Source organism: Seriola aureovittata, chromosome 5, assembly GCF_021018895.1.
Source record: "Seriola aureovittata isolate HTS-2021-v1 ecotype China chromosome 5, ASM2101889v1, whole genome shotgun sequence".
Lineage (NCBI taxonomy): Eukaryota > Metazoa > Chordata > Actinopteri > Carangiformes > Carangidae > Seriola > Seriola aureovittata.
In genome coordinates, this window is record NC_079368.1 from 7,723,398 (window position 1) to 7,864,689 (window position 141,292).

Consider the following 141,292-nt stretch of genomic DNA (forward strand, 5'->3'; position numbering starts at 1 on the left):
TGGGACTAAGCCGGTCTTTAGATGTGCTTTTAAATTCTAGATTTTTCCATATGTGATGATGATGATGTTAAAAACGGCTGGGACACAAGTGTCATATTTAGGTGTGGTGATGGAAGCTATTGAGTAAAACTGACGATATATACTATAACCACCCTGGCAGTAGGAGTGAAACACAGACGCTTTTACATTGAAAACAATCGTATCTATTTTAGGGTAACTTACTACACTACACACGTTTGTTTTACCTTTTTACAGGAAACTCAGCTGCTGTCAGTGTCTCCTGCTGCACCTCCTGCTCTTTGTTTTGTCAAGGATTGGTATATCTGGGAGGTTTCAGTGGGCCTCAGTGATGGGCCTCCCTCCCTTTCACATAGTGCATGCCCACAAGAGGGAGAGTTATAAGATTTATACACCACTCTGTTCACAGGCCAAATGTGACGGATGAAACAGGGGGTGAAACTCAATAAAAGATGAAATGTGGTAAAAATAATACAGCTTTTTTTGATATGCTACATTTACAGGGGATCTGTTTTCCACTGTGCCCCGAGACACAAAAATACACACAAAGACACACACGCACACACACAAACACACACACACACACACACACACACACACACACACACACACACACACACACACACACACACACACACACAAACCCACACACACACACAGACCTGCAAGCTTCCCCTAACTGCATGCGACACGAGTGATACATATGAGCACCTGAGGGAGTATCTCGCTACAGTATACATCCTGCTGGTGGTGTACAGTATTTATTGTGAAGAGTGCTATCACTGCTTCAGCATCCTCTCTGCAGGCAGCTTACGGGTTAAAATCCAGCCAACAATATATCACTAGTGCACTTTTAATCAATAAGAAAACATTTGCAATATTGCTCTCGCTTTGAGTGGTGAGAGGTGTGTGTAAGCGAAGCCAAATTCATTGCAAAGTAGAATTTCTAATGATTAAACTGAGTGCTCCGCTGGACTGGCTCTAGTCTTAGCAGCTGAGAGCCACGGAGACAGGAGGATAATGTAGTCTAGCTCAAGGCGGGGTAAACCAAGGACAAGGAGGATGGAGAGGGAGAGGAGAAGGAGATGCATATAGTTCATGCAGTTATTAGCATAGGTTACAATCCCCAAGATGTTGTCTAAATCTGTGTGTGCGAGAAGAGAAGACCGATAGAGAGTGTGCATGTTTCGTGTTCATCGGTGTGATAGGGATTACATCTCTGCAGATGCCTAAAGGAAGCCCTCGTTCTCTCCACCTCTTTGCCGGGTAAAAAACAGTCTGTCCTCATCCAAGGTTTAGTGCAGTGAGATACTCACCCCACCCCACCCCACCCCACCCCCCAACCGTTCACCCTCAATCTCTCTCTTTCTCTCCTTAATGAAATAATGAAATTGCCCTCTCTCTCTCTCTCTCTCTCTCTCTCTCTCTCTCTCTCCCGCTGTCCTGTGTGAGTTGACACTTGGCCAGATTCTTTGGTGCAGCAGACTAGCTGAGTCATAAAGGTTTCAGTGCGCCCTGATTTATGGACAGTGATGTGGATGAGGGTGAGGCAGCAGGAAAAACACCGGTGTCAGCTCACTGATCACACAGAGACTGTAGGCACATCAGGACAGAGACGACCTGCTGACTTGAGATAAAGACAAAAACGCCACTGTAATTCATCTCTTTTAGTCTAGACGGTTTAGCCAAGTCAAGAGAAACCTAATGTCGACAACTTGAAACTTAATTCTGTCTGATACTGTCTGATACTTGTTTCATTTCTTGTTTTTTCATGTTTTGTTTTTCATTTCCTGAAAAATAATAAAACAAGCCAGACTTGCTGACTTTGCTGTTTGCTGCAGCGCTCGCTTCCAGTCAGATTTATCAATAAGGATAGAAGCAAGAGCTCTTTGGCAGCCATCTATGTACTTTTTCCATTAACCCCCATTAACATTCTGTTGAGAAAAGAAAGATTTTGTTATAAACCCTGAGTGAAAGAGGAGCTTCGGGCTAATTAGCAAGTAAAAATCTCCTCGTTTGCTTGTGAAAGTGAGTCACAGAGCGTGGACATTGAATATAATTTTCTGCTAATGCGTTTATTTGTGCTAAATATTACTTGATTTGACACTTCAGTGCAAGTGTTCCTGTTTATAAATACAAATGAAAATCCTGATGCCAGCTCAAGGTTGTCAAGGCTTCAAGGCTTTATTGGAATTCAGTGCAGCACATCACGGACTAAAAGCACTCAGTGAGTAAGGCATTTCAAACTGGGTATTGCACATACAGACAGTCGTGTTACAGGCATGTTTTGGTGGCAATAAAGCACACAGGTGTTTGCAAACATATCTCCACAAAGCAGATTTTCTACTCCGGACACATCCTGTCATCGTCAGTTAATTGATTAGCTTTTAAGTAGTTTAATTTCTTTGCCGGCACAGTGTGCATGTGTGCGTACATGCTATAAGTCATTCGAGTTGATCATACACATGGTAGGTTCACTGACACTTCTGATTTCAAGAGATTCTCATTTGGTTTGACTGAGACAAACATCTCTGTATGTAGAGCACCGGAGATCCTTTAGCTACAGGCTAGCGGGTGTTTTTAAAGCATGTAAATTTAAACTTTTCTATCTGTTGGTTTTTTCTCTTCAGCCTCCACCTCCTCTTCTTTTTCACCTCCTGCCTCCTTCTGCTCAGCGTCGGCCTCTTCTTGGGGTTGGCTCTCATCTCCTCCTTGCTCGTCATCTTCTTTTGCTTCATCCTCTGCCTCACCCTCTTCATTACAAAAATCACGTGGGGGGGGGGGGGGGGGGGGGGGATAAAAGTTAGAATTAGTTTACTACTGCACAAATGCACATGTTAAATAAGCAAAATCACCACACTAACCTTTTTCATCTGCTTCTTCCTCTCCTTCCTCTTGTTTTTCCTCCTCCTCCTCCACTTCCTCCCCCTCTTCTCCCTGCTCTTCCTCTTTCTCTGCCTCCTCCTCCTTCTCTTCTACCTGCTCCTCCTCCTCTTCCTCCTTCTCTTCTTCTTCCACTTGCTCATCGTCGTCTTCTTGAGGGGCGCTGGCCTCCGCCTGCTGTGCTTGGCTTGCGGATATTGTCTCCTCTTTGAAGACTGATGAAGTGTAAAAGCGGGAGCTCAGCAGGTACGGAGCTGCAGAGCTCAGCTGAGCCTGCATGGAGATCTGTGTTCTTCCATAAGAGGGAACAGCATACATGGCCTGGGAGTAGGCGGTGACGGACCCCATACTTGCCACATTCAAACGGTTCTCTTCTCCTTCAAGGAGCTTCCTAATGGAACAAGACACATCAAAGAAAATAGTGAGCTTTTCGTGATTAAAAATCAGAATTATAACACAATATGCAAAACACAGAGAGGAATCAAAGCTATATTGATGATACTATTGACCTGTAGGCTGCAATTTCAATATCCAAGGCCATCTTCACATTCAAGAGGTCCTGATAATCTTTCAAGTAGCGGGCCATGTCATTCTTGTTTGCCCTCAACTCTTCCTCCAGTTGACCTATTGTATCCTGTACAGAAAAGAAATAAAGTGAAATGTTAGTCGCACATTATTGGGAGGATGAAAATTCCAATAACTGAACATGCGGAGTGACTCATTTCAATTGTCAAAACACACAGAAAATCGTTTATATGTCACTACAGGTAATTTTCAGTTTTTGTGTTTGCAGTGGTATGTGCAGCCCTGTTCCTTTACTTCAGAGTCTGTCTGTTCCTCACCTGCAGTGCAGAGATCTCAGCACTCTGTTTTTCCTCCACATCCTGCAGCTGATTTTCCAGAGCTTGGTTCATCTCACGGCAGGCATCAATCTCCAGCGTCCTGGTTTTGAGGAGCTGGCGGTATTCTCCAGCCTCATCTTTGGTATGTCTTGCACTCTCAGTGTTGCGAACAGTGCCTACTGTCATCACATTCATCTTGTTGCAGAACCACTCTTCGGCTGACTGAAGGTTGCGTTGGGCCAGCTTCTCATACTGCATTCGGATGTCACGGAGAGCAGCAGACAGGTCAGGTTTAGCGACCTCCATTTCCACTGACACATCTGCTCTGTACTGTATTTGGGCCTGCAGCTCTGCAATCTCACTCTCACAGAGGCGCTTCAGGAAGTCTAGCTCATCCAGCAGGTTCCTGACTCTTTTCTCAAGCTCAGCCTGGCTCAGTGTAGCTTCATCTGCTCCCTTCCTGGCATCCATGAGCCTGCCCTCTGCTTCTGCTCTGCCGAGCACTTCATCCTCATAGCGCTTTTGCAGGTCCCTCAGCACATCTTCCATCTCATCCCTGTGATCCTGGGCAGCTTGCTTTTCATGGTGAGCCTCATCTACGGCAGCTCGGAGCTGGCGGATCTCATGCTCATACAGGGCCCTGAGGTTGGATGGCTCCGTCTGCCTCTGCCTGAGCAGCAGAAGTTCAGTCTCCAGCAACTTGTTCTGCTGCTCCAGCTCATGGACCCGCTCAATGAAGCTTGCAAAGCGGTCATTCAGGCCCTGCAGCTCAGCCTTCTCCTGGGTCCTTAGTGTTTTGAACTCAGAGCTGACCTGGGCTGCCTGGTCAAGTCGTAGCTCAGTGGCAGCTGCGGACACTGGAGCAGAAAGCACAGAGGAGTAGCTGGAGGTAACTCGGGCATGAGTTGGATAACTTCTGCGTAGCGATGCATAGGAAGTTAATGGGGCTGCATGGCTGGAGTAGGCAGACCTAGAGCCTATTCCTCCACCAGCTCCATATCCTGCACTGCGCACCACCACTCTCCTCTTGTAGGAAGAGGGGAAGTACGGGTCAAAGCCGGTGGAAGTCATGACTTCAGAGACGGGCTGCTCTCTGTCTAGGAATGTAGCTGGGTTGACTGCACAGTGAATCTGCATTACTCTGGCTTTTATAGAGCCAGTAATGACTGTGACGTCAGCTATTTTTTTCCGGCATGCTGACAGAAGGAATTGATAATGGTGCCAGCCAGCCAGTCTGAGCCAAGGGAAAGATGGGGTGGGGTAAGAATCAGTGTTGGGGGTGGAGGAGGCGGGGATAAGCGGTGGAGCAACAAGGGACTGCAACGGCCAGGGTCACTGAGGACAAAAACAGTATACAGTTACTCCTAAGAACTGCAGAAGTTGTTACAATTTGCCACCATAAATCCTGACAATGACATAATGTATCTGTCATGTAACTCTTGAAATACTGCATGATGGAGGAGGGGGAGGAAAACCACCTTCTGTAAAAGATGACACTGCCTTGCACCATTTTGCATTGTCTGTGTTCTATTAGGCAGAACATCAATGAGAAAATTATTACGGTCTAAATATCCCAATGCAATACCACAGGTAGTCAATGTAAAGCAAATCAGCTGAAGACTTAACATTTTGGAAAATCCTGTGAAGAAAAAAAAGACCTCATCTCAGAGAAAACATTTTATACTATTATAATAAAAGTTTGCCCTCTAGTGGTTATCTGTTTACCATGCAAGTTACACATAAGTACTGGCTATGTACTGCACCTTACTTTCATTATTCCGTAGTTTAACCTATATAAACCGCATATTTTACCTAATGTCTCAGAGAGTATTGTAGGGTTGTGACTTACATGCTGTTGAAACAGTGTAGCTATAGACAATGTTGTTACATGATTGAAAATTTAAAAAATAAAATAAAATAGAAAAGACATTGTTTTCACCCTACTTTTTGGAAAAGATTTGGATTGGTTCAAGCTGCAAGAACAGTGAAAACTGTCCTGCACTGGCTATACAGGCTGCTAATTTGATCCCCTTTGTACTTTAATAAACATAGCATTAAGTATCAATTCATGAATTTCCCTTAGGGAATATCTATCTATCTATCGTTCTATCTATCGTTCTATCTATCTATTTATCTATCTATCTATCTATCTATCTATCTATCTATCTATCTATCTATCTATCTATCTATCTATAGGATAATGTCTGTATTTTAAGCAATGATTTCACATTATTTTGACAGATTTGAAAACTTGTTAAACTAAAGTAACATTTTTTAATTTTGTACATATGATTCCAATGATTACTTTTTGTAGCTAATTGGTAACATAATTTACCTTTGTGCTTAATGACATTTCAGTGGTGTGTGTGTTGATGGTGTGGTTAAACCAACATCGTAATATATGATTGGTCACTTTAATACACCCTCAGTGTATTGACCAATGAGAGACGACTTTACTACTTGGCGGGCAGCAAATGTCGTGCTGTGACGCAAACGCTCCCAACGTTGACAACAACAAAGGATGGGGAATAAATGAAGTTTCAAACTTGCTTTGTGCTTCATGTCCACTAATGACTGCAGTGTTTGGGGATTTTTGTGCCATGCTACAGTGATAACAACGTTGCAAATGCAATTAAAACCAGAATGAACGGTAGGTCAGGCGCCCAGCTTTGCAAGTGATGGTCACCCGGTGAAACAGTAGCTAACGTTAGCTCCTCTGATGTGTAAGCTAATAAAAGCTAGCCGAGGCAGTAATGTGAGCTGTTAGCTAGTTGAATCTGTTATCCCGTGAGGAACATACATTTACCACCTGCTGTTTGGAGCCGTGTTTGAATTATTCACCAGTGAAGCTGTACACTAGCTCAGAACAAACTGCAGCAATGTCTCACCGCAGAGCTAAGCTAACCAGGCTAAGTTTTGAGTCAGATTTGGGGAACGTTAGCTACTCTGTCCCAAGCCCCCCTCGACAACTGCTCTTCTCTCTGAGGAGATAGGGTTCATTTAGCCCGAGAGACCCACCAGCAGTACTCAAACTGAATGAAAAATAGAGAGGGTTTTGGAGGCGAGGCAGTTGACCGGCTTTGGTAAATAAGAGTTGGCAGCAGCCTGGGTCAGTCTTTTTGTAGGGGACTGACTGGTGATGGGACGTACAATATGATATTCTCTTTATGTCTTATTCTCGTAACGTCACATTTACTTTCTCTGTTGATATCTTACCTGCTTTTATCTTTCCTTGCTCGGTTCCTATTCATTTCTATAGATCCATTCAAAGTCTGAAAACCGTGAGAGTGGAAACCCTGCTTTCCTGATATTAAGATGGTAAGGCTTTTTATCACTGAGTGGTTGCTCTTTGTTTTGTATCAGTACATCTTGTGATTTTGCAGACTATTCAGCTCTCGCTAGCGCTCCTTCCTCACTAATACATCTGCTTGCTAAAGGGTTTTGCCTCTTTTTCTGTGTTGTTTTTTACAGATTCGCATAGCAGCACTGAATGCTGCTGCGACAGCTGCAGACGAGTCTCAAGACCCGTTGAGAAGTAACAAGAGTCAGACGAAAGAGGCTCAGGTACAGAGCATATAATAATGAATCAGCAATATGTGGCATCTGCACTGCTGCAGTCTTTTTCTTCTGTGCAAGTAATGAGTTGTTTTTTATTTTTGTCCACAGGAAGCTGAGGCTTTTGCTTTATATCACAAAGCTTTAGATCTTCAAAAACATGACAAGTTTGAGGAGTCTAGTAAGGCCTATCATGAGCTTCTCAAAACTCCACTGCTCAAAGAGGTAAAATATCACACGGTATATAATCCCATCAAAGTTATCAAAACATCTTTGCTAATATGCTTGTGCAGAACATCCAGAATACTGTGTATCGGGGTGTAATTGAGAGCAGTTTAATACTCTCACAGAATCCAGGTTATACACCCCTTTTAGTCAGTGAGGCGGATCACTTGTTTTGGCTTAAGATGAATCTGCATTACTCTGTGGTTGGTGCCAAATTTGATGTATCCTCTAATATCTTAGGCCATGCCTTCCGATGATCAGAGAGTGGGTCTCAAGCATCCCGGACTGATGTTGAAATATTCTACTTTTAAAAACTTGGCCAGCATGGCTGCATCACGGGATGACCTGGAGACCGCCATGGAATTTTACTTGGAGGTGAAACGACAAAACTGTGCCAGTTTAATACTTAATTATCATTCTTGGCATCACACCACTTTGTGCAACTAAATGCGTCTTTAATGCACATGAATAACACTGCAGTGAATGTTAATACCATATTTTCTACTCTGTTCTTTTCTCAGGCTGTCATGTTGGATTCCACAGATGTGAACATGTGGTACAAAATTGGTCAGGTGGCTGTGCGACTGGTGCGAATTCCTCTGGCTCGACATGCCTTTGAGGAGGGATTGCACTGTAACCCAGATCACTGGCCCTGCCTTGACAACCTCATAACTATTCTTTACACGCTCAGTGACTACACCTGTAAGTAATACATGATCATAAGCTCTTTGCTCTGCACTCACTGTCATTACCATTACAAGAGCTCAAGTATAGAAAGTGAAGTTACTGGCATCTGTGTACATTTTTCTAGGTTGCCTCTACTTCATCGCCAAAGCCTTAGAGAAGGATCATTGTTACACTAAAGGCCTGGTGCTGAAGGAGAAAATCTTTGAGGAGCAGCCATGTCTGAAGAGGGACACGATGCAGATGTTCATGAAATGGTGAAGCCAGCTCACATTTTATTTCTCCGCCTGTTTAGAATGTGTTGTAGCTGTGACTCCATACTTTCACATCACTGACGGATCTCTGCTGTGGTGTGGGGTTTTTCTTCCAGCGATATGTCTATTCATTATGTGGAAGTGGAGGAAGAGGAGCGCAAATCCATTGTGGAAGAGGCCCTGGAGATACGGAAACGCAGACAGGCGCTATCTCACTGTGAACCAAAACCAGACCTTGTCCTGATTCAGCCCATCCGCTGCCTCTCGTGAGTGCTGAGCTGTTATGTCTCTGAGAACTGTCTTGTTTTTTTCCTGTTTGGGCGGATTAGTTTAAATTGGCCTGTCACTTTTGAAAATATTTTAAGTGAGAATAACAGTCAAGAGTTGAGCATATGATATGCTTCTCTGAGGATAGTCCAATTAATACTCATGCAAAGTTTTGCACGACTGTGAACGCTTGAAAATGCAGAAACAGCATATACTGTACTGAAATTCGTGGTTGAGCTCCACTGACATTGAAGTAATTCTTTTCTGGCCTAAATTTTGTGAACCTTTTCTAACCTTTACCGTCGAGGGTTGTAATATCGAGTTTTACCCATATTTGTTTGTTTGTTTGTGAAGACAGTTTGTGCTAATATTAATGAGCGTTTTTTTTTTATCTTTTTAATCTCAGATGGAAGCATGTGGGTGAAAGCCTTCTTGCAATGTACAGACATCAGACCACATGTGAGCCACCGCGTCCGAGTCTGGGCCGCAGGATTGACTTGTCAGAGTATAGTGACCCAAACTTCCTCCAGAACCTCCCCCAGCCTAGCAGTCCTGTCAGTATGGGCCAGACCACTGTGCTGAGTAGCAGCCCCAGCTCATCCCTGCCTCCAGTGGTCCTCTCTGAGCCAATAGTGCTCCCCCAGCCCAGCACTCAGCTCCAGATTACCCCCAGTCAGACCACTGTGGAAATCACCACTTCTGTTCACCCTGTTGGTTAGTTCATAAAAAGAAATTTCTCTTTTACTCTGCCTACATTTGATAAGTAATTATAAGCTTTTGTAGTAATTGTAAGTGCAACTGTATATCCCAAGTATTTCCAGAATTTAATGTCTTTTTTTTATTTTATTTTTTTTATTATCCTACTGTATGTTCACAGCTACAGCAGTGGACGTTTCCCTGACAGATAAAGTGAAGAAAGCGCCAAAAAGGAAACGTGGGATGGAAGATAGTGGGGAGACGGCCAAGCGGCGCTCAGCACGTGTTCGTAACACAAAATGCAAGAAGGAAGAGAAGATTGACTTTCAGGAACTGCTTTTTAAATATCTACCCTCCAGGTAGCTTACACTAAACCAAAGATAATATCCATAAATGCACAGCTTGTTATAGTTCTTTAGAATTAAATGCTGTTTTGCTCGTTTGTCTTAGGCTAAAGAAGTTTGATCCTGATAATGATGAGGAGAGTCTGAGTAATCTTGAGACACAGTGTGATGGGAAGGAGGACATACAGCCTCTACATGGGAGTTGCTTGCCTGTTGACTCAGTTGAATACATGGAGTCTGGTATGTAGTGCTTTGTGGATATGTATTTACAATACACTGTTGTGCTGTCTGTCATATTAAGAACGTGTGTATTCCCTTCTGTAGAGCAACAGGATGTCCACAAATACCTGCTCGATAATATGACCAATGGTGGTATACTGGACCTGATGATGCGCTATCTGAAAGCTGTGGGTCAGAAGTTCATTAAGGAGTGGCCTCGAGGGCTGACTGCTGTGGTGCTGGAAGTCTATCAGACCTGGAGGAAGCACAGTAGTGGTCTTCCTAACCCTTTGCTTCGGGACTGCAGCAACCAACACATCAGGGTAAATGACAAGAAAACTGTTTGTTGTTGGTTTTAGACTCACTAGACAGAAAATATCACTGAATGCAATTTGTACGAATGAGCCAGTGAGCAGCCTTATATCCTCTGGCAGGTCTCTACTTACTGCTCCAAACTCCAGACTGATAACAAAGGGGGACCAGGCCTTTGTAGAATAGCCTGCTAGAGGATCGGAGGCTCACAGATTCAGAACACACTTTAAAATCTCTTTTAAAAACTTGTTGTTGATGTGCTTTGATGGTGTTGTCTTTTATCTTTTAGCACTCATGTTTTCAATTTTCTTTTGCCTTATTATGTATGCTTTTGTTGTGTGTTTGGTTTATAAATGTGTAGGCAATGTTAATTGCGTTTTAAACAATGTTTTTAAGATCTATATAAATGTATTATTATTGAGGAAGAATTCCTTAACTATCATTATTTTAATAGTTTAATTTTAGTGTGATATGAAATGGTAAATCTTTGTTGTACATGCATCTTAAAGATTGTTTACGGTGTGTGTTCAAATTAAAACATTTGTGTTGTGCCAGATAATTCTGATTTCTGGAGTCACTCTGGATCTAGTTTTGGGAAGGGCTGTGCACTCCAGGGTCTAAAAGAAGTAAACATTTTGTGAAATTGGGACCAGGGACATAACTATAGTTTTTCATCAAAATTGGCCCCAATGATCTCTAATAAGTGTTATTATCTGCTACATGTACAGGAAATGGTGACGATGAGCTTAGCGTGTATGGAGCTGCAGTTGGAGCAATGGTTACACAAAAAAGGGAAGACTGGTAAGTACCAGTGAGCTGATTGGACTTTGACAAAGCTTGGTTTAGTGATGCATCATAGTACTGTGGAGCCCGCAGATGCTGCAATGTTTGTACCGTGTCATATTACATATCACAAGTAGCACTTACAACATTTTACCTAATGTGTTAAATGTCATTGTTGCTTTTTTGTATTTTAAAAAATTAACTGATTGGCCTGAACATGGCACTGCAATCACAGTCCTAAACACAATGACCTATGGGATTTGTTAAATATTAGTGAGTCACATGTGTGGGACAACATGTTTACCCTTGGCTTATGACAATATTTCTTTCTTTGTCTAGTGTCTCCAAGAAGAAGCAGCGTTGGTCCTGGCAATGATACAGCTGACTCAGAATTCCCTGGGCAGCATTTCCAAGGTGATTTATTACTCCTGGCCCTAGCTTCATCCCAAAGAGACCTGTTTGAGGATGACTGGTTGGATGTCATGGTGCGTGTCTACTGGCTCAAGGCACGATTCTTGGCCCTACAGGTAGGAACTCCTCTTTGTATTTTTGGTGAACTTTTCGTTCCATGAGTCCTTAAAACTCAGCTCAACCAGATGTGACTTGTAAGTCTGTCTTTCTTATCTTTTTTCAGGGAGACATGGAGTTGGCACTGGAGAGCTATGATGTCTGTATAGGTCTGTTGCAGAGCAAACCAAAGTCCACTGAAGGAAAACATTACACCATCCACCTGCCTAACCTACGAGTAGATGCAGCGATCTCTGTGGAGGAGGTCAGTGTTTTCATGAGTTATGAGAAGAAAAAGATTCCAGTCCATACTATACCTTTAAAGAATGTGTTATAAGCTAAGAAGCAAAATAATTCTGTTTTTTTTTTTCAGCATAATGGTATATTACTCTTAAAAAATGGACAATTAGCAAGTCTTCTGAAGGCCTCTAGCTTTTTTGGGTTTAATTTTGGGTGTCTTGTGTCCCCTTTGACAGATCGACAAGAGGCTGAAGTCTCTGGAGCGTTGTCAGTCTTTGGAAGAGATCCAGCGACTCTTTGAGTCTGCAGACTTTGAGTCTGTTGTACGTCTGCTGCAGCCCACTCTTAATTATGGCAGCAGGAGTAAACCTCTAGAGTTTGTGAGCTCAGCACCAGAGCGGCCTGCTCAGCTAATGCTATTGCAGGTTAGACATGCAACAATAATATTGATTGAACATATACATCTTTTGAATTGGCTGATGGTTGACACTTATCATCCTCTGAATTAGAACTCGCTGTTGAAGCTGCAGGACTACCAGCAGTGTTTGGAGTGCAGTGAGCTGGCTCTGAATGAAGCCCTGCAGCAGCTCAACTCTGCTTCAAACAGCTCCCCGCCTAGTAAAGAGGAGTGGGTCAGCACCATTGGAACATTGCTGGATGGCATCGAGGTCTGCTTCACCAAAGACTTACAGCTTCTGAGCAATGTCCCCCATTTCTCTAGCATGGCTCGACTGGCAAACAACCTAATTCAGGTTAGAGAGCTAAAGACAACACTAGTTTTCTGGAAGAAACAGTTACACTGATACTATAACAAGAAACTGATAAGCCTTTGTGTTGTTTCTGTTGTGTTTTCAGCTGATTGATCTTAGCATGACCATTTCCGACGATCCCAAGGAGCCTTATTTCTTCTCGGTTCTGCCGTGGATTATACTGTATCGCATTATCAAACATGAGGAGGCAGCTTTTGACTGTATGCTCCGTCAACATATGTCTGTAGGGGATGATGAAGGTTTGTTTTAATGCCTTTGGTTTTCTCTTGGTGTTCATGCCACGGTACCTGTTGCAGTGACCGACCCCATGAAGTCTTGTTTTCAGATGACTCAGACACTCCGATGCTGCCCTCCTCCCTGATGCTTCTGAACACAGCCCATGAGTATCTTGGCCGTCGCTCCTTGTGCTGCAGCTCAGACGGTGCACTCCTCAAGTTCTTCGTAAGTTTGTTTGTAGACCTCTCTCTCTCTAGAACTACTGTGATCTGACCAAGGTGATATGTGAATGTACAGCTTGCATACATGCCTTTTGATATCAGATTATAATAATTATTCTATATCCTTACATAGTTACATAAAACAGCTGTAGACCCCAAAATTGTGACTAAATTAATTTGTATAGGCCATTTGAACAGTTTGACCAAGCTTCATTCTTATGTTTTGCTGGAGGTTCGAGTTCTGGAAAAAGAATTTGCAGCCTCTTCCAGCAATGACGCTCATCCCTACAAAGAGGAGTTGGAGATGGCGTTGGAACAGTGCTTCTTCTGCCTGTATGGATACCCCAGTAAGAAGAGCAAGGCCCGCTACCTTGAGGACCACTCATCTCCACAGGTCAAACACTCAGAAGTCTTTCTTGTCACACCTTTGATTTAGTTTATCGTAATTTGTTGCATGAACTTTAAGTGACTCAATCAAAGTCTACTAGGTTAATCTCAGCAGCAAAGGTTAACTAACCTCAGCTAAACTTGCTTGACCTATTTTAAACATTGTATTATTTAATTGAAAATTTAAAACAAAAAAGTAGCTCAAAGGTTTGAGTAAAGTATGATTTCTGTTTGAACAGCAGCAGACTGTTGATGACGCAAACATGTTCCCTCACTGACCCCTCACGTCACAGAGGATGTCTGCTTTATCCATTAATGTTGTTTTGTTGGCTTGCAAGGTACGCACGTCTGGTGTCGTTGAAATAAACGAAGGCCATGAAATAGCTTTAATGGCATAATAGCATTAATTTACTGAGTGAGAAATGTGAACACATTTAGATAAACCACAAACAACAGCAGTACAACTTACTCTTTTGCTTTTATTTAGTATTTGTTGGGCTATTCTGTCTCTACCTTTTTTACAGCCCTTTCATTTCTCCAAAGAAACTCCTGAAATACAAAAACATTTTCTTTATCTTGCGTTTGTTTACTTTCGGAAGCAAAGATTCTTGGTGAATAGATAAATTTGATGTACGTTTGAAAAATGAAAATCAGAGACAGTGTCCCAAGTCTGATATTATCATGAGATAATATCAGCTGCACCCCGTGGTCTCTTATATTTTTGTAATGCATGCGTCCAGCCACCAGGTGGGTGTCATCCCCACAGTTGCGCATCAATACATTCAGATGACTGGCATTCTGACTGTATTTATGAAATACCACACTGCAAGAGACCTTGTTGCCACTAATTTGCTCTGGCGCTGTGTATTACACTTGAATACAATCAACTATGTCACTCATGTTTCCTGTGGAATTAATGTGTGTTTTGCAGGTTGAGCTGCTGTGGAGTGAGGCCCTCTTCATGTTCCAGTATTTCAAACCAAAGTCACTGCCTGAGTTTGACAGTTATAAGACAAGCACAGTGTCTGCAGAATTGGCTAATCTGCTGAGGAGGTTTGTTGGCATCGCTCCCTCAAGTGACACTCCCATCCTCACCATGGAAGAAGTGGCAGCCTACATCGAGGGCATGACAGAAAAGGTCAGTCAGTGGGCACACACTGACTGTGAGGGATCCAGTGAATCATACATGCTAAACAGTGTACTTATGTCAGTGGTGCTTTTTAAGCATTGCTTTGCCTTCATGTCACCTTTAACTTCACTTGCAAGTTTGAATTGAGAATCATGATTGTTAGAGAAATGTTGACTTTTTATTTCTTTAAGGCCCCATGCCTTCCTGAGGGGAGTGCTCCTGCACCTGCAATCATTAATGAGATCTACTACCTGCTGGCTGATTACCATTTCAAGAACAAGGAGCAGTCCAAAGCCATCAAGTTCTATATGCATGACATCTGTGTGTGTCCCAACAGGTAACTCATTTATCTACAACAGTGTCAATGCTTGTGCACAATACACAACAGGATCTGCTTTTTAATTAACATTGAAGGTAAAAATTTATGTTATGAATAATAGCAATTAAATGTGCATTTGTGGGGTTTCACATTCAGTACATTGAGTGCAGTGAGTTCACAAGAAGTGTGTATCTTTCCTCAGGTTTGACTCCTGGGCAGGTATGGCTTTAGCTAGGGCCAGCCGCATCCAGGACAAGCTCAACTCCAATGAGCTGAAAAGTGACGTTCCTATATGGAAACACTCCCAGGCGGTGCTTAACTGTTTTAAGAGGGCCCTGGAGATAGACAGTTCCAACCTGTCTCTGTGGATCGAGTATGGCACCATATCATATGCCCTGCATTCATTTGCTTCGCGGCAGCTCAAACAGTGGCGCAGTGAGCTCCCCCCAGAGGTGGTTAAACAGGTGAGGCACATGAGCAGAGTTATCTTGGTGCTCATCATCATTCCCTGTCAGTTTATGTTAACTCCGCTTTAATGTCAGATTTGTGATTGTGAGCTAAAACCAATGTCACATCCTGTTAGTTTTGCTTGTTACGTATGTGAAATTTGTTGTAGACTGAATTTATCTGGCGCCTTGAGCTAAATTTCACATTAAGGTGTGTGTGTGTGTGTGTGTGCGGTTTCAGATGGAGGAAAGGAGAGACTCAATGTTGGAGACAGCGTTCCAGTGTTTCCAGGGAGCTTCCCGTTGTGAGGGTGACAGCGATGAAGAAGAGTGGCTCATTCACTACATGCTGGGGAAAATAGCAGAGAAACGCAAACAGCCTCCAGTGGAATATCTACAGCTTTACAAAAAGGTAAACAGCTGTGGAGACCTTGGGCTACACATTTATCCAAGGAATTCAGTCAGTGATTTATGTTTGATAATAATCTTTGGTGTTGAGTGGTTTGTTTACTCTGGCACCAGGTAAAATGTGTCAGTTACTAATAACTTATCAGAAAATTAAAGTGTGTTGACTGGAACCTGCGTTAAAGGATATCCTGACGATTGATTTTGTAGTAGAAGTACTGTGTTCTCTCAGGGCAAATGCAGAAATACTGGGTTCAAATTTAAAACAGATCTCTAACACAATAATACACATAATGTAATGTGACCTGCACACTGTGTCTGTGACTTTCAAATTAATCCATTCCCTGAAGGTTGAAGTCTTCATTAAATAAGGAGTGCTTATACTTTCTGCATACCATCGTTTTTAATTATCTTCCCTTATTTTCCCTTATGAAACCAGATCATTTCTCAGCACTGCAGTGTGATGGACAAAAATCTGTCGAAGCCAGAGAAGTAGTGAAGAGAAATTTGAAAATATTTGTCACGATGAAAACCAGGAAAATAAAAGGCAAAAATAAAAACCTTTAGTTGATATATAATTTTAATAAACCTTAAGTTGATTGCAGTCATTTTTCTTGCTCTCCGCGGAGTTGTTTTATAATCTGCCTACAGAAAGATCACTGCCCTGCCACCCTCACAAGATGTTTTTTTCCGAGTTAGAAGAACAATGTATGGAGTTAGTCATAGCTCTGTAGTTCTGATTAGATCAGTGGAGGCAGATGAACCTGTATGAAACCCAGTATCATGGGGGGGCAGTGTGAACGTAGTGAACCCTCATGTCAGAATACATAGCTGTCTTCTACTCCTTATTGCACTCTCTCCCTCCATTTTACTAGTTAAGGAGTTGATTTATTGATGCCAGATGATGGTGTTGAATTGCTGACTCCCTCCTCTTTGTATTTCTAGGCAGCACACTATCTGCATGAAGAAGCTGCCAGGTACCCTCGGAAAATTCATTACCATAATCCGCCTGACCTGGCCATGGAAGCCCTGGAGGTAAACTACCTGTGGCTAGTAGCTCAAATGATATCTAGATGATATACTGTATGTCACATTGATGCAGTGTAATATCAGATAACTGACTGAAAGCATTCACACTAACTTCTTTTTTTCTAGTTGCATTTCCGTTTGAGCGCCACCATCCTAAAACTGCTAGAGGCAGTAGAGCCTGACCTGGAGCATGAGCTCTTGTTCACTTTGCTGGTTGAGGCAGCTACAGGGCCATTTGCGAGGGGTGAAGAGAAGAGTATGCCAAGCATGCCAAGGTCCCATGAAAAGTAAGCTTCATAAATCTTACCTGGCAGGAGTTATGAACGAGCATTTGATTTTATGGCCAAACATTGATTCTCAACGTTGTTCTTGATTCACTGCAGAGAGAAACCCCCCTCCATGATGGATGAAGACTTTAATTGCACATCAGTTTGCATAGGGAACGTCCTCAGCTCATCCCTTCCGTCAGCTGCCACGCCAGGTCTGACATCCCCTGCTTACGTGGCCACGCCGTTTGACCATGATTACGCCAAACGCAAAACACTTCGACGGCAGCAGTGGCAGCAGCAGCGGCATGAAGAGCAGCAGGCTGATGGTACAGTCCCAGTCCTAGACACTGTCTCTGGGGTTGGGCTCCTTGACCTTTCTGCACTGGGACAGGAAGCCCACTGGGGAGTGCTCAGATTGCTAATCACCATGCTTACTGGCTTCGGTTTCAGTTACAATGATCCCCATGCACTGGGTGATTGTGATGTGGTGAAATGGGCAATATGGCTACTGATTATTTGACTGATTTACTATGCCTGTCAAAACAGTGTTGAAACAAATAGATTTGATGTGTGTGTGTGTGTGTGTGTGTGTGTGTGTGTGTGCGCGCGTGTGTGCGTGTGTGCGTGTGTGCGTGCGCTGGAATAACATCAATTTCTAGTCGCTGCTTTGTTGCTGTTCTTATTTTCTTTCCTTACCAATCATCTTGCCTCTCCTAATATGTTGCAGTTGTTGCTAACTTCCTGCAGCTTATAACCTTATGGAGACATCTATGCGGTATTGCAGGCTTGTGTGGTTTTGAGCCTTAATCAGATGCTGTTGATATCACATCAAAAGAGCTGCAAATGATTGTTTCTTCACTGTATTTAGCTCAGTTGGTTAAACAGAGTGGTTTGCAGTATCAGAGATCCTAGGTATTAATCAGGTTTTCCAGTAATAATTTGATGTTTGATTATACTGGTTACAAATTTATTAGCAAGCGAAATCCTAATTATTATAACCTTTACTTATGCAGGTAAGTTATTTAAATCAAAAAAGAGACCTCTGAGTACGGCATAAGAAAATAGAACAGAGATAAGACAAAGAACAAACTGCCAAGCCAGCCACACACAAGAACATACATTACAGTCAGCATCAGAAACAATCCCTTTCAATTAAATTAAATATTTAAGTTTTAAAGTTTTTTTGTAATTAGGTCTGTTTAAATGGTGAAAAGTGATAGAAGACAATCTTCCCCATGTCAGTATTTACCTGTAGGATATCAACTGCAGGCTGAAGAGATCACACTAAGTTTGTCTGAAAGCAGTAAAATTCTGACAATTTGGGCTACTGCTTATAAACTACTTTCATGTTTGAGTACTCTACATGACAGCTCTGATAAACAGGAGAGTTTTCAGTGAGAAACAACCCACAGAGAGTTGTGTATTTTTCTCATGGCACTGGATATGAAAATCTTTTTCAAAAACAGACCTGATAGTTGCAGGCAATAATGTGCTGGATGTACATTATTGCTTTCAGTCTATCTAGCACAGTGTACATCCAGACCAGTGTGTACAATGAACATTATAGCTGCCCCTTGTTGTTCCATGCGCATTAACTATCTTTTATGTAACCTCTTGTATGTGTTGCAGTCATAACTGTGTTTGTTTGAATTTCTGAAAAGATGCTTTTCAGTATGCCTGAGAAAGTTTTAGTTGTGTTTTATTGTGTCAGAGTTAAGTAAGTTCTTCAAATACTTAGACATTTACTGAATATATGCAGAGCTAAAGCTGCCAGGAATTGAAATTTTCATCAGCTGTAACTCTGTGCAGGGTTTCAGGATTGTGAAACAGATAATATGCCATAATGCTGTTTGGAGAAAACAGTCCTGGCCATTCTTTCCATATGACAAAAACAGGGACATCTGTTCACCCACCCCATGTGTCATGTTTAGCTTGAATGTGCAAATAACGCAGCCATATTGCCCATGTTGCCAGTTTTGTCACCCTTTCCAGATTCCTTCCTACCTACCTACCTACCTGCCTGCTACCTCTTTGCCTGCTTGCTTTTACCACCTGCTTTGCCATGTATATGCATGTAGTTCAAATGGGGTGAATGTCTTCACGACTGGACAAAGTCAATCCTTTATCACAATCCACTAAATTGTCTGGTGTATCATGTGGTCGCATTTTATTTGACTTTGGTGTGGGCTTACTTTGACAAGAAAGTCAAACTCTCTGGAGATATTTCAAAATCTTGCCTGAATCGTATGGTTGCTGTTTTCCACTAATTGGATATAATTTCCAATTATGACCAATTAGTGAGAAAATGTCAAGTCAGGAAGAATGTGGCTGGCCTATTTTTGCCTTACAACTCTGACTGAAGTCAGAAAATAACCCACCATGCACATGTTTGCTTGTAGGTGTCCAATCTCTCTGGCTTGAGTCCTGCTTAAAGCACATCAAGGTGGTAAGACTGTAGGGCCGGATTCAGACATGCATTTATCAAACTGTTATCGGGAAAATGCCCCTGTTTTGATCTCCTGTTCATCATCTACAACTTAGAAGTTCTGGGTTTTTACCATGGATTTCAGCCATTGGGCAAATAACAGTAGCCAGGGGTTTTTTTTCTTGTCTTAGACACATTGCTGCAGAAGCAGCTCTAGCTTTTATTACTGATCATATCCCAGAGAATGTTCTTTCAGGCTGCGGAGGGAAATATTGATTGTGAGAAAAAGTGAGCTATGCAAGACCATTGAAATGGTATCAAAACACTGCACTGCATATTTAGTGTGGTCCCAGAAATAAATGTGTGTCTGAATCAGGTTCTACAAGTTCAAGGGAGTGGCATTAAATCTCTACTCCTTTGTCAAGAAAGGTAAATGATTTTTGAAGCCAATTGCAGATTATTTTTTAACAAGTTTAGAGGTGCAGTTTTGCTTGATTATATTTTAAAACCAGCTCCCCATATCTCCAACAGCCTCACCAGAGTTTGACCATGATTACTGCCTGCCCAGGTCTCCAATGTGGCTGGCTTCCCTGAATGGTACTGATCTTCAAACCCACCAGACTCTTTAAGAGGCTATGTTTTTAATCCAAAGTGAAGTGTATTCTTGTAGGAAGCACTGAATACACAGTTGTCAGTTCACACAAATCTTACGGTACCACAGTAATTTTGCTGTAAACTCATGATTGTGAATTTTTTTTCTCCCATGTGTGCATTACTCTCTGAAATAACGAAAGCTTGTTGCCCTCTTGATTCTGTTATTTACAGTTCTCTGCCAAGGACCATTTATTTTTGCTGACACTGCCCAACATGGCATTTAAGAGGAATGCTGGCATTTTGGTTTTGGACCACTCACAAAAACAAACCGTATTCCTTTTATAACAATGAGTCATTAGTAATGCACTAATAAGGATTTGTGGCTCATGACCTATTTCTGTTTCATAATTATCTTTTATTACCCCCCACTCCCCACCACACGCACGCACGCACGCACGCACACACACACACACACACACATATATTACAAATGAGAATTTGGGGCGTTTAAAAGCAAGTCACCAACCAATAGCCAGAAAACAGGCCTACACAGCATGCTCTTAAAGTATGCAGTTACACATTCTGGATAATTGGTTAAAGTCTCAACTTATTGAGCAATGAAAGATTATCCCACTTGAAATGAAAGTTTAATATTTTTCTCTTTTAAACTCTTTTAAACCCAACTTTTTGGCAAGAAAAGTTATATATGTATTTATCCATAATATTCCAAAGGCTAAAGCTTATTTGTCTCTATCTGTAGCCATGCAATTGGCTCCATTACCCATGTTGTTTTTTTGTTTTGGCAGAGCGCAGTCAGGACAGTGAGGTGGTGTTGCTCTCAGACTCCAACTCTACCCAGGATGCCTTCACAGATCCCACCAGCTCACAGGACAGCAGCCACAAACCTGCCTCTGGGAAAGTCAGTTCATTATCATCAGAAAGTACAACCCCTGTGAAGGATGGGCAGCAAGCATCAGAGGACACAGGTACATAGGGCTTTAACTAGAGACTTCACATAAAGACTTTTCAAACTATTCCTAGATTCTATCTCTCTGCTCTCCACCATGTCTGTATGTTTGCTTATCTTTTCACAAAAAGGCTAAATGTACTGCTTCCATTTCTGCCCTCGCACAAGATCTGCCTGAACTTGCAACTCTACAAGTTGGCTTGCACACCTTCCGCTCCTCCATTGGTCATAACTGCTCTATAGCTCTACTGTGTAGCGTGTAATACACAACCTCACAGATGTTGTAACTACAGTTACTTTGATATTTGAATCACTCTTTGCCTAAAATCTCAAATTGAAATTTAACTTCAGCATCCCATGGAGAGCATACTGGCATCCAGACTGAAGAGAAAGTTATCCAGGAAGTAGTAGAAGCTGTGGTGGTGACCCTCCCCGAGGCCTCAGTGCCCAAGGTCTCTGCGGACCTGTGTCCCCATCCTCTTCCTGTCCCAGCCACCCCACCAAAGCCAGCCCACTCTCAACAGCCTGCTCCTCAGACCCCGGCCAGTGAGGGAAAGAGGAAGCCAGAGCCCCCTGCTGAGGTGATCGAGGTGCCCAAGGCCCTGCCTGCAGATCGTGTCGACCAGAGGCGGATGCTGGTGGAAATGTGCATCCGCGCTCTCTTCCTCTGCCTCAGCCGCTTCCCTCAGCACTACAAGAGTCTCTATCGCCTGGCCTTCTTCTACACCAACAGCAAGACTCATCAGGTCAGTCCACCCCTGTTAACTGACGGTTCTAGTCAATTCGCATTGCATCTCAAAGGTCAAGTCATCCATTAAACCCAAGCCATATACCTATAATCAGTATCCCCCGCCATTAATGGTGACTTTTACAGAAGATGAGGAAAATTCTATGTAATTTCCTCAGAAGTCACATAGACCTTTTTACATTGACTCTTTCGGTGACAAGTATATCAGAGCTCTGATGGCCATTACGTATTTCTTTCCTGGATTTCTTGTGGGCTTGTAAGCTCTGCAGTGATGCACGAGTTGCTGAAACAGCTTGTGTTGGCTATGAGGCTCTGTGGGCAGAGGTGTGTGTGGGTGGTAGCACAGTGCTCTCTCAGCCAGTTTGGCACATGGAGGTTTCGTTGAGCTTTACTGTGGTTGCATCCTTCTGTCAGCACTCTGTTTGTTGAGCCTTTTTAAATTCAGCCTTTGTTTCTACTCTACTCAGTAAGGGTGAATGGGGCATGGAAAAGTCCTAGCTCTTTTTATGTTTTATCTTTTTTATATGCTCATTTGACCTCAGAGTACTGTCTGTGCAGCATCATGGGTTTTATGGCTCCCAGTGATAGTGTCTTCTTAAATTTCTTTATTCTATATTATATTCTGTCAGCAGTCACAACTACAAAATTTAATAAGTTCCAGTAAGTAATTTCCATGAGACTCAATTAAATGCAGAATAACTTTTGAGTGAGGCTCACACAGTTGATGAGGTTTCCCTCAGTTTTTGCCTCCAGTGGAGTTTTCAGCAGCCTGCCTGGATGAAAGCGAACGCTCTCTGGCAGTGACTTGATGACACAGTCGCTTGATGTGATCCTGTTGACATTGTTTGCTTCCTCACAACCTGACACATCCAGTGTTAAAAGCCTCTGTGTCCCTTTTGTTCTCAGGAAAACCACTGCACTCACATATGACTGGCCATCTTTATCCCCGCTCCAGAGATGGAGGGAGAGGGGGCCTGTAATTTCATGCTATAGGCTAGTGGGATTGTGAAAGATAACATGAAGTGGCGTTCTCTTGCTATCTTTTGAGACAGGGTACTCGTGTCGACACAGATTTGTGAGTCATCACACTGTGAAAAGAGGTCTGCATTTTGCTGATTGCAAATGAACATAATTTTCTCCACCACTTTTTTTCCAGCAGCAATTAAATACTACATCTACTTGTTTATGATATCTGTCAGTCTATTCTGATGAAGGAGGGATGTCCCCAGGGTTTTCTCAAGCAATTCTGTTGTGTTGTGTATATAAAAATGTACATACCAATATATGTGGGTTTTTTCATTTATTTATTTATTTCCTGACACAGAACCTACAGTGGGCCCGTGATGTGTTGCTAGGAAGCAGTGTCCCATGGCAACAGCTGAAGCACATGCCAGCACAAGGACTTTTCTGCGAAAGAAACAAGACAAACCTGTTCAATGTAAGTCAGAGATTACCATGCCTTCATGTTTTTTCCCTGCTCTGCATATATCATCATGTCACCACACATTGCTTAATACATTTCCTGACACCTGTCATCACTGGATTTATTGGCACTCCATTATAGTAACACCTATAATTGTTAAGATCTCATTAACATTTTACACATGAGGCAGAAATAACAGAAAACGTTTCACTTGACTGGCTTGTGGAATAAACACAGTTGTTGATGTTTCTCAGAGTAAGACCTGTGTGAGTATTGTGCGAAACATTTGGCATGGTTGTGAAAATTCATGCATGCCTGAATGATTGTAGTGAAACATGTAATCTAATAAATCCATGCATCATTTTTAACAATGCTCCAATGACAGCGCAGTGCCTTTAAGGGCACTGGCAAATAAAGAGAAAAACTGTATATTTATAAATATAATTTATTTGCTTTAATCTCAGGTCTGTAGTTCCGAAAGATAACAAAATAAATATACAGTGCAGGTGTGAACGCACCCAAGACGCATTGAGGTTCCATTTGAGATCCAGTCACGCAGACCACATTCGGAGGTGGTCTGGGCCACATGTGGCCACATTCTTGTAGCGGTGGTAATGCAAATACATCCTGGGCCACACTGAAGGACTTCCTACTCAACTGACGTCCTCTGCCATAGTCTTAATTTGTCCCGCCACAGTTTCATAATGAACCAAAAATATTTTACAATTTCAAAGGGACAAATGTATTTCTGGGTCAGGTCAGTTCTAAGGTTACTTGATGGACTATACAGTAGTCATCACAAGGCTGTGATATCCTTAAGACAAGTCTTACCACAAGTATTCTTTTATTTAAGGGAAAAGAAAACATTGTACATTGGCCAGTAGCCTGCATAACACAGTCTGTTTTTTATGTGCTCTGATGTCAGGTAAGTACATGAGTTAGCGTGGTACTTCAGATGCCAAATTATCAGCTGGGCTACGCTAAGTTTGCGGGGTGACTTTGTTCATGTTGAAGTCATTCACTTCTTGGTCTAGCAGTTCTTTTTAAATTGTCTGTCACCTCTGGCTGCCTATCAATGCACAGATAGAGGGTTTCAATGTGATGTCAACCTGATTATTGCAATCATACAAAATACTTGTTTCACATACATCAAACAATATTTTTTTTATTTTAAAACACTGTATGTGTGGTCTTGTGATCATAAAGTTTGGCTTTATTCATACCACATGGGAGCAGCTAAAGCTAAAGAATCTGAAGTGTGTTGGTGGCTAATAATCTCTCTGCGCGTTTGCTGTGAGTGAACGATTGGCTTACTGCACTTCGGTTTACACTTTACACACATTATTCACATAATTCAATTGAATGTACAAAAACCAGGCTTAAATATGGATCTCTAGATGCAGGCGCTGCTATAATGGAGTCACACAGTGTGAGATTGTTGAATTATCTGCCTCTCAGAATTACAAGGCCTCTGTTGGGTTCCAGTGGAGGAGATTACTGTCTGAATCTGTCATCTGTTTTGCATTTCAGTTTATTTACTTCTTTCCATTTGAAGCCGAAATTAAGTCTTTTCAGTGCGTGCAGAAATTGGCTTTTTAATTTGTTCCTTGTGTGATTTGTCAAAGCCTAAATGCTCTCGCTTTTGTTACAGAGCAGCTCATACAAGCAGAATGTCACATCACGTCAGCACCTCATATCAATCAATTGTCAGGTCATTTTTTGTTGGTGCACATTATTTTGGATATGTAGACTGTAGAGTCAAATGCTGACTCCAGAACGCTCCTGGTAACAGACTGTAGAAGTGATGTGGGCCAGGTCTGAGCTGGAGGAGAGCTCTGCAGCGCTCTGGCTCCCACTGGGTTCTCACAGAGCCCCTTCTGGAGGCAAACCTGCCACCCTGACACGCCAACTGTTGGAGCTTTACTGTTCCCTGCAAACCAAACCCTCTTTCTCTACCATAGGACAATGCAAACCTTTGTAGAGAATTGATCAAACATGCCTGTTTTCATAGAGTCTATGAGTTCAGGGGTTTTTTATACATTATTACATTATATTACTACTTTAACACTTCATGTTTTCAGCTCCATGTGAGCAACAGTGGATAACAGCCTTCCTCAAGTTTTTTTCCAACCTAGTTGGACAGAAAGTTGTTCAGCTCACAGTTTTTGCCAGGTAGACGTGGACTTTGAACCACAATCTTTCAAGTCAGCCTTTCTAACCTGTATGCAGGTGAGTCACTGAGATGGCGGCTGCGTTCGATCCTGACTAATTACAATGTCAGGTGTTTGATCAATATATAATGTGTGTGTGTGTGTGTGTGTGTGTGTGTGTGTGTGTGTTTTTTGAGACTTACATGAGAGCTGCCACAAATTGACACAGTACATTGACCACATCAAACATATGGCTCGACGGACGTCACCTTGATGTCTGGGAGACTTGACTGTCAGCTGAGTACGCACCTCACTGAGCCTGATGGTGAATACTGAGTTCCCTAATGTAGGTCATGATGCCCTACTTTTCCTCCTTGCTTTGGCTGGGTTACATTAACTGGGACCTGCGGTTAATAACCTATATACTGCTGTTTGGAAATGATCCACATGAGGACCCGTTGCATAATTTATGGATGTGGTTGTCAGCACAAGTACTTTGTAGGAGGGCCAGCTCCCTTTTACACCAATAATAAACTTATAATAGTCACACAGTGTTATTAAAGTAAATAATGTAGATGAAGTTAGGTTGATATTTGAAGAGACAGACGTGGGACAAATGATTAATATTGTATTATGTTATGGTACAGTCTATGGTGATACAGAGGCAGAAGTGTTTCCCCTTTGGCTGTTTGAAGTTTTAAATGATGGCGTGTATGTTTATAATCCAGTGTGTGAGTTAAAAAGGCTCAGACTCTCACTTCTCTGCTCACTGCTTTGTTCTTGTAATAAAACCCTCTATCGTGCGGTAAATAACACCAGCACATATCTGCTTTTTGAAGAATTATTTTTGGTATTTTGTGGATATATTTTCCCTCTTAAATTACACAGATGATGTGGTATAGTCCTCGAATACAGTCATCATTGTGGGCGAATTATTTGCAGTGGAATTATTAACACAATTATTCCCTTGCAGAGTATCAAAGCAGAATCTAACGTTATTGGTCATAATGCCAGGGCCTCTAGCTGCTCAGGACTACTGTTGAGTGATCGTGAGGAGTCCCCGTGTGTTCACTCAGGCACGGCATTACCTCCTCCCTCCACACCGCACACATCGCACACACATACTCTTGCTTACATATTCTTCCACCCACTCACGCATTCTTCATTCTCCACGAAGCTCCAGAGAAAATGGATGTCCTTCTTGCTACATTTCAGACAAACGTAAATCCGTCCTGGTCTTGTAACTTTCCAGAGAACACGTTTTGAACTGATACTGTCTATTCAGAACAAGCTTTCATGTTTGATTCAACTGCCTGAATGCAACTTTGTTTATAGGTAGGGCTCAGCGTCTTGTTATATTAGGCCAGCAAAGTCTTCGGGGGAGCTGTTACACTTATATTACTTGCCTTGTTTTGATGTATGACTCAAACATTTGTGTGTTCAGCTGTGCAATTTGCTGTAGGTGGAGCTCCACTCAACCTTGTTTTTTATTTTTTTTTTTCTTTGGGGAGGAGTATTGGCCCAATGAATACATTTTATAGAAGTTGATATTTTGATTTGCATGTTTGAGGGTTAACCCTGGCTTGCCAGTATGTTTTCCATTGCCTTCTTCTGCTCTTGTGTTCGGCTGAGCTTGACATTTTTCAGCAGTTTTTTTTCCTCACTCACACAACAGGAAGCAGGAAAAACAAGGTGTGTTTGCTTAGTATGTTTATGGTGACCAGCAAGAGGGACACGACCAGAGTTGAAAGAGAGGAAAGGGAAAAAGGTGAGGGCTGTTGTCACTATACTGCTGGCTGAGAAAATACTGTGTGTCTTATCTGTTGAGGCAGCTCTGTTCTTCAGCCTGTGTTTTCTTTGGTTAATGGGGGCTTTATCGATGCAAACCTGTGTTTTTTCCCTCAACTTTTTGTTGGTTCTTTCCCACCATTGGTGTGCCATCCTCTTCATACATCCCACTGCATTGATATTATTGCACTGAGTTCATTTTTCAGCCAGTTTATGTTCTCTAGCTCTTTTCCTGTTGCTCAGTCTTCAGGGTGATCACGCTCTACCCCTCCCCCTGGCTTTTATTCGCTCTGCTCATCTCCTCTCTCTGTTGCACTCGCTCTGTTTCCTCATTACTCTCTCTCTCTCACTCCTCTGTTTGTGTGTGTATTGTGTGGGTGTGCACTAATGGGCGGGAGTTTCTGCGCTTGCCTCCGATTGGCTGGCAGAAGCCAACGACGATTGGCTGTATGCTGTGTATAGTGCGAGAGAGAGCAAGGGAGGCGGGGGGGAAAGAACTCCAGCAAGCTGGGGTCAGGGGAGAGCGGAGATGGAGTGCGTGGGTGTTTTTGTTTTGAGATGGCAGTGTTTGAGAGCAGGAGAGGAACGAGTCAGCTTGTCTGTCAGTGGCATACTGAGCCTATAGGCCCTGACTCCAGAGCTACTTCTCCTCTTGCCAAGGCAGCTGCCATTCTCCTCCTCTTCTTCTTCTATTCCTGTCCTCCCGTGTGCAGCTGTGCTTCCCTCTTCTCCTCTCCTACTGCTCTCACTGCCCTAGCACCCAAATGCAGCCCACCCCTTGCTCTCAGAGCGTGAACCTCTCTCAGGGTGGAGGCGCTGCTGGTGCTGCTACTGCCAGCAGGAAACTGTCCGAAAGAGTACTAACACAGGTGCCGGGGAGTAGCTTTCTTTGGTGATGGTGAGTCGCTTCTTCTCTTTCCTTCTGATTTTTACAAAATCGAGCATAAGTTCTGTTAATTTTTGTTGTGTGTGCAGAGTTAGTGTTATACTTAGAGTGGTACTCATGTACAGTGGTACAATACTGCAAAATAAATTAGTCCTTCTGAGGCTCTTAATTCTACTTCTGATGTCTGCATGTGAGGTTACACTACTGTAGAGAAGAATGTTGTTGCACTCACTTGCCAGGGGCTGGTAGCATTAGCAGGTAACCAGCCATCTTGATGGTTACTCTAAAGTTGTAGCTAGCTGGTAAAATAGTGAAATTGTAGTTGCCAGAAAGATTCTGTAGTGACTGCTGGTTGCTTCAAGACATATTAATAGAGTGTGCAACTTTCCTGCAATTCATATTGTGGGCCTCTGCCTGTCACTGATGGCATGTTAAGACATGAGAAGATGAAGTAGCTGAGACAACAGGTCGAGGATTTCCCTGCAACAGCCAGCATGTTGATTTGGCACACAAGGAAGTAGAGGGACAGTCAGCACATAGTCCCTGCTCTCTATTGTCTTTTTGCTTTATCCCTTCGTAAAACTTAAATAAGTGACTGATTACAATTACTTCATAATGAGGTTTGTCCACCGACTAATTTCTGTCCTTTTTTCTCTACAAACAAACAAAGAAATTCTTGTGAACCTGTAAATAGTTTGAGGAAAGATCAGCTTCCTTTTGTACCAAGGGATTCCGTTGTCATGTATTTATCCCTTTTTCATCCCTTGTTAGTTTTGCATCTTAATCTCTGTCTGGTTCTTGCGTGATGTATTGGCCACATCCGTGCCAAAGCTGTTGCTCCAGATATCAAGCAGTGATCATATTTTTTTTTGCTCATAAAAAGGGGGAAAAATGCTTAAAATCATTGCAGTTAAAGTCTTACAAATCTGCTTTAGCTGTTGTGCTACAGCATAATCTGTATAAAGCCATGGCTCTGCTTTCCCTAAACAGATTTGCTGTGGTTGGATGGTTGTCTGATGAAGAACAACTCTCCTCCATTAGAGATGTCTTTCTAAGTGAGCTGAGCCCACCCCCTTATCATACTTGTCCCACTCCTGTTACAGGCTTTTAGTAATCTGTGCATTGAAAGGTTAAAACCTTCCCAAGCTCTGCCTGATTGCATCATCATATAATAATAAATCTTCTCATTTTCACACAGGCGTTGGAGCCATACACTCTGTCTTCAGAACCACTGGGTGTGAATTAGGATCATTCCACATTCTTAAATTGGATCCTGTAACATAATTTAAATGATTAATGAACACATGTATTCACAAATTAATCTTAAAAAATGCCTTTAACCAAGACTTAGTCACCCCCTTGAACTAAGAATGAAAACTGCATCCCTGATTTAAGAGTTTTCAGGGCAGTTTTGGGTTTACAGAGAAGAGGCAGGGGTTTTTTAGGGTCAGGCAATTTCTCAGTGAGCAGGCTGTAAGTCTGTCCTCAGGAATTTGTTTTGATTTGATTTATTTTTCCTTTCTCTCCTGCTTTGTTCCTCTCCAGTGGCTTTGAAAATGTCATGTGATAATGTGGAGCTGTCCATTAGGAGGAGCATCAGCCTCCCCAGTGCCTTCAGTGGCTGATAGAGCCATCTCATTTGTTTTGTTCCATCCTGATATGGTCATCTTTGTTTTGTCTCACACACATTTTCTGAGGCCGCAGCCGTACTCTGTGCCATGTGCTTTACGGCTGCACACAGCCTAGGCCACCATCTGCACTCGCATCAGTAGCTTCAGAGTGCAGAACCTCGCCTCGCCTCACCTGCTGAGAGGACATGTGCTAGCTGAAAAGGTGGACTTGTCCATCAAAAAAACACCTCATCACGCTTTCTGCAAAGGAGGACTGCTTGTTGGCAGCCGGTCTGCGGGTCTGTTGCATTGCTTGGACAGAGCTGAACACTAATGAGGCTGCCTATCATGTGTGCCCAGAGAGAACCCCCCCCCCCCATCCCTCCCTCCCCACCTCCTACATGGCCAGCCAGTTCGCAAGATCTCTCCTGCTGCCTCTCCATCCCCTCATTAGTGCTCTCTGCTTTGAATGCTATGTTTTTAACTCACATTAATTCCTCTTGATTTCTCCTCTACTTTTTTTCCTTTCTGTTTTTCCTTGTGTCCCTGTTCATTGTTTCTGTGTGTCATACCCTCCATACACCTTTTGAAAACTTGGTGTAGCAGCAGAGTGCAGCCATAAAAATATAAACTTTCAGAAATTCACAAATTAGCCTGTTGGCTCATTGACATCCACTCAAATCTGAAACCAGTTACCTTTAGACAGTTCCTCCGAGACACCATTTGGCCTCCTTGCCAAATTTTGAATGTTTTGTAGCTGAACCAGGTTTTGAAATCAAGTTCCTGTCAAACGAAAAGTTGAGGCCACACAGAAAAGAGTGTCTGTGCCATGTCCCTCTAGCAGTTTATTGAAAACATATTTTTCCTTTTGTTTGTTGCACAGTCTAACTGAACTCCTGATTCTGCTTCTTGGTTTTCCCTTTCTCATCTTTTCCAGGGCATCTGGCGTATTCCAGTAGATGAGATTGATCGCCCAGGAAGTTTTGCATCTCATATGAACAGATCCATTGTCCTCTTGCTGGAGGTGCTGTCTCAGCTTAAGGATCACGATACTCTGCTGAAAGTTTCTTTCATGCTGCAGAGAACCCCTGACCAGGGAAAGTAAGGACCAACGTCGTATGATACTGCAGTTTCTGTTATGTGATACGTATTTGTTTCATGACTTCTCACCTTGCTTCTTTCTCTTCCATGAAGGAAGTATTTACGGGATGTTGATCGCCAGGTTTTGGCCAAGAGAGCATTTTTCCTAACTGTAAAAGTCCTGGAGGACAATCTGAACAGTCTCACTGGGGTAAGGAAGCACAACTCACTGTACACACACACACACACACACACACACACACTAAGAGCTGAGAGCCACTCAGTGCTTCAGATGTCTGGCATGCAACCACTTCATGTTTTGACAGGTTCTGTTCTCTTTCAGGTGTCTGAGCAGCTTCTCAAAGCGCCTGCATCCTCCATGGGGGAGATGACCACAACGGACACATCCAACAGGCCCAGTTCAGAGGACAGCAAGCATGCACTGCCAAAGAAGCCTGGGCTCACAGAGGGAGCCTGTGCCACCGACACAGGACCCAGGGAAGCCTCACAGGCACAACTCATCACACCACCACCATCCACAGATAAAGGGAGTAAGGTTCAGGAGAGCTACCCTGTAAAGTTGGAGACTGCTGGGAGTGAGGAGCACAAAGCAGGACCAGAGGAACCCATGGAGCTGGACACTGGCCACTGGAGGAAGCCCACTACCACCATTGATTCTCAGGGCAACCAAACAGAGGCTGAGACCTCCCTGAGTGCTGTGGAGCCTCAGCAGAAAGTGACTGACAGCAGCCGGACAGCAGAGCTATCTCTGGAGGAGCTAAGTATCAGTTCCAGGCAGCAGCAGCCCCAAGCCTCAGCACCCAAAGTCACTCTGGCTGCCAGTGGGGCTGAACAGGGTTTACTACGAAGGCCAAACAGGAAAAGGAAGCTTCTAGAGGACGTTGAGTCTGGAAAAACCCTACTGCTTGATGCCTACAGGGTGTGGCAGCAAGGCCAGAAAGTCATGACCTACGACCTGGCACGCATTGAGAAGATCATGTCAGAGACTTATATGCTCATAAAACAGGTATACTTCTTCATGATGTACCACACCAGTAATGTATGTACACATACAGTGTTGCCAGTGTATGTGCTGCTATAATTTTTTGTTATTTTGCGAAGTCATGCGTTCTTGATATAAGCCCTCCTAAAATAATTTGGGCTCGAGAAACCCCTCTTCTAACTGAATTAGTAACATAACACCCACGGTAGAATAGGGACTTTCCCTCTTTTCAAACACTGCGACACATCCAGCACATAAAGTGTGGTTTTGCTTTGACTCTCAGTAACCCACATTCAACCTCTGTGTCTTTGGTCTCTCTGCTGTTACTTATGAAACAAGTTGCTGACTCTAAACGTAGCACCACTGGGTATTTTTTTTTTATGTTGTCACATGTAGGTGGGGAGCTGCAGTAGATCAGTCGTTGATTTAATGTTTTAAATTAAACTTGTTAACTTTATACATCTAATCACTGCATTGACACAATTTAGAAATTGGCAGTCATTGGCACGGAGATTGAATTCAAAAGCAAGTGCTAAATCATTTTATAGTGTCTATGTCAGCCAGTTTTTGCTCTCATACAAATGAATGGTGAAAGCCTTGTTAATGTAATGGCACTAGAGCTGATGCCAAAGAGTAAAAATATATGTGGCATCACGCCATTGCAGAGACAAAGGTCTGCCTGTATTATAAGATTATTGCAAAATTTGAAGCCTTATGTCCATTAAGCATATGTGTGTTTAAAATTTATAGTATGAATTTTATATTATACATTTTATAGTAATTTACGACTGCCCATAGTCTAAAGTAGAAGCAGGGAAAGGGCTGCTGAAAATCATTATGTTAACCTTCTCCTGCGAAGGAAGTGTCAAAGAAGTCTCTTCAGAGCAAATGTTCCTCAGTTGTTGAAAGTAAGTCCAACTTCAGTGCTTTCTGTCCTGCTGATGATGTAGTTGCACAGCTGCCCACATCAGCTTATATAGCCATATTGAGCTGAAGATCAATGCTGGCCCTACAGAAGTTGCGATGTCACTGGCTGTGTAATGCCAAAGCGCTGTAGCTGGAGTGGGAGGGCAGTAGGCGAGGGACAGTAGAGGAGGAGAAAGAAGAAATCTGAGGAGATTCAGCAGCAGTTGTTTTTTTAGGTGCTTGGCTTACAGCTAAGATTTTTTTTCTGTGCTCTTTAAGAGAAAGCAAAGACAATATTTTCTCAGACACACCCTGAGATAGAGTAACCAGAATAAGCCACGACATGTTTCCTATAACAAAATGAGTTATGCAATTAATATGTCTGGACATTTTCCAGAAGCATCTTCTGTGTGTGTGCACCTACTTGCACAAACAGCAGATGCTTTGTGGTTTTATGGTCTGTTGCATTGCACAGCTGCACATAGTCGTTCTTTAAATCTGTATCTTGCATCATTTTCATTCTTGTTTATGTTTTGTCAGTGCCTCTGCGTATTTCAGTCTGATGATTTCCTTTCTTTCAGCTCACTGTTAAGGTGGTAAAAATTCGAAGAGCTGCTAAATCATGTGTTCTAGACAGACGCAACATTTCCTGCCATCAAAGTATTTTCAACTTGACAAGTGAAGCATAAATGCTGCTCAATTTTATCCATAAAGAAGCCAGCTACGTATCATCATGCCAGCAGCCCTTCTGTATTTTTATGGCCCAGAGCATTGCCTCACAATGTGTTCAAATGATAGCTTGTGGGTGTTAATGACAGCGTAGCAGTTCCACCATGTTGGTCCTCCAACCACTCCCCTCCCGAAGGCTTCTCTCCTCCAGTCTGATGCAGTCACTTTTTTAAGTCTAATATACACAATACTATCGAATGCAGTATGTCCTGTCACATAATGTGAATGATTCTATTCTAGAGAAATGTGATAGACATGTCTTGTTTTATTGTAATCATCATGTGACATTTAGAAATCACAGCGGGCAAGTGTGTGTGGTATGAAAGGGAAAGTTTGCTGTGAGCTAGAATGAATTGAAGCAGAGGGCTGTCCTCTGTGATGCGCTGAAGCTTGACTCAGTCCATTTAACAATCGGCATAATTTTAAATCTGGAATGAGGCTGCTGTAAAATCCCTCCCTTCGGGGCTCCCTGAACCACTGCATACAACACACTGCTGGAGGGAACATAACAGCTGTGTGAACAAGATTACTGCTAAGTGTACGATGTTGGGCTGTAGCTCAGCTTGCCAACTCTCTCACACCCACTCACTGAACTGGGCCTTAATGTGAGTCTTTCTTCACTGGTGCTATGATCAGAGGGAGAAGCTCAGAGGAAAATCCCACTGGCGCTCAGACAGAATCTGAAGAATTTGTCGTCGGTTTGGCATTAATGTGGAGATGTAACATGGTATAGACACGGGAGAGTTCGCTTCAGAAATGTATGATGAATTTGCAGCTGAACACATGCTGCTCCAGTGTTGATTGAGGACGTTTTACTGAAATGAAAGAGACAAAAGTGTGAAAAGATTTGACACCGTGGAATATAACCACGAGCGTGTGAAGATATGTTGCTCTGACCTAATGTCCCTGTTCTGCATGTTCTCTCTTCAGGTTGATGAGGATGTAGCTTTGGACCAAGCTGTGAAGTTCTGTCAGATACAGTTGGCCACTTCTGCCCAAAGACAGGTAAAACAATGTAACTCAGCTCACCTGCCATCTTTCTGCTACCTCCACAACTTCTCTCCCTCCTGTGCATTTATGTAGTTTATAGAGAGAGTTGAATGTACATTCTGTGTATACCTTTTTTATCCAAGTTGATGCCACATATGTCTTTTCCCTCATGTAATGGAATCGGATTTCCATTGTAAAGCTTAAAAGATTCAAGCCTTTATGATACAGCAGCAGCATTAGACTTGAAAATAATGGCAAAAGAAAAGATGCCCTCATGAAATATAAATAATAATAAAAACAAGGTTTTTGAATGCAGCAGGTAAAAGTTTGGCCAAACAGATCATTTCTGATTTGCGCTGAACTGACACACTCAGGGTTAATTAAAGTCTATCCCCCTGCATGATAAACCTACGCTTTACCAATCAAGATAAAAATGATCTATCTGACGTGACCGGTTAGTGCCTAGCGTTGTGTGTGTTGTGTTTTGATGAAGAGACCAGGATATAATTGGAGGTGATCTCCGTTTAGTCTCTCTCCCATAGAGTACACCAGCACATTAAAACACAGAAAACATACCTGACAAAAGAGGCAAATAGCAAAATCCTCTAATCAACTGCGATCATGTAACTGGACCACTACACTCATTCAATGACACTAAGATAGAAATTGAGCTCTTAACAGGCTAAAACATGGAAATTTCTCTGATCATGATGTTGTAAAGGGGATAGGTAGAGGAAAGAGACCCCCTTTATAGCAGAGACCCTGCGGAAGTGAACGTAGGGATACAGAAACAGTCTCAAGTGTTTCACATATTGACTCTTGAGGTCTAGCATGTCTTTTTGTTATTTTAATACTACATATTACTGCTGTATAATTTACACTGTTACACATATTACTGCTGTAGAACTGACTCTGTTGCACTGAGTTGTCCTCATGTTATCCCACCCATCTGCCAATCCAAGTAGGTTAAATGCTAATTTTACTTGTCTGCGATGTAGCTCATAATAGCCAGTTTAAGGATAGATGTTCTGTTGTCGTGTCATACGTGGGAAAGTAACATGCAGCATCTGTAGTAAAACGTGCCAAACCAATGAGTAACTTGGTAATTCCCAGACTTACTCAAGTCTATCCTACTCCAGCCTGCCAGTACTAAATATAGCCCAAAGCGTGATGTGAATGCACCCTGTTGTCTCTTCAGCCTCACATGCTAGTTGCCAAACTTGTCATCAGTTTCAGCTGAGCATCGGTATGCATGTGGCTTTTTTGCACTGACAATGTGCATATGATTTACAAGGCAAAATGACGAATGGAAATATCTAAAAACATGAAATAACTGTCTAACTGCAGTAAATATAATAGGTTCAGCTAGCGCTTTTTCTTCATATTTGTTATCGAATCATTAATTGCGCTGCCAAATCCTGTGTCGGTGACTCCCCCTCCTACCCACACAGTCATCAAGGGTCTCTATGCCCACATCCTGTTGTCACGGTGTTGTTCCCCGAAACCTCAGGCTCATGAGAAGTAGTTGTGGGCAAAATAAATCTGTTTTCCTTCTTCGCTTATCATATCATCTTATTTTCCGCATGATGCTTTTGTTGTCTTTGCTTGTTTCATCTTTTCAACCCTTTGTCTAATTGTCACGCATAAACACGCGACATGGAGATAATGGTGCAGATGAGGCACAGAGCTACAAGCCACATTTCTCAAATATGTAAAAACCTGGTTGGAATGAAAATCTTATTTTACTGAAACTTTATATGTTTAGATCTCGATGATATCTTGATGCACATTTTGAAATTGCTTTGTCTTATTTTATTTCAAATTAAAATGCATTTGACTCCCATGTAATTATGCTTTACATCAAAATGTGATTTGAGATAAATACAATTTAGAGTTCAATACTTTCTGCAGAGTCTCTCAAAAATATTGAAGATGCTTAAATAGAAATAAGTGTCAATTAATGAAATCACAGATGAAATTACTACTACTGTCAAGTAAACATGATTGCTGTTATTTCAGGTGTACATAGCATGATTGTTGTCTTGTCAGGTATTATGATATTTAGCCTCTTGTATGACAGGGTGTTACTGCATAAGAGCTCGCTCTGCAGTCTAAGTCAACTGCTGTTTAAGTGTAATTACTTTGCCGCCATAAGCTGATGTCACGGTTCGCATTTGGTTACACATGAATGTAGTGGGAAATGTGAATAGGCACGTTGGAGTTCTCAGGCGGTGGACATAAAAAATTCTTACAGATTCACACATTCCTTCAAGCGCCCATAAGGGCAGAGGGAGATGAGTTTGTCAAGTGCTGAGGCGGGAAATCGACTTTGTTGCTGCTCTGTGCTTTGTTTGATGCCACATCGGGAGAGAGCAATGTTTAGGGTAAATGACCTGTGCTCTTTGTTACTGTCAAGCAGCGACTGTCGGATATATTTTTACTGGAGGTACTTCATTAAAACAGTGCAGTCTCACCCTCTGTATATGAGCAAAGTTTGAAGAATATTATTGAGTTTTATTCATCAAAGACTGAACGTTTGCTTCACAAAACAGCAGCAGTGTCAGTTCCCTTTGGGCAGGCAATTTAATTAAAATGTTCGGTTGGCCGGTCTTTCAATTGTGTTGGAAAGATGGCCCAACCTGTACACAACATCTACAGCTGCTCTAATCTGATTTAAAGCCCAATCTGGATAATTGCAAAGAACCATCTTTCAATTCACATTGTGGAACCTCAGTTTGGCTGCCAGCAGCCCACTCACACCTCTCATTGAACAACTTGAGGAACCTACACACCAGCTTCATGCTACGTGCTGCAATATTCCCAGGTACAGTGTTATTGTAATGCACATGATCCAGCTGACTTGTTGGTGTCTTTTGTCTGCGATGTTTAATTCATGAGATATGAATCATCAGAGCTGCTCTGGAGCTGGTGCATGCTTGAAGCTGCTGTGCTGCTCCGTGTTGGACTGAATGATTTGTTGCCGTCTGAGGTTTTGGAAGGCTACTCTTGTTTGTTTGATTTGCCTGTGCTCTGCTGTGTGAATCCCGTGGGGAGCTTCATCATAAACAGCTATGATTCAGAACACAATTTGACTTCAATTCCCATCAGAGAGCCTGAGAAAAATGGTACGAGAGCTCTGTTACTGCCAGATGATCTTGTGCTAACATACTGCATCTTTCAGAGGTTGTTTTGTCGTGACACAAGCGTAATGTGGCCCTGAACACTGCCTCAAGGCTTTTTTTGACCAATCAAATTTATCTGGGACTCAGAAGTCTGTATGGCATTTGAAGTCATAATTACTTTTTAAAAATTGGTATAATCATGGCAGTGCAATTATGTTCCACTGAATATAAAATTTATTATTTCTTCAGCTCATTAGATTTTGCCACAGTTGATACATAAGACCGAAGAACTGGATTTTAAGGCTTAGAAAGACTCGTTTCATCCAACTTTTCATCCATTTTAAACTGAAAACTAGAGAAGGTGTATTCACTTCTTTTAACTGTGCTCCTCTGTGTTGCCATGACAGCGGCCGTGGGAGCAGGGCGGCTGTTGTCACAGGTTGTTTGTGCAGCTTTTGTGTTTATAAGTGGTCCTCAAAAGGACACCCTGGAAAGTGGCTCAGAGGGATGTAATGTGGTGTGGAGCTGTGCTCCTCGCCAGCACCCAACACACAGTCCTGTACACAAGTAAGCCTCTGAAAACCCCAGGGGAACGACATCGCAACTGTCTAAAGGATATCAGTACTTTGTGCAAGAGCCAAGGCTAATAATGCTGATGCGTGTTGTTTGAAAAGTGCCGTGGTATCGACTGTGGCTCACTCCGTTTTTCTGGCACTGAGTCTCGAACCAGATTCTTTCTCCGGGGAAGAGGATGTGCACTTGTCTAATCTACCTGAGCAGAGGATGGTTCGTGCTGCAGATGGATGCCCAAGGTCAGTCACACCGCCTCACAGGCACTGCTCTTCTTCTGTCTCCAACAGTCTGCAAGCGATGCCCCAACCACACCTAAGTACACCAAGGATCACCGAGACATCTTCTTCCCGGCTTCCCTGCAGACGCCCGTCTTGCTCAGCCACTCCACCTGCCACCCGTTGTCCACCCAGGACGGCCAAGCCAAAGTGGTGTATGAGCCCCTGAGCAAGCTGTCCAGACCTCAAGCCTCGAGCTTCCACGATCAGCCACAGCACAGGAGAGCAGCCAGCCACCCTGCTGCAGCCATGGCTTTCCTACCACACACAGGTACAGTGGCCTTCATTCCTACCATCTTTCACCACTACATGGTTGTTCAGTGTTTTTGCCACAGTTAAATCTACCATAACAAAAGTTATTGCACTCTCACTAATGCTGGAGTGATTTTTAAAAAAAATGAAATGTTCTTTTTGTTGAAATTGTACTGCTGCTGAGGTGGAGCTTTTGCAGTTGTCAGTTCAGTTTGACAAGCTCCCCACAGTCCAAGAGACCAGCAGGGGGCGCCTGTGGACTTCCACAGATCTGTTACGTAACAGCAAACTCTGGCCTGGTTAGATTTTGCCTTTTGGGTTTTGTCAGTCCCCCAACAAGAGTTTTAAAAATCAGTGTCCACCAGATTGAGACTCTTTTTCTTACTACACAAGCTTCTGGATGGGTTTGGCATAATAATTGCTGATCCTCATAATGAATATTCTGGTGGATAAATATGCTGTTTGTCATGTTAAATATGTAAAGATATAATTCCTGCACCCAGACTTCAGCCAGAGTTCCTCTGATGTTCTCTACTCAACCAGTGAGCCTGAATCTCCACCATACAGTATCTGGTGGTGCTTTCTTCTTAATATTTGAACCCCTTCTTTCTCGTTATTGGTTTTAGTTGATATTTGTCATGTTTAATAATCATTTGGTTTCCTGTATGAGGTCAGCTGAGTCATTAGAGGGAGTAAAGAGAGTAAACAGCATTTGGAGACACTGAAGTCAATCCTGTTGTTGTTGTTGTTGAGGCAGCTTTCATTTCTTTTCTGTCAGATAAGTGCTCAGTAAGAGGAGCTATTGAATTTGGCTCTCATCCAGATGTCTCTTCTGTTTTTGTCCATTTTCAGCTAATGGACATGGTCTTTTTACTGCAATCTCTCAAACCGTAGCTAGATTTGACTTCTTTGATTTCTCCACATGCCTTGTAGGTGACAAACTTGACACAGTTGTTCTTTTGAGAGTGAGTGTGACACAAATGAACGCCATTAGGACTTTACTCAAACTCTTTTAATCAAGCAGAACCATCTAAACAGGTGACATTTACGAAGGAAAAGCAAATCACATGGCTGCTGGACCACTGTACTTTATGGATAAGATGGAAACATTTAACAAATATATTCACATACATTAAATGTTTACATATTCATGTTTATCATCCACCCTTACAAAAATTCTGAAGTCAATACAAAATCATATTTGTCGCTGTCCGTGACAGGTAACATGATTATGTTTTGATTTTTGATTAGATTTGGAACAATGATTTTCTTCACATTTAGATAATCTCTTCAAATCAGTGACTGTAAGGCTGCTCTCTACAAACAGATTCCAAAATACAAATGATATCAATGTCACATTATTCTCTATTAACAGACTCTTTAGTTTCACATTTTGTTTCTTGGCTCGGTTTCTTCTTGAACAGAATTTATATCAAGATATTTATAGGTGAAAAATCTGCCACTAAAACTAAAGTGCAAACCTTTAATGAATTATCTGTCAGAGCTCAGCAACATGGCAGAGACACTGAATCCTGTTTTTTAGTCCTTAATTGGAAAGCCACAGCAGAACAGAGCACAATTTTATCACCTTTTACATCTACTCTGTGGTAAATTCACTGAACCTGTCAGCTTAATGTCATCAGAAAGAGAAAAAACCATGATGTAGTGAAATTCAAAGCATTTATTTTCAATCCGTAGACACTGATTACATCAATAAATTGAGTTTAAGAAAAATGTCTGTAACCTCCGGCTGGATGGTTTCTGTGGATGTGTGCAGATACATGCAAAAGCAAGTTTGCACGCACACAAACACACACACACACACACACACACACACACACACACTCTCACACACACACACAGGACACAGGTTAGCATCAAGCCACACTGCACCAATGTGTGTTATGTAATGGTTTCCTAGGCAACATTAATGGAGAAGCCTGGAAGAGTATTAGATCATTTTTGTTTTCATTGTGTCACTCTGAGCTGCAGGGGGAGTTTTACACTCATTTCACATGCAGCCATTTCATATAGTGACTTGTAAACTTTAAGGACCCATTTGATGGAGACTTGAAAGTTAAAGTGAAAATGCCAAAAATGTGAAGATGTATTTTCTCACATAAAATACTGTAATCTTTATGTCCTGAAAACAGTCTATCCTTTTGTTAGTGTAGCACATTACTTACATAGAAAGTTCCTTTCATATAGTTTATTTAAACAGATTCTTTTCAATAGTTCAGCCCCTTCCATCAAATAAAACAGAGAATCAAGGCTCCAAGTCTTGTTGGCAAAATGCATAGAAATGTTAATGTGGGCGTTTCTTGTTATTCATGTTTTTTTTCCATGACTGATAACATTGAACTCAGCTAGCAGTGTTGTCAATTGATTTTCTGTAAATTCTGTTCTGACAAAACTGATGCTGATGTTTTAACATGTATTTTATTGGTGTATTATTTTTGCCCACAGAGGAGCGGGAGGAGCCTTCAGAGGGACTTTCATACCGACAGCAGGAGTCGCACCTTTGTCAGCAGATGAAACTTGCCACTGTATCTCAAGGGCAAGAATCAGCAGCAGGCTGGTTCCAGGAGGAAACTGCCACATGTAGCACCGCACAACCTTGCCCAGGTCAGACCCTTTGAATCAAAAGCATGACAGAAAGAAGACTTCATGAGCCTTGAAAATGTTTAAATATTTATGTTCTCCTGTCTCAGACCAGCAGCAGTATGCCAGCAATGAGCAGTCAAAGCTTCCAGACCCCAGCCGAATTCGCTCCCGTGTTCCACCCAACATGCCAAAGCTTTTCATCCCTTCCACAGTTACCAAGTTCCCACCAGAAATCACAGTAACACCTCCGACACCCACGCTTCTCTCCCCCAAAGGCAGCATCTCAGAGGAAACCAAACAAAGACTTAAGGTATGCAGCCTGCCTCTAAACATGTATACCTGTGAGTGTGTGTGTGTAAACAACCATAGACCCAGTATATCCGTTTGTCTAGTCCAGCACTCAACAGTGCCCTCTGCTGTCTGCTCCTGTACAGAACGTCATCCTGTCGTCTCAGTCTGCAGCCACAGTCAAAAAGGACACTCTGAGCCAGCCGGCGCTGGAGGTGCAGGAGACGTCCAGCCAGGAGTCGTCTCTGGAGAGCGAATCGGACGAGGAGGACGATTACATGGACATCTGAGGCCCGGTGTGTGCACACTGACACTGAGCTCTTCTCACAACCTGGCCTGACTCTGCCAAACCCTGTGCCCCTGTCTTTAAAAAAAAAAAGGAATGGTACATGTCACTGCAGCTGTCTTTGTTGATGTTTTTTTTTTCCCTCACGTGCATTACAAAAAAGAAACACTCCCAAATTGAAAAAAAAAAATGCAGTATTGTCATTGCCTGTCATGTCACTGTGTTGCTGTGCTTGTCAACAGTGATGGTGTGCATGACAGACGATGATGGCTTTAGTCTCACAGCATGTCTGTAATGTGCCATTTATGCATATCACACATCAGCTTATTGAGCTCTCGTGCACCCAACTGTACGCTGGATCCGGCAAGAAGGACTGTCAGCCTTTAAAGCCGACCAGAACCAGTCCTGTGTTTATGCATTATTTCAATGTTGTGTGCAAACTTTTTATCTCAACGCTGCAGCTAAATCCTTGAGAACTTGCCAATCTGAGGTGCCTCAGTCTGGACTGACGCTCAGCAGCATGTACCTGCTGTCCTCCACTTCGATCGTTTCCTTTGGCATGAAATTTTCATCGGCAAGATGCGTAACCTTGATACATGATATATTTCAATGAACTTAAAGGTGAAATAAGGACAATCGGCTGCATTCGAGGTTCGTCTGTGAAGCTAACGGCCGCACACAGCCTCACAACCTGTAGCAGATTGGAAATGTTTACACTTAACATTTGGGATGTTTTTCAGTTAGCACTTAACTTTGTGCTATTTTTGTACTTACTGTATTTCTTGTAAAAAAAAAAATAATTGTCCTATATATTTTTCTTTTGTTTTGTGTGCATTTGTAGCTAAGAGGAACAGTTCTTACCAGGAGGACGTCCTGTCACCAGCACTGATCTGAATGATACAGAAATGGGGTTTCCAGTTATTAGAAATGAGCTTTTGTACGTGTCACGATCCAAATAACTTTCCGATGTGTTTGGCTTTAATGGGTCGAGTATTAAGCTGGAGAAGTGTGTGCATGTGTGAGAGTGTAAACATTAAGGTGAGGGTCGCTTTGATTCCAATCAACTCAGGAAACGACTCACCGTTAACAGACACTTTCCGTGATCTTTCCTGACTTCAGTGGAATTGAAATGCATGCAGAGGAGGACTTTCTAATACAGATGCCTTTCCATCTAAACCATTTTGGTAAATTTGTCACAATTTTAGCTTAACTCAGAGGAAGACAATAGAATGTTTTTTACAGATTGTTTTCTATAAAAAGAAAGATATTTACTGATTATGTTTTCTTGAAAGATGTCTAAAAATAGTTTTTAAAAAGATGCAAATAATTGTAAACTATCACCCTTGATTAAAAAAAACAGTTTTGTATTTAATTTCATTATTTTTGTTCTTTTTTTTTTTTTTTGGTGTAAGATTGTTTTCTATTGTTCTGCTGAGCTTCTGGGAATGTACCACAGCTAAAGAGGAGACCGGGTTAAAGGCTTCAGCTCAGCCCGACTCCCCTGGCTCAGGCTGCTGGAGGGGAACTGTTCTCTATGTCTGGACTGAATGCATTATAGATGTCAAACCAAAAATATATTTGAGAAACACATATTTGTTCTGTGTGCTACTGTGCTGTGTGCTACTTCAAGTATTAACCCACAGGGGTCCTCACATCAGATATGACAGCCTTTTGTTTATACTCAGCAGAAAAACAGTGATGTTTGATAGCACCATCTGTTACTGCTATAACTACGAGTTTATTATAAGAACACACAATTCACACTGATGCTGGAAATCAACATAATAATTATCTGTAGATATAAAACACAAGTATAACTATCCTATAGAATATCTAAGAACTTGGATGCATTTTTCATATACTGTAAGAATTCAAATGCAGCATAGGTGCCCCACTGGACACAGACAAACTTCCCTGTACATCAAGCACAAAAAACATGTTGCCTGTGCAGTGTTTCAGAAAACTATAATGCATGAGCAATCTATTATTATTATTATTATTATTATTACTATTATTTATGTATTTTAAAACCTACTGCGTCACTTAATAATTCACTGCAGATGTGGTTGACATTTTACTGCCAGAGTGACCACCTTTAATCACAGTTTACAGCTCCAGTCTTAAAGTGATGCCTTTATACACACAACAGGAATAAATGTAAATTGTGGGCTTCCAGTGTCGTGAAAGTTTTTTCAACTATGAATCTACATTTTTACTCAGGATGTGAGAGTATTTCTTAACTATTTCCCAGTGTCAGTGCACACTTGTAACCCCAATATCACATGTATATTATATTGACTTCATTCCTTTCATTTAACCAGGTGAAAGTTTTTTTTTAAATGAGACTTTGACAAGAGGGCTGCATAAAAACACTTCAACATTAAATACAAACATAAACAGGATGGGAATGTTTATAGTCCCATCCCGTTTATGTTTGTATTGTATTTAATATATATAATATCCTGTTAGGATGCGTAACATTGACTCTCAAAAAAAGAATTTTAAACGGAAGAACTTATTTACAAGGCGTCTGTATGCTTCCAGGTCTGGCCCACACTTACAGGACATGCAGCTAGTCTTCTGCATCGTAGGAGGTGATTGTGAAAAATATACAGCAGTAACTTTTGCCACCATGGACATGGCAGCACAACATTTTCAAGTTTACGTTCAGCTTGTGTGGCTTCTGAAACTGAAACCATGTTATATACATTCATCGCTACCACCACTCGGTAAAAGACTCTTATTTGATCGTAACAGTGAAATTCTTTTTGGCTGCTAATGGAACACAATAAAAAAAACATCTCTGTCAATATAAGACAACGGTGATTAAAACTGTCAATGACAAGGATCAACTTGTGTTGATGTTAATGTTTCATTACAGTGAAACTTTGTGTAATTTCTCTCCCTTTTAAATTATCTTGAACTCCAGTCGTAATACCAGGAAAAGCCTCTCGCTCCTGTCACCATGCTTCCAGTGGAGCTGTGGAGTCTCTGCAGTCCTGTAGCCGGCAGACCACCCCGCTGACCACATTGACTTTGTGCTCAAAGGGCTTGTACACTCTGGTGTGAAGTCTCCGACACGAGGGAAGTCATTAGTCTTCATTAGCAACTTCCAGGAGTTTCTTATGAAGTGCTGTGAAGTTGTCATTTGCCCCCTTTGCCAGGCAAGCTAGATTTGAGGTTTGTTTTCTTATGTGGTCGACCAAATGTGAGCTCACCCGGCCCCTTGTCGCTGCATGTGAGATCGCGGTCACTCTGGGTTTAGGCCTGAGAGGCCAGACAAGACATTTCAACTCCCTTTTTTTTTTGTTATATTCTTATTTTTTCATAACTCCTATGATTCATAAAAGTTATGATGCACTGGGTTATATCTAACAATATCACACTCATTAGTTAGGAAAAGAGAAAAACAGTATATGCCTGGGTGCCATGTTATTTGTATGTAGCAGCATCTCAAAGCATATAAAGTCAAACTATAATCGACCTGTTCTCTTGCCCTGTGAGATTGTTGAGTCTCCTGTGACATCATCCTGTTTCCAGCCACGGGGCTGCTATCTCTACAAACCCCTCAAAGTGGCCAATTAAGCATCAAAAGGGCATGCTGCATGGCTAATGTGAGCGAAAGGTGTGAGATTTCTCGTCAGTCCACTCCAGGGGCTCTTTATTGGGCTGCTAGAGAGCCGTCTGATCCCCGGGCCCTGGCTGTATATTGGCAGCTGTTAACTGTTGAGCACAAGGGGATCTGTGCAGTTAAAGCAAATGGCCAAAGACTGACACCTGGGAGGTGGAACGTCACTGCTGAAGGTGGTCTGCCAGTAGATGCAGGGAGGAGATATCAGCAGAAAACATAACTGAAGATATCTCTGCTCAGTCATTTTGTGTTGTAGGATAGTTGCAATCACACTTGAACATTCACTCTCTGTAAATATTAGTAAGCAGCTACATTCGTACGGCGTATTTAAATCCCACCATGGTTTGCAGCCTCCATCAGTCTCCTCCACACGACCTCCCTGATGTATCATCCAGTCCAACTCAGCCCCAGACTGGCTGTTACATAAGATGGTGCTCGCTGTCATCCCTCTATGTCCCTGGACTTTGTCCCCAGGCCATGTACCAAAGCCTTTTACCAGTCACACCTGTCACCCCCAGACCCAGTGTGTAATGGGATTGACACTGCTGCTGCTGAAATGTACACCTCAGCTCTGACACCGACACACTTTTCTCTCCGCTGGAGCTGAAGTCATCTGCAGAGAATTTATCAACACAATCTTTTTCATTTCTCGTGGCATCTTGCTCCCAAACATCACCCGAAAAGCTGCGTGAGCCCTGTTGCCCCGTGAAACACTTTAAGGCGACCCCCCCCCCCACGCGGGTCCCACAAAGGCGGTTTTAAGTGAGGAGAGCCACACTGAACCTGTGATTAATAACTCCTCCACAACAATTGGTTTCACATAAGGAGGATAAAAACACATCACACTTCCTCAAGGCCAATGTTGTGCCACCACGTTCCACTGGGGAGAGAGGGGGCGGGTGGCTGCATCATCGGGGCATTTAACATACTAAAATGATAGTACAGAGCTCTCTGCATCTTTAAGTGCATCATTACAACCACAATGTTATTGTCCTTTTTATTTTGCATCGACCCAACACAAAGAAGCGGGTCAATATTTTCACAGGAAAAACTTTCTCGCAGTAAAAATCTCTTTATGCACATTTAACTGCTGATGCGACACAGCGCCGCGGGGACCATTTCTTCACCACTGTTAAAATCCTCCCATCATGCATTACATGTGCTTTCGGTTTCTGGTCTGTTATCCATACAGCTGCACAAAAGCAAAACATACCTTTGTGTGTAGGTGTTAGAGAGCTGAGCTCACAGAGGGGCAGTGTATGCAGCACGCAGACAGACATGAGAATACAATGAGAAATGGAAGTGGAAGTGGTGTGTCTGTGCTAGGAAAGAGGATGAATGAGACGTGAGAGTCGCCTCAATTCAAATGTTCATGTCAGTGGAAACAAGAGGGGAGCTGTGGTTTGGTTTGTTTTGTTTTTTTCCTCTATGCTAATGCTGTCAGTGTTTAGCATTTGTTTTGCCTGCAGTAACACTGCACGCCGCAGGCCGAGACGAGCCTATGAATACTGACACCCGTGGATTCTGGCTGGATGTGGATGGTGGGAGGACGGCTGGGTTGTTGCAGCAGGGTCTTTATTCTCGGACCCCTCCTGTCCCATTCAAGGCTGACTTGGGCTTGTGGTGCTAACTGGCTGTTAATTGCCTGCCCGTACACGGGGCCTTCTCCACATGCAGAAACTAGCTCCTTCAAGGGAAACTAGCTTAATGAGATTATCTATCAGAGCAGGGGCTTGTCTAGACACCCCAATACACAACCCCACCCCCAACCACTGCCTGCAGTCCTGTGGGCTGCAGTGGATGCCCCCAGGTAAAAGTTACCTGCAGAAGGAGTGCATGTTATCATCATTATCACCATTATGGGTTTACACAGACTTTCCCACCCACTGTGTAATTTCTCTGATGGAGAAAGCTGAGAATTTTAAAAAGTGTAAAGGTAATCAAGGGAAAATTAGAAATTTCTATTATTTTATGCACTAACATGTCAATATATTGTATGTACAATGTTAAATTTGAGAATGACACTGTAAAATTCTACTTTGACTCTCAGAAACTGCTCGGGTGCACACACAAACCTCAGTGGGCTACTCCATGTAAATGTGCCTTGTACTGCAGTTGTCTCACTCGTGTCAAATGAATTACGCCGGGTGTTTACTACATTGCACAAACACACTAAATGGCATTTTCGTACGTGGTTATATCTGTGTGAATGATATTTACACAGACTCTGGTGCCGCTGTGAAACCCCGATCTGCAGCAGAGAAGTCTGTCCATATTTGTTTTAAAGTCTCTTAGCAGTTAATAAAGATGCATTTCCTCCGCAGCCCTTCCTGTGGGGATGGTATCAACGCTCTGTTAAGTCTCTTTGATTTCCAGCACCCTCCAATCACAGCGGGACATTGACTCATGATTGTGGCACTTCAAAGCCTGGGAATGGCTCTCTTGACCCCACCCACTCCAGGGCTCCCCTTAAAAGTCATGGTCATCCCATCCTGCAGGACACAAGATCTCTGAAATATCTGGTGCAACAAGGCTGACCCACCTTCTGACTTCCTGAGCTGCTGGATATCTGTTTTGTTTTTGTTTTGTTTTTTTCTACCCACGAAGGAGGGAGAGCAGAGCTGAAGAAACACTTTGGATTTCACTGATACTTGGATTTCTTACTGACCCTCAGTGCATGAACCTTTTCAAACATTTCCTGTGCTACTCCTGAACCTGAAGAATGCAGTCGATCAGAGGTGAGTGCTGACTTGACTTTGGTAGATTCACACTGGGCTTTTCAATGAATAACTACAACCTCCAAACCAGTTTTAGCTTTTATCAGATCATGGCGTTCTCAATCGTGAATTCTGTCATTTTTTTGGTGAAGCATTGCTATGATGAACCTTATCGTCTTCTAGACTTAAAGCCCAACTTCAACGGCCCTCCTCCCTCCTCCATGGCTGCTGGCCCAGATGCTTATCTCCAGGGTAACATCAGGATGACTCTGGAGGACCCTGAACTCTGGAAGACCTTTCATGAAATAGGGACGGAGATGATCATCACTAAACCGGGGCGGTAAGCTGACAAAAAAAAAAAAATATATATATATATTTAATGCAAAGTGTTGGGAAAGTGTGTGTTGCTGTGTTTGCTTGTACCTCTTGCATACTCATGTGTTTCCCTTTATGTTTTCCAGGAGGATGTTTCCACACTGTAAAGTGAATCTCTCCGGCCTTATTCCATGTGCCAAGTACATCTTACTGGTGGACATGGTCCCTGAGGACGGCTTCAGGTATAAGGTAAGACAGCAGTGATTCCTCCTTCACTTATAAATGAGTCTAATCTCGATCTTAGCTGTTTTTAACGGAGAAGAATTTCCAACACAAAAAGTAGCCTTGGCTTTCTTACAGCAGCCATGGCTTTGGCTGTAGATATCCCAGAGGGGTTACCACTATCTCCAGACAAGACATCCCCTGTTTGTCACCCCCCCAACCCCCACCCCCCCTCGACATTGTACATCAAAGGGTGCTATCTCTTCCTGTTTTTCTATCCCCTGCTGGGAGCCCAATGTACTACCCCCTATCTCTGTGGGTGGTACTGGCCAGCCACCACTCTCCACTCTATCAACCTCCTCTTACACTGTGGGAAGGGAAGACTCTGTAAATCATCTTGCTCTATGACAGACTGACTGACTGACTATCTGTCTCCTTCCTACAGTGGAATAAAGAGAAATGGGAGGTGGCAGGAAAAGCGGAGCCCCAGCCTCCCTGCAGGACTTACCTCCACCCCGACTCTCCAGCCCCGGGGAGCCACTGGATGAAGCAGTCCGTCTCCTTCCTCAAGCTCAAGCTCACCAACAATACACTCGACCAGCACGGCCACGTAAGTACGAGCACTCCAAATGAGGTGCTTGACAATAACCCTGTATGTCCAAATGGTATCCACTTTTTTAAAGGATGTTGGATAATTAAAGTACTCGGTTGACAAACTGGTGATGCGTTCAGACGGGACGCTCTGGCTGTGTGTGTTACAGTTCCAAGTATTTGAAAAACATTATACTCCTACTCAATCACTGTCTTTCTATCTGCAGATCATTTTGCACTCCATGCATCGGTACCACCCGCGCTTCCACATCGTCCAGGCAGACGACCTGTTCAGTGTCCGCTGGAGTGTTTTCCAGACCTTCACCTTCCCCGAGACTTCATTCACAGCAGTCACCGCCTACCAGAACACCAAGGTCAGTTCCCGACACTTTAAACCAGCACAAGCTACTGGCAGGACGTCACACAGTACTGACATTTTAACTGAACTCCTTTAACCTCCCCCCTCCCTCTTGCAGATTACAAAACTGAAGATTGATCACAACCCATTTGCCAAAGGTTTCCGGGATGAAGGCACAACTAAAAAAAGGTGGGTATCACACTAGTCATATACATGTAGTGGTGCTGCAGCTGCAGAGGGCCCACAGAAGTCTGTTTTCCCAGCTATGCCTCTGCAGTAGATTGCAGTGAAAGTAATGTATGTAGTATTGTTTTAATGATCTCCATGTTCCTCTGCAGGCGTACAAACAAGAACCCAGCCTGCCTTGAGAAGCGACCGAAGATGTCGAGCATCCTGAACAGGGATTCTGATGATGACAGTCCACAAGGTACAGGTTCAAGACTCTCCTCCGCCTATTGATGTTTTTACTTTCTGGTCCTGTATTTCTAAATTTATCTGGTGGTTTATGTCTCCTCAGATTTTTGCCAGTCATCATATGAAGGGTATGATGGAGAGGAAGGAGAGCTGCCCAAAAGGAAAGAGGTTGATGTTGTCAAAGAGGAGCGTTACTCCCCATGGGCTGCTGAGCGGGAGCACAGAGTGAGGACTGAATCTCCAGTCGGGGCAGACGTAAGAGATATGTACAACGCAGAGCAGCTTGTTCCTGCTCCAGCTTCCTACCAGCCCTACAGGTGAATACTGATAAAATAATGTAACATTTGAGAATGTCGTCTCATCCTGACAGCCGGAGCATTGAACAACTTCCTGTTTCTCTTCAGGTTCCACGAGTATGGAAAGTCTCCCTCTCCCTCCTCCAGCATCGGCAGCAGCAACAGTGGTTCAGGACGCAGCAGCTTTGAGTCCAGAGTCCCTGATGTCGCCACCGTCCCCGATCATGACTCTTCAAAGCCCCGTACGCATGAGACTGGCCCTTCCCCCTGTGGCCCCCAGCACCTCCCTGGCCCCCAGGACTACACCGGGGTCCTCAACATGACCATGGCCCAGGCCGGCAAGCCAGGGGTCATCGGCCACCACATCTACAGCCCCTACAGCGCGGAGCAGCCCCTGGGCCAGTGGAGCGGCCCCAGTCCCGCCCAGTATCCCCCTCCTCACCATCTGACGGCTGACTACACCACACAAGCTGTGCACCATGGCTATCACCATGGCAACGTGGCTGAGTGGAGCCAGTACCCACTGTTCTCTTATTCCTGCTGGTGAAGGGATCTTCAGTGTGAACTGCCGGAGAGTGACTTTAACTGATGCTGCCGCTGCGCCATCTTGCCAGACAGCTGATCCAGTGCTCACAGCTATGAGAATGCATGCCCAGACAAGGCTGAGGGCCAGAGGCCTGCGACAAGAATAGAAAAACCGAAAGATGAAAACAAGTATAAGGAGCCGCCTGTCTCTGTTCTCTGTTCAGAGCGGCAGGATTCAGACTCGTATTCTGAGTGCAACTACTGACGTGTGCTGCGCCACACTGATGGATTGTTTTATTAATTGTCTATTTATTTTGTATTTCATCTCATGTTCCAGTGTAAATATTATTTTTGTAAAAAAGAAAAAAAAAGAAAGAAAGAATAAAACGTAAGTGTGCAATTTATATCTGTCTTCAAACTGTGATGTGATCTGAAAATAAAAGCCTAAAAGTAATGTGATTCTGTGTGTGTGTGTGTGTGTGTGTGTGTGTGTGTGTGTGTGTGAGTGTGTGAGTCTGTGTGTGAATACGCTTACATTTTGTTCCCTATCTTTTCACATTAAGAATCAGATGCATCGCTTGGAGAAACGCAATTATAACAGAAAATCGATTCCCAGCAGGAATTAAATACAAGATAAATGAACCTTCTTTAAAAAGACACCTAGTTTATATGTAACATTTAGCTTTTCTCAGTGGATGGTTTAAATGAGACAAGTAGTTTTCCTTATTATGCGTTACCTTTTAATTCAAACAGAGTGACACTCATCTTCCAGAGGTACAAAAGCAACAGAATCTCTGATTATTTCTCAGACCTTTGTATCTTTTACTGACCTTGGAAATAAATCCTGGTTTTGCCAGTGATCAAGTTTCAAATAATCTGTTTATAATTCTGATTTTCATCCAATCCACATTCTGCACGCAGCAACTTTACCGAGCAAATGGTTGTATTGTATAAGTGTCGTTGTCTGAGGGGTGCACATCTGCATACTTTGCACCTGGCCAGCTCTGATGAGCAGCACATCCTTTGGTGGTGTTTGTTTGTATTTCCTCTTTGTTGATCTAATGAGGACCACTCTGTAGTTTCGACAGGCCCAGCATGCATTAAAGACATTGTATTACCGTGACTCCGGCTCACCTGCTGAGGTTTACCCACAAACATCATAAAGCATTGCACAACTCTCGTTCTCCATCTCAATGAGCCTTAAAAAGCATGAAAATGGGGGGCTGTTGGCTCCTTTTCACTACTGAAAAACACAGACTGGGCCCATCGCCTCCACCCTGGGCGGATATGAGCTGCTAATGACTGTTGTAAAGTCCGGGGGGGGGGGGGGGGGGGGGGGGGGGGGGGCAGGAGGAGGAGGTCATCCTTCAGGAACAATTCTGGTGTGGTGTGGATTTGATTCAGTGTGATTCATTATCTTGGAGGCTTCTTGAACCAGTACATCCAGCCCCAGACTTCGACAGCTATATAATCCACCCACTTTATTTACTCATTTTAATGAGCTCAAGAAGAGAGGTATCCATGCAGGAATCTGTGTTGCTGGCTGAGAGGGTCAGTATGATTCTTATGAGATTATACTGCATATCCCAGAAGCCAGTTAAATTAAAGCCAATTAAACCCAGTAAAGATCATATCATAAAGAAATGGGGAAATTAAATCCTTGTTAGGGGGGTTGGTCACAATTTCCTTTAGGCATGTAATCTGTTTTTACAGCCATGCAAAAACAAACAAATACAGCGGTAAACTTTGAGTTTGCCTAAAGAAGGTGACATCACAGAAATGTTTCCGTGATGAAGCTTTTGGTTAAAATTTTCAACAAATTATTGTCACTGTGCTTAATGAAATCTCATTATTGGATGGCAGCTGAAAATGTAACATGGAAAAAAATGACGATCTTGCCCTTTAAATTCTTGATAACAAATATTTAAAGGGCAAGATAATAACTTTTTTGAAATGCCATGTTCAAACTTCTCCATGACGACTATCCAGCCAAATCCTTAATTCTGTTTTAGTCCTGTACCCCAGAGGAAGGTTGTGGTTGATGTTCCTGACTGACTTGGTTCATTTTTTTTCATTTTGGTACATTTGATTATAAGAGTGAAGCTGAGAGCTCTATGCCTCATTTGCTCTTTTTTGTGTCTTTATTATACTGTACTAGTGCATTATGTGCATTTGCACCACCTAGTTCAGTTGTATATGGATTTATACAATGTGTCACGTGTAATAAAAATATGAATGGACAATTGTAGAGTTGATTATACAGCTGCTGAATAATTTATGGTAGAGCTGCACTCTGAGGACACAAAACATAATGAGGGAGCTGTATCGGCCACATTCTTTCTGATGGAAACTGACAGGTAAAACATGAAATTATGCATTTGGAGTGTAAAATGCTTTTTGAGTACAGTATATTTGTAAAACTGAGTGTATTCAATAATGATCCTGCATTCTTAACTAATTTTTAAAGGTCAGTAAGACACACTAAGGAACATTTTCTGGATGATGCAAATGGGTCGAATAGATTCTGCAGCTTTTTGGGGGAAGTTTTCGTTTTCTCTTGGTTAAATGTTACCTCCTGATCTATTGATTATGCATAGCTGACATTAAAACGTTGTAGACTGTGTATCACTTAATATGGAGCAAATACACACTGAGGCCATACTTTGTCATGACTGTCATGTTGTTTACGGCCATCAGTAAATGCTTAAAGATGTTCCGGAGTAACATCGTCTGTCTGTCACAGTGAAAAGAAGTGTTTTTCAGTCACAGGTGACTCCCTTTGTTCTCTATTGACTTATTGCTTGACTTTGGACCTCCTCCTCTCCCACACAGCAGGAGAAACGAGAATGAAAGCGAGCACTTAGTCAGATTCCCTCGACACACACGTCCACAATTCCACTGTGTTTAATCTGCATAGCTCCACGTCAATGGGTAATTTGGGGCTTTTAATTGCTCTGATAACGGTCCAGCAAAGAGCACCAGATCGACCTGCACTCTGGTTAAGTGCATGACATATGTCTTAAGTATCCCCCAGGTGGTACTCCAGCTTTGGAATGAAAAGACTGATGCTTAAAAACACAGCAGATCCTGTATGTCCAGTGCTGGTGTCAGCAGATCCAACCAGACAACCTAGTGGGGGCTGGCACAATAGTGTGAAACAGAGAAGGGTGGAGGGGCACTCACTTAGGGCTGGCAGGGGGTAACAGATGTAGATGAAACAGCCTTGGAGAGGAAAACAGCAGTCAGCCTTCATAAAGCTGATGGAGTGTGGGGCCAAATGGGGAGGAACTAGTAGAGACTGGGCCGAATAAAGGGCACGAGGCAGCAACCACCAGAGAGCAGTTCAAAGAAGGAAGACAATCACCTGAGGAGATTTTACATTACATTTATGAAACTGTGTTGAGTTACACAAAAAGGCAGTAACATGAACTTTGATGAAGAGTGAAAGCATAACCTCTAAACCCAAACTAAGGCCATATCAAGGATTTTGGCAAAACCCCAACCCCTACATACATGCCAAAAGAAAATAAAACTCATCTATTTATTCATTATTATTTATTTTAGTTTCTGCACATTTTATTTAAATGGAGCAATAGTTTTGAGGAAATTCCTTAAACTACTTATAAACTCAATGCAACAAAGTCTAAATGTTGTAAAATTCTGATGGAGAAATACAAAGTTGTTAGTAGAACCTTATTGGTCTAAAATTTGTCAAATTTTCAAATAATAAAATCAGCCTTAATAATACCTAACACATGCTAGTTTTTAACTGTGCAATATAACTCCCACGAGGTTGCTAAAACGCCTAATTGCCCCTCAAAAAATTTCAGAGCACATGACCTCAGCGACCATGATGGTGGCTGCAGCACTGACTCCAACTAATGTGCATGCATGACAAAAGCAATATGCTATTAGATACTTTTATTAAATCTGAAAACGTGTCTATTATGTACTAACTGTTGCATATCTTGTTTGACAGTGTGTTGCAGTCCTACTGAACTCCCACTCCATGAAAAAGACAAACTACATTTTAAATGTGATTCGTTCCTTGAGTTTTCTTCAGTGACAGAAATAAATGATGCATAACGGTGGAGGAGTCATTTAACATGTTATCTGACCATATTAAACAGTGTTAACTGTGAAGTGAGGTAACAAACAGAAGCACGGAGCAAAGCTCGACTTAGCAAACAGAAATATTCCTCAACTGCTCTTCATTGTGCTCTTTGGATTCCGTCATGGAATAACATCCAGTAAGAAAGATCAGTGAGAGGATACAAAAAATATCACCGTAATGGTTTGGAAATCATTACACAAATATCAAGACATGACACTCCTAACTAATTCGCAGACATGGCAACATATTCTGAGATGAGGTCAACAACCTGTAGCACCAGTGCTTCATCACTCAGGTACAAACACATTGTCTTTTTTGTTTTTTTCACAACAAACTGATGATATCCATCTAAACATACATAAACAAAAGTACACATACACAGTTTTAAGTGTAACCACAAAAAAAGGCACAATGTTAAAATTTAAAAGTCTAATGATTATTCAGTAGTTTGGATGCAAAGATAACTCAGTTACTAGCAATGATCAGTAGCTGCTAGGTTGGAGATGTGGATTAAGATGTTGGATTTATAAATCCTATAAAAGAAGATCTCTATATCTCAGAAATTGACAGTTTAGCTGACTATTGAAGGATTGACATTACAAAGGGTAACCACTGCCTGTTAAACTCTGAAGTTTAAACCCAAGTTCAAAAGGAACCTACTGCATGTCAAAAATTCTTGAAAGAATAAATATAAGCAGCTGAGAGTAGTCCACACTACCATGTTATTGCATAGCCAATAATCTTCACTGCTTTATTTCGCTTGAAGACAGGAAAGGTTTTTCTCCATGATAAACAACACAGAAGCAGCTACAGGGGCAGGAAATAATGAGGGCTCAACGACAAACAGTAGCATTAGCATTCGAGCAGGCGGGGATTCACGGTCGGAGTGTGATTATCTGAGATCAAATCTGCGAAGTAACAAAAAGTGCGCAAACGTCCTGAATGACACTTTGGTTCAGAGGCACTCAAAGTGGTCAACATGCACAAAGGACACGATGCTGCTATAACCACCGCCACGAAAAAATATCTTCAAATTTCTTCAAATTCAACATGCCGAGTAAAAAAAGTGCAACAGTCACCAGTGTTACAGAAGATTCAGTTCAACACGGCGGCTTCAGTCAGTCCTCACTAGAGTCCTCCGAGTTGTCCATGTCCAAGTCTTCCCATGATGCCTTGGTGCGCTGCTCCCAGCTCCTGGCCTGGGCGATCAAAGCAGGAGGCATGAGCACCACGCAGGCTGCCAGGCCGGAGACGCGCTCCTTAAACTCCGTCTCATTCTCCCACTCGTCCGTGTCGGTGTTGTACACGTGAACATATTTCATCCTGGTACCTTTGTCGTGAGAGCGTCCGCCCAGGACGTAGATGCAACTGTGCAGCACGGCTACGCCAGGTTCTCCATGTCCTGCGGGGAGAGGGGTCACCAAAGACCAAGAGTTGGCTGTGGGGTCCAAGCATGCCACCTGAAGAGAAAAAAAGGAGGGAGGGAGGCTTTAATTAAGAAAAGTGCTGTCCATAATAACAACCTCTGTCAAAAGGTGTCCCTCTGACTCCGACAGAGCCAATTTACTTAATTCAATAAGTCAAGTCCACTTGGCTTTTTAGTTCAGGAAGGCCTTCATCAGAATGTAAAATAAGGTTGGACTCAGCAGACTATAAAACATTTTCTAATTTAAATTATACCTTCAGGACATCACGCCGATATCCACGCTCATCATTGCTTCCCCCAATAACGTAGATGCGTCCGTTCACAGCAGCCATGCCGTGCCACGCCCGCTCCACTGGCCCCTCTGCGCACGCTGTCCATTGATTTGCCGCAGGGTCAAAACAGTAGGTCTCTCTGAGGTACGCCGACCCTCTGCGCCCACAGGTTATATATATTTTGCCATCCATCACTGCTCCAGCATGGGCGTACACCTGAGGGGAAGGTTAGACCGGTATTAAAGGTATTTATAGTGGGGAATACCTGGTAAACAGCAGGAAAGTCCCATTCAAAATACTCAGGTGTGTATGTAGCACCATCATGTGGCTGTTACAGGTATTACAAGCATTGCCTTCTCATCTTTACACTTTTAGCTCTCATACCTCTCTCTTTAGAGGTGACATAAATTCCCACGTGTTGGTGTGCGGATCATAGCGCTCCACTGACTCCAGTTCGTTACTGTAGTCTCGCCCGCCGATGGCATAAATATGGCCCCCCACCACACAAACACAGTGGTCAGCATGCTGCTGCTGCAGAGACTGGATGGCGCACCAGCTGTTGTGACGGGGGTCGTATCTGAGAAAAAACAGTGAGGAAGAAATGAGACTCTAGGAATTCAACCAGCAGGAAACAAATCTGTGCACAAAGTAGATATCAAATTATCTTTGTGTTCAGTCAGTGAAGGAACAGAGAAAATTCTACTGGAACAAAACAGATCAGTGAGTAATTTCAGTAGGGAATGTCCAGGTTTGTCCAGTTGTCATGGCACTGCAAATGTTCAAAGTCACATTTTTTTCCGAGCAGTTTTTCATCTGCTGGTGAAGATCAAGTGATACAATCAAAAGCTTTTTTTCTCACAGCTTTAAATTGAGTTGGTCAAAGAAACATTTAAAAGCGAACAGAATTTGTGCTTAAACAATCAATCTAATACATCAATCAATCAAAGAGCACAGCTCTGATAATTGATGACATCATGTATCCGTATCTGGGCTCTGGGATACTGTGACTTTTTTCAGTATTCGCTGACATTTTCTGGACTCAAAAATGAATTGATTAATCTAAAAGAATTAACTAATTAACCAATAATGGAAAGAATTGATAGTCGTAGCTTTGAATATATCACAATATGAACCAATCAGCGTTGTTTTGCATTAAACAAATATTCTGATGGGATCTCACCTCCAGCAGCGAGTCTCTGCTCGAAATCCACTGGTGTTCTTGTCTCCTCCAATAAGATAAATATAGTTGTTGAGCACAGCGATGCCCTGGTTGGACATTCGGGGTGCGTGAGCTGCAGTGAGAGTCCTCCACTCCCGCCAGCTCGGGTGGAACACCTGAAACAAGTTTTCCCTGTATGTGACGGAGCTGGAGGAGAACATCCCCCCGAAGCCCAATATACAGCGGAAGGTGGACCGCGGCTGCGTGAGAGGACTCTGCAGGACGGGCTGCCAGATCTCCTGCTCGTGGTAACGCAAGGCAGCTGAAACTGAATCCTTCAGTGGACACTGGTTCAGTCGGCCATTCAGTCTCTGCAACACTTGTTTCTCGATCAGGCAGAAGCGCACAGCGTCAAGCATTTTGAGATTGTCCTTTAGGTCAGAGAGATAGCAGATGAGGTAAATGTTATTAAGGGTTATGGTACATGATCAATAACAGGGATTCCTTTATTTAAGTAAATACAATACTGTGTATCTGATGGATATGGAGAGATGAATACAAAATGCAGACACACCTTTGGACTGACCTGTAAGTACACCTGGTCAGTTTCCACCTGCTCAGGACTGTAGTGATAGTGAAGTGCGGCCTCGTACACCTCGTTCTCGCTGTTCACTTGAAGCTCGTCACTGCTCAGCGCCTTGAAGACTTCATCTTGGGGGAGCTGTCTGTACACGTCAGTTCGAGACAAAGTCTGAATGTTCCTGAGGATGTAGGAGTGGAGCCTGGCATCAAGCTGCTGCAGTCCATACAGATCAGCTAGATGATGCACTTCTAAAATGTTGCTCTCATCCAGCCAAGAGAAGAGGAAATCACAGCAGAAGCCAATGACATTCTCCAGCTATAAAACATAAAAGGGACAAAAGACAAAAGTCAGCTGAAAAAAATAACATACTAAACAATTTAATTCAGCAAAAAGAGCAACAGCCTACCTGTACCAGTGTGGCAGCTATCAGGACCTCCTGCACACACTCCAGGTCCAACTCAATCTCTGACGTGTAGATGTAGTCAAGTATTTTTTTCATGGCCATGTAGGATACTCCATGAATTGGAATCTCCTGTTGCTGCGTCTCCCGAAGGCCTCCAGCAAACATTCCCCTGGTGGAGAAGAGTGATGCATTGTTATGTTGGGTCAACTTGGCCCAGTGACGATAACATAATGCATAACATGGATTCTTCTTGCGGCACAATATCCACCTCTCTCTTTCTGCAGGTTTTCCTGTCATTTTCTACCATGAACAATCCAATAAAGACCAAACGCCAAAAGAAAAGGTTTATATTAAGCAGACAAATCCCCTTAAAAGAGAGGAAAGCAATTACAAAGCTGAGATTTCTGTAGCCATCACAAAATCTTCATATGTTTTCAACCAAATTTGTGTTGAATGTACTAAGCTTCAGTTGTTATTCCCTTCAGCTACTGGTACAAAGCACATCCTACAGGATTCAGTAAAAAGCATATGTGTACAGGGATGTTAGTGCCTTGTCTTAACCTACTTTTAGCATCATAATGGGATTGCAGGGACACCTACCAAAAGTAGATCTCTAGTTTACCAGCACAATGCATCGTCTTCCACGCCTGCAAAGTAAGCTACAAACTTATATAAAGTATAATATATACTGATGACACAGTCAATACACCTATATGTATAACTACTCTGTTACATATACCACTGGCTGCGTGTGGACCAATTTCACGTTGCGTGCAAAACCTGAAGGTTTGTTTAAGTCATAATGTAAGCAGACAAGTATACACAAAGGCAGTGCAAGCAAACACAAACTTCAGGAGTAAAGGCGGATGATCATATGACACATTGATGTATAAGTTGTTAAGCTGCAGGAGTTGGTGTACAAGAGAATAAACTTAATGGGACTCTGCACCAAGCTGTCTGGGTCTTGTGACACAGAGCTGAAGACACTTGCACTCAATGATTAAATTGTGCTTTTGTATGGAAATGTAAGATAGGAGTAAAATTCAAAGAATGTGTGAAACACTAACTAGTAGCCTGGAGGGATCTGGCCATTTAGTCATGGTCAGTGGTATGCATGTGAATACTGCCTGACACTGCTGCACTATCTGCATATTGGTTTATAAGTGAGTTTTTACTGGTATCTACATGGAGGTTGTAGTAAATCTTCCTGTGCTTTGACACAAATAAAAAAAAAGTAAGAAAAACAGATATGAAAGCGAAACATAAATTGGGGCCTGGTGTGACCTCTTACCTAAAGTAATCACAAGAGGCTGCCAGGAGTATACGGTGGGCTTGGATGGGTCTACCCTCCACCAGCAGCACCACATCAAACAGGATGCCACTCTGTCTGAGAGCCAGCAGGCCCTCCAGCAGGCTGCGGAAATGGGCTGAACTTCTGAAGGTCTGTCGGCCCGGCCGGCCTGATGAGCCAGCGCGTCCTCCCATTGGACTCAGCTCTCCATCCTCAGCCATGGCAAGATACTGTTCAGGCTTCATCACTTTTACCTGCCCAGTGCTAACATCATTCAGAGTTTTCTTCACATACTTGTCACAAATCTAGTCGGCGTGTAGGGGGATGAACAAGAAGAGGAAGGATACGCTTGGCAGCTAGCGGCTAAAGAGGGGTGGTTACGTTGTTTGAAATGTTACTGCAGTCAGTTACGGAGCTAAGCGATAACAAGTTATATACACTGTTAACGCCACAGCTTGATTTATAGAGCAATAAGAAAGACGTGAAACTATACAGTTATATATATATACGCCCTCCAGTCGACCTACTGCTAGCTGTCACTACGCAGCTAAGCCGTCAGCTAATGTTAACTTTAAACGGTGTCAGCTAGCAATGCAGCTGATAGCCTGCTAGCTGCTGCTAACGCACTATAAAAACAGCGAGCTAGACTCTCAAAAACTGAAACAAAACGACTGCACGAAAGTATATTCGTGTTTGTTAGAAACAAACCGTCCTACATTGACTGTCGGTTCACAATGACACCAGATCCTTCGTTGGATCACCTGCACTGTCGCCTGATCTTTTGACAGATCAAAACAACTCTGTTTACTTTTTGGTCTCAGGCGGTGAGCTCAACCACTATAGGTCGTTGCTCTCCTACGGTCCAGCCCATTCTCGAGCAAGGAACCAATCAGAGACGTGTGTGACATTGCATGGGAATTACAGTTTTAGTTTGTCTTTTGTAATAATTAGACCTAAGGATATTATAACTTAATTTGAATGTAATAACTAGCTCCTTAGTTTCATAACCAATCTTTTAATTATAATTGACAGATTCCACATACAAAAAGCAAAATTCTCCAAATCAAATTACAACACCTTTTTAATTGAATTTAATATATACACAGAAACACTTAAACATACAACCAACAAAAAAAGCCAACTCACTCTAACATATTTTGATGTCTCTTCTCTGTAGCTCCTGATTAAAATGATTGACGGATGATTAATTGCTGTATTTAATTTATATATTTTTATTATTCAAATTTGTTATTTATTATTTACTACATTAACATTACGTTTTATGTAATTTGATTGGTTTTTCTATTTGACTGACATATATTTTTCTCTTTTTGTATACATACGCATGCACATGCATATATGCATATACATGTATATATATGTATATGCATGTCCTACATGTATGTGTTTATATACATAGTTTACATACTTTTTGCACATTTGATATTACCAGATGTCTGAAATTTGTATTTGTACAATGTTCCATAAAATTTTTTTTTTTAAGTTTGTGTTTTGAAATAATAATGTGTTTCTGGTGTGTAGAATTGGACATAATATGAGGCTATATCTATCCCTTGTTCAGTTTTGGATTATTTACATTGATAAAGAAGTCAGATTTTTTTGTTAAAATGTTGAGACTCTCTCTGTCAAACACAAGAGGACGCTGTTTCCTGCTCAATTGTCTGTTGTAAGATCGTTTCTAAAGATTCTCCGTGTGTCTGATGTCTCTCTGCATGTCGTACAAATACTCCAGCACTAGGCATTGAAAGTAGTCCCAAGTACATTTTCTCTGTCTATACTTCACTACTTAAGTACTGGATCTTCACTTAAGAGGGCAATTTGCATTTTTCTATTCCACTGCAGTTTACGGGTAAGTAACGCATTTTTTTACTTCATTGCATTTCATCAAGGGCTCGAGCTCCTCGAGTTACTCGTTAGACTAATTAACTACACAGCAGTGGTTAGGCTAAGGACCACCTGAGCGAGCTACATTAAAACAACTCACACATATTAATGCATGAATAATTAAAAAAAAAAAAAAAAGTAGAGTGGACTGACTACTTGTGTACTTTTAAAATTACTTGTAATGGATTACGTTATGGTATTGCTACTTTTTTCCTTGTATTTAAATAATACATTTACATCCTATATATTCATAAAATCATATCATAATAGGGAAGAGCTTTGATCTGCAGAAAAGTTTGTTGTATTTATCATTACCATCCCTCCAGTATTTTGTCTCCAGCTGATCAAACAATTTCCAGATTGATTTTTACCACATTTTGATAACTGCATGAGCTGCCAGATAGATTTCCTAAGGCAGCCATGCAGTCATGATGCTCTTTTTATAAAATTGAAGCTTCCATATTGCTTAGGTTTCACAATCTCATTCATCTTCTGCTGAGGTTTCAATTTGCATATATCATTTCCTGACATGAAGAGTAGAGATTTTTCCAGCCGCAAAAACACTGTTGGAATAATCCATCACTTGATTTATTTCCCAATCTAATATACGTTGCTGTGGAGAGCACAGAGAGAATTGACGGGGAAAGCTCCCCTGGCTTTTTGTCTTGGGTGCAGAAATGCCCTTTTCATGTAGAAAATCATAACTTTTTTTTGTCCCGACACATTGTCTGCACTTCATCATCTGGCTGAAGAAATGCCCTCCCATAATTCCTGCCAGTCATAGAGCCTAAAGTGCAGCTCCCTGAATAGCACACACACATTACTGATACACTGCACACATACTATAACTCCCCTTAAGTTAATTTCTACTAGGTTTTGGACATGACTTGAAACTATTACTTGATTATTTGATTAGTTGATCAGCAGGAAATCTATTTTGATACATTTTTTAATTGGAAATGTCAAACATTCCCAATTTCCAATTCTTGGCCTTATTTTGTAATAAAGAATTTTGTCGAGAACAATAAATTTTAGGACGACCATAGACTTTAGGACACTGTGATGGACATTTTTCACAATTTTCTGACATTTAACCGTTAATTCGTTAATTGAGAAAATCATATGCAGATTCATCGATAATGAAAATGAATGCTAGTTGCAGTTGAAGTTGCAATGTGCATTTTGCAATTATCCATATACTGACAGGAAAACTATAGTTGCGCTACAATGGCAACAGCCATAACCCAGAAAAAACATCACTCATCAGTCACAGACACTAAAGGTGCTGCTGGTACCTATATTACTGTTTTGCCAGAAAAATAAATATTGATTACTGACTTTTACTCTGAAATTATTTCATCATTCTATTAATGTGCTTTTATTTTCTAACATGAGGTGTCAAATCTTCCAAACTGTGAATATCACACACAGATGCGCACTTCACTTTTTAATTTTTCAACATGAATTTTAAATACTTTTCACACATCATTTGCTAATTAGGCTGACATGATCACAGGTATACAATAAATAGTGTGGTATATAGGATTGCATTACAGTGCTCTTGTCGTGACGTCAGTAAATGTGACAGACTGAAAGCATGTTTTTTTTTTTTTTTTGTTAGACCTTCCTGGAAGTCACAGGGAGCTTGGTTTTGCTATTCCTGAGACCAGAGCTTTCCAGTACATTAGCAGCGGACCGTCTCCTCTTATCAGGGACAGGGCTGTGCAGCAGGAACTCCACAGGCCACAGGAAGAAACGACAAACAAACAAGAACAAGGTGGGCTGAATTTACAGAATTAACTCTCAACCTAAGATACAAACAGACTTTACAAAGGAATAATGGCAGCAGTTACCAACACATGAAATATTCCATGACCTTGAGCCTTTACAAGCGTCACTGTCGCACAAATCCGGCAATTGCTAAGACGCTTGACCTTCATTCAAATAATTGCTAAAGGAGACCATCTTACAGTGACATTACTGGCCACCCTATGATGTGGAGTTTGTGAGTAGTAAGGAGGGTAATGTGTGCTGTGGGTACAACGGGCTCTAACAGGGAATAGTGCAGTGCAGCAGGTTGCTGGTCGCTGGAAAAAAAGTGAATCTGCCAGCCGTGCTCCACAGCATGACTCTAAAATCCTACATCTGATAAGAGAAGAAACTGGCAGACCAGAGGACAATAGGACTGATTAGTTTGGGACAGCAGAGCTCCAGTGGTGCCATTCATTCTTTTTGCACCTCATCTAACATGGTTACCATGCCAACTATCTGCCATTTTTTATGTGGCACAGGCGATTTGACCGGCAAAGTTTGGCAAAGAAAAAAGCAAAAAAACAACTGTAACTGTAAACTTGCACTATGTTTAATATACAAGAGCTGAAATTAAACAGGACTGGGAGCAGTGTGAAATGTTAAACATGTTCCTCTGTGGTTCATAAGTTGAATGGATGGGTGTAGAGTGACTGAGGCACGGTCCTGGCAGGTGCAATTTTGCTGTGGCTGTTCGGTTATTGTGAAGCGAGCAATCAATTTTCCTCTGCACCAAAATTCTTCTTGTGTTAGTTAGAGCCCGCCAACTGTCTTAAGATGGAAGCTTCTGGGTGATACATAATAAGGGGGGGGGGGGGGGGGGGGGTGTCATACGCACTGCCACAGGACTTGGACAGATCTGCCGCATTATATTTTGTTGTGATCATGAATCATTTTGTGAGAAATCGAAATGGCGCTCCCCAATTTGATTGAACTCTGTATTCAATAAGGAATCAAGATAATTAAAATTACATGGAAAAATATTGACATTTATTGTTTGGCTATAATGGCAACTCCCAAGTCAGCTGAGGCGCTGACTCTTTCTTCCTTTCTCAGAGGTCAGAGTCATCATTGGAAAATGCTGGGAGATTTCCCCACCTCACTGGGGACTCAAAGAAAACAATCCAATGTTGCTGAAATATTTAAGCTTCCCAACAGTATACGCTAAAGGATAGCAAGGATTATCAGTGAGTGTTGATACAAAGATAAAAACGGGAAGTAAAATCACAGTCGTTCCACGCGCTTGTTCATCGCTGCTCATTTGAAGATTGTAAAAGGCTGGGAACAACTTTATAGCTTCCTGCTGAGAAAGACAGAGGGTAGATCGTCACGTCTTTTTCTCACATAGCCCACACATGGCAGGAAACTGCCATTTCCCAGTGGAAAAGATTTTACAAGACAGCAAGTAGAGGCTTGATAGCACCAAATAGCTTGGCTGGACAGTGCTTTGACGGCTGCTCTCAAAGGAGAGGTCTTCGTCTGCGTCATGCACCGGTTGCCTGCGCTGCTAATGGAATATCAGAGTCGATGGAAATGGCTTTAGGTCTCTAGTTTGACATTGACATGAAATTATTAATGATCATGATCAGTAAACATTTTCTATGAGATTTCATAAAGGTTTCAGAAACATAGCCATGTACAGTAACCGTGGTAACGGCTGTCCTTGCAATGAGGCCAAGTAGAAAGGGACTGCTGGTGGATCAAATTTTAATTGGGCTAAAGCTACAATGGCCAAGAACCTGAGTGGGTTGTTGGTCATATCTGCCATGTGTCAGTGGGTCTGGACTTATATTGAACAGGGCTACTGGGGATCAATAGCAACTTGCTGTCCTCCCTCTATCACGTTATGCTGCCTCTGAATTCAGTTTTCACCTCTTGCTATCGGGATGAGGGCTATTTTGGTGTGTGACATCCACCGTCTTATTCGCTGTGACAACGTTAGTGTAAACTCTGAATCATATGCCGACACCGAGGAACACTGAGGGAGAAGTGAGGCAGTAAAAAGAATTGTCTGTGTGGCTCACAGATGTGACTGGAGCTGAGCAGAATCTTAACGTGGCTTCAGAAAGCAGGAAGGACATGCAGAACATTTATATGAATTAAAGGAGGAGGGTCAGCAGGTCTAATGCACAATGGATTGATTCTACCTTTCGGTCTGCTAATGCAATTGTGTTTTAATAAACCCCAATCTCAGGCTCCTCTCTGGTCTATTTCTCTCTCTTCTCTCGTCTCTCTCCTGCTCATTTCTCTTTTCTCTCCTTCAAATCAGTTTATTCCACTATACTAAATGTAATTCTTGAAGTAGCACGAACCAAAATTGAAATCAGTTTATTTTTAGCTTCCCTTCATTTCATGCTTGGCAGACTTTATGCTCCAAAACTATAACGCTAAGTTCCCATTTTGGCCATGACTTGGAAGCATATTAGGAACGTATGTGGAGAAATTTAAAAGCAATAGTTTGACATTTTAGAAATACACGACTAGATAGATACTTAAGCAGCTTGATAGTTCGCATATTTCTGTAATGTAAATGAAGCTACAGCCTGAAGATGACAAGCTTAGTTTAGCAAAAATTGGAAACATGGCACATAAGTAGCTTGGCTCTGTCCAATGGTAACAAAATCTGCCTTCCAGCACCTCTAAACTAATTGCACTAATTAACATGTTTTATCTTGTTTGTTTAGTACAACAATAGTGCTGGTGAGTGGTTTTTGTTGACTTTGTAAAGAACCAAGCTAGATGTTTCCCCATTTTCAGTCTTTGTGCTCAGATGTGGTGACCAGGCGTCCTGGGTTGTCGGAGATTGTCATGGTTCCAAGCTGGATGTCCCAAGTCCTGACAAATATCTGTAAAATACTAAAATGTCCCAGTTGTAAAAATTCACTGCAAAATTGTCCTGGTTCACAGCACAATTAAAATAATAATTATACTGTTATACTCATCAAACTCTTGTGAAGAAAGAGAATAAGGATATTTCCCAAGCTGTCTAACTCTTCCTTTCCCCACAATCATAATGTAGATTATGTACTGTAAGCTGTAAATCTGCAATAACTGAGTTTTGGCTACTTGTGGGCAGTGGAATCAGGCTGTGAACACTCCGCACAATCTCATCACTCACCTCTTAAGTAAAGCAAACAGCTGCCTATTTACAGTGGCTACACATCCAGCAGACATGGAGTAGCATTAGCATTCATTCAGAGTTGTGTTTACCATCTTAATGTAATGTAAGAACTGTAAAAACTCCTTTTATGTCCATTAATGGCCTCCACCAACTACTGAAGGAAATAGCTAGCTCTTTATCTCTACTATGTTCACCCACTAATTGCTAACTTTATCCATCTGCTGGTCAGCTTATAATAACAAGGTTGGTGGGTGTGGTGAGAATGAACTAAAATAGTAAAGATGTGGGTTATGAAACCAAAACAATGAGCTGAAAGACACTAAAAAGTTCTACAGAGCTAAGGGGGATGAATATTTGTGGTATCTTCTATGAGTGAACCCTTTAGTCACTGTAACTGTTGAACATTTACTGACTAAGTGCTCACAGACGATCAAAATAAGACAGTCCAAGTGAAAAGAACTACTGAGGGAGCGTTACCTGTGTTAAATAATGATCGAATCTCACTGTATATGAACTGTGTTTGTCGGTAATACTCACCAGTAGCCCATGTGCTGCTCCTAAAAGTCACATTTTAACAGAGGAGCAGCAGGGTGAGCTTCCGTGTCAGATGTGATCTGTGCAACTGATGGGAGTTGTTTGTCATCCACGACTACCGGAGGCATCGTGGCATTTGTTCTTGGTTGGGGTTATATACAGCCTAAGGGATTTATAGGACTGTGCTGCAGTGATGGTGTCAAGGATCACCTCAACTTGGTTCATGTGAGGGGTTGTAATACAGCAGGGGAGATTGTCCTTCGCTCGATGAATTGCTTTGTGAACACAGTGTGTACGGTCTCAGGGTTGCAATGAGAGAGTTGAAGGCAAAAAAATTGAACCACTTGATCAATATGGTTTCCCTGTTCCAGTGTTTGATTTTCATTGACTCGAAAAGTTGACAAAATGGATTAGAGTTCAGCCATATTCAGATTTTGTATTGTTGGCTGTCATCTTTTCGAGCCATTGAATTCCTGGAGTAATTTTACTGCTCACATGAGGCGAGCATGGTGAACAATGACAGCTCAAACTTCCAATTAAACAAAGAGTTATGATGGATTACAAACAGTGTATTTCAGATTTTCCTTTTCTTCCTGCAGCACACTACACATAAAAATCGTAAATCACACATACATTTACACACACCGCCCAGTAAAACATGGCATTTAAAAAAAAAGGGTCAGTGTCACCCATTCTCAAAAGGTACAAAGAGACTCTGAGTAGATGACAGTGTGAGCAGCTTTTGATTGATTAGTGTAATTATGATATTCTCTGCCTCATACAGTCTGCACATACATGTATGCATAAGGCTCCTTATCACTGCCTGACATATGGTTATATTCATGCCAACCAATATATGACTAGCACTAAAATATGTTGGCACAGAATCCCATCCCCGTGGCATTATGGTTAGGGTTAGCAGCTGTAAATCTTTTCATACTGATCTTTTTACACCTACACCATGAGCTGGAAACAGGAGCGCACACACAGACCTTGACCTCATTTTACTATAAGAGGTGAAATTTACATGCAACTGTGGAACCCTGTGTTATAATTTATGATAGTGACAATATTATTTGATAACATCGCCGCTATCAAAATATACTGTATGTCATCATTATGTACATATGTTGTATCTGCCTTACCCATGACTTCATCTGGAAAGTATTTGACGCTACTGCTCACTGTGAGAACTCAGGAAATTGTAATTTTCTGTCTCATTTACATGAATTATTGTTACAAACCTCTATTTATCAGTACTACAACTGTAAGACATGTTTTGTCCTTCATAACAGAACTATCGGCCCTGAGCTCATATTGTCCAGTAGAGAACCAACAACAGAGCAAGTGGGCAGAGGAGCACAACATTTTTGGCTCAATTTAGATGTTCAGTGGGAATGTGATATCACTTTTTTCTTCATTCTGTTTTTTTTTTTTTAACTCATTACATGATCCTCTTAATGAACAAAAAACCCTCTAACAAATTCTGCCATAATTTAATTTCACCTGCTCTTCTCACCATCAATGTTAGATGTTTAAAGTTAAAGTTAAATAAAAACTATATTCAAATCAGCTCTGATAATATTTTTTCTTCTTATAATGAAGATTGAAGAATGAAGATATTTTTCAAGCTCAAACAAAGATCTATGACAAACTGTTACAGCCTGGATAGCAGACATAAAGTGTTCATGATAACCAGGATTAATACTGTAATGTCTCATTTGTTTTTACATTAGTAAAGATCCTCTTGCCATCATAAGATACTATATTAATAGAGTCTTATGCACAACATGCTGTGGTTACTTTGTATGTTAGGTTTTTACAGTTTACTGTTGGCTACATCTTTCTGTCTGTTTCTTTCTTTCTTTCTTTCTTTCTTTCTTTCATCCTCCTTTGAAACCCAGCTGAACAAAGTGTGAAAGTAAAGCAAGCCACCATCTCTTGCTTTGTTCTGGCTGGCTGGTGTTAAAATCTATTTTGAAGCCCCATTGCACCGCAGAGGATATTAAGAGTCTGTTAAAGTGAGAGTTTTTGTCAAGACAAATATATCACAAAAAACAGGCTTTGCACTTAAAAATACACACGAACAATCGCTCCCCAAATACTATTAAACAGGGATATGGGGAGCGACAGCAGGGGAACAATTCATTGTTAATGGGGCAAAGTACTTTATTGATTTACACTGCCAGCGACACATAAAACTATTAACAATTTTCCCACAAGAACAAGTTGTACAAATGCCTTATGTAATATGAATCTCGCTCTGAATCCAAATATGGCCATATTTGGATCAAGCTACATTATGTACAGTATTGTGTAAATACCAAACTCCTGTTTAGACAGGAGTCTAAACAGCTGATAGAGAGTACCCAATAAAATAACGCATCAAAGAGCAATCAAATATTTCATGTGACAGCGAGACAATGTTTCTAAAATGTTTGGAACATGTTATCTCTTCTTGTTCTACCTTATCACCCAAGATGGAACAAAACTAATCTGCTTTCTGTTTATGTTCGTGTGCTCTTAAACAGAAAAATTCGTTTTAGAAACCACGTTCCCTTTTCCGTGCGTCAACATCCTTGAGCCCATCAACTTGTCACTTATCAGTGACATTAAACTGGTGGACACACTGTCAAAAAAACTATTTCTTGTCACCATGGTGCTCAGTTGACTAGACATTAGAAATGATTTTCTGTCCCCTTCTGTCAAAACAGACCAAAGAAAAATCAAAATGTGAGTGACAGCAGTGGAGATTGCACAAGGGGAAAGGTACAACATCCATTCCAAGTCCCAATATATTGAATAGTTTCACATCAGGGGCAAAAAAAAAAAGTGCCTCCTGCAGAACAGTTCACCAAAAAAAATTTCCGCATACCTGCTTTTCTCTGAAAAATATGTGCATAGATTGATCGTGTTGAGTGACTTGACACCCGTGTCTCTGTGTCAAGTAAACACCCATGGAGCTGTTGTTGTTGGTGGCAAGTTGTTTCACTGTTCTGCCTCTCAGACAAAAATGTATTACTGTTCTTTCAAACAGCCTCCACTTGAAACAGGAGTGTGTGGGGACAGTGTGAAGAAGCAGTTAACAATCTGTTGCACAAGCAAGAGAGGTGCAAAGAACAGGTTTAAAATAGTCCGAGGTGTTAACTGTGGAGGGATTCAAGACATCACAGACAACGTTAATCATCTTTATAAGCAACAGAAAAGTCGGTTTATGGTCTTCTGAGAAAACATGCACATAGTTAGAACCCATCAATATTCATTATTAAATGCTGGCAGCAAAAAATGAATTTGGATTCTTTTCTAATGATTTATGCATAAGAGTGATTTGGGTGATAAATTATACTTCAGTGAAATAGGAAGACAAGATGAAGTCTGTTACTGACAACCTGTGTTTGTCTTATTCCACAAACACACTATTCATCAGAGCTTCACAGAATCTCACAGAGTGTGAAAACTAAAAAAAAAAAGAAATCTGTGTCTGAATTTCACTGACACTGTTTCTGTTCATCCATTTAAAAATGTTCCACACATGAAAAGCAGGAATCACAATATCTCACTGTCTATAGGCATTGCACAGCAACTGCAGAAAAAGCCCCACAGGAGTTATTGCACTGTTTTAATCCCATGCATCATTATTATGTTACAGTGATATTTTTTGTAGTGTATGAAACTTGGCTCATTACGTGACGGCAAGGCGTGTCCCTTTGCAACACACTAAATAAAGTATCTAATGTCGCCCACTTGCACGTTTCTGGGCTTCAGGTGGGTGAATCAGACCAAGTGTGCAAATTTCAAATACATCAATTTCCCCATTGGCCGTGTGTCCCCGGTGTGCGCGCGCCTTCGCGTCCGCCCGTCAGTGCGTGCGTGAGTGCGTGCGTGAGAAATTTATTATGTAACATGTTCATCCCCCTGCCTGAGTCTGAGGCGTAAGGTCGCTTTAAGAGATATCTCAGCCGATATCAGTGATCCTGGCAGGACACCTCCTACCGTCTCCGTGTCTCACCTGATGCAGAGCGGCGCTCCAAGTCCCAGAAGAAAGAATATTTCGGTAAGAAACAATGGCTGATTTATCGGCTGATTAAAACACGGCAGTCTGTGTTGTAGCCTAACTCTTTTTTTGTGGTTTTTTTTTGTGGGTGCTGTGTTACCTAAAAGTAAGAAATTAGATTTTCTTATAGTGTCGACAATGTGTTTTTCTTTTTTCTTTTTTCTTTTCCGAAGCTTTAATGACTCTAACGCCTCAGACTTATATTTCTTTACAGCTCTTTAAGGTGCGCACGGTGAGTTTTAAGTGCCTTGTCGCGCGTGCTGGTATGTGAGGCTGTTCTGGTGGGAATCAGAGTATCCCGCTCTGCAGGGGAGATGCTAAAAGTATAAGTGGCGCTTTTGAGTTGACAGGATTCAGCGGGTCTTTTAGGTGGAAATGAGTGAGAGCAGTGAGCACACACACACGGTGGTACACTGGAGGAAGGATGGGGTCTCCTCGTCCAGCTGTCCGGAGCTGAGAAAGTGCACCTGACTGCGAGCAGACACAGACACACAGCTGCAGACAGAGTGGATCCAGGACAGCTGCAGAGACACTTACACTGTAACCACTCTCACACTTTGCATGCCTTCATGGGTTTTTCATGATGATGAATGATGATGGTCGTGATGTCTGTGACTATGTGGCTGTGTTAGTGACATGGCAAAGTGATGTAGTGAGGTGAGGATCAAAAATCATATTTACATTTTAGGAAACATTTCTATTTTGAGATGAAATCCCCATGAGCTATCATTTCTTTGCCTGGTTTTCTTACTTCACAGTTCGTCTCACATAGTGTATTTTTAATGTTTCTGTTGGCTGTTATGTGTAATCTGCAGATGATCAGTGTAATTTATAACAGGTCTCATGTTAAATATTAATAACGCCCTTGGGAAAATTCATTGTTCCATTGTTTGGACTGGCCTCCACCAGCAGACACAACACACAGCAATGCATCACTTCGAGTGTCCAATTTGTGCCATAGATACTCAGCATCGAGGCTGCAGCATGAGTGTGATGTGCAGGCCACATAACCAGAGAACCAGCCAGTTTTAGTCATGTTGACATCCAGGAGGAGATTAATTATCCAGAGAGCTAGCTCCATGTACAAGTGTTTACTTTTGTTATGAATACTCCGGCTTTGTTTGTAATTACGACAGATGAAACAGCACATTTTAATGACATTACTGCTCATGATAGAGACAGCCACAAGCAATTAATGTCCTACCTGTCAGTATTTATCATTGTTAAGGAGTTGTCAATTAAAAATGATAAATCCTCTAAATCCTGCAGGTTTCATTCTGTTTGCTTAGCTGTGTTGCAAAACTAATTTCTGGGCAATTGAGCCGTGGGCAAAACATCTCAGTTAATCAGTACTGTTTTCACTGCTGCGTGTTCACCCCACCACCACCCCCACCCCACACACACACACACACACACACACACACACACACACACACACTCTCACACACAAACACACACACACGTGTATCTATGCACACACACAGTGTTCAGATGTTCTCGGTCTTGGTGTAATGAAATTGTGCTTCTGTTTTCCAGTACATTAATTTGTTCGACATTGTAGGGACCACATGTGCTTCAGAATCCAGGCTGCTATTGTGAATGTTCAGTGGCGACGAGCGGTGTCTGTTCCTTTATGGACAGAAACAGAATAAATTCCTGCTGTCAAAAGGGGAGAAAACAGTGAGAGGGAATGATTGTCTCTGAAGGAGCAGTCATTATCACCGTTATTGTGATGGAAATTTAAATCAGCGTGCCATTATAGTGATGCCACAAAGTCTGGATCTGTGCTGTTTTCTTGATGATATGCCATCAGCGCATCATTTATGCTTATAGCCTGCACTCGAGGAGCTAGAGAATCTGCCAACAGCCTCGTGATATCTGCATACCCACATTAATTATTCCTTTCATAAATCTCTGTTTTTGTAATTTTGAATCCGCTGCCAGTGTGTGCAAAGGTGAAATTGGACCACTAAATACATCTCGGCGACAAAAAGGAACTTGTGGAATCACATCCAGGAGGCGGAGGCTGTGAATTTAAAATCCTGTCCCTCAGCAAGAGAATCGCTCTCTGCCACACATCCTCATTTAAAAGAAGTTACTGTCTAATGATGAAATGAGCTTTTTCAGCAAGTGAGGGTCACTTTCTTTTCCTGTCGCAGTTTTCACGGGGGCTACATTTCAATTTGAGTGTTGATACCGACCCCTTAAATATCTCAAGAGTTTCTAACTTTAAAAAACAAACTTTTCATGAGTGGAAATTTGTTGAAGGTAACTAATTCCTTTTTCTTTGCTTTTCAGGCAGAAAATGAAGACGGCTGTAAAGACGGTCAAAGATTAAAGATGAAGGAAAGCTGTAAAAAAATGCAAATGTTATTCATGAAGTAATAACAGCAGGTGTGACCCAACAAATTTGTTTAATTAGTTCCCAGCCTTTGAAGTGAGCCCAGGAAAACCACCATGGAGTTGCAGCACAGCACCAACCACAACCAAGCCTTGTGGAAAGAGATACCGTGGGATTTCACAGAGGACTGCTCGCTCTCAGTGAGTGGCACCACTTTCCTCATCGTTGCTTACAGCACAGTCATGGCGGTGGGTCTCATTGGGAACTCTTGCCTGGTGTTCGTCATCACGCGGCACAAGGAGATGCGCAACGTCACCAACATCTTCATCGTCAACCTGTCTTGTTCTGACATCCTCATGTGTATCGTCTGCCTGCCGGTCACTATTATCTACACTCTGATGGACCACTGGATCCTAGGAGACACCCTCTGCAAGCTCACGCCCTTCATCCAGTGTATATCAGTTACTGTCTCCATCTATTCCCTCGTCCTCATCGCCATGGAGCGCTACCAGCTCATCGTCCACCCGACTGGATGGAAGCCTGTGGTGTGCCAGTCCTACCTGGCCGTGGCTGTCACCTGGATCGTGGCCTGTCTAATCTCAGTGCCTTTCCTCTCATACAGCATACTTACCTTGCCTTTCCAGAACCTGAGCATGCCCTTCCCACTCAGCGATCACCCCGTCTGCATGGAGCGGTGGCCGTCGCTTCAAGAACGGCGAGCTTACACCACCTCCCTGCTCGTCTTCCAGTACTTCCTCCCGCTCGTCCTCATCATGGTCTGCTACATGCACATCTACCTGCGTCTAAGGAGGAGGAAGGACATGGTGGAGCGCGGCAGGAACACCACTCAAAAGAAAAACAAAGGCTCCACAAGGATCAACGCCATGTTAATCTCCATAGTGGTGGCGTTCACCCTCTCCTGGCTCCCTCTCAACGTCTTCAACACGGTGTTTGACTGGAACCACGAGGCCATCCCGTCCTGTAGCCACGACATCATCTTCTCATTCTGCCACCTCACAGCGATGGCCTCCACCTGCATCAACCCCATCATCTACGGGTTCCTCAACAGCAACTTCCAGAAACACCTGAAATCCACTCTGTTGCGTTGTCGCTGCTGGGGGGTGGCGGAGCGGTACGAGACGGTCCCGCTCTCCACCGTCAGCACAGAGGTCACCAAGGGGTCGATCTTGAGCAATGGATCTATTAGCATCAATACTTAAATCCAAGCCTTTTCAGTCAAAGACAAAAAACTACTGGGGCCTCTCCAGCCCTCATTGTGTCATCCTTTAGAGCTTTTCTTGCTTCATTGCGTGCAAAAGCGAGGTTGACATTTACAAAGTTCTAAACCTCACAATAGCAGTCCAGAGGGAGCAGACTGAAGACACTTTACCCATGGCGCGCTGCCCTCGATTCAGTACAAGTTCACATGTAAGAGGAAGCAGATAACAAAATGATGGTGCAAAGGTTGGACAAGTCTTAAGTATTGTTGGGTGACAGAAGACACTTTACATGAGCACTTTTGCAACCGTAGTCTGTATAGTCCATTTCCCCGTGTGCTGCGGGCACATACGAATGAAGAGAAAGCATTTCATCTGGTATGCAAACGTCATGTTTTCCCTTCTCGTGTACTATCAGCTGTTTTGCTTTTCACACTTTTACCTGCTGTAAATGTGAGCGATGGAGAGAACTGAAAGGACAAAGGGTTTGGGGTTGTTGTTTTTAAAAAAAAAAAAAAAAATCTTATTTCAATTTTGCTGTCTTATGTTAATAGTATTGATGAAAATATTAAGGGATTGTGAACTGTGATGTGTTAGTGATTACTGACAGAGCAGCTTATTACACATCTGAAGGAGAGAACATTAGTGCATTAGCTATATGGCTCCAGGCGTTCATTCAGCCGGTTTTACTAGCATCATCTTAATGCATTTCTTATTACCTAAAATCACCACAAACGATGTAATGATCTTTTACAATGAACCTTGGCAAGAGCTGTATACATTTCTGCCGTCTGCCAAGGTCGTGGCGTTCCAGTATACTGTGCGTGTAGATGGTTTCCTCATAAAATGTTACATACATCCACCGTATATCAAGTGCCATAAAACAAAATAAAAACGACAGTGAAGGACTTTTTCAGAGCAGGGTTCTTCTGCTGTATATAACATTGCTAAATACTGTACATGTATGGCCTGTAAAAGATGTGACACAGTCATAGTTTATGGTGTGGTCGGCAATAAAGAGCACTGTGTAGCATAGCAGATATCTCCTAGGAAACCTGTTGTTAGTCACTTCACTTTGTGGTATTGATCTGAATTAAAAATATTTACTATCATCTTTGATTATAATGTCTATGTTTTAATTATTTGGTTGTGATGAGTCACAATCTTGCTTTTGTTCTTCAATTCTTGTCCTGCATTTATTTATTTTTTGTTCGGCAAACTTCGTGTCCACCTTGCTGTCTGAGTGTGTGTTGAAACCAGAATTGATTTTTTTTTGCTGTCACCTTGTAGGTCAGTTCATCCACACCGTTCTCAGCTCTTAACAGATAATTGATTTCCCATGAAAGACAAAATGGTACATTGAGACCAGACTGCACAATGTCCTCAGTGGGAAACAGGGTGGAGTGTGGGATCCAAATTACCAAAAGGATATAGTGCTGATTTGTTCAAACTCGAGCAAGCCCACACTTGTATTACATAGCCATGTTTTAGTATGGTATGAATGTAAAAACCACTTCTAAACATCTGATATGTCGAACAATTTTTGTTTCTGTCTGAGGTCAAATTCGGTGCGCTGCCTGTGTGTGCATTATTCAGGAGGAAGTCTGAGATCACAACACATTTTAGATGTGCTGCTAGTGTTGAATAAATCAGTGCTGTGTTTGGTGCCGTAGATGTTAAACAGCATGGGGAGGGGAAGAAACTGTGTGAGAGATCAATGGGGATTGTGCTAAATATTCATTCTGAGGGAAAGCATGTTAACAGCTCTACTTTTATCTTTCTGAAATAAGAAGCATGTCGTCTAAGCAGGAAGGAGAAGGTAAGGATTTTGCCATCAGGGGCCTTGCTGTTTTGATGATCAGGTCAAGTGTAGGATGTTTTTTTACACCTCGCAGAAAGGCAAACCTGTTGTGGACTCTGACAGTATTTCACATAACCAGCCAAAGTGTTTTCCTAAGGGTAAGAGAGCTCTCAGACGTCCTTGTCAGCATAATTGACTGTGTGCTTCTGCTGCTTTGGCCCAATCTGACCTTACAGGCTGTCAATCCCCTCTCCTCTCCTTTACTTCCTTCCTCTCACCTGTCTATCCTTTCAAAACACCAGTGAATGAAGTAGCAGCCTTCATTTTGTGTGGAATAAATTGCCCAAGATGCTGGAGATGCTGATGGACTCCAGCGACACTTGACAATGAGTGGAACTTAAATGGTGCCATTGTACATTGTTACTCAAGTAACTGTTAAGGGGCTATGGGCACATTAATGTGCTATGAAATGAAGCTCAGCTGGAGACAAACACTTAATGACTCCACAGGGCCAGACTCTCCTTGTTTGTGGAGCCGTTCCAAAAAGATTAACACATTCGCTCTCTGCATTTTAATTTAGAGAGATTCTCATATAAGCAATCTCTGCAGATCACAGGAACAACATGAACTGCATAGTTGGCCGGAGATTTCCTCAAGCTGTTCTTTTGAGTGTTTATATCCTCCGCAGTCACATACTTTGCCTGCCTCACTAGTGTAAGAAAATGCATCACATTTTGCCTTGTTCACATATTAAGAATTACAGCTTTCAGTGCTTTCTGTTGCTTTTTTAAAAGAAAGAGCATCTTTCCAGAGGTGTGAATGCTTCTCCCTATCCAACACTTGTAAAGCTCAGGAGGATGCAAACGATGAATACAGAATTCACCGCATACAGCATCTACAGTATAATGTGTGTCTGCAGGGTCCATGCTGAGCCTGAAAGAAGTTATATAAGTTGCCTCAATACAGAAGACAAAATAATTTTTCAGCTAAAAATCAAAGTCATTGGCCTCGTTCACCTTGATCCCTTGTGAGAGGGAACTGATCTTTTTTGTTTTGGCATATGAAAAGGTCAAAGGGAGTCTGACACTGGAATCCTAATCATGCTGTCATACACATATATCTGTAGGATACACTGAAACAGGCAGATAGCTCATGGACGAGTCAAACACATAGATCAGCTCAGTCAATAATTTCCTTGTTGTCTTATCTTTCTACTGGATTGCCCTAATTCCGCTTTCCGCCTCGTATCAGGTGCTTCCTGATTCATCAGATCTGTAAGTAAAAGGTTTATTTCAGGGGGTATTTCCAGGTTTTACTTATTCATTAGTTTGGATACCATAACAGCATGAATGTTGCCTCAGCCACTTAATGTCCTGTAACCCTCCAGAGTAGATTCATGGGAAAACAGTCCTGCGTGTCTCCTGCTACTGATAAAAATCCACGTATCACTTGCATAATGGAAAGTAATTCTGTACCTCAGTTTCCTCTGTGTCTTCTGTAGTACTAATAACACACACACACACACACACACACCACACAAAACACAAACACACATACAGTTTTGTCTTGCACAACACAAGCAGACTTGACAGCTGGGAACAGCAACCCCCTGAGTGGTGTCGGACAGTTTTTCCTCAGGATTAGTTTTGTCATTGCATGCATGTACAGTGTTCAAAAAGAAGACAAGATAAGATAGATAGATAGATAGATAGATAGATAGATAGATAGATAGATAGATAGATAGATAGATAGATAGATAGATAGATAGATAGATAGATAGATAGATAGATAGATAGATAGATAGATAGATAGATCCCGTGAGTGAAACTACTTCTAGCCTCCAAATAAAGAATATAACTATCATTACATTAGTACACCTGTTTTTACTGTGACACACTGCTCCTTATCCTTATCACTTTCCAGTTACAGCTTACAATTATATCACCTTGATAAGCCAATGCAAGTCAAAAGGAAAGTTACTTTATGTGCTATCCCCAGCAATAACTGTTACGTTTCACTTTCTTTGTTGTCCTTCTTTTCATATGAGACAAATATTTGAGTGACCTGGTTCCACTAAAACTGACTCAGCCTGGCGTAGCTCCTCTGTCAGTGTTTAATAAAGTGCTTTTAATAGCTCGGTGCTCTCTGTCAGTTTGAAGGAAACCCACTGAAACCCCTGAGGAAGCTGTAACCAGGCAACTAAAGCAGGCTGTGGGCTACCTGTTTTCTTCTGATCAAAGAAAGTGGAAGGTCAGACAAAAAGGCCAGGCCCTAAATTGTCAGGGCAAGATCATAGTGATGAAAGTCTATCTATCTATCTATCTATCTATCTATCTATCTATCTATCTATCTATCTATCTATCTATCTATCTATCTATCTATCTATCTATCTATCTATCCATCCATCCATCCATTCTTTCAACTTTAGATGTACCAGAGCCATTTTGCTTCACTGGCATGGCTTGCTAGGACACCTGTTTAAGGATTTTGCAAAAAAAAGAAAGAAAAAAAAGTAGTTTTGTGGCTGAGAGTTATCTGTAGGCTACAGCAAATATGTTGCTAAAGACAGGGATGTGTAACTTGGCTAATTGGTTGTCATTTCTACACTTACGTTTCAGTACGGATTTTGCTAATCTTATATAATATGGGAATGTTAAAAGCGCTGCTGGATTAAATTTGTTGCCTTTTTACTGGGCCAGTTGATGCTAAGCTAAGCTAAGCTAACCAGCTGTTGGCAGTAGCTACATATTTAATGTACAGATAAAAGATTAATTTTGAAAGGAAGAGTTTAATATTTTGAAAAATAAACTAACTCACTTTCTTGCTGGGAGTTAGATATAGATACAGAGCAACACTAGCTGTTTATCATTTTATAGTAATGCAAAACTAAACTAACCAGCTTCATTGTGCAGACAAAACAAGTGCAGTTTGTAATAACAACTTTTGTCAAACTATTCTTTAATAACACAAGTTAGCACTGCTTAGATTTTTCCTTTTTTAGAAATAGTAAATAATGTTTCTTGTAACGTGTGATTTGATGTCTTTGGTTGTAAAATGGAGGGTAGACAGGCACTGAGAGTTACTGTTCATGACGGTACTGATCCTGAGTAAATATTTTATGTCCTGTGCTTTTACCTTTCATATATTTATCCCTTATCAAATCACTTCCAATAAAGGACAATACTTGACTCATATGGTGTCGCGGTGTATGTTCAGTGAATGTAGCTACAATCTCATCAACAAGACGAAAACCCACGGAAGTGATTTTCTGTCGTGTGTGTGTTTGCTGAATAACAGACAGATTGAACTACTTCGAAAAACACACTTTCCATTGAAGATAAGAGCATGGCCACCCCGTATTCTGGTCAGCAGGATATTACAGGCTGTTGTATCACCGTCAAATCTCCATGATGAATACACTTCGATTTGTTTTTCACTTTGTTTAAATTCCATACTCTATTGGCAAACACACACGTGTCGCCTGCTCAAATAATTTTCATGTTGCTTATCCATCCAATAATAATCACTTTTATAATCCAAAGGAGATTGTGGAGTGTGCATGAAACAAGACAAGCAAACAATGAGCGATTACAATACAATAAATTGGCTCCAGGCACATTTCCTCATGGTTAACAAATACAATAAAGTACAGTAAATTACAATAAATTAGTGTTGACAGGATTTGATCCAGGCATATGAAAAGCAGTGTAGATAAAATCTCAGCAGCAGTCAGAGAGCTAATATAGATTCTACAGAGTTTGGATTTTCTGGCAGATTATTTTATGAATCAGAAAGGCATTAAATTACCACAGCAATGAAGGAGTAGGCTGCAGCTTCAGCTTGGTTTCTGGGGCCCTCTGGTGGCTGGCACCGCTCTCCTGATCAGTTACAGTTTAATGTTCAGGTCAAAATTTTAAAGTTTTATTAAAAGACAAACCTACAAACTGAGGTCCTCACTGCAGGTCCAGTTGACAAGATCAAGACGGCCAAGTTCAATGTTTGAATTCCTACAGAAGGCTGGAAGACTGTTTTTTTCTCTGAGTACATCTCCTAAATAGGTGACCTACACCCTCACACCTGTTGGGTGCTGCTGGACATGATCAGCGGTAGAAGAAATATACAGATAATTTACTTAAGTAGCCCATGTCATGACCTGGCTCTTACGCCATGATGAAAGGAGGGAAAAGCACACAGTCGTACTGGGAAGAACAAACAATCACATTTATTTACACAGATGGAAACAGAACACATTAGCAAATGTATGAAAAGGTCAATCAGTCGATCGGCAGTGTGAGAATGTATTAAAGGGGATAGCGTTATATGGTGTAAAATAATGAGAAGTACAACTGAACCAAACAAAGAAGCCAGTTGGTACAAGGGAAGATCCAGCGATAGAGTGAGAGATGGATGGACTGTCCAGGTGCACCCACTTGTAAACTCCGCCCACGAGGACCTGAAGGGAGACACAGAACACCAGCAGCAGCCAAAAGCAAGACACCAGCCGACAATCACACGAGCTAGCAGTCCAGTACACACAATTCAAAAATACTCCATTACAAGTAAAGGTCCTTCGTTCAAAATCTTGTGTAGGTAAAAGTAAGAACTATTATCAGCAAAATGTATTTAAAGTGTTAGACATAAAAATATTCATTCTGAAAAAAAAAAATGAGACTGATATATAACTAAACATTATATTAAATCTGTTTGTCTGTACTGCTCTGGTTGAAATGGAGCCAATTTTATCCGCGTCATACTATTTATATACTCCAAACAAAAGCTTCTGGCCACTTTTGGAACATGCTGGATTTTTATAAGATGGTTTTGTGGATGTTATCAAACTCAGGTTGGCACCATGGAAAGATCCAGAGGAGAGGACTCTTCCTGTGCAAGGCACCGGTAACACCTCCCATACATTTAAAATAATGGTATTGATGTAATCTACTGTGTTTGCTGTTTACTAGCATAAAAACTGTTTTAAGTATGTGCAATTACTTTTCGGTTTTGTTTAAAATGCCAAATATGTCCCAGCAAACACAATGTAAATATATGAGATATGTCTTCATTGCATCTGTTCTACAGGTTACATCCCTGCCTTGTTTGGTCCTTTGTGTTATACATTTAGAAAATACATTTTCCATATATGGAACAATGCACCAAATTTTAATATTTTGAAATGTTTATATTATATAAAAGCATGTAACCATAGGCTTACATGTTGGTTATTTTAGTTTGAACATGTTGAACATGTACAGTAACACGTTTGCAAAGTTTGAAAAACGCTGTATTGAGCTCTGTTAACAGGCGGAATTCTTGTCTTGCCCGTAAGTAAGACAGGCTGCAAGGGTCACATTTGTTTTTGAAGGAAAGCCACAGTAGTAGTGATATACTGTGTGATGTGGAAATTTGACACTGAAAATCACTTCAGGCAAGACTCTTCAAGCAAAACAAGGATCTTTATGTCGCGTTGCATAGGAGATGGAGTCACGTATTAAACACTGAAAATCTGTAGAATAATTAATTGTTTATTCATAAACATAAACAAAGGCAAACATGTTCATTTCATTTTAAGTTCTTTACTGCGAATTAAAGGCACAAATTTCACAATTACTTGACTAATTATTGGGCAATGAAGAGTTTCCAATTCACCTGAGCTACATGTTTTTGGAGTGTGGGAGGAAACCGGGGAGCCCAGAGGAAACCCACGCAAACACGAGGAGAACATGTAAACTCCACACAGAAAGAAGGAGGATAGAGAAGAAGTCGGCTCCTTCTTTCTGTGTGGCCACAGTGCTAAACACAGAGCCATCGTGCTGCCCGTGAAGACGAGGGGAAAAGACTGAGAAGGTGGAAAGGGAAAGTAAGACTGATAAACAAATTATGAATAAAGGGGAGGGATGAAAAAAGAAGAGACAGTGTAGTTGGGTAAAGGAGAGTGAAGACTTGAGAGATGTAAAGAAAAAGAGGTGAAAAATAGGTGGGAGAGGAAAGAAAGGAAAGGTAGAGAAGGAGGTAAGGGAAGATAAGAGATACAGGAAGTGGAAAGATGCAGGAAGGAGGATCACAGAAGATGAAGGAGAGGAAGGGTGGGGATGAGAATGAAGAAGAGGAAAGAGAGGACGAAAGGACGGAGGGATAAGAGATGCACAATAGAAGAAATGGAAGAAAGGTTGTGAGAAGTGAAGGAGAGGAAGACTAGATGATTAAAGGAAGGTGGATAAACACAGGAGAGAGAGACCCTCATTTCCGAGGGAAGGAAAGATAAGGATGAAGATGGAGAGAAGAAAGATGAGGGAAAAAAGGGAGAATAAACAGCACTCCCTCTTTTTCATTTGATCAGGAAGGGAGAAGAGGTAGAGGACGGAAGTTGACAGAGATGGAAAGTGGAGGGGAGAAGAGGGAAAATGAAGAACAGGTAAAACAAGGAAGATAAAAAAAGGATAAGTAAAGGGGAGATATGAAAAAAGGAGCAGAGACAGTGTTGGATGGGTAAAATAAATAATGTATTAAAGATGAAGAATGGTGGAGAGGTAAAGGACAGAAGATGAAAAACAGGGACGGTGGAGAAAGAAGGAGGAAAGATGAAGTGATGGAGAGGAGAATAGTTAATAGGAGGAAAACAAAGATGGATGATGATCAGTGAAGGAAAGAAAGGATGGAAATGTAAAATAAAAAAAGAAGAGAAAGTGAAGAAGAGTGGATGGGAGATGGAGGGATGTGAAGAAAGGATGAGAAGTTAAATGGAAGAAGACAAAGGAGAGGGATGGTGGAAAGTGAAATGGATAAGAAAGGATAACAACAATGGAAAGGTAAAGTAAACATGATGAAGAATAGGAAAAACAAATTGGAAAGGGGAAAAGTTGGAAGGAAATGGAAGGAGATGAAAAATGGGTTGGAGAGGGAGGGAGAGGAAAAAAGGAAAGGTAGAGAAGTAAATAAGGGAAGATAAGAGAAACAGAAAGCAGAAGGTGGAAGAAGATTGATGGAAGGTAAAATAATGGAGAGGTGAACAGATAAAAAAGATGGAAAGGAATCAGCCATGGAGGACAGGAAGGATGGAGATGTAAAAAAAGAGGAGGAGAAAGGCAGGAAGGGTGGATGGGAGATGGAGGGATGTGAAGAAGTCAAAGGGAGGAAGAAAAAGGAGAGGGAGGGTGGAAAGAGAAGTGGGTAAGAAAAGATAACAACAACAGAAAGGAGAACAAGAGATACATGAAGCGGGAAGACACAGGAAGGAGGGTGAAGGAAGTTGAAGGAGAGGGAGATTGAACATGAGGAGGAAGAAGAGGAAAGACAGGAAGAAAGGATGGAGGGATAAAGGAAGCAAAATGGAACAATGGAAAGATTGTGAGGTAAATCTGCCACATGGATGAAGATGAAAGAGAGGAAGGGGGGATGAATAAAAGAGAACAGATAAAAATGGAAGCGAGAGAGCCCGTCATTTACCAGCAGAGGAAAGACAAGGATGGAGAGAGAGAGAAAAGATGAGGGACAGAAGGGAGAGTAAACGTCACTACCTCTTTCATTCAATTAGGAAGGTCGGAGATGTAAGTGAAAGAAGATGAGAAACAGGGATTGTGGAGGAAGATGGAGGGAAGGTGAAGTACTGGGGAGGTGGATAGATAAAAGAAGGAAAATGAAGATGATAGGAATCAGCCATGAAGGACAGAAAGGGTGGAAATGTAAAAAAGACAGAAAGAAAAGGAAGGAAGGGTTGATGGGAGATGAGAACAAGTCAAAGTGAGGAACACAAAGGAGAGGGAGCGAGGAAAGGGAAGTGGGATAGAAAGGATAACAACAACAGAAAGGAGAACAAGAGATACATGAAGCGGGAAGACACAGGAAGGAGGGTGAAGGAAGTTGAAGGAGAGGAAGATTGAACATGAGAAGCAAGAAGAGGAAAGACAGGAAGAAAGGATGGAGAGATAAAGGAAGCAAAATGGAACAATGGAAAGATTGTGAGGTAAATCACTGAATCTGCCACATGAAACAAGATGAAAGAGAGGAAGGGTGGATGATAAAGGAAGAAGATAAAGGAGAGGAGGCATCTAAAGGAGAGAGAGAGAGGTACAAGAAAGAGGAAGACTAGGACATGTGGGGATGTAGAGGAAAAAACATGAAATACAGGGAAGGTGGAGGGAGAAGGAGGAAAGATGAATTACTGGAGAGGTGAATAGATAAAAGAAAGAAAATGAGGATGGATAGTATTCAGCCACAAAAGACAGAGAGAGTGGAAATGAAGAGAAAGGAAGGAAGGGTGGAGGGGAGATAGATGAAGGTGAAGAAATCAACAGGAGGAAGAGAAAGGAGAGGAAGGGAGAGGAAAGATAGGGAAGGTAGAGAAGGAAGTAAGGAAGTAAGTGAAGATGAGGAACAGAAGGAAAAGTAAAAGGCAACTCCTTTCCCCTTTGGTCAGGAAGGGTGAAGAGATAAAGGAAGGAGGTTGAAAGAGATGAAAGGTGGAGGGGAGAAGAAGGAAAATGAAGGGAGGAAGAGTCAGTGGGAGAGAGAAGGGGAAGGAGAAGGATAGTAAGGGTGTTGAGGAAAAGGAAACATGATTAAGAATATTGAGTGGAGAAGGAAAGGAAGGGTATATAAGAGATGAAATGTAGGTGGGAGAGGAAAGATGGGAAATGTAGAAACATAAATAAGGCAAGATAAGAGATAAAATAAAGAGAGATACAGGAAGGAAAGTGAAGGAAAGTGAAGGATGATGAAGGAGAGGAATGGTGGACTTCAGATGGAAGAACGGAAAGTTGTGAGGTCAATCACTGAATCAACCAGAAGATGAAAGAAGATGAAAGAGAGAGGAACGGTGGATAAAACATGGACGGGAGACAGGCCCTCATTTCCCAGGAAAGGAAAGACAAGTATGGAGATAGATAGAAAAGAAAGATGAGGGACAGAAGGGAAAATAGCTGTAACTCTTTCATTCGATCAGGAAGGGTGAAGAGGTAAAAGAAAGGAGGTTGAAAGATGAAAGGTGGAGGGGAGCGAAAGTAAAATAAAGGAGAGGAAGAGTCAGTTGGAAAGAGCGAGAGAACGAGAGGAAGGGAGTTGAGGAAAAGCAAGCAGGATTAAGAATATTGATGAAGAAGGAAAGGAAGGAAGATAGAGGGAAAGGAAGAGTAGATAAGAAAGGGAGGGTTATGAAAGACAGAAAAGGAAGAAAGGTCAAGGGACCTGAGTTCACCAGCAGCCTGGTTGGCGTCATAAATTGTGCAGAGAAGAACCAGGGATACTAAAAGCAGATGTGGAGGTGAAGTTGAGGGAAAAGAGTGAGAAGGACGACAGGTAAAACAAGGCAGATAAAAAAAGGAAGAGTAAAGGGGAGAGATGAAAAAAGGAAACAGAGACAGTGTTGGATGGGTAAATGAAATAATGTATAGAAGAAGAAGAAAGATTCAGAGGTAACGAGAGGAGGGTACAGGTAAAAGGGAGGATAGGAAAGGTGGAGAAATGATAGGAATGAATAGAGGGATGCAAAGAAACCAAAGGGAGGAAGATAATGAGAGGGAGGGTGAACGGGGAAGTTTGTAAGAAGGGCTAAGACAACAGAAAGGTAAATTAAACATGAATGAGTGAAGGGGAGATATGAAAAAGAAGCAGAGACAGTGAAAGAAATATTGTATAGAAGAAGGAAGATGGAGAGGTAAAGGAAGGAGGATGAATAACTGGGAAGAAGGACGAAGAAGGAGGGAAGGTGAAGTACTGGAGAGGTGAATAGTTGAAAGAAAGAAAATGAAGATCAGCGATGAAGGACAGAAAGGGTGGAGAGGTAAAAAAAAAAAAGAAGTAAGAGAAAGCAAAGAATGGTAGATGGGAGATAGAGGGCAGAAATGAAAAGTAGGTGGGAGAGGAAAGTAAGGAAAGGTAGAGAAGAAAAGGTAGGAAGAAAGGATGGAGATATAAAAGATGCATGATAGAAGAATGGAAAGGTTGTGAGGTAAATCACTGAATCTGCCACATGAAACAAGATGAAAGAGAGGAAGGGTGGATGAGTGGGTAGAAGATAAAGGAGAGGAGGAGCGAAAAGGAAAGAGGAGAGAGCGAGGTACAAGAAAGAGGAAGACTAGGAAAGGTGGAGATGTAAAGGAAAGAAGATGAAAAACAGCAAAGGTGGAGGAAGATGGAGGGAAGGTGACATACTGGAGAGGTGGATAGATAAAAGAAAGAAAAACTAAGATGGATAGGAATCAGCCATAAAGGATTGAAATGGTGGAAATGTAAAAAGGACAGGTAGAGAAAGGAAGGAAGGGTTGATGGGAGATAGAGGAATGAGAATAAGTCAAAGTGAGGAACACAAAGGAGAGGGAGAGAGGAAAGGGAAGTGGGATAGAAAGGATAAGAATAACAGAAAGGTGAAGATGTAAAGGCAAAAAGTTGGAAGGAAAGGGAAGGAGATGAAAAATAGGTGGGAGAAGAAAGAGGAAAGGTAAAGAAAGGAAGATAAGAAATACAGAAGAGCATAAAGTTAAAGGAAGGAGGATGAAGGAGAATGAAGGAGAGGAAGAGTCAGTGGGAGAGAGAAAGAGAACGAGAGGAAGGGAGTTGTTGAAAAGGAAACAGGATTAAGAATACAGAGTGGAGAGGGAAAGGAAGGAAGATAGAGGGAGAAGAAAGGAAGGATAAGAAATAGAGGGTTATGAAAGACAGAAGAGGAAGAAAGGTAAAAAGAATCAACAGCTTCTGCAGCGACCTGACCAAACCAGCAGCCTTATGGGCGTCATATACAGTTAAGAGAAGAACCAGTGACACAAGTGTAGAGGTGAAGTTGAGGGGAAAAGAGTGAAAAGGAGAACAGGTAAAACAAGGAAGATAAAAAAGGATGAGTAAAGGGGAGATATGAAAAAAGAGGCAGAGACAGTTTTGGATGGGTAAAATTAGTAATGTATTAAAGATGAAGAACGGTGGAGAGGTAAAGGAAGGAGGACAATGGAAGAAGAATGAAAGGAAGGGTGGGCTTGAGAAGGAAGAACAGGAAACACAGGAAGAAAGGATGGAGGGATAAAGGAAGCAAGATGGAAGAACGGAGATGTTGTGAGGTAAATCACTGAATCTGTCACATGAAAGAAGATGAAAGAGAGGAAGGGTGGATGATAAAGGAAGAAGATAAAGGAGAGGAAGAGTGAAAAGGAGAGAGGTGAAAAAGGAGATGGTGGAGGATTAAATGAAAGCGGATAAACAGAGATGGGAGAGAGCCACTTATTTAAGAGGACAGGAAAGTCAAAGATGGAGAGAAGGGGAAAAGAAAGATGAGGCTAAAATGAAAAGGAAGGCTAGGAAAGGTGGAGATGTAAAGGAAAGAAGATGAGAAATAGGGGAGGTGGAGAAAGATGGAGGGAAGGTGAAATACTGGAGAAGTCAAAAGTCAAAAGAAAGAAAATGAAGAAGACAGGAATCAGTCATGAAGGACAGAAATGGAGATGTAAAAAAAAAAGTAAGAGAAAGTGAAAAAAGTAGATGGGAGATGGAGGGAGAAGAAAGGAAGGAAAGGGAGAAAAGTGGAAAGATATAGGAAGCAGGATGAAGGAAGAAGAAAGAGAGGAAGGGTGGATGATAAAGGAAGAAGATAAAAGAGAGGAAGAGTCAAAAGGAGAGAAGAGAGAGAGGTACAAGAAAGAGGAAGGCTAGGAAATGTGTGGATGTAGAGGAAAGAAGATGAAATACGGGGAAGGTGGAGGAAGAAGGAGGAAAGATGAAGTACTGGCGAGGTGAATAGATAAAAAAGAAAATGACTATGGATAGGAATCAGCGACAAAAGACAGAAAGAGTGGAAACGTAAAAAAAAAACAAGGAAGAGAAAGGGAGGAAGGATGGATTTGAGATAGAGGAAGGTGAAGAGGTGAACAGGAGGAAGACAAAGGAGAGGGAGGGTGGACTTGAGAAGGAAGAAGAGGAAAGACGGAGAAGAAGAGTCGGAGAAAGAAGGAGGAAAAGCAAGGTACTGGAGAAGTGAGAGGTTAAAGGAAGGAAAAAGAAGACAGATAGGAATCAGCCATGAAGGACATTGGGCATGGAGATGTAAAAGAAACAGGAAGGGCAGAACAGGGAGACTGAGCAGTGTTATACTCAGGTAATTAGAGCACACCCACCAGTCTCCCTTCTTAAACAAGTGAACCCCCACCTCAGTCTGCCAGTCCACAGGCCCTCTCCCTGACCTACATGCATTTAGGTCAGCAAGGACAGCCCAACAATACCCTGAGCCTTCAGCATCTCAAGGCGAATCTCATCCATACCTGACGCCTTGTCTCTGGCGAGCTCTTTGACTACCTTGGCAACCTCTGCCAGAGATATGAGCCAGAGATATGACTTCCACCGAGTGTTCAAACTCCTCAGAGGACATGTCGGCCAGTTAGGACCGGACTGGGTTAAGAGTAACCTTTAACAGACGTTACGCTGTTTTGGCAGAGGTCATGCTGGAACATGCAAAAGCCGCAAAGTCGGCAGTTCAATTTCAGATAGTGACCCGGCCAGTGATGTAAAGAACTTGGATCACAGTGAAGTTCTGTGTGACTGTGGTGCATCATACCAAAGCATCTCATTGAATGAACAGCTTCTACATGACTTAACCAGCAGCCTTGTGGGCATTATAATATGTCAACACGTAGTACGGTTGGCAGAATACTTCGGCCATTAACATGTACAGTATGTACGCATTTAAAATATGTCCACACATTTACAGATCTATGCATGCATTTGCACTTGGAGATTTTTTTCACATATTAACAAATCTGATTTTGCACACATGGATTCTGAATACACATTTGGAAAGAAAGGAAGCGAGGTGAGAGAGGATGGGTGATTAGGTGAAAAGAATAGATGAGTAAAGGAAAGAGAGAAAAGTTTAAGGTGTAAGTAAAGGAGATGTAAAAGTGAGGTTAGAGAGGTCATATGAGGAAGACAAAGGAGAGGAAGGGCCAATGGTTGAAGGAGAGATGAAGGAATAGATTCTTTCCTACTTTGCTGTTGGAGCCAGTCAAACCGTTGCCTTTTCTGGGGCCAGCCACCTCTTAAGCGAACAGAAGGGCCTGGATGTGTATGCATGTCCATTTGCGCAGCTGATCCATATGGATGTGGCTTACATTCTGGGCAGCATCACCGCACTCCCTGCACTCTCCTATGAATGCCAAGAGGACAGAAATGTACATGAAGTGTTTAAAAGAAAATGCAATCACTCAGATGGACTCAATGCACTTCAGCCTTTTACATCTGCTGTCAAACAAAACTGTTGCTGAATTCACAAAGACTCTGGCTTCAAGTGTATCACTGGAAGTCAGAGAAATTTAGTCATAAAAGTAAAAGTAATTATGCTGACAGAACAGTGCCTATTATCACATATTATTGGATTATTATTACTAATGCATTATGTAACATAAAGTAAGTCATACTTTGTTGCAGGTTTGTTGGTGGTTAAATGTATGTAAATTACAGTACAGTTTTTGTACAGTACATACAGAAAATAATATCTATCTTCATACAAGCGAATAGAAATTGAAGATTTGTCAAATGAGAAACTCTTACCTTGCTTCTTCTTCAGTGTCAGCTCTCCACACGCCAGCTGGACAAAGAAACACGTGACAGGAGCTGAATATAATAAATTTCCACTCAATATACGTGTTTCTCCGTCCAGAGTCTGCAGTAAAATGAGTCTTCTGTGTCGCAGCAGTTCTAGAATGAATACATCATAATGAATCAAATGAGCTCATTATAATATTTTGGAACCTTGTCATTCTCTGTGGAACTACACACACACACACACACGCACGCACGCACACACACACACACGCACACACACACACACACACACACACACACACTGCCCTAACCGTAACAATCATAAATAAATGCCTGACCTTCACAAAAGGCAAAGGTCCAGTAATTGTACTGTTTTTCTCATTTTACAGTTTTCTCTGCTGTTGGGGTTAAAAAAGAACCAATAACCTGTCTTTTTTTTTGTTTCCAACGTGTATATATAGTAACAAAAAAAAAAACAATGTACAGTAAATTACTCTTAAGTTAAAAGACCAAACTAATGCTGTCACACTAAAGAACCCATGAACTCAAATGCACAAAAATACCGATTACTATCAGTTATACTAACAAAACCATGTGTTATAATATCCTGAATTAAAAACTTAAGTTCTGACCTCTGCAATTCATCATTTTGTACTCACACAGCTCATGTTGATACCAATGTTTTCACCTTATGAGTCTGTGTGTGTCATCATCCTGAAGACACCTACTGTAACAGGAACTACCTCAGAGGTGGTTTTGAATATTTTGGAGGTGGTTTTTGAATTATTTGTCTCTGGACAGATTTTATCATCACATTAGAGTCGCAGCTGTGTAAGATACACTCAGAAAACTTAACCCATCACTCTGCGGTCTCCAGTTTTTGTCTGCATACATCATCACCTGAAGCCACTGTGTTGTGTTTATCTTTGAAATTTCTGACACTTTAGAATTCCTGGCCAAACTGAACCAAAAACAAATCAGGTTTTCTATTCTGCAGCAATGACAATGAAAGGGATTTTTGATGGCAATGTGCACATTTTCTTGCTCTGTGAAAACACTGCTTGCACAAATCTGCCATGTTCCGCTGTGTACCATCAGAAATTATGAAACTACTGGGGCATAAAATCATGACAGTGAGGTGATTCTGTATTTGAGGAAATACATCTACGTTTTACGGCACAGAGAAATTTAGAGGAGAGAACCATTAGTAGAATAAAAGTGTACGTGGCTTGTATTTCTGATTTGCAATGACCACAACAACTGTATTATGCAAAGATAATTATTTATTGTAGAATCAAGCAGTCATTATTTTTTATATGTTCTGTGTCCATTTTCCCTGTCAGTGGCACTGCCCTGAAAGAGAAGAGAGGAAGATAAAATATGTGAGAATAAATTCAAACTTTATCTGACCCATGAGGTTAAACCTCTGGCAGTCTTCACAGTATTGAAAGATGCATAAACAGAAAAACCAAACACAGGTTGACAAATGAGCAAAACTTACAAGGAATCCTTTCATTCTATAAATTCTGGCAAAAGGTGATTCCTCTGCACAACCCAACATGCGACAGGGTGTCTCCACATGTGGAGCCCCCTCAACTATCTGTTGAAGAGAAAACATCACAATGAATATGTATAAGAGAGAAGAGGAACATCCACTGTTTAAAGAGCCATGAGAATGATAAATGCTTACATTGGCCAGTGTGTCTGAAAGACTATCCAGTTCCCTCTTCCCTCCTGGGCTCAGTCCATATGACCAGTGCTGACAGCGGTGCTGTGGCAGTAACATCCCCACAAGCAGCAGCCACAGTGACAAGGTTTTCATTCCCATTCTGAGGAAAAAGAAACAAAAAAAACATTATTTTGCACAGATATACATGCCAGTAATTTTCTTTAGTTTAACCCCAGAATCTGTTGGTTTTCAACCCATCATTGATTTATTTACCTTCTGTGCAGAAAGCAGGCAGCGTCTCTGATTTGTTGATATGCAGTCCTTTGTAAATGCTCCTGCAAACTATTTCTCAAGCTTTATATAAGCCTGTGATGCTTCCATTTCTCTTAACCCAACACTTCACTACAGGGGGGGTCACAAAGTGGGATTAAGCTACACTTACTGGCCACCCGCAGAGCTGTTTAAAAGCTTACACTTGGGACATGCTTTGGCCACAAACTATCAACCATTTTTAGCTATTTCCAGTGATTTTCTGCTGCTTTTATGATTTATTTTGAACATACAAAAACACTCACACATTCATTTCCAACTGAAACACATGAGTGAGAAGACTTCTTGTTCTTCATTGTAGTTTATTTATAACAGTCATTTATGGAAATATATATTTCCACGGTCGAGTGCAATAATCACAGATAGGGAGACCGACACCACTCCCTCTCTCAAACACAAACCAATCTTTGCCGCATATTGCATTCAGTGAGATGTATTAAAATAAATAACCATAGCTCTTCAATTGATTTTCACGCTCAAGGTGAAATACACAATATGATTGCCTTCATCATTCATTCTCACAGGCTGGGTACCTACTATTGAACTGAGTGAATAGTATTGCATCGGAGCAGCTTTGAGCTACAGCTAGAGAAACTTCACCAGTCAAAGACGAGTATAGCTCTTCACACATGCAAACGGACGCTGTCCAGTCAGAACTGAAGTGAGACCCTGGACAAAACAGCTGACGACACCTGCCCACTCTAATAGTGATTTTTTTTGGGAAAGATTTGGAAGCGCTGGATTTGATTTACATAAGATTACAAGCACCAACATTTTTGGTGTAAAGGTATAACATGTTACAAGTTAACATATACTTGTGCAAATAACTTCAAAGCATGATTAAGTGATATACATTGATACATGAATCATGTTTCCAGGTAAACCCACTTTGACAATATGAACACATAAAAATGGCTCTCGTTAAAGCACGACAAGCTGGACCATTTCCTCATAATGGTAAGAATAATGAATGGCATACATAAACATTACAATAAGTAGTGTCACAGTCAAATGCATGCAACTGTGGATCACTCACACACTGGATAAAAAAAAAAGAAAAAGAAAAAGAGGTAGATTCACAGAGCGCAAAACAAGGAAAGTGTTTTCAACATCACAATATTTAAAAGTAGTAAAGGAGAAACCTCACAGCTGTAAATCATGTATTGCATACTCAAGCTGTGTTTATAACTAGCCTGCCACTTAGTTTTACGGTGCTCTAACATCACTTTTAGTCTTTAAGACTGTGCTATTGTATGGCTTTGGCTTGCATTGCTTCCTTTAGAATATGTTGAACCCAGCAAAATTAAGTTACATACTTAAAAAAGGAATATATAATGACACAGTTATTGGTAAGTGACCCCTTCGATTTCTGCTACAGCAGCATTCAGTGAAGTTCAGTGCTCTGAACTTGACCGCACACAAATAATCTGATTTTGACTCCCATTAACATAACATGTCAGTATAGTCACTGGATTGCATCCAGACACATCTACATACAGAAGGAATATGACTTTGTTTTGGTGATATATGCAGCTGAACATTTAAAAACATCCTACCATACAAACATACATGATCAACCCTGGATAAATTCTAGTGCAAGATATTTAAAGCTAACATAATATTGGTGGAATGCCAGGGATGTGCATACAACTACCTGTAGTGCAGACAGGTAAAGAGAGATTGATAGTACGGTAGTATGGCAGAGGCTGACTGGAGGAAAAGAGCATTAAAGAAGCCTTCTGTGGCCCATACTGGACTGACTTAGAGGTGTGTGCTGAGTTATCTGACACTCTGTGACATGTGCAGAGGGGTCAGCATCTCTTCAAAAATGGCTCCTTTTACATTGGACCCTCTCAGGTTGGCTTCTTGTAGATCACAGCCGGACAGGTCACAGTTCTGCAAAAAAAAGGCAAGAGGGACAAAACAGTAAAACAGGAGAAGTAAATGGGTTTGGTAAAATACCTGCAATCTAAGAGAAGAACTCTATTGTACAATTAATGTTATACAGATGCAGGTTGAAAACATTCACATTCTACTGGTAATTTCATTCCAGACAAAGTGCTATGTAGGGCTCCAATCAATGATTATTGATTATAGAATGGACCATCATCTTAGTGTATGAACTATTAATGTGAAAACAGTGAAAAAAGATTTAATGAAATCTGATATATTAATTGATGACTATCACAAACACTTAACGTTAAAAAAAAGTTAATCCTCTACATGAACACAAGGCGAAGTGCACCCAAAAACTTGCTCATCTTACAATCCAACCAAATCAAACTGAACTCTCTGCCAAGGAACACTTTTATTTACTTTCAAAAGTAAGTCTCAGACTTAAATCAATCGAAGGCGGAACCATTAAATTGCAATAAAGATAAAAAAGACTGCATTCATTGTATCCACTGTATTAGCTGCATATCCATCTACAGGAGGGTTAAACCTTGTATTACGATTAAATCCAGGGATCCTGCTGCTGAACTATCAGAGATAAAGCTATTTTGGCAAAAGGTCTGGGATTTGCCACAAATATATAGTATATTAAAAAATGATTTATGAAAACATTTATCAGATCGGAACCATGTCATCCTTTCCGGCCCTAAAAGGTTGCTATCAACTGAGTCAACATGAGCATTTTTTTTTATAGTTAATCCCCTCTGATAGCCTAAACTCACCTCCAGATCAGTCCCTGCTAAAGTGGCCCCCCGAAGGTTACAGTTCTTCAGCTTTGCATTTTTCAGAGTGGCCACACGCAGGTTTATACCCGTCATTTGGCTTCCTTCCATGTCAACTCCTTTCAGGTTAGCACCTGCTTACAAAAAACATTTGGTTAAAATGTGACTGTGAATGTGGGATGAGGTCTTCTTTAATCAAAAATTGTGGCACATTACCTTCCAGGTTTGCCTTCAGTCCAGACGGATCTTCAAAATTGCATCCTTTGAGAGAAGCTCCCTCAGCATTGGAACAGAGCATCTTCACTCCTTGTAAGTTAGCACCCTTCAAGACACAAACCAAAACATCAAATGAAGTCATGCTTTATTGCTTATGGGAAAAAAGTCACACCCTACAGGAAATTCATTACATTGCCAGACTGCTGGTAGATCCACACTTAAAAATACTGCTTGCTATGTTTACACCTGGTGCCTACACTGCTACGGAGTTTTTGATGCCCTTAAGGACAAACAGTGTGCTTGTCATTTTTTCATTGTGGTGACTGTAAGAGCAGGTCTGTAACATTGGCAAACATGTTTAAGAACAGAATGGCCCTTCCTCCTCACAACTGTTGGGGCAGCAGGTGTGAGGTGGCTGCAAACCAGGTCCACTGCTCACCAGCACGAAGGCCAACAATTAAAAATAACACAAAAATGTTCACTTCCCCACAGTGGAAAAACTTTTTGACTACATTCTGCACTTAGTTTCTGTCGCCTGATATTGCATGTGCACATGAATCATTTAGTGTTGACAAGAGAGTTTTCAGACTTACATCCAGGTTGGCTCCAGAAAGATCAGCCCGCTCCAGATTGGAACAGCACAGGTTGGCTTGTGTCAGATTGCAGCGGCTCAGATTAGCCATTTTAAAATTTATGTAACGCAGATCAAGTCGGGACAGATCAGCACCACTGAAATTAAGTCCCTAAAAGCAGTAAAAGTGATAGTGTCAAATCTTAACTTGATTTGGTGACATGACGAGCAAAATGAAAACACTTTCATTAAGTTGTACCTGACAGCGGAGCTCTGACTTGGTGGGTGTTGCCAGAAGAAAACGAACAAACTCCTTGCGGGAAATGGGAGAGTGGTCCTCAGGTGGCTGTGCGTTCTGTGTAGAAAGTAACCATCTGGTAAGTAACGATGCATTCAAGTGAGGGATCACATTACTAAATGTAAGATGTTTGTCTTCTACACTTCCTGTTACCTTGATTGCTACTTCCAGCTGTTCAGCAAGCTGCTCAATTCCAAAGAACCGAGCCTCTTCGAGGACACCTGAAAGACATTTAGGATAATGCTTCCAATCTGTGCTTACTTTCTAAATCAGGATATTGTTGTAGGTTTTTTATGTAATGAAACTCTTCACAGCGATTCAGGTAGACTTCATCATTTAGGATTTGTCAAAAGTTTACCTCGTATATTTATGCCTTCATTTATAATGAGCTGACCATGTCTCAAGTAGTTGAGAATAGGCTCAAAGTATTCAGGGCTGCGGTCGATCAGGTAAGCACCATGTTTGTCCTGCTTGTTCCCCCACACATCTGGAGCAAGCAGAGGTTGACAAAAACCCATTCAATTACATGGCTCACATAAAAAAAGAAATGCTTGTTGACTCGCAAGTCCGCTCTGTAGCCATAATTTACCTTTCTCTCGAAACATGTGAGCAAGCATACTCTCTGGCTCCTTGCTGACTAAGGTGCTCCTGAACACAAAAACACAGTCAGCAAAGAAGGCAATGAAACTTAAAATCTTTTGTGATGTGTGTATAACTAGTGAACACAGCATACCTGGTGGTGGTGAAGAGACGCCCACCAATATTAAGGGTCAGCCAATCAGTATGTGCTCCATGCGGATCAGATCTAAGCTTGGCTTCATTTTGAGGATCTGTGGTATAAAGAAGAAGAGGAAAGTGTTGCTAAAGCCATGTGCATACTTTGACTGACAGCGGATGAGACTCCTTCAGCCAACAAGACGACACTCACCGATGAATGGATCTCCTTCTGACACATACAGCACGTCGTCATCTCTGTTAGACGCACAAATAAACACAATGAGCTGACTCGTCCATTATGTTTTAGCATCATATTTATTATTGGCGTGTGAGCTTACCTTATAAGGGCAATGTCATCTATAAGACCACCCTTTCCATTGTATAAACTAGAGGCTTTGATTCCTAACTTATTGCTTGCTACGGATAGTAAGTCGGACAAGGTCCCGTACACTGCTACAACCTAAAAAGAAAAACAATTATTTTAGCTCAGAGGGTTGTCAGGGATTGAAGTCTGAAACAAAATGGGTCACTCCTGTCTAATACAAGATTAATGAGTCGCAGTTAGCGGTGAGCTAACAGTTACGTTTAAATTACATATGGAAAGAAAGTAATAAAGGAAAAAGTAAGCCAAGACTCCATATGACTTCTCTTGATAATATGAAGTAGTTACAATGTACAATTGACTAGTTACCTATAATAATGAAACACGTATGCTCAGTGGAAAAAGCCAGTCATTCTGCGGCCCAAGCTCTCAGACTAAACAGCCTGAGTTATTACCCACCTTGCCATTTTTAGATGTCCCGTTAATGAATAACGTAACTCTTCTCATTCTTTATGCACTTTGGTTATAAGTACTTTGTTATAATAAAAAAAAAGTAGCTTCAGTCAGCTACTTGTTTGCCGAATCAACCTGGCTAGCTAGCTGCATCAGACAACAACACGAGACAAAAGATGCCTTCACAAGCTATCACGAAAAATTGGATTCTGATATTTTCATTTTAAACGAAGCTGAGAGGCAGACATTTTAAATCCATAGTCATACCTGAACTTGTGGATATTATTTAGTTTTGATATTATATTTATTTTTCTGTGAATTATATGCATGCATTTTATTCATGCCAATGTAGGGAATCAAAGAAAACGGAAAATATGTCTCATATCGGTCATTAATAATAAAAATTGTGTATACGTTTTTTATGATGCATAAATTCATGGAATGAACAGTTGCATCAATGCAGTGGTTCATCTTTCATAATCATCATGCCGCCAAAGCACAAAGTTTTGTGCCATCGCTTTTTTTTCTATACACAAATCTAGAACGACCGACAGTACCTGAAGGGTGCCTTCTAACCACAGCTCTGTGATTGGTCGGATTGTTCACACGCACGCAAGCGTCGCTGTATTCATGCGTCAGGTTGTCTGTTGCAACGAAAAGTTGCAGTTATTGTTTTGTTTGACAAACAGCAATGGGATAATGTGTCTGAATTCTTATATTTTTGTTACTTATTTAAACATTCAATGGCTTCTTTATTTTTTGGCTCGTGTGTTTGGAAGCTAGCTAGTTGTCGTAGGAGCCGTTAAACAGCATGATGCTATTTATAATTATTCGTACCAGTAGTAAAACTAGGAGTGTTCAGCTTCAGGTTTGAATCATTCTGGATCTATTCTTATCCTGTTTGTGCCGATTGACACCATGGCGTCTGACAAACAGCACTGCTCGTGCTGCTCCCATCAGGTCTCCTCTCCCAGTGTTTACCAGACGCTGAATGAAATGGATTTTGAACGAGGTTTGCATTCATGTGTCAGGTGACTGAGTTAAACAGTGGTACTGATAAGAGTTATACCATATACAAGATATTTGTATTCTCTTTTACTTAAGGTGTTCTCCAATTTCAAACTGATGCATATTTCATTTTTCATTAAATGACTTGGGCTAACAGTTATTTTCATTCCTGATTTGACTGGTGTGTCAGTGAAGTACAGTGGTGTACTGTTTGTCTTTGCTCTATGCAGGTATCTGGTCTGCTGCGGTGGATGGGAACTTGGAGAGGGTTAAGTCCTTGGTCCAGAAGGGCACAGACCCTAACCTGAGAGACTCATCTGGATACACAGCTCTGGTGAGTTTGTTGGGAAGATGTTTTGGCTAGAAGTGCTGTAGTGTCCACTGTTCTCATGTTTATATAAATTGCTGCTTCATTTCTGGTGTGTTTTGTCTCAGCATTATGCAAGTCGCAGTGGTCATCTTGCTGTTTGCAAGTTTCTTCTTGAGAACGGTGCCTGTGCATCTCCCCAGACACCAGGCGGTGCCACACCACTGCATCGGTCAGCTTACTGTGGTCACCTGGATGTGGTTAGGCTCCTTGTACACCACAGGGCAGATCCCATGCTCTGTGATGACGATGGTGCATCCCCTTTACATAAGGTACAGAGTTGCCAGCAGTAACACAATAAAACCTTTCCAGAAAGATAGTTTGATGATTATTTAACAGGTGCCTGCATTTGTTACTCTGTTGAATGCTGGTTCAGGCTGCAGAACGGGGTCATGAAGAGGTGTGTCAGCTGCTTCTTGAGCAGTGTCCAGCACTCTGCAGCCAGATGAACAAGAGGCTGCAGCTACCGTACCAGCTGGCGCAGCAGGGAGATCTGCAGGAGCTCTTAAAACCACCTGGGTGACTACAGACACACTGCATCTGGAGCATGCTGGGTTGCGAAGATCAGACAAATGACAACATGACCTCAAAACATATGAGGTGAGGTCCACTTACGTCGGCATCGTGTCGACATGGATTCACTACTCTTGGCTACTTTTTCCTCAATTGAACATCAGCCAAAAAAGCGACTGAGTGACTGAGTGGTCAACACGACATTACATTTTCTAGCTTTAAACAATAAACATCATCCTGTTTTTGATTTCTAGTTCATTGCTTTTCTAATAATGTAATTATGCATTCTGAGATCTAGAAACCTGTAAAACCTGCCACATAACACCAGCTTCCACTGTCTGCTACAGCTGCACTCTTACCAGGTATTTGTCAAAAATAAAATATAAAAATTCTGTTTAATTAACCAATTATGGCTGCCATTTCTGGATTCTGCTAATCATTGACCATGACCGTTAAGAAAAACAAATACATCAGCCTTTGTGTTTTCCTGAGTAAGTTATAACTGAGGTTTTCAGTTGGGGTTTAAGAGCTGATAAGTGATGAGGAAACAGGAGGATGTGACTGATCAGTGGAAAAAAATGAAGTGAATACTTGCACCTCACCATCTGATGTGGTGTTAATGGCTGAATCTTCAGATTGTGATTCTGTGTAGGGACACTGAACTTTAATGTGCATTAGTTGATATGATTTCACGTGGGAATTAGCCTGCCATACAGATTTTTAGAAGTTCAATACAGGAACAGGAACAACAGTCATGTTATGAGTACTGAAATTTCTCTTTGAAATTACTGCTAATTACTTCTGGTGGGTGGTGTGATTTTAAAGGTTGATTTTAAAACTGAATTTGCACAGTGCACTTCAAACACCAGCATTTGCCCTCACTGCAGCAGTAATGATATGCTTTGAACATGTGCCATGTTTGACACAGAAGTGTGTGTTATAACTGGAGGTTAGCATCTCCCTAATATTAGGCTTATTTGTTTAACTTTGTCTGGCAAATTTATATGACCTCATCCTCCCTGGGCTTTTTTCTTTAATCTCTCGCAGCAGGGGGAGCTATTGTCTTACAAGCAGCATGTTTTTTTTTCAGTACACTGTGAATTAGCTGGCATCCTACACACAGTGACCTCATTCGATCCTCTCAGCTCACTGCTGGAAAACTCAACAGAGTGACTGTTAGAAAGAGAGAAAAGCATCACTCTAATAATGCGTCATGGATGGACACCACAGTTCAGCCAAGTTATGTATGTAACACCGTACTGGGTTATTTACTGTGTATTAAGGAAATTACCAATCAGTCAAACCGCAACAGAATTTTTTTTCTTAAATGCTTAAAATTTCAGGTAATTATGATACATTGACCTGTTGCTAGTAACATGTCTCAGCTGTTTCTACTATACTAATTTTATGTCTCTGTCTCTGTATTTTAGCAAAGACTTGCGGCCTGCTGCTTCCAGTGTAAAGCATTTGCACTTTTCTGCACTGGGAGCAGATGCTGACAGTTGATAGTGTGTGTTTTTGTTGAGGTAATGACCTGAAACCACACAACTGTCCACCTCTGGCTCCTGTTCTGTAATACCTTTGGTTTTGATGCCTCTTTGTGTATCATTGTGACCTATAATGGAAGATTAAGCTAAATTAAATAATAGTTTCACCATCACATGTTTAATAGGTCTATTAAAAGAAAACTTGTGCTGGAACATTTTTTTAAAGTTTTTTTTAAAGGATTATCAGTTCTTAGCTTTTGTCTTGCTGCTCTCACTGAGATGCTTCGTCTTTTCTTAGGTTATCAAAAGGAGAACCATTACTGAATGCTTTTTTAACTGGTATTTATATGCAAAGGGAACAAAGGATGGAACCCCGGGGGTGAATAAAGGATGTTGATATTTCCATATCTCTTGAAACAGATGGAAATACTTTCAACTATTGTCTCACTTACTTACTTATTCATAGCATGTTCAATAAGTAACACATGCACATATGAGGCAGATACATTTTCCCCTCAGCCTTCCACAGATGTGCAGAGGAAATACTGCACTTCTTCTGCGCTCCCGCGGTCCGCACAAATACAAACCCACGACAGAAACCTCTTGCTGCAGTCTTGAGGAACTTTCATTGGGTCCGCTGGTGGGTGGTGTTTCCAAACTACCTTCAAACCACATCCAGCACTGTGACTGGAGGGGTGCCAGGCCACATCTGGAGCTCATTGCAGCTGACGCCACACAGCACAAGGAGATGGGGTGTCGGGGGTTGGGGGGGGGTGGGTGGGTGGGAATGGGGTATTTTAGCTCAGAGAACTGAGCCAAGAGAGCTGTTTACGCTCACTGACAAGTTCCTCTTTCCACACAGCTGAGGAGCTGTTGCCAGGATCACCCGACTTGAGTGCCACATGTCAGTAAGAGCAGTGTTTGGCTCAGCCTTTTTTATTCACCAGTCACTGAGCAGATTGGTTAGAAGATATCCCTGTTTGTTATCTAAAGGGCTCAACAAACAAAAGCACATTATGCTATTTGAATCAAACCAGTAATTTTGACCGGCACACAGACTATCACACCCGCCCACAGCACCCTCCGATTGTTCCCCTGCCAGGTTCTATGTAACATAATCAAAGGTGATGTCTTAGATTTGCTAGCAGTGAGCGAGGTAATGAAAACCCTCTGTGTCACTCGGTAAAACCTGGAGGAATGTTAAAGGGCCTCATTCGTTTTTGATAATTTTTCATGAGCTGGTTTGAATTTGAGAGCTGCTTTGCCCCTTTATGTGGAAACAATCAGAAACGTGCCTCTGCTGGGTGAATATGAGCAGCTATGTCAGAAAAAAAAAAACATTTTCCACCCCTTTTATTTAAAAGATACTTTCACGCAACCGTGCTACTTCACTCGGTTTTGTCTGTACAAATGTGGTAATGAGTAACATCTAGAAAGATATAGCGTCATTTTTATGTCTGACTTTTGTGAGCTTTCATGTAATGCGAGGACTTGAAGAGGACTCCACAAGACGAGGAATTTGGATTACAGCTCTGTTTAGTGAGATTTATTTGGAAAGCAATGAAACTTCCTGGCCCTGGAACCCACTTCCACCATAATGAGCCAGAGTTAAACCAGCACTGGATGTTATTTTCTTCAGAAATAGAAGGTGGTCTGTATGCCATGCTTGTGTGGAGGATTTGTAGTCAGTGCTCAGGACTTTATTTTAAACAGCACTTCAGCCAGAGAGTGGACAATAAGAACAACTTGTCCTCTATGTATATTTCTCCATTTTAAGAATTTTGTTTAAGATGTAAAATTAGTTGTTTTTGTGGCTACAAAAAAAGGCGTAGTTCAACATTTAAAAATACGTAAGTCACCATTGTATTTGGTTGTGCCAAATGTCAATTCCTCCATTTAGGTGAAATCTGGGTTCTTGTTTTCATGGGTACAAGGGTCATCTGGTCCTTATCTTTCCTGTGTCCACCTGTACAAAACTAATGCTCTCTGGCCTCCCAGCTGCCCCGGCAGAGCCGGACCTGTCAGAGTTATCCAAAAGTAATCAGGTAAATGGCTGGCAGATGGGCATACATTAAAAAGTGCAGTACCAGACTCTGTCATGGAGGACCGCCCCACACCGTCTCATCTGGTTTGGGGAAGAAGGAGTGTGGGTGTTGGGTGAGGGGGCGTGTGTAATCAAATCTACAGGAGCTGCTCCTCAGAGATGCTGCATAATCCAATTTAGGTCCACTCCCACTTCAAAGCAGCATGTTGTCTGCTGGTTGAAGTGATGTTGCAGATCTTACAGACCCACTTTCCAGGTCATCAGGTGATGAGAGCCATGAGTCCAGAGGGCTGCTGCTCAGCTCTCCCCGGTCATCAGCACTGCAACTGTGGAAGGAAAATATTGTCAGGTGATGCAGCAACACACGTAGGAGCATGTGATACAAGTTTTTTTGTAGGTGTAATCAACACACTTGTTAGTTTTAGATTTAGGTTTAGATTCAACCAAATTGTAGATGGATATGGAAGTCATGTGAATTTGGGTTTCCTGTGGCCACACTTGGACAAAAATGCACATCTGGAAAATGTCAAGATGTCCCTACCTGCGACCATAATCATGAAAAAATTTTTCCAATGAATTAGTGCTCAGTAAACATTCAGTGAGTTTTGTACTACTGTGGGTACGTTTGAGGGGGGAAATTTATTTTCCCAGATGATTTTTTTTTTAGACCCTGTGGTGGATGGTTAAGTTTCTTTTTATTGATTATGGAGATGTAATCTTCTCAAAAGCATGGCCAGACAAACAACCCATAAGCTGTACCATATGAGTCAGAGGACAATTAATGAAGCTTTGGGATCATACATCTAGGTCCCATCAAACCAGGAAGTTGTTAGAAATCAGCTTATCATGTATCATCTGCCAAATCTGCAAAGCAACTCTGCAAATCTACTGTATAAACCTACTGTTTGCCTCTTGTTCAGTGCATTTGAGCTTTTTGAGCAATTGCTCACATGCACATATTGTCCAACCTATTGAGTTTTAATCTGCATATTTTCCACTTATTTACCTGTGTAGTTTATGGTGATGAGAGAATTTGTTAAGTTAATACTGACTGTGGTTCAAAAGGACGGAGATCTGAAGACTTCTTACAGCAGCACTTGGATAAAATACCATTTAGTGTTTAAATTTGCTGATGTGAGTTCATGGTCAATGGCTGTCCATCATATTTTTATGTCTTTCATCTGTACTGTGCTTTCCTAGTTTTTTAAACGTTTACATTATAGTGTATATGTCACACATAAGTTTTCATCTTGTTTTGTCACTATAGAATGATGTGAAATCTGAATGTGGGTGTTGAATATTGACGCCAGGGACAGCCAGCATCATCAATACGTAACTTAATGTTGAGGTGAGTGCTCAGGATTACTGTGTGAAGCACATTAGTGGGAAGGACAAACTGAGGAAACTCTTAAAATAGTAGTATTTGCCTTTTATCCCATTTTATACTACTTCAGTACATTGTAATGCTAGTAATAGTAATCGAATATATTAATATGTAATAGTATGACGCAAGGGCTAGTAGTTAACACATTTTGCTGATAACACTGTACATTTACATGAGTAGCATTTCAAATGCAGAATTTGTAATGAAGTATTTCCAATGATGAAGTTAAAGGAAAGGATCAAGAAAAATAGGGAAAAAAAGGCTCTTCAAAGTCTTCAAATGCTGTAACATAAGGACAGGTAAAAAAAAAATTTAGGTTTCAAAACTTCACTAATGTGGTCAGACAAAATATTTTATAGGCAACTGGATATTGGGAGATTAGAGATGTACATCTAAAATCTTTGATATATCAGGTTTAATCATGCACTGTTAGTATTGGAGCATAAGAAGCTGACTTAACACAAAGACAAGATCCTGCAAGTTCTTATGTGAATCACATCTGATAAATCGAATTCCACACTGAAATTAGATATCAAGGAGAACATGACTGGAACGCAATAGAAAAAATAAAACTGCACTTTGGGTAATCACTCACACCTAAAACAATGGAGCTGGCACCTCATTTATTAAGAGCTCTCTACAATACTGAACAAGATATTCACAACAGCAGTGACAATACTCCCATTCAGTGTGAATGTCCAGGGAACGCAACACCGGGCTGCACGTGTAATTGAACAAGATGGTTACGCTGATGAACTAAGACTCATAGAGGCTCGCCGTCCCTCTGTCAGTAGGTGCCCAGCACACACTAGCCCATTCATATGCGCATTCCTGTCTCTCCACTCGCAGCCCAGCAGGTTCCTCTCTGCCACTCAGGACAGGGGCTGACGCACACAAAGGGTCTTCAATCTGCCTAAGACAACAGCCAGCATAAAGGCCCGGAAAGCCACAACAGCGTTATGTCAAAGAGTAGGCTGGGGGCGGTGAGCAGAGCTTGGGGGGCCCTGCGTAGTACAGGGGCACTGCTGATGGATGGATGAGGGCTGGGCTCAGGCGACGTAGTGGAAGGCCTGTCTGAGGTTTTTGTGCATAAAGGAGGATATTTGTACTCGCCCAGTAACAATGGAATGCAAACACGAAAAGCGAGGACAATAAAACACCACTTTGGGGTGATGAAGAAGCTGCTAGGGAAATCATCATGCAAAGCGTCCCTGGGGCAGATATTGTTCACTCTGAGGATTGCATGACTCTGAGTTGGTTCTCATGCTGATGTGTGGCTTAGCCTGCCTTCAGTTTGCTTTTGCATAAGGTATTCCTGGTTTTAACAGTGTCCGGCACATTTCCTTACGCTGAAAGGAAGTGAGGCGCGATCAGAAATGCCCCACCTCATCTTAGAACAGTCTGTGTGCAGGCTGAGCTTTTGTCAGCAGCAACTAAGCAAAGGTTCAACTGACTTTAAAGACCACACAGATATCATCATCTCAGATAATGTAGATGACTGATTTACATTATTTGACCCTAGTAGACAACCTGTGAATATTTTTTGTGCTTCTTTACTGGTGAAAAATAACTGCACTGTGTAATTATTGATAAAAATCATAAACTTTGTGCCTTTATTTTATAGCCTTTTAGCTAAGCCCTCTCAGTAAGCCTATCTATACAATTCTTCAGTTACCAAGGTATGTACAGATCACAGGGGCAGGTTAATGATTAGTGAATTAAGTTCTTTCAAATTAGCCCCACATTATACAAGCTTTCATTGTCTCATGTATGCTAGTGAACTTGTATAGAAATACAGACAGTGTGTCTCCCCTGTGCTGCTGTAAACAACCCGAAGACCATCTTTTATTGGTCTGCAATTGCTTTCTGAAAGTTTGTCGCATCTGTTTTGCACAATTTTTTATCACCCAAAGCTGTCTCTGTTCAGACTGGGGGGGGGGGGGGGGGGGGGGGGGTGTTTCCAGAGTTTCAGATATATCACTCACCTCTTACCACCAGAGACAAACAATAAGCAGCCAAATGAATAAACAATCACCATATGGATTCTACTAAGGCTTTTATGTTCTGTGTTGAAGTTTTTTTAATCATTAACAGCTTGATGCACGACTCAGGGGAACTCTTTATCAGTGGCACAAAAAGAAAAAAATGCCTGTAAAATATCTGGTTTCAAACTGGTGTTGCATCAAAGAAATTCTCAGTAGTGGTTGCTGCTCTGAAATTATAAGATGTGGCTGGTGGCAGCACATGCACATTTAACTCTCACTATTAGTTACCCTAATAAGCATGCATGGTTTTTCTCTGGTATGTATGCGGTTGTCAGATTCACACTTCATGAGCTTTATAGTTAACTGTTCTGTTTGAAGTTGTGAGTTAATTTCAGCACAATGAGCGACAGAAACAAAAAACTGTTTAGAAATGTTAAACAAAGAGTGTCCGACCAAAATACACTGATGTAAAAACGTAGCATAAAGACAGCATTGGCATCACAGTCAAGTCAGTAACTTTAAGAATACTCAACATTTTGGGAAATATGTTTTTAGCTACCCAAGAGTTTTGATGAGAAGATTGACACCCCTCTCATGTCTATGTGCTGCATTTGAATCAACAGCCAAAAGCTGGTTAGCATAGCTTAGATTAAACACTGGAAACAGAGAAAGAGCTGTCTGTCCAAAGGCAGCAAAATCTTCCTGTCAGCACTTCTAAAGCTCACTACTGAACACTTTACATCTTGCGTGTCTTAATCCACGCAACAAAAAAAAACATAAAAAACAACATATTATCAGGTGCTGTGTGCTGGACGACTACTTGGCCATACACAGTCACTTCCTGGAGTGTCCGCTAGTTGCCTGGAAACCTCAAGGTGTTGACTAGGCTCAAGGAAGTCACCACACACTGTCAAAAAATAGTCCAGCAGATAGGCTAGCCCCTGTAAAACCACACAACCATGGTCGTTGTGCTAAGCTAAGGTAACTGGCTTCTGGCAGTAGCTTCATAGTTAACATACAGACATGAGAGCGGTATCAATCTTCTCATCTAAATCTCAGCATGAAAGCAAAACCTAGCACCCACGTTATCCAAAATGCAACTCGACCACTGACAGTTTGGTCAGAGATTTGGGTGTGTTATGCTCGTAGCGGCTAATGAAGCTGAGATGAGGCCTGGAGAGCTCACTTCTTTTTTCTTACTCCACCAGATTTATTTAGATTTTCAGATTTGTGGTCTTCAGACCCAACTGACGATTTAGTCTGATGAATTGCCTCAAGTGAGGCCCTTGAGACAATTTATCAGGCTTCATGTAGCTCCCTCTGGAACCACAAAAGACTTCACACAACTATTATTATACAACTATTTTCACATATGCAGTAGTACTTCCCAACACATGCGACAGAAATTGAATGTGTAAAGCCAACTCCTTTAAGAAAAGTTACTGAACCTAAACAGGGGTTTTAAACTAATTGTAACTCATGACAAAGTTAGCACTACAAGTGTTTTGCACCTAGATAAGATGTCCATTTAATTATGTTGTATATACTGAGTACTGAGCATAAAAAAGCAGCTGTTAACAACATAATAATTATTAGTTTGGTAAATTCACAATATCACAGCATTTAGTATTTCAAATCTACTATATACTGTTTAGTTGAAATTGTTTCTTGATCTTTCTGTTTATAATCTAAATGTAATCTAATAATCTAATTTTACGTGGATCGATTACTGTATCAACACTTAATCTAATCTAGATGAGTCAGAAGCAATACAATGTGTAATGTCATGCCAGGGTCCTGCAGTGTTTGCTGATAGGAGCTCAGTTTGGAGCTTGTGTTACAACAGCAATAAGATGATGTTTGCTTTCTAGAATAGAATAGAGCAGCATCTACAAATCCAGAGCAGAAGTATCTTCTTTTATGAGGTTCAGTTGGCGTTTTTGTGTGTGACTCTCTAGTGTTGATCTTGTCAATGCAAAATTTGGATCTCCAGTAAAGCAAATAATGAATCTCCCTAATATCACAAAATTAACATTGCATGGAAGATGAAAGGCCAACACATGTTGAATCTGTCTCTTTGTTTCCCATTCTTTAATCCAACTACCAAGCTGGGCTTCATGTGTCTCTGCAACTTCAGTCGTCAATCATTTGTCAATTGTGACATGAAATCAAAGGCCATATGAGCTCTTCAGATATGAACTATGTGTTTGATCACGCAGAGCAAACTTGTGTTTGTGCTGACTTGGCAGACACATTTGAAATTCTGATGTTCTTTGAAAAGCTGCCAAAGCATATGATCTTTACGCCAGCACAATAAAGTTATTTTATAGTTGCTTTGAATGGGAAGTTGATGAAAGTGCCTGTTTTCTGTTGGTGTATTAGTATCCATACTGGTAATCTGAAATGCTGCAAAGAAAACAAATTTCCCACCTCAGATAGTTTCCCGCTCTTTCAGTCAGTAAAAATCTCCTTACACATCTGTTTTACACTGATGAACCTTTGTCTTCTCACGTCATCCTTTTAAAGAACATTAGAATTGTAGTTTGGGAAATGTTGTCCTTTCATGAGAGCTCAACTTCTCTGCAAATGCAATTAAGACACTACTGTTATGTTATGTCTACATGGGACTGTTCTCAGTGATGCTTAAAGTGTCCTTTCAAGGTAAAGTGGTGTTCAGTAACAATGAAGCCTGTTTCCTATGGTCCTTGAAGGGTTTCTGTCAAATTCAGTGACCATATTATGATCTTCTTGAACTCTATAGTTTTACATTTGCTTGATATTTCTTTTATTAGCCTATGTATGTTTCTTACAGTGTGTTTGTTGTGCTCAGATAGGTTGTAGTATGTAGTCAAATTTGTGTATAGTTTTTATCCACTATGGTATTTGAAATGTGATGCAGGAGTGCTGTAATTATTTATAGTCAGGGTATAAGCCTGTGGGTTGTGAAGGTCTCCAATCCCACAATGCAAAGGGCGCGGTGTGGAGAGTTGGTGGAGCTCTGCTGGAGAGGTGCAGTGGATGGCAGGGGGAGCCAGGTTTCTACCAGCCCGGGAAGACCTGCGTCAAGTTGGGAAGTAGAAGCCTGAATAATGGCGGAGTTCCGGGGACACAAGATTCAAAATAAAAGCTGCACTTTCATCACATAAGGGGGAAAGAAAAATCAGCATTTGCATGGAGCAAAACAACAAACATAACATTATATAAGACAACACAAGGAATATGGAGTAAATATATTGTGTAAAAAACTAATCACATTGCAACATGGTGCTCAATATTTCCAGATAAATTGCCTGTCTTTGAGAGGTGAGGTTAAGATATTAAAGTTTATTTCATTAAATAACTTTAATGGAAAAACACAATCAGACAACTTTGAAAAATCACAAATGAATTTCAAAGTAAAAGTGAGAAGTGAATAAAACAAAATCAACTTTTATGTGGCAACAGTTTGTCTGAATGAAGTAACAAAATACAGGTAAATGTTTGCTGTCCATTTGGTTTAATGCATATAATCAATCAGAGGATCCTCCCGACAGTAACACTCCCTGGCCATCTTCCCTTTAATCTTTGCTAAATACCTTATGTTTAAAAAGACGTGTTTTACCATTACAGGTGGCACTGGAGTGCAGAATGGGAGCTAAATATGACCTGGGTCCTGTCAAAGCAGAAATAATCACTCTGCTGGGTAATGTATGTATGTAACTCTATTTACTTCAGTCCAGTTAAGTTATCCAACCAACTGATGTTGGTTGTGTCAAGCACCTAGTTTGCTGGGTGTGCTCATGTTGGCTTTTATTTTATAATTAGAGACCGGAAGTTGTCCAAGTCACCCTCTCTGTCTTGATGGCGGTCCGGAGGATGCGCATAGTCTCAGATTTAAGGGGGGAGGTTTGGAGCAGCTCGGACTCTCGTTGTTTAACAGCATTTCTCTGCCAGGAATGGTCAAAATACTTTCTAAGATTCACTCAAGAGCCTCTCCTCTGTGAGAATATAGCAGTGAACGACAGCTCGTTTTCGGGTATCCTGTTAGAGTGAGTTGAACAACTTTAAGACACAGTTTTCAGAGGTGAGGAGACTTAATTTCATCGCGAGCGGAACGTTTTGGGATAAAGGGACTACCAAAACCACCGCACGGGCTGCACTCGCGTAGTTTCTTCGGATCTGTTGAGGTTAGCTTGATACGGCAGAAGAAGCTCGTCGCAAAGGAAATCAGACCCCGGCGTTTCAATTTGAAAATTGACAAAACTTCACAGTATTTAAGAAGTTTTTTTTTATCAGCTCCGTTGATCAGTTCGGGGTTTTGCGGACTGGGGCACGTTCTTTTCTTCTGCGGCTCAAGTTTGGCAGAAATATGCGCAAACTTGTTAGCTAAACGCTGATAGCGCGGAGTGAGTGAGCTTCACACGTTTGAGTCTGGATTTACTGTTTTTCGGGACATTTTTCTGCATCCACTTTCAGCTCAGCAGCCTTCCTCATCGGACCCACACTGGCTGTTTCGCAGCCCCCCGCCAGTGAGGTGAGCTGGACTCTTTATTATTCCCCCTCTCTTTGATTTTGCTTCACTTTGCTGTTTATTGACGTGCTTCAGCGGTTTGCTCATGTTCCCCATTGTAGTGATTTTATTGTACTGAAGAACTTCTTGGGAGGGACATCATCAAAAAGCTGTGGCTCTTAAATTGATCGGCAGGTATTTCATAGCTCACATTCAACCACCTGTTTTTCTTTAAAATGTTTAGTGCTCTGGTAATGAGTAAAATGTAGAAAACGTCTGTTTACGTACATATTTTGTTTTCTTGACGGTATGTTTCATGCGTTGTAAAACTTCAGTCTCCTCCATGCTTGAAAATAAAAGGGTACGAATGGTAACGTTAAAGCTCGAGGCCCAAATGTTGCCTGTAGTCCTAAAAGCTGCTTTGGTTTTGTATCTGAAGTCACAACAGGCGCCTGTATTCAGATTAGATAATTTCCGTGAGTAAATACCACCCACATCAAGGCTGAAACCTAGAGAGCAGCTGTTTTAAACATGCATTTGATGGCTTTTTATACAATGGAGTTTTTTCTTCATGGATCCATAGTATTTTTCTGAACTTCTTGTCTTGTGTTGTAAATCTGCAGCAGTGTTATCATTTGTGTTGTGTCTCTGCTTGATCCTGGTCCTTATCTTTAGCCGGTCCCCATTTGTGTCACAGGCTCATGACCCCAAAACATAACCTGTAAAGTTCACATTCACAACATTTTTTTTCTTCAAATCATTGGATACATGCTTATTAAGAAATATAGAGAAGTAAGTTGTATTAAATTCTTCATTACTACATCTGTCATGAAGTCTGGGTCTGGATGGGGCAAACTGATGTTATGTAAAGCTCAAAATGTCATGTTATAAAGGGAGACGGAGAAGATGGATGGTTTAGAAAAACAGCATGTCCAAAGGGAGTTCACCAGAGAGAAAAAAGTTTTCTCTTTAACCATACAATGGGAAGAAAAGGAATAGTCCTGCCCTTTAATTTACTAGGCTGCTCCCCTGGTACAGAATTATTGTCACTTGAGCTGTATGATTGTGTTAAGAATAACTAACTCCATCAAAAACTCTTGTTTTTTGTGAGTGTGAAATTTAAGTAGACTGAAGTCACTCATGGCTCCGATTGATATTGTAGTTTTCTAGATGTTGAGGATGTGATTTGATTTGGTGTGTGTCTAAAAATAATTCAATATTCTGTGCATGTGAGTAACATCTCCAAATTTACATACACACTTATATGTGCTGAACCTGCTGAGTAGCACTTAGGATTCAAGTGTCAACCAAATGGAATAGTGTCAGATGGCTTGACATTAATTGCCTTTACATTTGAGTGTAATCTCATGACACCTTATCTCCCTCCATGGCACGCTGGTGGCGAAGCACCAGAAGTGTCTGTTTTTGTGAAAACAGTAGCCTTAGGGAAATGGTCTGATGCTCTTATGTCTGCTGAACTGCAGCCGTGTGCAGACAGGCCTGTTGCTGGCAGGGAGTGCAGACTTAGCCGGGACAGGGGCTACAGAATTTGGGAGCTGAGGAATTTTATGCATGGATGGCAGTGAACAGTAATTATGGTGCAGGCCATGTTATGGGTTAGGCCTGTAACCTTTGTCTTTGTATAATGAGAGGAGCTAAATGTGTCTTGCATGTTCTAATCTGTTTAGTTTAACCCCATTTATTTGCCAGAATTTCAGAGAAATGTTTTCCTCTCTCTCAACAGGATTTTATCAAAAGTGATTTTGTACAGATTTTCTAATGCAACAAAATTCTACCAGAAAATGTGAGTTTCCCAGCTAGAAAGTTTAGTTCCTGAGCCGACACTATTAATATCTAAGGAACATTATGGAATATTTCTTACTTTTTTGAATTAATTTATTTCTGGATCCAATATGTTTTATACATTTGTTGCAAGATTTCTTTCTGAAAAACACTAGCAACAAAAAACTGAGATGGTGTTTTCCTGCCTCTTCAACATTGATTTAGGGAAGTATTTGTAATTAAGATACCTCTCTTTATGCCAGAAAAGGTACTGAACGTGGGAAACAAGAAGGTTGCACATTAAAAGGAGTAATGTTACATGAAATTTATGGACAGATGTTGGTCTTTATTTCAGTTTGAATCTCCCACTGCTGGAGGGTTTAGACTTTCACTGTCAAATTATGTTCGAAGTGAATCATTTTAAACACCTGAACCATTGAATGAGTAGTAGCTGCACAATAGTGACAGTAGAGGACTGTAATATTGCAGATTTCACAGGTGTGAGAAGTGTCAATGTGTATTTTTTTCTCCATTTAGTCCCTTGTGTCATAACTGTGAATCAAAATGTGTCCTCTGTGATTTGGCTGGATTAAAAAAAAAAGGATAAGGAAAATTAGGTTTCACATTGTTCTGTCCAAATAATGTATCACCTGCTGTATGTATTTAAAAACACATAATAAAATGCAGATTATTATTTGGCAGGGATCCTTCAAATTTGGTTATTGAATTCTTCAAAAAAGTAGTTAATTTTACTACTGAATAAGAAATATAAAACAGCAGTAGGTAGAAAGTAACAGTGAATTTTGATCAGTAAATGTCAATGGAAATTACATAGTTATACAAAGTTACTACGGCCTGACAGATATTGAGGCGAACACCAATATGAATACAAAAATAGGATATACAGTCTGGACTTTTGGACCTCACAATTGAGACCAAGAAACATATTTTACAGTTAGAAAAAACTATGTAATGGTTACAATGTTTCTAAATGACTACGATTTCTTCTTATTTATTGGCCTTTTGTATACCAGTATTGATATATGAACAGTAAGATAATATCAGCTTATGTATTGGCCTGGCTGATTTCAGTTCAGTTTTAATAGTAACCATCAATAAAAACTACAATAAAAAATAAATTAGACTGACAAAATGGAGTCAAATATACTCAAAAATGCAGATTATATTTTTTTATGTAGTGCCATTACTTTTATCTGATACTAGTGTCTATGATGAAAGGAAATTGGCCAATAATATCAGCCTGCCATGGTGTGGGTCCCTTTCTCTTCAGACCTACTCACAAGCTCAAGACGAACATGCTCTGTGTGCTTAGTAAGACATACTCTATGTTTAACCCATGCTCCCTTGGGAGCAGAGTATGACAAAGCGTTGTGTCATACTTTGAAGACGCTACTTCCTCCTCTTTCAATTATTGACGGTTGTTGTAGTGACAAGGGCCCGGGGAACGTGTTCGGCTGCTCTTTGCGGTTCCTTCTGTCTGGCTGCAGAAGCACTTTCTTGGAGCCCTCCCAAACACTGACTCACTGCATACAAAGCTGCGATGACCAAGCTTCTTTATCCCCCTCGGACCCCCCTGACCCAGCTCAGCTGCTGGAACACTAGACCATTCTTGGAAAGTGAAATTGAATTGGTTTTCAGGAGAACACAATGACTGTTTCAGTGATGAACGCTCACACAAGCGATTACCTCTTAAAGGAAACCACAGCTGCATCTGAACATGACTTTGTGTGAAAATGTAAACCGAGTTGGGGTTTCTTTGACCCAGATGTGACGCTTGTGTTGTTATTTTACAGAACGGACTTGAGTGGATATTATGGATTCATTCAGGACTCCACTGATTTTTTAAAACCTTGATTGATGAACCCTGAGTTCTCAAGCTTGAATTAAGAAGAGTAAAGAAACCCTAAAAACAGCATTTGTTTGACACCTCTTGACAACTCGTGGGAGCAAATGGTTGCAGGGGGGTCATTTTAGGCTTGGGGACCAAAACCAACTGTTAGGTGATAGATCTCTCAGCGTGGAAATGATGGCCTGGCGGTCTCTCTCTACAAGGGTGTCACGTAACAGGCTGTAGTTTTTTTGGCCTTAAACAAATTCTTCCAGGGGGGTTATGGGGGTTAGGGGCAAGTGTTAATCTCTGTGGCCAGATGCTACAGAGGTGATGATGCGAGCAGATGTGCATGTGAGGGTCACCCACTGCACTGTGCCCCGTTGTGGAGGGCACTGTACATCCTTCAACTCCGACAGTGGTGCGGCAGCAAAAACAGAAACTTGATATGGCATTGTCTGAGTGTGATGACAGACTTTGAGTTGAAACTTTAATAGTTGTTGTGAAGTTTTGAAAACAAAATGTTTCATTCCTAAGAACTGAGCAAGACGTATCCATTCCTTGTTTGCCCGAGCTATCAGAGCGACTCGGCGCTCTGTAGTTGCTTATCAGTGTTTTTGTACAAGCAGCCCTAAATGCTGAAGTACCTACCTTGAACCTTTGTAGACATACAGAATATTCTCTTCTTCTTCGACAAGCGCAAAATTTCCTTGTTACATTAAACGTAGATTGTGAGCTGATCTTTTTCTAATGGCAAAGAATTTATCATTTTGGTTTGTTTTAGTTTTTAATTGACCTAGTTTCTCTCTTGCATGTCAAAGTTTATTTTCCTCTAGCATAGTCCAAAAGTTTCTGTCTCTTCTCTTGTTCCCTTGAATAGATTTTGACGTATTGTTTTTCTTACTGAAAACAGACTTATAAAGATATGTTGTCATGCATTCATTTGTTTTTATTTATTTTTTTGCTTGTTTTTAGTTGAGCGCTGTGAATGACCCACTGCTGATGCCCCAAAGGTCTGAATGGAGTTCCAGTCGCAGAAAAGCCAGCAGTTGTAGCTCCCTCAGCAGGATGCTGATGAGGCAAAGTGTACTTCTGTTACTGGCTTTATTCGCCCAAGTTTTAAGGACCCAGTGCCGGTCATTCAACGCTGATGAAGGTAAGATGGCTTGATAACTTGAAGCTACTCAGACTTAATTTTGCACACTGCCTTTTTCCCAGTTCTGGTTGAACTAATGAACTTAGTAAGGCTAATTTATCTTGACTCTTTCCTTGAAAAACAGTCCATTGATAATCAAAGCTTTGTTCTTGGTGCAGGAATGTAATCCTAACACACTCCAGGCTTTGGTTAAGTCTGTCCTTTGTAGCGTCACTGTTCCCCCACCAACCCCATTTGCCTGAGTCTGTTGTTGAGTAGACTGAACTGCGTCAGATGTAGCTCAACTCTGTTTCTGACGATTAGTAACACTTTTCCTGCCTAAGGGAACCACTTAACTAACCCTAACCCATACCCCTGAGCTTACTAGAAATAGATTCCTAAGAAATCTTACTGACAGGACTTCTGGTCTAATTCTTTCTGTTGTTCTTCTTCTTCTTTAAACTGGACAATACAACTTAAAGATTTTCTGTAAAGAATTTAGCCTTGTTTGGCTGCTATACAAGTTCAGTTCTGAAAAGGGGAAAGAGGCACTGAAATTGAATCCTTAAAAATGTGTCTCTTGGATACAGTCCAGCAGTGTAATAGCTGCCTGGACTTGTGGGTAGGTGGGTTTGGATGTTTACACTCTGCAGTCGGAAGTGGGGAGCAGCAAAAGAATATGATAAAGCTCAGCATTATAATTAGAGTAATTAAGCAAGAGGGTCTCTCTTGGGCAGTAAGCCCTAAAATAAACTTGGTGCGGCTGTGTTTAAGCCAACAGTGCAACAGGGAGGAGAAAATGACTCCCATCTGTAGCCCAAGGGCAGCCCCACTACCTAGCAGTCCCTGCTTCTCTCTTCCTTTGTAATGAAAAGGTATTTGTTGTCACTGAGAGAGGAGCTAACTGCCAGGGAAACTATAAATTAGCCTGGTTTTTGAAAAAAAAAAGAAAGAAGATGCTACTCTGAGCCCCCCCTTATCCTCAAGGATAGGGTTTCTGAGGAGAATGTTTGTCTTCTAAGGTGAGCCATAAATTTCCACCAGGGTGGGGGAAGTCTGATGCATTTACACTCCACCCAGTTCTTAATCACCAAATGGCCAGGTACTATCTATGCGCCTCTGTGCTTGTCCTCCTGCTCCCCCACTGACTTTAGCTTGGGAATGCTTCACTTTCCCCCCGCTTCCCTGCTGGGTGACGGATGGCTTCAGCTGTCGACAAACAATCACAGCAGAAGCATTTGGTTGCATTCCTTTTTGTCTTGGGTGAGGAAACAAAATAGTTATATGGAAATGGCCATGTTTTATGCGTGCTTCATTGTTTGTCTTGGGGGGGGTTTGTTGTGTGCTGTTCACATAAGAAAAGAATATTCTCTGAACAAATTCAGTTCATTGAATTACTTCAGAGGCCACATGGACAGCCATTCAAATGATTACAGCCCCTTTAACTTTTTCTAAGTGCGAGTATTCAGAGAAACATGACTTTGGTTTTGTTGTGAAATCATCGTTTTAGGGTTTGTCTATATTTTTCAGTCCTGACTGTAAATGTCAGGGAGTTATTTATGTGTAGCTCCCAGTGGATTTCTTTGACTCGATGCTCTGCTGTCAGAGTAGAAGAGCCACTAACCCTTTAGTGGAGAGCTCTTCAGATGTCGAGCTGCCACAGTCCTGAGAAAGACTCTTTTCAGACAGAAATGGGGGCCCAGTGGAGCACAGCTTTGCTGACTCTGAGAGCAGATGAAACAAGTGAATTTAAGGATTAACACCAGATTAATGTAATTTTTTTCCTGTCCGCAGTAATTACCATTCAATCTGTCAGTGACATTATATTGTGATATTGTAATTTTATTGTGATATTTATTCACTTTTCACTTTTGTTTTTCATTAATCGTAAACCAATTTCAGTGTTTTATGCTTGAGTATGAACCCAGGCTGGCTGGGAGACAACTTCAAAAATAGACATGAGAAAAATAATTCAGGATTCAGGATTCAACATTGAGGCACAAAACTTATAATTTTAATCGTGTTTTATGAATAAAACTTTTATACACAATGGAAGCTACAATTTAAAGGTATAAAGAGAAAATAACAATAGAGACATGGTTAACATTATCGCCACATAAGATTTTTCATGTGTTATGTGCCAACATGGGTTTTTTAAGTGTAATGGATTACTTAAGACTGTATAGCTACATGTCCATTTTTATAGGATTTTTGAAACAGTGTGAACTTGTGAGACTCTGGTGGCAGAGCCAAAACTGCAATAGAGCAAATGGAAGAAATAAAACTGATCAACGTAGTTTTATTTGTTTAAGATGTCCTGGTTTTACTGTGTTTGTCCATTAAAGACATAATGTAAGTCTAAATGTAGCTGAACTCATTTGAATGACAGTGGAGCAGCTTTGCACTGCATAGTAATCCTTGTAGCTCCCAAGTGTTAATCCATGCTGATTGCCAGCAGCTCATTTAGGAATGAAAAGGTCCTCCACTGGAGCACTGGAGGGACACTCGTTCGGTGAATTTTTTTTTTTGGGGCTTGTTAATAGGCATTGTCCTATTCGTTTGCTTCCTGCCAGTCCTGCCTTTTGTCTCTTATCAATCCCCTCTCCACGTCACCCACCCTTTCACTCTGGTGCAGTCGAATCAGCAGAGGAAACTCGCCACAGCCATTTTCTCTGTGTGCCACAGCAGAGCCTCAACCAGCTTGACTTTACTGCATTCAACCATCACTCCAGTGAGAGCAGGAAATCCCAGAAGTCATTCACGCAGCATATTGCTTCCTATCTTGTAGCCAGAGAAGGTTCCATAGACTGGCGCCAACTCTTCCTTTTTAGCTGGTCTTGCATTTACAGACTAGTGAGCTTTTTTTCCTCCTTAGTTAAAAACCTCTCCATGCTTTGGTCTTCACCAAAATTCCTTTCATGATTCATCTAATTAGGCTGATTTTAAATGATGTCAATCAATTTGTCCAAATGGTTGGAAGAACACATGAGAGACCATTCCAGATGGGTTGCTTTCTGAAAATATGGTTCTTAATCCATTTTAATCCAATCATAGCAGCAGGAGGATTAACTGAGATGAAACATCCTCAAATTCAAAGGAAATGCTGGAAAGTTGGCCTCTAGCTCCACGTGAGGAGTTGAAAATAAACCCACTTGGAGTGCATAAAGTGTGTTGCTATTTGTTTTCTTCACTGAGTTAGTCAGAAAAATGTTAGCTCTATGTGTTAGTTTGATTTGACCATACTGTGTTATATCTTACTCCAGTTTTAAGTAGGTTGTCACAGAAGCTCAAATGGTCCTGACTGGCCTACAATAAAGCAACAAGCAAATTTTACAGCTTTTATGGGCGTTTTATGATGTCTGCAGCCAGATTAACAGCTGGGATGTTGACACAGCCTTATCAGTGGCATCTCCATTTAGAGGGCAGGGACAGAAACATACTGGCCGGGCCCCACACAGCGCGGAGACCTTGTGTTTAAGGCTGTGTCCAGGTTGGATAGCTGTAGCCCATCACTAAATGCCTCTTCTGCTTTCCCCCCTTAAGTTTTGTTTTTGAGGAGAAAGTTGATCCTACCCCCTGGCCCCCTTTCCTTCTGGGATTAAGGGCCTGTCAGACATATGTGATCCAGGAAATACCTTTACTAGGCCCAAGTGGGGTCACCATAGCAACTGGCACTAGAACCTGCCGCTGCAGGCCCTCTCTCGCTTGCTCCTGTGCACATGCTCACTGGCTCGCTCTCCCTGCTCCCTCTTCCCCTTTATTGTTTGGTGGCCTTTGTTGTGATGGTGGGAGGGATTAGTCAGGTTTGCTGGTGTTGTCCTGAGATTTTGCTACATAGATGTGCTTCCTGTTGTGAGGAAGTGCGTTTACAAACACACTGTGTGCTTTGAGAATGTTTCAGAATAATCTGGTTTTGAGGGATTGCTCACCACTATGGCATTTGATTATACTGTTCAGCTTTTCTTGTTATAGTGCTGAAAGGACTGTGAAGGAAATGGGACAGGAGGATGAGTGTAATTACAGATTTTGTATTCAAGTGCTGCAACAGAGGATTACTTTGGAGATGCAGCCTTGCTAAAACAACAGAAGTATGTCAAAGCTGAAATGACTAGTCGATTAATCAATTACTCTGTCAACATAAATGAATCAGAAGGTATTTTTTATAATTGATTAATAATTTGAGTAATTTTTTCAAGCGAAAATCCAAACCTACTTTGGTTTTTATGTCATTAACTGAAAATCTTTGGGTTTGGTCTGTTGGTTGGATTAAATAAGACATTTGAATGTCTTGAGACATCTTGAACTACAGGAAATTGTGTTTGTTTTTTTAAAACTGTTTCCTGAAAAATGAATAGACAAAACAATATTTAGAGACGAGAAAATAATCATCAGAATTAATTACTTGCCCTCAGGATGTTAGTTCACTTAATCAGAACAGCGCACCTCCTGTACCTTGTTGGCATGGAAGTGTGATCCTGGAGCAAGAATGTCAAGCAGCTTGGCGAGTGACGATCTTTACCTTTTTGTAACTAGACAAACAACACCATTGTGATGGACAACGTGTCAGCATAATTGGGTTACCCCCTCCCCCTTGCAGACTATGTAGACATTTAGAACACGGGGGCTCAGGTGTCTTGCTCCATGACGCCTCCCTTCTCTTCATTCCTCTAATTGAATTTCACCTTCCTTTTCCCAAGTAGCTCCTTGCCTTCCTGACGATAGGGCCTTGACTAATTTGGGATGCGATTTAATTTTTGGGAGAGGTTAGACAGGCGGTGTGCCAGGAAGAAATCAGGGAATCTCTTTTCTGCTGTATGTATGGTATGCTGTTTCATGATACTTCATGATTGAAGTAGTTTTTGATGTGTTAACAGGACAGATACAGCCCTGTTCTGTGTGTGAGCACACACTGAATATTGTAGACACTCCTGTCAGGAACTATGTATTCAGTCAGAGATATGATGCAGCAATAACCCTGTTGGTTTTGCTATTGTGAATGACATACAGTATGCATCACAGTTTGTACCAAAGCTTTAACTTTTTTAGTATTCAGGAAGTGTTTATAATATTGTTAAAAAGCCTACTGAGGTGGTGAAGTAGAACCCTGTGCTATGTTTCCGTTGAAGTCTCTGTGGAAACGCAAGTAGACCAGTTCACGCTCTATCTTGGGGATCGCCTGGATCTGAGTTGCTTTGCCAAGGACTCCCTCCACGCTGTCAACTGGACCAAAGACCATGTGACTGTTGTAGATGGAGAACACACACGCATCCGCAATGGCCAGCTGGAGATCGAGGCTGTGGAGCTGACGGACTCTGGTCTGTACACATGCACCACCTTCGGCAACCACAGCCTCTACTTCAACGTCACAGGTAAAGTTATGGAAAGTGCGTAGATAAGTTTGAGCAGCCTTTGTATTTTTTCTTCTGTTATCCTTTTTGTCTTAGTGTATATAAATGCCTGCAGTCAAGAAATGGCATCATGATGTTGCCATCAAAAGAAAATGACCATTAAAGGGATTGAAAATGTAAATTAATCAGGATTTGTCACTAAAGCATTGGATGTTGACCTTTTTTTTTAAAGGCCAAGATTAACACACTCGGTCAGCATCACCTTCATTAGACTATTCCAATTTTCAAGTTAAGATCTAATCATTAAAATAATCCCTTAAGACTTGATTTGTAACAAGTACAAAGAGTGTATCACAACTAGTAGAAATTCTGTGCATATCACTTGAACGTACTGTACATACTGACCCTTGTTTTAAGTGTAGACAGACATTCTCAAAGACTGTCCATAACTGAGGGGAAAAAATTACTAAAATGTTGCTTCTTGGCTACAAATGTAGTTTCTTTTCTTTCTTTTTTTTTTACACTTCTTAAAAATGATGCATTACTCATAAAATACTGTGAGGATCAGTATGAATTGTCTTTGGCCTCACAGTTACTTTCTATTTCACCAGTTGACACCCTGGCCTCATCTGAGGATGAGGATGAAGATGAAGAATCTTCATCAGAGGAATCCAAACTGTTGGGCAGTCAAAAACTGATTCGTAAGTGTGCTGATCTCTTCAAGTTACTAATGCTTATTAGTAACGCTACTGCAACAAATGGTCATTACTCATTTGCCCAGAGCCACGGGGTGATGAGTAACAGTCATGAATGGTCAGTGATTTGAAAGCGCTATGATTCGATTATTGGTCTGTCGTGTGCATGTGGGTCACATTTTGGTGAATGATTTCGCTGTGAATCAGAGGGTTTTCACTACCTCAGTGATGGTTTTAACATGAGGAATGTCACTGCGGTGACTAACAGTGGTTAACCTTGCATGGCTTCCAATTTGTCTATAGAGCAATTAAGACGCTCAGACTTCATCATCTGGCTACTACTGCCCACAAAGAATCCAGCGGCCACCAAGCGTGGCAGGCATGCCGACCTTGAGTTTGTACTCTCACTCCCAGAGCCTTATCTCCCCCTGAAATTTATACAATATGACTTTACTTAACTGAGACTATTTTGAAGCCACAGCATCTAAAAAAGGGAGTTTCTTTTCATTTTGAGAAACTTGAGGTTTTTAACCTATGACTATAATTTAGAAATCATTCTTTCGGTGAACATGATTTATGTAATGTCCTCTATAAAAATAGTTTGAGTTCGATAATACAGCTATAAAACATTGAAATTGTTTTTGTTTTTCATCTGCTATGTTTTCTTTTTTTGTGTCATTCTTTAGCCATGGCCCCACAATGGGCTAATCCGGAGAAAATGGAGAAAAAGCTTCACGCTGTCCCAGCCAGTAAGACTGTGAAGTTTCGATGCCAGGCTACCGGCAATCCAACTCCCACCCTGAAATGGTACAAGAATGGCAAAGAGTTCAAGAGAGACCATCGCATTGGAGGCTTCAAGGTTAATAATAATGTTTAGGATATTTGTTCCCCTCAGCTTCTTCTAAGTGACACTACACCCTCCTTAGCATTTCTCATTGAATCACTCCAAACTCATTCACCACGAGTGGAGATGTGTCAGTGATCTCATCTCTACATTAGATCACCACCCACTCCCCTGGAGTAAGAAATGCTGCCTGCAAGTGAAAAGCAGAGGCAAGTTTCATATTTGACCTGAGAAACAATGCAAGATGAAACCCCATACCACAAAAAGGAATAACACCTCCAGGTGGACAATCCTAGCCTCCGTTTGGGTGAAGGATAACATTGGCTGTCCTCATTCTGGGTATCAGTGCATCGTCTTTTCTGTAATTAGATCCATGCAGCAGTAAATTTACCACGATACCCGCTGTGTCTGTGATATATGACATGTGGTGCGATTACACTGTTTGTCAGCATCTTGATCGGCATCGTCCCATTTCCAGGCAGGCGGTATTCAGAGGTGACGCTAAGCACTGATGAGGGTGTAATAGGTGATAAGGCAGTTTACACCAGTCTCTAGATTTACTCAGCAGAGGTGTGGCAGGTGAGGTGTGTGGACCGGATGTGTTGATATCACCATCATTTACTGTAAATGGTCTCATGAGCCCTGAGAGGTCAACATACTTAATGCGTTTTTAAGATCATTTCCTATTGGGCACAAGGAAGTCATTGTATTAATCCACAACATTAACAAATAACACCGTACGTATTAGGAGGCTGTAGATGCTTTATGTACCTTAATATTGACATGTCTGTGACTGGCTGTATTCAGTGGCAGTGGCCTCACAGGTGTGGGATGTGTGCATGTTCACAGAGACTAGGAAACAACCTTCCCCACATCTGCTCTTCCCATCAAGGTGTAGGCTAGTCCAGCCTTGTCTTGTGCTTCCCCAGCCTATCTCCCTTCCCAGCTGGGACACATTTAGGAGTTTCCTCTCAGCTGCCTGCTCCCCTCTCTCCCCAAGCCCCCCCACCCAGCCAGGCAGCACACTTAACCACCTGGCTGCTGCTTTTTTAGTCGAGGTGCAAAGGTCTGCATCAGCGGCTGGGGACGTCTGTCATCCCTCCCACACTCTTGCTTTTATGGCCAGGCTTCTATTGTTCATATAGTCTGCATGGAGACGTGCAGGAGGGAGGGAGTAATGTGGACCACATGTATATGAAGCCAAGCACAACACATCTGGCAGCAGGCAGCTGGACTCCCTCATCACGTTTTTAGCTAAGTGAGGGAAACCGTATGGCTCAGTCTGTGTATATGCATGTTTGATGTTGCCATTGCCTTAGAGGTTCCCTGGTTAATCACACACTGCCGGTCTTGGCAGATTTATGGAAGAAAAATTATAACATGTCTTGGAAAAAAGAGCCAGACATCAGTTGGCGCTAATAAGACAGGTTGGGGCAGATGTGTACAAAACATGTACCCATTTTCCTGTGGTCTTTGTTAGGTAGGACAAAGATCTGTTGTTTAAAACATTGGGTGGTGACATAGGAAGAGAGAGTAGTGTGTTATTTTCTTGTCATCACATCACACATCATTGACCTTGTTAGCTGTTACTTTCAAATGAACATAATTTGAATTATGGCAATTTATATTGGGAGAAAACATTTTAGCTTTGAATTCAAGATGTGAAAGTACAATTCATTAGAGCTTTTCAGAGTTGTGTGCCTTATTCTTAACATTTTTATAGTGACAGGAACTACAATGATCTGTCCTAAGACTTTTCTTTTATTTCAGTAAAGAAATCCATACAACAAATGTCACTATGAGCAGAAGTTCTGTCGGGACTGTGAGATGTGTCTTTGTGTTTATCAAGTACCGTTCTATACGCTGTAACTGTAACTGTCTTTTTCACAAACCTTTAGGTCCGTGACCACGTGTGGACCATCATCATGGAGTCTGTAGTTCCCTCTGACAAGGGAAACTATACCTGTGTGGTGGAAAACCAGTACGGCAGCATCAATCACACCTACCAGCTAGATGTAGTCGGTAAGTATAACTTGAATTATGTTAATGCTTTATAATTTGCCAAGAAATCTTGATTATGGTTTGATTATTTGTTGAATATTCATAACAAATGTCTCGCACCAGTACACCCTATTAACCGATTGAATGTGATTGCTAAGGAATTCAGTATAGCCTTTGCATAGAGTTAATTAAGCCTTTTTACTTGTGGCTGTAGTAATGGATCCATGGTGAGGAGAGAGGTGATTACTCCTCTAGGATGTGCCCTGTGACTCGCTCTAACACCACTGGTTCTATAAATCACAATCCTACTTCCTCTGTCACTGTTATCCCCTGAGCTCTGCCTGACCTCAGCAGAAGTCTAGAGCCTGATGAACAGTGAGATCGCTTCAGTGAGGGGAGAGTTTTGTCACAAGTGCTTACTAAGTCCCCATGGATGTCTTGGTTGAAACTCAGCCAGATTCTTGGCTCATAAGTTTACTTTGGAGAGTTATCAGTCATCAAAATGGAGCCGCGGGAACATTTCATTTCACAGTAACAGCTCCAGATGAGATACTTAACTCGCTTGCCCATCTATTTTGGCCAGCTCTTAAAAATTACACAAGCAGCATACAGCTGCTTCAAGTCTCCATATGAGAAATTATAATCTGTAACTTGTGAAATTACACAGTATCAAATCAAATTATACAGGCGACCTTGTTTGCCATCAGGTCCGGCCGTTTCCAGCAACAAAGTGCAGACGTGACGGAGGTTTTATTTGTGTTTGACAATCAGTCAGCCGTGTGCACTTTTGAATTATTGCACGTGTTTGTCTTTGCCATTACACATTTGCTTCACCGCTCACCAAACTTCAAAACTAACACTTGTGTGTCTTTTTGGTTGTGTTGCAGAGCGCTCTCCCCACAGGCCAATCCTGCAGGCTGGCCTGCCAGCTAATCGCACCGTCGCGGTGGGCAGCGATGTGGAGTTTGAGTGCAAGGTCTTCAGCGACCCTCAGCCCCACATCCAGTGGCTGAAGCATATCGAGGTCAACGGGAGCCGCGTTGGTCCTGATGGTTTACCGTATGTCCGCGTCCTCAAGGTAGGAGCACGCTCTGACCAATCCTGCCGTGCATAGCCCAACTCTGCATGTGTTGCTGCGATAGTTGTTTGTAATGCAGTAGAACATAGTGATACATATTAGTTTATTTTTTCCCATTGCTATGTGACTTCTTCTCTTATATGCCCAGTATTGTCTGTGAAAGTAGTCCAAATGCATCTTGCAAATAATTTGAACTTAATTTTGCCATTTTTACTCTGAAATAACTGACACAAACCGATCAAATATCCTGTGTCTGCTACTTGTTTGTCTGTGCTGCACATGACTTGTTTTTATTTCCAGCATTCTGGGGTCAATAGCTCGGACGCTCAGGTGCTGACCCTCTACAATGTGACTGAGGAGGAGAGCGGAGAGTATATATGTAAAGTGTCCAATTATATAGGAGAGGCCAATCAGTCGGCCTGGCTGACTGTCACCAGAAATGAGCCCACAGGTAACCACCACGCAGCAGCACAGGGACGACACAGTGGAGGCGCTTCTGGGACCACCTGGAAAAACTAGGGCCGTTTAACTCAAGACAACCTCAGCTGTTTCTCTCCTCCCTCCCTTCGTTTCTCCCTCCCTCTCTCCTGCCTCAGCGCTCCTGACTGTAAATGACGCTATGGAAAATTCCCAGCAGAACAGTTGAAAGTGTTCAGTCTCAGGTTTATGTTGGACCCACTCTCATTCCTGCCCCATGCCTGTGCTGTGCCCTCCTAATAAGGGCCTCCCTTGCCATCTTCTTCTATTACTCTCGCTCCCTTGCCCTTCAAAGTCCTCCGTGTACAACTCGCAGGCTCTCTCTCTCTCTCTCATTTGTTTTTTCCAGCTGTCCTCCTCCTGCTTACCTATGTTTCACAGACCTCCTGGTGTTTGTCTTATGCTCACATAGTTGGCAAAAGTGTGAGTGCGAGTTTGAGTGTGCCCTGTTCTGCTGCGGAGTTTTCCATGTTGCCCATCTCTTGCATGTAGAGATGAGACTGAGGTTTTGATGTGGTGATGGGGCGGACCAGTGTCCAGGTTCAGCAGTGCAGACTTAACCTAACCAGCTCCTCCACTAACAGATTCCTGACAGAGTCCTCTGCAGGGGCTCTCTGTGGTACCTTTTGGGCAGATGGTGTTGGATCGAGGAGGAGAACGCTCCTCCATCCCCTTTCTCTATCACAATCCCTTACTCATGGTTCCCTTTCCTCTCTTGGGCCTCTTGTTGGGTCTGCTTCCTTTGTTATTTTCTAGACCGCTGGCCTTAACACCACGGACAAGGAAATGGAAGTCCTCCAACTGAGAAATGTGTCTTTTGATGACGCTGGGGAGTATACCTGCTTGGCGGGCAATTCTATCGGGTTCTCTCATCACTCTGCATGGTTGACCGTTTTTGAAGGTATCAGTAGTTCTGTCTCTTTCCTGTGTTTTCTTCCTTTCCCTTTTCCAACTCCAGCCTGGCTGTCCACCTTCACATTTGCCAGAATGAGGTCTTTTCTGACTTCAGTTCTGTTAGAAAATGTGAGAGGAAGCCAGGGCCAGCTACAATTACTAAACCTCCCCCTCTCCCTGTGCTCAGCATGGCTCCTGCTCCATCTAAAGTCTCTAGATGGAAGAGTATGGTCCATGCTCTGCTGTTTCTTAAATTGGATCAGAGAATGCCAAACAACCCGTGAGCTCTCTCCTACCTGGTCTCAACATGTAAAAACACGCCAGTATTATTTTAAAAACAAGCTCAGAGAGACATGTAGTTAATGGTCTCAGCCAGGTAGAACCTCGCATTTACAGAAAGGTTGTTTGGCAACTCTGATCAGATTTCACTTTGAACTCTTCACCATTCTGCTCTTTAATTGGTGTTTGCATTTGATTTGGTGTAAAGCTGATTTCCTTTGACAAGTGCTACAAATGACATGTACTCCTGATGTCATTTCCTGCTGTGAGCGCAGCGGCTGGCTTTGATAATTGGCTTGCTGTAGTGGATGTGTCTCATTCCTGAGGGTTGGAATGGGCATTTGTCCAATTATCATGCTGCTTGTCAGTCAGCCTCTTCACACAAGTGCAGCTCACTTGTGTTGCTGGTGTTGGTTTGGGGTGTAATGGCACACTTAAGTCAGTATGGGACCCCTTGGTTTGGGATGCAGTGTTCAATATGTAGTACCCCCAGTGCAAATGAGTAGTATGTGATAATCTCCCACCATCATAGGACAACAAAATGCAGTTTTCAGTGGTAATACTTTCTGCATTTGGAGATTTATTATGAGTGCATTTTAATTTAAATACAAAACCAAGCATTAAAGTCAAGTTCTGAAAAAGCACCACAATGCTAAATTTACATCCAATACTCAACAAAGCTCTTTCCTTAAATAAATAAAGTAATGCATTGAAACAAACACCATTATTCAAGTTAATGAGTTCATAAGTCATTTATATTTATTCATTCAGAAGTGGTTTTAGCTTTGCACCAGACAGGAATGACTGATAGCAGTTGTATTTATGTTTAAAAGACAGTTCAACATTATACTACATTTGTTTTTTAAGAACAAAGAAAAAATACAACTAACTGCATCATTTAAGATTTAAGGCCAGTGGTAAACTTATGAATGAACAAGAAATTAATCCAGAACTGTGTCTGTGACAAGTAGCTCCTGCACACAAAGCCCCATCCCAAGACAAGGTTTGCCCCAAACTCTCTATTTCACTAAAATAAGGAGTCCATTACACCCCTAGTGTTGGTATGAATAAACGTTGGTGTTTTCACTAAATGGGAGGAAAAAAACAAGATCTGAATTGAACAGCTTCTCTTTTAGTACTTTTTTTGCAATTTAGCACATAAATGTTTTTTTTCGTTGTTTGTATTACCAGCACCAACACACAACTCTTTGAAGAATACATTACAAAGGGAGGAAGAATTTGACCTATGAAGCAATTAAACTAGTATATTGAGCTCATGCTTTGTGATATGCTGTTTTTAGACACACATGTAGACATGAAATGTAAATTAGTCTATTTGATGAAGTAGAGATGATTTGCAGTGTCAAAATATTGTGTGTGAAGTGTTGATAGCCTGTATAAAAAATCAGATCCTTTGCACACTGTTTCACTCTTTTATATACATATACATACATACATACATACATACATACATATATATGTATACGTCCATTACTGAGTACACAAACACATAAAATATATTTGTGTTTGTATTAAAACATTGATATATCTGAATCAAACACTGTTAGATTGCATAACACAGAATCTGGGTGTTTTGGGTTTGTCCCAACTATGACTATGACCACTTCAAACTCTGAAGAATGTAGAGTGAAGCCTTGTGCTCACGGAGTTTGCATCCCATAGGTGTCTGTGTCAAAGGCTCTGGTTTTTAGACATGGCAAACTGTATGTGTGTGCCTGTGTGTGTTTGTGTGGGCCATTTGTTTTTAAGTGTGTTGCTATGTACTCGAAAGCATGGGTATGTTTGGTGTGCGCATTGTGTTTGTACAGTCAATTCATTCATGACAGCTGACCCCACCCCTCCCTGCCCCCTGTCACCTTACGCCCCCCCCCTCCACCTAGCTGTCACACACTACCCTCCGGCGAGCCACACCTACCTGGAGGTGGTCATCTACTGCGTGGGCTTCTTTTTCATCGCCGTCATGATTGCCATCGCAGTTATCGTAAAGATTCGCACCTCCTCAAAGAAGAGTGACTTCAACAGTCAGCTGGCTGTCCACAAGCTGGCCAAAAGCATCCCCCTGCGCAGACAGGTAACAGAAAGTAGATAGGGGGTTTGGATTATTTATACTTTTCACCTCTTCTTTCGGCCACTTGCTCAGATTTTTATAAATTCAAAGCTTTATAATGTGTTTGACTTGTTTGACTCATGTGCACACCATCACAACAGCTAATCTTGATGCTGTCATAAAACTAAAAGCATGCACTTATAGAACTTTCAGGTTCACTGTAGATCCTTGAGGTCTTGTACATCAGGTAAGTATAAGTATTCAAGGAATGCTTAGACTCCACAGGCATGGGACATCTGAGTGTTGTGGGTGGTTTTTACCTGGTCTTAAATAGGAATTTAGTTTTCACCTTCGTCTGCTAAATCAGCTCCTGCGACTGGTGTCTGTTTCATTATGAGGGGAGTAATGTCAGTGTTCTTTACCTCAGGTGTCTGTGGACTCGAGCTCCTCCATCCACTCTGGAGTGATGCTGGTTCGCCCCTCCCGCCTCTCTTCTAGCGGATCTCCGATGCTGTCGGGGGTCTCTGAGTATGAACTGCCACAAGATCCTCGATGGGAGCTCTCCCGGGGCAGGTATGTCCTGGAAAAACTCTTCAGAATGGGCAACAACAGCCTAGAGGCTAGACAAGTGACCTTCTGAATGGAAAGTTAGTGGATTGCAATAGTCATTTTGTTGGGACTGAAACCAGCTACACAAGGAAAGTTTCTCTCACTCTTCGTCAAAAGGAGAATGTTAAGGTGCCACTATGCAAGGCACTGAAACTGTTAGGAAGACATGGTTGAATTGAACTTAAATTTGAAATCAACTTTAAAATGAAAGTCCAAAGTTTATTGCGCTCACATAATTCAGATTTGGAGTTGAACTCCACTGATTGTTAATGACTGTGTCATGTGTTTTCTCCCCCTCACAGACTTGTTCTCGGGAAGCCGCTGGGTGAAGGCTGCTTCGGTCAGGTGGTGATGGGAGAGGCGCTGGGTCTCGACAAAGAGAAGCCAAACCGTGTGACCAAGGTGGCAGTCAAAATGTTGAAATGTAAGTTAGCCATTCATTTTAAAAGTTCTCAGTCATGTGAGAGGTACAGTAGGTTTGGATCGATGGGAACCGAAAGTTATGAGATCTGCTGGAATAAGTTGTGGATTCGCAGAGAGGAAAGCTCTTCAGAATATAGTAATAGATTTAACAGAAGCCTCAAGTCCAGGCTCCAGGGACGAGAAAACTTCTGACACCAAAACTGTGATGAACAGATACTAAGAGACATCTGCCATTGGATCCCAGCCACCATGCAAATGGGAGAGCAGAGTAAAAATTTATGAGAACCCTTGACATCCCATATAAAACAGTGTTCATTAAACTGTACAGAGGAGTGAGGACGTAGGGAAAGAAGCATTTACTGTGTTGTGCTTTAAGTGCCTTTCCCCAGGGAGTATTCTCCAAGACAAACGGCAGCCTAACTGCAGTGTTTGTGTATATGCTTTGCAAGGTGATTATTGTGAGGCCTTTTTGGGCCTTTGCACCAACAGAACATCAACTAATTACCCTAATATCATTTATTTCCCTCTCCTTCCAGCTGATGCCACAGAGAAAGACCTGTCAGACCTGATTTCAGAGATGGAGATGATGAAGATCATCGGGAAGCACAAGAACATCATTAATCTGCTGGGAGCCTGCACACAGGATGGTAGGGCCAGACAGACAGGGGCCTGCTCAGGCCAACACGCACTTTTGTCCCTGAGACAACAGTGTTGCAGTGAGGCTTACTTTGAAAGATGTGTAGAACAGCATGAATAAGTGATTCTGACACTAGCTTCCGAGCTCACAGTTTGAATCAACCACAGCTGCCGCCATTTCTCTCCAATCATCCCTGACGAAAAGCTAAAAGAAAACTAACCTCTGATGACCCCGTGGTGCACATCGCTCTGTTGCCTTTACACTGACACGCAAAGCTCTTTGTTCTCTCCACTTTATTTACCAACTGATGCAACTTTGAAATGTACCTTGAGTTTGCATTTATATGTTGAAGTATTCGTTACGTCTTCCAGTGAGTGCAGGTTATGAGCATTGGTTATAACCAAACGATTTAAACCATTGACTGGATTGGAATCAAATTTTTGCACATTCTTTCTCACAAAATGGAAATCCCATTCATTCTGATGACCTTGTTACCTTTACCTTTGAACTAACATCAGGCATTTTCTTTCAGTTTTTGAATAAGTATCTCTTGATGTGCTGTAAGTGCACGTTGCTTTTGGTGCAGAATTAGGCTCCCAGCACAAGGCCTGTTGCCTTTTCCTTAGTGCTGCTGTCATTACTGTTCAATGAAATAATTAAGATGCCTCATTTTACAGTGTTACATGACATGAAATTATTTATTCTAATATTGTTTTCAATTGTTTCTAGGTCCTCTGTACGTGATAGTAGAGTATGCATCCAAGGGAAACTTGCGGGAGTACTTGAGAGCTCGGCGCCCCCCTGGCATGGAATACTGCTACAACCCAGACCAGGTTCCCGTGGAGAACATGTCCATCAAAGACCTGGTGTCCTGTGCTTACCAAGTGGCCCGAGGCATGGAGTATTTGGCCTCCAAAAAGGTAACCACAACATCCAACCTGCCAGTCACAGAATCAATTGGAGCAGCACCTCTCTGTGAAAAATACGTATGAGTTTGGACCCATTCTGGACAGATAAGACTTTGTATTTAAGACACTGATTCCTAGGATGTTGGTTCAGTCTTAGTAATGTCTGGTTTTTATTTGTGCAGTGCATCCACAGAGATCTTGCTGCTCGCAATGTTTTGGTAACAGAGGACAACGTGATGAAAATAGCTGACTTCGGCCTGGCAAGAGATATCCACCACATTGATTACTATAAGAAGACCACCAATGTGAGTACTCTTATCATTAGTTTATTCACAAATGTGAAAACATAGTGCAGATAGCCGTAACATGCACACCTTTTCCCACAGGGTCGTTTACCAGTCAAGTGGATGGCTCCCGAGGCTCTGTTTGACCGGATATACACACACCAAAGTGATGTGTGAGTATCACATGCCGTTACTTTTCCAATTCCTTCTTGATGGAATTAGAGGAAATCATTTGGGCATGCAGAAAGCCAAGACGCTTATGTCTGTTTCTGTCTGCAGCTGGTCGTTTGGGGTGCTGCTTTGGGAGATCTTCACCCTGGGAGGCTCTCCGTATCCTGGTGTCCCGGTGGAAGAGCTGTTCAAGCTGCTGAAGGAAGGTCACCGTATGGACAAGCCCTCAACATGCACGCATGAGCTGTAAGGAAACACTATGCACCTAAAATCAAACATGATGCCCGTTCTTCAGACTCTTTTCCTGCTTTTAACATCTCTTCCCTTGCAGTTCTGGTATTTAGTAGAATTACTGAATCACACGGCCAAAAAAAATTGTACTGTTTTGAAAAAAGCTTTTTAACTAGTCTTAACTAGAACTTTCAAACCCACATCTACTAAAAGAAGTAGAGGCACATTTATTCTCTGATTTGCAGTCCAATTAGACTGGGAAGTAAGGGACAAAAGTTGCATATTAAACATTAAGTTCAGTTTGTAAAAGTTCATTTGGTTGTGCACACACACCCTGAAAAGATATGTCCCTTTAAACAGTCGTTTTGAAAGTAACAGAAGATCTGTGAGGCTTTTAAATAGAAGCAAAGTTCAGTCACTGCTGCAATGCAACAGTTTGCATTAATATTAACATTACCCTCTTTCTTGTTTATCAGCCAATTTAAAATTCCAGGTGCTTGGCAACGTAATGATGATCCCTACCATTGTTTGTGTGATGACCAATAAAATGAAGGTGGAGTGAGCTACGACTGGAACATATTGTTCAGCTTTGTTTTTGTCACCTTCCAGTTACAGGTTGATGGGAGGTTTTTGACCAGACATCACAAGAATTTAACATTCTTTGACATAAGATTTGTTTGTTCTTTAAAGAAATTGATGTTCAGAGATTAAAATGTCTTGATTTCTGCAGGTATATGATGATGAGGGACTGCTGGCATGCTGTGCCCTCTCAGAGACCCACATTCAAACAGCTGGTAGAGGATCTAGATCGCTGTCTGGCCATGACATCCAACCAGGTCAGTTCTCCTCTCTTTACCATGCACAGATGCAGCAGAAATGTCTGTTGTGGGAGTAAAATGTTGATTTCTTTTTTCTCCTTGTGCCTACAGGAGTATTTGGAGCTCTCAGTGCCTCTGGACCAATATTCCCCCAGCTACCCCGACACCCGCAGCTCCACCTGTTCCTCCGGCGAGGACTCGGTCTTCTCCCACGATGCTGGAGCCGAGGAGCCCTGCCTGCCAAAGTTCCCTCCCCACTCCAACGGGGCAGCCATTAAGAAACGCTGATACCTCATCTCTCCATTCAGACAAACGTTGACATTTCCTCTGCTCCCTGCCTCATGGGGTTGGACTCTTCCCCATATTCCCAGAGATGAAGCTAAAACAAAACAGAAAAAAACACTGGTGCTCTGTGAGAAAGGAGGAGCTCGGAAACACCATTTAGAACTTGTTGGATCACACGGACTGAAGAGTGCAGCGGTTTTCCTGGTTCTTGGTGGTGACGATGTTTATGGGGCACTTTGTATTAACAGGAGTGGCAGTTTGTCACAGTGTCAGAAAAAAAGAGCAGACTCCAACTCTTCTCTCCACTCTGGGCGTTCCACTGGTCGGAAGGATGGAAAGGACTAACTGTGTCAGGTTTTTGTTGTTTTTTTTTTTTCCCACCAAGCTCGTTTCATCAGTAGTGAAGGACGACATTCTGCTCTTCAGACCAAATCCAGAGAAAATATTACCAAGGGACATAAAGCACCGTGGTTCACTGCATCATTCACTCTTTTCTTGTAAATACAGTTAGAAAATTATAAATATGAATATATATTTACACTGTACTCTTTATTTTTATTACCATAATTGATTTATTTTCTTTTGTACAAGGATGCTTTTGTTTGATTCATTTTTGAATATAGTCAGTAGGGGCTGTTGTTACATGAGAATATCTTAAAATTGCTGAGGATTACATGGCCAGTTTTTTTTTCCTGTGATTCCCCTAAATTTACTGCATAATCATCAATGAAAAAAATATATATATTGGTTTTCTATTTTTTAACTGTAAGTGCTTTTCATGACACAACCTGCAATACAGTGTAACTCAGTGTTTGGGGTTTTTCTCCATGAAAAGATTTATGAAAATGTGTGCGTGTATGTGTGTGCGACTGTCTGTGTGTATGTTGGGTTTGTGCGGAAGAAATTTTTATCTCGTCTCATTCAAGATTGTTCATTTACTTCAAGGATGGTCACAACTGTAAATATTCCTGGTTGTACACCATGCTTGTTAAAACCCGGAGTAATTTGCTTCAGTCAACATCATGCACTTCCACTGTGCATGCCCTCCATGTGAGGAACTTACCTTCTACTGTAAATGCTTTAACAGGAGTTACATTTGCTGCCATATAACTTCTGATGAAGGGTTGCAGAACACGTATGTCATCGTAAAAGGATTACATTAAATAAAATGCTATTGAAAAACAAACCACCCAAAGCTTTCAGAGTTTGAACTCAACTCCATAAACGGGTCTATAAATATCGAGATTTTCATGTTTGTGATGTAAATCATGTTTACAGAGATGGAACGATGGCCACTTCAATCTCCCACCCATTTAACACGGGTTGCTGGGGGCTGATTAGATATGATAATGTGCTGCTGACATCAGAAGAAATGTTGGCGAGCGCAGAGAGCCACAGCCGGCAGTAAACATATAATTTATGGCCTATGTGAATGGCTTGGCAAGTGCCGGTGCTACACTTCCATCCATCAGCCACACCAACCTTGATGCCCGTGTCTGGCTCTGGCTTCCTGCCATTGGCTGATGCATCACCTGGATTGCAGTCTCCATGCAACAGGCTAAAATCAGCAGCACAGCGCGACTGGCTCTCGACCCTTTTTAAAAGCCGGCTCTTACATCTCGGGTCAATGCAGTTAGCCCTCTGAGCGTACTGTCTTACAGCAGAGGGGGAAACTTTTTAGTTAGTAATAGAGAACACATCCTTGTCACTTTTATCCCAAAGGTTATATGAATCATACTGCTGGGATTTGTAAATAAACACCAACATGCTGTATGCTCATCGTGGATACAAGGTCATGTCTGTCTCACTGAGAACAGTCACCTCCAGTTTTCCACACACACTGCCAGGATTCAAACAAACATATGACCTTATTGTTTTTGGGAGAAATATCATCCACTCCTGGAAACGGGGAGCAATAAAAGGTATCGTGTGTGCGCCGTGGTTGAGGTGATGATGAAGAGCTCTATTTAAGAATAGAAAGGACACGAGAGGCCTTGCTTTATAACCTGCTAATGGTGCAGAGCAAGGAGCAGAGGTGCCATTAGGTGGAGGGTATTATCACTTCTGACAGATGGCACAGGAAGAGTTTGGTGGGGCAAAGTTCATCGGCTGTCGTCCAGTATAGCAACTGTGCGCTGCTGATGGCTCTGGTTCATGAACTCAAGTCAGTGTGTCTTTATTTTTGCTCCGATTGGGACACACAGGGGAAGGCGTTTATTGTTAGCAGCTACGATTGGGAAATGTGACAGTATCTAATGAATGTTTTGTAAACACTGAGATGAAACAAGAAGGGAGTGCTATGTCCTGTTTTGTCTTCTCTGAGAAATTACTATCTGATGACTGATTGGGGGAATGTAAATTGATTTGGGAATACTGGAATTTCAGCCATCACAGCATCACCCAGCTGTAACTGGTATGTTAAAGCACCAGCAACACCCTTGGTCAATTGTGGTCAACCTAACACACACTGTGCCATTATACCAGCTACTTATTTTAAAGACATTTTAGGAAATTATAATGTAAGAAACCAAAGTGATAAAATCTGTCCATTGTGCTTAATCGCAGGATGCATGACGCACATTTAAAAAGTGCAGCTGTTCCTTGCAGCATCGGTTGAAAACCACCAATGAACGAAAGCTTTGTTTTGAAATGGCAGCAGGACCTCGATGTGAAAGCAGATATAATTTTATGTGCTAATGTCTGGAAAAATGCAAGACATCTTTTCTGTTCAACCCCCCCCCCCCAAAAAAAAAGAACACAAAATGGGTGTGCATGAAAAAAGGAACTGTGCAATATTTGGGCTACTAATGCATCATTACGACACCTTCCGTAAGAATGCAACAGACGTTATATTGCAGGAAGATGGACATAGAGATTTTTTTTTTCAATTAACTAAAATAAAACCTTTTTTTCCATCTGAAACTGAAGCCCAAAAAATATACTTTCAAAAAAAAAAAAAAAATCTGTCTCTTGTGGCTTCCCCAGCGTGATGCAAAATGACCGGTTTTAACGTCAAATATGATTCATTTTCCAATGTGTACGGCTATGTCGCACTTTATCTCTTCTTTGCATCATCATGCATCCTTACACCTTGAAAATATATATGACTGGAAATGAGCATGTCATCTGCAAACTGTGTAACTTTTCTTAACATCAGTAATATGAGTAAGATGAAAGCCCTGTATGTTTCCTCCGTGGCCTGTTAGATGAATTGCTTTGTGATCTTGTTTACCAGAGATGGTTTGATTTATTCCAGTTTAGGCTTATCATCTCCAGGTCTAAAGAGAAGCCTGAGCCTCTCCATTAATCTCCACCCTGTGTGTTTCCTGTCAGCAGTGACAGATGACCTGCCCTTCAACTCTCTGCCACCCTGTGGAGGAGACGTGTCATCAATCAGAGTTCATTTCTCAGCTTCATGCAGTTAGGAGAGAGGGTCCTGGGAGTGTGGTGCTGGTGGTGATGATGGCACTGCTGATGGTGTGTGTGTGTGTGTGTGTGTGTGTGTGTGTGTGTGTGTGTGTGTGTGTGTGTGTGTGTGTTTCTGCTTGCTTTAGGCTCCGGGAAACAGGATCAGTGACATCAGCCTGTTGTTGTGCACCTCTGTCTCCTCACAAATGAACTGATTATTTATGGGAAAGAGGGAGGAGAGTTTAGTGGAGAGGGGCTGTCAATGCACATGGAGGGACAGAGAGAAAAGGTCTGCAGCAATACAGTACTGGAACTCATGAATATCATTCTGGCCAGCGTCCATGTGCAAGGTGAAGGAGACATGTTTCTTGGCCTGGTAGTCCTCCCTGTGCTGCGTACTTAAAAAAAGAGACCTCAGACAGTTCAGACATGAAGTGTGTCGGAAACAGCAGCAAACCGGCCTGGCACCGCTGAACCATAGATTACTGATTTTAAAACAGAGGAGGAATTTTAATTTTCTGTTGTTTGCTTGCTGTTACCCTCATCAACAATAGTTAAGATGATGAACAGCGGTTTTGCGTCTTAATGTGGCCATTGGGGTTTTGGGTGTAGCTCACTCATGAGGGCATATTTTGCAGCAAAGCAAAACATGTAATTAATGATTTGTTGGATGTAGATGCCTTAGTGCCGAACCCTCTGCCGGTTTCCTGAAGTAGAAATGACAGACGAAGCCGCTTGGTGTCCTCTCCTCGTCTTTGCTCTTTGGTTGTTGATGTTTCTGTCTCCACAGAGGGCCCGGACCCCTGTTTGTGAGATGGCTGTCTATATGACAGGTCCCCGGTGCCCTGGCTGCTCTGTGGGACAGACATGACAGAAGGGGTGAGCCTGGGGCATGGCCTGTCACTCACTGCATGTCTCTCTATTGTCTTTGAGTCATTGCCCCTTTCTTTATTTTCTCTCACAAAAAAACCATAGGCAGATAAGTTTGTGGGCAAGTATCTGCTCCCTATAATAAACTCAGTTGGATTTAAATGGGTAAAGCTTTAGATTACAACAATTACCCTGAAACTATTAGTGAAAGATTTTGCATGTAAATATGGACTAGTTATTACACTTATTAGGAACTTTGGACAAGATACAGCATAAGGATATACAGGTATTCATTAAGTTTAATTATTTTGTGATAACAATACACTACGATCAGGACAAAGCACTGAAAATATATTGGAAAACTAAAGTCCATTGTCCATTGTTCGCCGTTATACACTGTAACTATAGTGTGATTGATTTGGTTTTAGTCTAGCATAAAGCAACCTATGCATAACAAACTATTTTAAATATTCATCAAAAAACAAACGAAAAGACACAGATTCAACCCAACATTAAACATTACAACTATAGTTGCAGAGTATGAACATTAGAGTGATCAATTTTTTTGCTCCATTTTTACATTTATTAATAAATGTCATTAAATTGTCTATCAAGTATCTCTTGTTCACCTGCTTTTCATGTAGGTGTATGGTATGCAGGCTGTGACATATCAACAGGATTTGTCTACAGCCATGCTAGCAGCACTGAGGCTGTGCTTTGAGCTAAATGCCAACATGAGCATGCTAAGACGATCAAAGTTACAATAGATAGATAGATAGATAGATAGATAGATAGATAGTAAAAATATATATATATTGCACATATCCGTAAAAATATTGCACAGCTGTAGTGTTCTTTTTCACTAGTATATTGCACTTATGGATAGTAAATTAAAGTATCACAGCATCACATCGGTACAGTATCAGTATCACAGCAGCGACTGCTAACATGCTGATGTTAAGGAAAAATGTTAATACCATGCTAACCATCCTAGTTTAGCATTGCATGACATGCTAACATTTGCTAATTAGCATTAAACATGAAGTAGGCTGCAGCTGAGGAAGATGGGAATATCAGTATGCTGGTATTTGGTATTGGACAAACTGAATTTTGACCAAATGGTGATACTAGATAAAAAAAAAAATCTGGGGATCACCAAAGTCAAAACAACATAACCCAAGGAGGGCTTGAATATGTGAAGCAAACTTAATGGAAATCAATAGTTGTTGAGATCTTTCAGTTTGGACCACCACCAAAGACCACAGACTCACCACCAGACAACACTGCCTTTCCTGGAAAGCTAAAAGCACAGAAAGGTGAAAGACGTTGCAACATGCAACATGCTAAGCCTGTTCATCCCCTGTTAGCACTGTGTAATTATGTTTTATACACTGGGTAATTAAAAAAAAAAAAGCCATTTATTTCTAGAGCCACCCAAATGCCAATTTCTTAGCCTCTTGTTCCTGGTACTTTTCCCCATGCAATTACAATATGTAACTAGTAAGTATATCATTGGTGCCACACATGTACAATATATTTATAGTGCATTTTGTAAAAAATAAAGGCTGCAAACGTGTAACAGACAGGACTATTAATAAGAAATTTTGAGGTAAATGTTACTGTACTCTCAGAGCAAAATATACAGTAAATCTGGCATGATTTGTGGAAAGAGTATTTATGGCGTCTGGAGGCACGGGTGTGGTCAGGTAAATGAGATGGGTGAGGGTGTTTGTTTGGTGTTGAGCTAGCAGGGGGGTGGAGAGGGAGCAGTGGTAGTGGTGTCTGCTCGACAAGGTGTGTGTTGGCGTCCATACAAAAACTGACGCCTACAGGCATGGCCCCGCCTCTTTCCCACCAGATCGACTTTCTTCAGTGGAGGAATGAGACACAGACACCTCCTCCAGGCTGAGACATATAATCTGGGCCTGTCAGGGCCTTTATCAAACAGGATCAACTGGTGCTCTGGGCCTTTCTCCACAGTCCCCACAGGCAGCTGGATACCTGCACACGCATTCCTTCAACACATCCCTGTCCCAAGAGGCATATCACCTGTCTTTTATGGCAGCTCAGCTCAAGGGCTGGGGTACAGTTGCTCCTCTGCATTGTCCTGATTGAAAACTAAGATAGCAGCACTGCCTTCGGTTTGGAGGATTTTCCTGATCCCCTGAGCCTCAAAATGTCAGAATGCTGATCAACAGAAAATCCCTGTCTTAGAAAACAGTACAGATTTCATGTTTCCTTGCTTGTTTTGTGATTGCAGTCTCAAGATAATGACAATATGACACACTGATTGTGAGAGATTAGCTCAGGAGACCTTTTATAGCCCCTTGAGGATAGTGCAGCCCACCTGAGGGAGCCCTGCTTGGCTCAGTTGCTTCAGCTGCAACCATTGCTGTGAGTGACCAGAGAAGAGAGGGTATGAATCAAAGCAGAAGCGTCGTTGTGCACAGGACTCTAATCATATCACTCGCCCCTGAGCCATATGTCTTTGTACTCTCTTTAATTGAATTGAGCCTGGGATGAGATTGGCTGACATACCTTCTAGTGACTGAACCGCACTTAGAGAGCAAGGCAAGGAATAAGAGCAATTTGGGATGGTTGTTTTCTTGGCACAGTATGGCATGAAACCCTGAAGGTATCCTGCAGTCACCCTTTGACTTGCCCAAAGCCTTAACATTTATTGTCTACTATGAAATAAAAGTGAATTTTACTGGCGTGTTTGCAACCCTATGATTGCTTATTAAAGACAGACTCATCAAGCATGACAGATTCGCACACGGCAGGGCTTGTTGTGACAAACACTTACCTTATTGAATTTCTTGGTCACGTGTGAATGCGTTATTTGCTCCTGACTCACCACGGAGGACATCTGACGTCAACTTGTCCTCAGACTTGGCCAGCTGAATTACTGGCATCTATCAGCTCGTGGCCTCATGGAGGCACATGAAGAATGAAGTTAATGATTTAATGCCTCACAATCACCTGTTTATTTGTGCCCTTGTCCACCTCTGTTAATCACTTTGTGTAAAGAATTGCAGAGGAGGTGCAGACATGTTGCATTCATATCTCCAGCAGCACAGTATAGAAACACCGCAACATGTGCGTACATGTCTGACTGAAGTCTCAACACCTTTGTGAGCCCTGTATGAAGCACATTGCCTGGAGCAGTTTGGATTTTCCCTGAAAAGAACCGAGGTGAAACACATTTTGTCTTTCTTCCTATTTTGTTTTTTCTGCTTCCTGTGCAGCCAGGAGGCCAAACCGTGAAAACCAAACAGAAATGGAAACAGACAGACAGAGAGGTCTTTTCAGGCTCCTTGGCCCGTAATCAGAATGG

The 141,292-nt window shown here is 41.6% G+C and overlaps 9 protein-coding genes across 19 annotated transcripts; 5 read left to right on the plus strand and 4 right to left on the minus strand.

Moving 5' to 3' along the window:
* Window positions 1-2,177: 2,177 nt before the first annotated feature.
* Window positions 2,178-4,880, minus strand: neflb (neurofilament light chain b). The gene is made up of 4 exons (XM_056376611.1): window positions 3,744-4,880; window positions 3,411-3,535; window positions 2,883-3,292; window positions 2,178-2,771 (listed from the first exon to the last, which is right to left on the minus strand). The coding sequence occupies exons 1-4, from the start codon at window positions 4,878-4,880 to the stop codon at window positions 2,614-2,616; spliced, it is 1,830 nt and encodes a 609-aa protein (XP_056232586.1). The 3' UTR covers window positions 2,178-2,613.
* Window positions 4,881-6,233: 1,353 nt separating this feature from the next.
* cabin1 (calcineurin binding protein 1) lies at window positions 6,234-43,889 on the plus strand. Of its 4 annotated transcripts, none has more exons than XM_056376243.1 (39): window positions 6,234-6,393; window positions 7,003-7,061; window positions 7,215-7,307; window positions 7,410-7,523; window positions 7,764-7,898; window positions 8,045-8,225; window positions 8,335-8,464; window positions 8,578-8,727; window positions 9,135-9,442; window positions 9,606-9,783; window positions 9,875-10,008; window positions 10,093-10,310; window positions 11,028-11,100; window positions 11,422-11,609; window positions 11,717-11,854; window positions 12,066-12,254; window positions 12,339-12,581; window positions 12,685-12,838; window positions 12,925-13,040; window positions 13,269-13,430; window positions 14,355-14,561; window positions 14,744-14,889; window positions 15,074-15,335; window positions 15,559-15,729; window positions 16,668-16,757; window positions 16,878-17,038; window positions 17,135-17,346; window positions 19,977-20,042; window positions 20,846-21,025; window positions 21,358-21,752; window positions 23,079-23,192; window positions 30,549-30,712; window positions 30,806-30,902; window positions 31,035-31,718; window positions 34,260-34,334; window positions 38,302-38,560; window positions 41,008-41,166; window positions 41,253-41,455; window positions 41,580-43,889. In XM_056376243.1, the coding sequence occupies exons 2-39, from the start codon at window positions 7,059-7,061 to the stop codon at window positions 41,721-41,723; spliced, it is 6,696 nt and encodes a 2,231-aa protein (XP_056232218.1). In that variant the 5' UTR covers window positions 6,234-6,393; window positions 7,003-7,058; the 3' UTR covers window positions 41,724-43,889. The 4 variants fall into 4 exon arrangements, with proteins under 4 accessions (XP_056232218.1, XP_056232220.1, XP_056232219.1 ...); XM_056376245.1 differs by having other exon boundaries at window positions 17,135-17,232; XM_056376244.1 differs by lacking the exon at window positions 19,977-20,042.
* Window positions 43,890-48,161: 4,272 nt separating this feature from the next.
* tbx16 (T-box transcription factor 16) lies at window positions 48,162-51,304 on the plus strand. The gene is made up of 8 exons (XM_056376432.1): window positions 48,162-48,407; window positions 48,529-48,631; window positions 49,050-49,214; window positions 49,423-49,569; window positions 49,672-49,742; window positions 49,892-49,980; window positions 50,071-50,284; window positions 50,372-51,304. Exons 1-8 carry the CDS (start codon window positions 48,178-48,180, stop codon window positions 50,808-50,810), a joined length of 1,458 nt encoding a protein of 485 aa, XP_056232407.1. The 5' UTR covers window positions 48,162-48,177; the 3' UTR covers window positions 50,811-51,304.
* A 2,853-nt stretch (window positions 51,305-54,157) lies between these two features.
* klhl22 (kelch-like family member 22) lies at window positions 54,158-60,856 on the minus strand. 2 transcript variants are annotated; one of them, XM_056376429.1, is made up of 7 exons: window positions 60,037-60,856; window positions 58,749-58,914; window positions 58,346-58,657; window positions 57,781-58,190; window positions 56,985-57,177; window positions 56,583-56,816; window positions 54,158-56,362 (listed from the first exon to the last, which is right to left on the minus strand). In XM_056376429.1, exons 1-7 carry the CDS (start codon window positions 60,279-60,281, stop codon window positions 56,021-56,023), a joined length of 1,902 nt encoding a protein of 633 aa, XP_056232404.1. In that variant the 5' UTR covers window positions 60,282-60,856; the 3' UTR covers window positions 54,158-56,020. The 2 variants fall into 2 exon arrangements, with proteins under 2 accessions (XP_056232404.1, XP_056232403.1); XM_056376428.1 differs by having other exon boundaries at window positions 58,334-58,657.
* A 910-nt stretch (window positions 60,857-61,766) lies between these two features.
* On the plus strand, window positions 61,767-76,136 carry npy8br (neuropeptide Y receptor Y8b). 2 transcript variants are annotated; one of them, XM_056376431.1, is made up of 3 exons: window positions 61,767-61,906; window positions 63,563-63,718; window positions 73,758-76,136. In XM_056376431.1, exon 3 carries the CDS (start codon window positions 73,917-73,919, stop codon window positions 75,018-75,020), a length of 1,104 nt encoding a protein of 367 aa, XP_056232406.1. In that variant the 5' UTR covers window positions 61,767-61,906; window positions 63,563-63,718; window positions 73,758-73,916; the 3' UTR covers window positions 75,021-76,136. The 2 variants fall into 2 exon arrangements, with proteins under 2 accessions (XP_056232406.1, XP_056232405.1); XM_056376430.1 differs by lacking the exons at window positions 61,767-61,906; window positions 63,563-63,718 and adding an exon at window positions 71,208-71,459.
* A 15,462-nt stretch (window positions 76,137-91,598) lies between these two features.
* On the minus strand, window positions 91,599-92,255 carry LOC130170225 (progonadoliberin-1-like). Its single transcript, XM_056377422.1, has 3 exons — window positions 92,024-92,255; window positions 91,835-91,933; window positions 91,599-91,686 (listed from the first exon to the last, which is right to left on the minus strand). The coding sequence occupies exons 1-3, from the start codon at window positions 92,159-92,161 to the stop codon at window positions 91,639-91,641; spliced, it is 285 nt and encodes a 94-aa protein (XP_056233397.1). The 5' UTR covers window positions 92,162-92,255; the 3' UTR covers window positions 91,599-91,638.
* A 359-nt stretch (window positions 92,256-92,614) lies between these two features.
* Window positions 92,615-97,754, minus strand: kctd9a (potassium channel tetramerization domain containing 9a). Its single transcript, XM_056377421.1, has 12 exons — window positions 97,591-97,754; window positions 97,148-97,269; window positions 97,021-97,064; window positions 96,826-96,922; window positions 96,682-96,740; window positions 96,451-96,579; window positions 96,246-96,313; window positions 96,054-96,149; window positions 95,817-95,966; window positions 95,224-95,329; window positions 95,008-95,141; window positions 92,615-94,228 (listed from the first exon to the last, which is right to left on the minus strand). Exons 1-12 carry the CDS (start codon window positions 97,636-97,638, stop codon window positions 94,112-94,114), a joined length of 1,170 nt encoding a protein of 389 aa, XP_056233396.1. The 5' UTR covers window positions 97,639-97,754; the 3' UTR covers window positions 92,615-94,111.
* Window positions 97,755-98,207: 453 nt separating this feature from the next.
* Window positions 98,208-101,132, plus strand: ankrd39 (ankyrin repeat domain 39). Of its 3 annotated transcripts, none has more exons than XM_056375317.1 (4): window positions 98,208-98,615; window positions 98,823-98,926; window positions 99,028-99,231; window positions 99,336-101,132. In XM_056375317.1, exons 1-4 carry the CDS (start codon window positions 98,576-98,578, stop codon window positions 99,480-99,482), a joined length of 495 nt encoding a protein of 164 aa, XP_056231292.1. In that variant the 5' UTR covers window positions 98,208-98,575; the 3' UTR covers window positions 99,483-101,132. The 3 variants fall into 3 exon arrangements, with proteins under 3 accessions (XP_056231292.1, XP_056231291.1, XP_056231293.1); XM_056375316.1 differs by having other exon boundaries at window positions 98,208-98,596; XM_056375318.1 differs by having other exon boundaries at window positions 98,208-98,596; window positions 99,103-99,231.
* Window positions 101,133-110,241: 9,109 nt separating this feature from the next.
* On the plus strand, window positions 110,242-134,863 carry fgfr1a (fibroblast growth factor receptor 1a). Of its 4 annotated transcripts, none has more exons than XM_056376480.1 (18): window positions 110,242-110,885; window positions 115,468-115,648; window positions 120,754-120,996; window positions 121,587-121,676; window positions 122,357-122,529; window positions 124,413-124,536; window positions 125,403-125,593; window positions 125,894-126,044; window positions 129,145-129,341; window positions 129,739-129,884; window positions 130,223-130,344; window positions 130,880-130,990; window positions 131,710-131,900; window positions 132,071-132,193; window positions 132,275-132,345; window positions 132,452-132,589; window positions 133,305-133,410; window positions 133,504-134,863. In XM_056376480.1, the coding sequence occupies exons 2-18, from the start codon at window positions 115,495-115,497 to the stop codon at window positions 133,678-133,680; spliced, it is 2,508 nt and encodes an 835-aa protein (XP_056232455.1). In that variant the 5' UTR covers window positions 110,242-110,885; window positions 115,468-115,494; the 3' UTR covers window positions 133,681-134,863. The 4 variants fall into 4 exon arrangements, with proteins under 4 accessions (XP_056232455.1, XP_056232456.1, XP_056232457.1 ...); XM_056376481.1 differs by having other exon boundaries at window positions 129,145-129,335; XM_056376482.1 differs by lacking the exon at window positions 125,894-126,044 and adding an exon at window positions 126,827-126,971 and having other exon boundaries at window positions 110,243-110,885.
* The last annotated feature ends 6,429 nt before the right edge of the window (window positions 134,864-141,292 follow it).

Coding starts and splice junctions, on each gene's coding strand:
- neflb (XM_056376611.1), bottom strand. CDS start 4,880: ATGCAGATTCACTGTGCAGTCAACCCAGCTACATTCCTAGACAGAGAG. Junction 3,536..3,743: donor CTGAGATCTCTGCACTGCAG/GTGAGGAACAGA, acceptor TTTTCTGTACAG/GATACAATAGGTCAACTGGA. Junction 2,772..2,882: donor GGAAGAAGCAGATGAAAAAG/GTTAGTGTGGTG, acceptor TTTGTAATGAAG/AGGGTGAGGCAGAGGATGAA.
- cabin1 (XM_056376243.1), top strand. Junction 11,101..11,421: donor ACACAAAAAAGGGAAGACTG/GTAAGTACCAGT, acceptor TTCTTTGTCTAG/TGTCTCCAAGAAGAAGCAGC. Junction 13,041..13,268: donor GTGCACTCCTCAAGTTCTTC/GTAAGTTTGTTT, acceptor GTTTTGCTGGAG/GTTCGAGTTCTGGAAAAAGA.
- tbx16 (XM_056376432.1), top strand. CDS start 48,178: ATGGCGTTCTCAATCGTGAATTCTGTCATTTTTTTGGTGAAGCATTGC. Junction 49,570..49,671: donor CCGCCTACCAGAACACCAAG/GTCAGTTCCCGA, acceptor TCCCTCTTGCAG/ATTACAAAACTGAAGATTGA. Junction 50,285..50,371: donor GCTTCCTACCAGCCCTACAG/GTGAATACTGAT, acceptor GTTTCTCTTCAG/GTTCCACGAGTATGGAAAGT.
- klhl22 (XM_056376428.1), bottom strand. CDS start 60,281: ATGAAGCCTGAACAGTATCTTGCCATGGCTGAGGATGGAGAGCTGAGT. Junction 58,658..58,748: donor TAGCTGCCACACTGGTACAG/GTAGGCTGTTGC, acceptor TATGTTTTATAG/CTGGAGAATGTCATTGGCTT. Junction 57,178..57,780: donor GCAGAGACTCGCTGCTGGAG/GTGAGATCCCAT, acceptor GTTTTTTCTCAG/ATACGACCCCCGTCACAACA.
- npy8br (XM_056376431.1), top strand. CDS start 73,917: ATGGAGTTGCAGCACAGCACCAACCACAACCAAGCCTTGTGGAAAGAG.
- LOC130170225 (XM_056377422.1), bottom strand. CDS start 92,161: ATGGGAATGAAAACCTTGTCACTGTGGCTGCTGCTTGTGGGGATGTTA. Junction 91,934..92,023: donor TTTCAGACACACTGGCCAAT/GTAAGCATTTAT, acceptor TCTCTTCAACAG/ATAGTTGAGGGGGCTCCACA. Junction 91,687..91,834: donor ATAGAATGAAAGGATTCCTT/GTAAGTTTTGCT, acceptor CTTCTCTTTCAG/GGCAGTGCCACTGACAGGGA.
- kctd9a (XM_056377421.1), bottom strand. CDS start 97,638: ATGAGAAGAGTTACGTTATTCATTAACGGGACATCTAAAAATGGCAAG. Junction 95,967..96,053: donor AGTCAGAGCTCCGCTGTCAG/GTACAACTTAAT, acceptor TACTGCTTTTAG/GGACTTAATTTCAGTGGTGC. Junction 94,229..95,007: donor TAGCAGGGACTGATCTGGAG/GTGAGTTTAGGC, acceptor TTTTTTTTGCAG/AACTGTGACCTGTCCGGCTG.
- ankrd39 (XM_056375316.1), top strand. CDS start 98,503: ATGGCGTCTGACAAACAGCACTGCTCGTGCTGCTCCCATCAGGTCTCC. Junction 98,597..98,822: donor TGAAATGGATTTTGAACGAG/GTTTGCATTCAT, acceptor TGCTCTATGCAG/GTATCTGGTCTGCTGCGGTG. Junction 99,232..99,335: donor GTGCATCCCCTTTACATAAG/GTACAGAGTTGC, acceptor ATGCTGGTTCAG/GCTGCAGAACGGGGTCATGA.
- fgfr1a (XM_056376480.1), top strand. CDS start 115,495: ATGCCCCAAAGGTCTGAATGGAGTTCCAGTCGCAGAAAAGCCAGCAGT. Junction 132,194..132,274: donor ACTATAAGAAGACCACCAAT/GTGAGTACTCTT, acceptor CTTTTCCCACAG/GGTCGTTTACCAGTCAAGTG. Junction 132,346..132,451: donor TACACACACCAAAGTGATGT/GTGAGTATCACA, acceptor TTCTGTCTGCAG/CTGGTCGTTTGGGGTGCTGC.